This window comes from Staurois parvus, unplaced genomic scaffold, assembly GCF_062004578.1.
Source record: "Staurois parvus isolate SC_StPar_1 unplaced genomic scaffold, SC_StPar_1.0 ptg000017l, whole genome shotgun sequence".
NCBI lineage: Eukaryota > Metazoa > Chordata > Amphibia > Anura > Ranidae > Staurois > Staurois parvus.
In genome coordinates, this window is record NW_028317813.1 from 6,901,945 (window position 1) to 7,033,766 (window position 131,822).

Below are 131,822 nucleotides of genomic sequence, written 5' to 3' on the forward strand. Positions count from 1 at the left end.
CCGCGATGTGTCCCCTGCAGTGTTCCCGGCCATCTCCTCCGGCCGATGCTGGCATCTGGCTTCCGTGTTCCGGTCCCTGTGACGTCGGGATGTACGGGCGCCAGAACCGGCGGCAAATTTTAAAATGTAAAAAAAATGACATTTTTTTTAAAAACAATTATTTCATAGCAAAACATTCCTGTATCAAAGCATTCCACATACATGTTGTCCCTACTGCTTTGTCCTGTGCCCTGCCTGCATTTTGACTGTTCTTTCTGCCTGGAAACTGAGAAATGTCCATGGCGTCCAAAAAGTGCCCCTTTATGTCAAAAGCGGGTTTAGATCAGCTAGAGAACAGCGATAGTAAATCAGAACCACTTGCAGAATTGAGTGATAATGATTCGTGGGAAAATTCGTCATCAGACACTGAAAACGATTTTGCGACTTTGCTCAGTGATGTGCGAACTTGGCGCTATATTTTAAATTTCAGTGTTTTTGGTTTGATTATATTATTGAATTAAATTTATTATTATTATATTATTATTTTTATGAGTATTTATTAAATTATAATTTATGATTTCGTGTTTCAAGTTTTATCATATCCGGAATGTTTACTAGACTCTTGTTCGGACAGATTTCAGGGAGTTATTCCTAAATTACAGGCCTACAATAAAAAAAATACATATTTCCATGCAAAAAAATGGTACCGCTTTCAACACCAAAAATCTGAAATAATCAGACCGCCAGGGAGGTTAATGTAACAAACAACCAGTAGACACAATTCAGGGAAGTGAAGGTCACATGTCTCCTGTCCAGTGGAGCTCCAGTTTTTTTTTACACTGATTGCTTTTCCACTCATAAAGGCTGTAAAAGCAATCATTTCTCCTTCTCTCTGGCTGCATTCTTGCAGCCATTGATAACTACTGTGTGAGCTGTGATAGGTCACAGCTTGTCACATGGTACAAGGCTGTTGTGAATAGCCTTGTACCATGTGACCTCTATGATCAGTCACAGATTTCACACGTAGTAAGCAATGATGTCAGAAGTGACATCTTGCTTACTACGCTGCATGTGATCACTGATTGGTCATTCAGTGATCACATGATCGGGACCTCGCACAGAGGTCCCGTACAATGATTGGTGTACGATCCCAGGGAGCGCACACAGTCCATAAAGGCAGGTGCCGTTTATGAACAGCAACCCGCCCCTGGACTGCCACCGTCCCACCGTTTATGTACAGCGGCCGGACAGCAAGTGGTTAATAAATGACAATTCCCCTCTTGACCAGTGTAGCGGTAAAATGAGTATCCCGTGAATATGTGTATCCCCTGAAGAAACTGCGCATGTGCCGGTTTCAGGCACAACCAGTCGATTATAGAACTGCATCTGAACATGTACCTGAATTAAATTAACCCTTTACATGCTGAGTGGTTGGCAGTGGGACACAGAGAATTATTAACCCCTTACATGCCGAGTGGTCGGCGGGAGTTGTTACATGCCAAATTCTCTGCAGCGACATCGGACAGTGTCAGTGACATGGGGAGGACAGTGTCAGTAACATGGGGGGGGGCAGTGACATGGGGGAGGACAGTGATAGTGACATCAGAGAGTACAGTCCTCCCCAATGTCACTATCACTGTCCCTCCCCATGTCACTGCCCCCCCCTTCACTAACACTGCCCCCCCCCAAATCCCTGCCACTGCCCCTCCCATGTCAATGACACTGTCCTCCCCATGCTACTCCCCTCCCATGTGCCTGTCACTGTTACTGCTCCCCATGTCACTGACACTGTCCTTTCCATGTCATTGGCACTGCCCCCTCCCCACCCATGTCACTGACACTGCCCTCCATGACACTACCCCCCATGTCACTGACACTGTCTTCCCCATGTCACTTATGTTGTCTTCCCCATGTCACTGCTCCCCCATGTCACTGCCACTGTCCCCCCATGTGCCTGACACTGTCTCCCCCAAGTCACATGTCACTGCCACCCCTCATGACACTGACGTTGTCCTCCCCATGTCACTGACACTGCAACCTCCATGTCACTCTCACTGTTCCCCCATGTGCCTAACACTGACCCCCCCATGTCACTGACACTGCTCCCCCCCATGTCACTGCCGCTGTCCTCTCCATGTCATTGCCACTGCCCCCCCCCCCCCGCCATTACTGTGTTACTGCCACTGACCCCCATGTTACTGACACTGTCCTTGCCATGTCACTGACACTGCAACCTCCATGTCATTGTCACCGCATCCCCATGCGTCTGACACTGCTCCCCCCATGTCACTGTCACTGCTCCCCCATGTGCCTGACACTGTCCCCCCCCATGTCACTGCACTGTCCTCCCCATTATCACTGTCCCCCCCCCCCCATGTCACTGTCCTCTCTCTGATCCAGTATGATCCCCAATCCGCAGATCCGATTGATCTTGCAACCCATAGTGATCCACAGGATCAGCTTCAGCAGAGTGCAGTCTGTAAGGGGTTAATTGTGGCAGCTCTGTGCTAAAGTCGGAGATCGGCGATCGGCTTCTTCAGGTCGAAACAAACCATTGCTTCAGGGGATACACATCTTTACAGGATACTCATTTTACCCCTACTCCGAATCTGTCAGATCACAAATGACAGATAGGGAGATGGTTGTGCCTAGTACAAGTACAAGGTGATCACTAGGAGAAAGCCCAGTCTCAAACAAGGATATGGCTTTGACTTTTGTCTGACTTGCTGCTTTGCCACGCCTACCAGAACACAATGCCCCACCTCCGTCTCTCTACACTTGGAGCTTAGTGGACATGTGAAATCCCTACATTGGATGATGATTGGTGGAGATGGGTTTGATTACAGAGGATGAGCATTCAGCACCCAGCCAGAAGTCAGGGATTATTATTGTAAAGGATTTATATAGCACCAACAGTTTGCATAGCACTTTACTGACTGGTCCTGAATTTTAAGCACACCCTGGGGACACCCAGTCTATTTCACTATTTCACTGATCCTGTGTGTAAAGAAGGTTCAACGGGTTTGTAAAGAAAATGTAAGAAAACTATTATTAGTAATTGAAGAAAAAAAGCTGATTTTTAAAGTGTTAGGCTACTTTCACAATGAGTTTCTGAAGCGTTTTTGTGTTAAAAAAAAGCGACTGAAAAGCTCAAGAAAAATGCTTCCCTATGTATGTGAATGTATATCTATGTATGTTTTCACACTGAGGCGTTGCGCTTGCGATGCGGTGTAAAAACTCCTGCTTGCAGCATCTTTGGGGCATATTTTGTGCTATAAAAAAATGCCCCAAAAAGACTTCACATTGAAATCAATGGAAAACGCCTGAAAAGCTCATCAAAAACGCCTCTGAGAAGCGTTTTTGGTGCAGTTTTTAAGTCACGTGTCCTTTAAAAAATGCTCAGAAAGCGTGGCAAAAGCGCGGTAAAAATGCCTATGTGTTTTTGCAGGGGATCAGTGTAGAAGTAGCCTTAATAATCTCTGCTTTTTCACTTGTACCTAAATGTAAGCTTATAATGTTTACTTGTAGGTACAGCGAATAATTTGGCTGATAATTCAGCCCTAGTCAGTGACATCACTGTGCATGCGCGGTGCGTTCTGCATTCAAAGCACACCACAAATTTGTGGACGGGGATAATCTGTTTAGTTTTTTTTTTCATTCAGTCAGCTGAATGAATGAAAAAAACCCAGAGCAATGCTTTAGAATTCCGGGATGTAATATTCAGTGTAAAGTGAAATGATCATGTGATGTGTAAACAGAGATACATTCAGGCCAGGTGCACATCTATGAGCTGCTGTAACACATAGGTATAGAGATGTGTGTTGCATTGGGCAACCCAATCAATTGCAACTTGTAATGCCTTATCATCTCACGACTCGACTACTGCAACTCCCTTCTCACCGGCCTACCTCATCACAGACTATCCCCGCTTCAGTCTATCCTGAACTCAGCGGCCAGACTCATCTACCTTACCAACCGCTCCGCATCTGCCACACCCCTCTGTCATTCCCTCCACTGGCTCCCGATTGCCCAACGCACTAAATTCAAAATACTAACATTGACGAACAAAGCCATTCATAACGCTGCCCCAAACTACCTCACTGACCTGATACCCAAATACCACCCTACCCGTACTCTTCGCTCCTCACAAGACCTACTACTTTCTAGCTCCCTGGTCTCCTCCTCCCATGCCCGATTGCAGGACTTCTCCAGGACTTCCCTCCATCCTCTGGAACTCACTACCCCAATCCATCAGACTGTCACCTACCCTCCTCACCTTTAGGCACACCCTGAAAACCCATCTCTTCATGGAAACCTACCCTGCCCTCACCTAACAGCCGATCTCCTCCACTCCTCCTACCACTCCATCCCCCACAGCCACTTCCTCTTGTACCACTATCTCCTCCCTCCTAGATTGTAAGCTCGAAAGAGCAGGGCCCTCGAACCCCTCGTGTATTGTTTTGTTATTTTGTCTCATGTACTGTCCCCCACTATAATGTACAGCACTGCGCAAACTTTTTGGCGCTATATAAATACTGTATAATAATAATAATGCATTCCTTCCCAGCTATGCTAGCTTGGGAAAGTGATACAGGGACCCAGAAGTGATGTCATACACAATGCTTTTCGGGTTACCAACAAGAAGGGGAGGAGAGCAGACATGTGTCCTCCCTCCTTCCTCCCCTCTATCCAGTGGCACCTACTATGATGGTTCTGGGCCTGCAGATAGGCAAGCGGAGTCCAATATACATGGGCAGAGGGGTGCCGTTACCGGGGTGTATGGAAGCAATTGGGCAACAGTTGCCTGAATGCTTCCACCTGACAGGAAGGTGTCTGCTTGTCAGTTGTACACACAACTCCCTCCCGCTGTCAGGTCTGTACGATGTACAGCGAAAGGGTTGAAAAGAAGGCCACATCCAGATCTAGTGTTCCCTTGAAGAATTCTTTAAGTCTGTATGTTGTGCCCATTTTAGCTCAAGTCATCCCCATACCCTCCCCCAAATCAAAGAGCTGCCACAGAGGGGCCGATCATGGCACCTAGGACCCTGGGCACCCAGCAGGAGGTGATTAACCATTTCATTGCTAGCAGATCCCTGGTTGAAATATTATGCATTTCTACTAGAGATCTGTTGGCAATTAAATGGTTAATCTTGCACTTCCAAGCAGGGGCGGACTGACAACTCATGGGGCCCCCGGGCAATAGGGGATCATGGGGCCCCTGTGTCCTTGCCCAAACTCAAAAAAGCCTATGAAAAAGGTACCAGGGGCATCTCATGGGGCCCCATACTGACCCCGGGCCCTCGGGCAGTGCCCGAGTTTCCAAATGGTCAGTCCGCCCCTGCTTCCAATACAGATCTGAAAGGGTTATTCATGCACTTCCAACTGGGATCTCATCTGCCAGCAATGAAAGGGTTAATCCTCTCCAGTCACCAGGGATCTTCTAGCAATGAAAGTTTCATTGCTAGAAGATCTCTGGTGGCTGGACAGGATTAACCCTTTCATTGCTGACCAGATGCTTTTTTTTTTTTTTGAAGGGGGGGAGGGGCTTCATGGTTTCTTGCACCAGGGCTCTGAGGCTCTAGCTATGCCTCTGTAAAGGACTGATCATGCCTGTATGGACTGATCATTCCTATGCTAGAAATCTACAACGCAGAGTTCTTAAGATGGAAAGACAGGCAATTTCACCAAATGTGATGAGAATCCCACCTCTATGTAACTTGCAGTTTGGTAAATATTCTTCCAGGTTGTGGGGTTTTATCCATATTTCTACCACACCTGTAGTTATAATCACTTGTTTCCCAATGTTAAGGACCTGTTAGCACTAGAATGCGGTACGGGAAACCCACGTTCCTGTGACGGTGTCCCGCACCCCATTCCAATCACATTGCCCTTGCAATCTTCAACAGGTGTCAATGCAAAGTTAGGGCAGACCTTCGCTCATTTTTTCCTTCAATGAAACCTCCTGGCCTTACTGTGTTTTCATTGGAAATCCAAACTGTAATTTGGTGTCAGTAAATAACTTATTTTCTATACTCTTTCATTGATGGTAAATCGCCTAGGCGTGTGACATGGTTTCCTTCCTTCACACTTTGGACTCCATGGAGAGAAATGTCAGATATTCCAGGACTGCTTGTTTTCTTCTTTTTTTTTTAATATCTTTTCTCTCTCTCTTGAGAGTTTTCTGGCAGAGAGTGGAGCAGGGCTTAGGGGATTCAAAGGAGAGTCGAGCAGGGCGGAGATAGGAAAAGATGTGCAAAGATCAATTGCGAAGTGGGGGTGACCAAGCCTATCCGTTCATGTGCATGCACTTCCAAGTCTTTGTGTACATGTTACTATAGCAGCCACAGCAGAAGTTCACTGCAGCTGCTATAGTGACCTGTACACATCAGAACAGAAGCGCTGTTCTACTGCGCATGCGCAGCCTGGAGCCCCTTTAGCGCACAAGTGTGAGATTTCACTGGGCTGGCGAGGCGGATCGATCGGCACTATTCCCAGAATACTGCAGCCAGGGATTAATGTCTTCACTACAAATGGCCTCTTACAATAGCAGCGTGGAGGATAGAAACAAGTCGGTTTGACACAGAAAGAATAGGCTGACATTTACTACTGTTTCCAAATTCTGCTATACATTGTTTAAACTGCACACTGATGGGTTTTTTTTTCTTGATTCGGCAAAGCTTGACTGCAGTTCCTCTTTAATAGCATCCCAAACACAGGTCGCAAGTGCACTGTTTGCCCGCATAGTACAATACTACCCTGTGATATGGTTTCAAAAAGTAGTGCATGTTCTGCAGTGCTGTTATTGTGTGATTCACATGCACAGCGTTCCTGTTCAATTCTCATGCAGTTCCTAGTGTGAATGGGCCCTAAAGGAGAGGTATGGTAATAAAAAAAAACAAAAACATACTCAACTGTATGCTGGAGCCTTGGTGTAAAGCTGCAGTTGTCCCATGCCTATACTAACTAACCTGTAAAATAAAGTTGCATATAATTGCTGATTTTGAGGCTGCTGTAGTTTAGACACATGGCCATCTTCCCTGTATCAACCAGCACAGGCTGTAGGGAGAAGAGAGAGTGCAGACAATGGACAGGTCATAAAAGCCTATGGGTGTCCTCCCCTCACAGGCTTAAAGGATAATTTAACCCTTTAAAAAAATGCAGATTTCTTTCAGGTAAAAAAAATGTGCCTTTAGTGTGATGGTGCTCGGCGCCAGACCCCCGCCCTTCTCACCAACTTGTGACTGAAGGACCAGCTGATCTCACACCGCGCTGTCACATGCGTAACAATGCCACTCTCAGCTGCGCCCTGCACAAAGATTTTCCAGCTCGCAGGACCACAATCTATGTGCCAGCAGCCTGAGAGCGATTGTTACTGGGTCAGGTTAATTTCGCAATTAACACTTAACACTGCCACCACCACCTTTTTACAGAGAAGGAGGAAACTCACAAATCTTAGCAGTAACACTATGATATTAGTATAAGTGTCTGTAACACACACGGTCACCACAGACAGATGTATTCAGAGGATTATCACATACAGTAGCACTCTTCAGAGACAGGAACTCTTTAGTTTGCATTAAAAGGTTTAGAGACAGTTCAACACTTTTCAGAAAATAGGATTTATTACTAAAAAGGTCAAAATGGTGCAATTAAAATATTTACAGAAAAATATGTAACAAATATATAAAGAGAGCAATAAAACAACAGAGAAATAAAAGAAAGAAGTTCAGAAGTCAGAATACTTGCAAAAGTCCTTGGTTTGAGCAGAGTCCAATCGTCCGAGCAAAAGGTTGCCTTTGTTCACAAGATGGTTCCTGATCGATGTTGAAAGGAGAGCTCAATTTTTCCCCAGGCTGTCAGTCTTTTTCTCTTATCTCAAAGGGGTGTCTCCTGAGAACAAATGGCCAATCACCTCATTTGGGGAGGGGTGTTTCGGTGGTAACCAAGGTTGTGACCAAATCCCTTGCAAGTTGATACTACGGTCAATAACCTTCAATAGGTACAGGTAGCATCCTAGCAACTGGCATATCAATATTTAGAATCATATTCCAAAGGCACAGATACCAAACTTTAGCATATCCTGCCACTCCGGATAAAAGAAATTGCTTTCTACCCTCTTGTAGGCGCTACATAGGGATGTAAGGTGTCATGTGATTCGTATTAAAATGACCTATCCGAATATATACTTCATATTATTGTGCCCAGTTCCTGCTGGAGTTTATGAAATTGTATGAAAAATGACTTGTGGAATGTATGTTTTATGGCACACTTTAGTCCTAATGGCCTACAGGTCATGACTGACTGAGTTATTGTTTTACGATCGGGCTGAGGAAAGTGGTTTTTCAAAGAAGATCCCCAGGGACCAGACTAATTAGTGGTTTACAGCCATGGAGCTCATGTAGCTATGTTTTTCTAGGACGATATGCACTTTTGAACTCAGTTCACTTACCACTCCATAGATGAGAATAGAGGTTCTGATCGGTTCCACCAGAAAAATGGAAAGGCAGACCTGATTGGAACGTCCATGTGAAAGGGGCCTGTAGAAAACTGATTCTGTAATGCAAGGTTATTGTACATGTCTTAGAGCTGGTTATCCTGCAGGGGGTCAGGTTCTCTATCCGTCTGAGGTCTTCTACTTTGTGAATCCAAATAGAGAGGGATGGGTAGATTAAACTTTTCCACCTAAGGAAATACAGGTTTTGAATGAATTGAGATGATTGAAGAAGGACAGAAGGCAAAACCTGTTTTCATTTTAGATGAAGGGCCAGTTATAACTCCTGTCATTTATTTCTGTGTTCCGTTGGGAAAATTTCTCTTCACTTCCTGTCCCATAGCCACAACAGGAAGTGAGAGGAAATTCCTGGTTGTCACCAGAGTCATTAGAACTAGTGTCCCCATTAGAAGGGTTCCCTCTGTTCCTGTTCTGGTGACAGCCCAAATTTGGGATTTTCTTTCATTTGTACTCTCAGTGATAACAGTAAATCGGACAAATAGAGAGGGTGAATGTCTGCAATGGGGGCACAGGCAGCAATACAAACCTGACAGTACTTCTAATCCTAGTCCATATACAGTGGAATGAAAAAGAATTTGTCCCCTTCCTGATTGTTTGCATATTTGTTACACTTAAATGATTCAGATCATCAAACAACGTTTAATATTACACAGGTTGACCCAAGTAAGTACAAAATGCACTTTTGAAATTATTTCATTTATTAAGGGAAAAACTTTGTCCAAAACTGCCTGGCCCTATGTGGAAGAAGTAGTTGCACCCCCCCAAGTGTGCTTGAGCTCACAAACTGATGGCCGGATATAATCCTTCAGGATTTTCTGGCAGAGTGTGGAATTCATGGTTCCATCAATTATGGCAAGCCATCCAGGTCCTGAAGCTGCAAAGCAGCCCCAGACCATCACACTACCACCGCGTTTGTTGGTATGATGCTCTTTTTATGAAATGCTGTATTAGATTTATGTCAGATGTAACGGGATGCACACCTTCCAAAAAGTACAACTTTTGTCTCATCAGTCCACAGAATATTTGCCCAAAAACCTTGGTGATAATCAAGATGTTTTTTGGCAAATGTGAGAAGAGCCTTTGTGTTCTTTTTGGTCAGCAGTGGCTTTCGCCTTGGAATTCTCCCATGGATGCCATTTTTGCCTAGTCTCTATCTTATTGTTGAATCATAAACACTGACTTTAACTGAGGCAAGAGAAGCCTGCACTTCTTTACACCTCATTCACATCAATCCTGACTTTGAAATCGTGAGACTTCACTGTAAGTCGCATGATTTCAAGGTCGGGATGTCATTGCGATTTGAGGTGCAATTTGCAAGACATCTGACACAGATGTCTATGAAAATCGCACCAAAAGTTGTGCATGCTCTACATTAGAAATCGGTGCAACTCCGACCAAGTCGGAACCGCACCGATATGACCGCTGTAATTGCAGACAATAGGGTGCAACTTGGCATGCCATTTGCAAGAAAAGAAATGAAAATTGTATGCCAAGTCGCACCCAATGCGACCGGGGTCTTAGATCTTGTTCTGGGTTCTTTCGGATGAGTGCTCTTGGAGTAATTTTAGTAGGCCAGCCACTCCTGTGAAGGTTCACCACAGTTCCAAGTTTTCTCCAATTGTGGATATTAGCTCCTACCATGGTTCGCTAGAGTCCCAAACCCTAACGCCCCTTTCACATGGGTGTTCCATTTTTTTTTATGAGTTCTGTCATGTTGTTTCAAAGAGAAAACTGATCAGTTTTTCATCAATTAATGTAATTTTTTTTACATACACTATCAATGCAAAAATGGAACATTTGTCGTCTGTTTTTTTTTTTTTAACAGAACAAAAATAGGGCTTTGATCCATTAAAAAAAACAGATGTTGACGGATGCGGATGTAAATGGATAATCATCCGTTATTTCCATTTTTCCATAGAGATGCAATAATGTCAGTTTTTCATCTATCAATGGATGGATGAAAAATGGACAAACAGAATGCCCGTGTATAAGGATCCTTAGAAATGGCTTTGTAACCCTTTCCAGACTGATATGACAATTACTTATTTCTCATCTGTTCTTGAATTTCTTTAGATCATGGCATGTGTTGCTTTTTGAGATCTTTTAGCGTGCTTCACTTTGTCAGACCACATCCATTTAAGTCATTTCTTGATTCAACAGATCTGGGAGTAATCAGGCCTGAGTGTGACAAGTGAAATTGAACTCAGTTTTCCAAAAAAAAAAAGTGGTAATCTCAGTTCATTCGTGATTTAACAGTTACAAATATGCAAAAATAAAATCAAATCAGGAAAGGGGCAAATACTTTTTCACAGCACTGTATGTATAGGCAGTTTAGGGCTAGCAGGCAGTAAATTAGAAGGAACAGTATATAATGTCACCTTTATGATAATAGCTCTATCAAAGTGTTGGTTTATATATATATTTTTTATCATCACATGCATTCTTTAAGAAAGTAATCTGATTGGCTGCTATAACTCACCTTTAGGCTAGGTTCACACCTCTGCATGTTTGAATTGATGCCTTTTTCTGTCACCTTTTGCTGCATTTTTTTCACGCGCTTTGCGTTTTTTTTTTTTTCCACTAGAAAAGTATTGACTTTGATGGAACTTTGGATGGGTGAAACTTGGATGCGACTTTGGATAGGTGCAATTTATATGCACACTTTGATGCTACTTGAGTGCCAGAGAGTGTAACGTAACATCAAAGTCGCACCCATCCAAAGTCACATTACATGAACAGAACTGTCATACTTTTCTATTAGCAAAAAAAAAAAGTTGCAGCAAAGTCGCACCCTTCCAAAGTTGTAGCAAAGTCAATACTATCCTATTGGCAAAAAAACAAAACAAACCGCAAAATGAATCAAAAAGGCACTACATGTATTTTTGCTGTGTGTCCATTAAGTCTATTGAGCCAAAAATGCGCTGTGCTGCCTTTTAAAAAGTCCCTGACCTTTTCCAAAAACGCAGCAGCAAAATTCACTAAAAAACGTATAGGTGTGAACCAGGTCTTAGGGTTGGTTCACACCATAGAAACGCAGTCCAGGTGCGTTCCATATACGTTTTACGCATGTGCGTTTGTGGCGCATTCCGGTGCATTTTTGCCACATTCAAGTTAATTTTTATCCATCTTTTTCTTTAATATAAGGGATATGTGCGTACCAATACGTGTTTGGTGCGTTCCAGCACAGTTTTGTGCAGGAAAAATGCAACCTGTTTTTTTTTTTTTTCTGCAACTGGAACGCACTGGAACTGCAAGCACTGATGTGAACTATAACATTGACAACCATTTAACCTACTTTTTGTGCATTTTGGGTGCAGAAAAAAAGCATGTAGTGTGCACTGGCCCTAAATCTAGTTTTTATGAAATAGCCCTAAAGTCCCATCATCATTACAGGCTTGCTCTTCTGATTATGTTTTTTGCTTGAATGAACACTTTAACATTAGCTAATTCAATATTTGAGCCATGTGGCAAGAGTTTAAAAATATATTAAAGCTGAAAGTCGGCCATAAAAAAAAAAAACACTCTCTATAGCAGGGGTGTCAAACTGAGGCTCTCCAGCTGTTGCGGAACTAGAGATCCCATGAGGCATTGCAAGGCTGACAGTTACAAGCATGACTCCCAAAGGCAGAGTCATGATGGGACTTGTAGTTCAACAACTGGAGGGCCGCAGTTTGACACCTGTGCTCTATAGCTTTAGTGCGCTAACTTACCTGTAATCAAGTATGTCCTACATTTTGCATGCAAGTAGATCCTGGAGAAATCGTAAGTGTAGGGATACCCTGTCCTCTTCCTGCTGCTAAACCTCTGATGCTGCAGGTTTAAAGCAATAGTAAAAGGTGAAAAAAAAAAAACAAAACAAACCCAGCAAGGTAAAGGTATAATTTGCCAGTTTGTATTGTACACTAGCACATTATGAAAGACTTACCTTGAAACAAAGCCCTCCAGCGGCACACTGTCACCACTGTCGAGGCTTCAATCCTCATTCGGGTTTGCGATGACATCACAGCTGCGGCACAGAGCTATGAAGGAAAGCCAAGGGTATGCCATTCCTTCAAAGCACATGCACCAGCACTGTCACTGGCTGCTGCACCCTAGAATCTCTCTTAAACGGCACACGTTTTGGAGATATTCACTTAACCTACAGGTAAGCTTTGTTATAAAGCTTACCTGTAGGCAGGGCGGACTGACCATTTGGAAACTCGGGCATTGCCCGAGGTCAGTAGGTGGCCCCATGAGATGCCCCTGGTACCTTTTTCATAGGCTTTTGTGAGTTTGGGCAAGGACACAGGGGCCCCATGATCCCCTATTGCCCGGGGGCCCCAAGAGTTGTCATTCTGCACCTGCCTGTAGGTTAAAATAAAAAGTTTGCTACCACTTTAATAATTAAGGGCCTTCTGTGACACCGATGTGAAAAAAAGTTCCTGACCCTTTCTCCATTGAGAAACATTCTTCTCCTGTAGTATCAGGCTGCAACATAACAAGAGTGAAAGAAGTAAACGAGTTCTGAATATTTTATGAATGCTCTGTATTTCTGTATCGAGAGTTGGCTGGCATCAATATATTTGAAACAGAGACAGGAAACAGGCATGGTGTGACTGTCAAATATACTACATGCCACTCCAGGCTCCACACTCTACAATCACATCTCACAGGTTTTGCTCTAGGCACAGTGCTTTCTCAAAGAGTGAAACATGTCAGAATAGAACCTGTTCAGCTACTCTTTTAAAGGAGAAGTAGTTCCAAAGCTCTTTTGGCCCTACTTCTCCTGTAGGTCATAGGAGTGCACTTAGTTCTGCACTCCTGTGACCCATATTCAGCTGAAAGCAAGCTAAAGTCTGCTGTTGGCTGACACCACTCAGATGGTCCAGACTCTGGAAGGATCCCGACTTTAATGTAAAGATCCACCCAGATGCCTGAGTGGCAGCTGGCTCAGCACACTGTTGAGAGCTTGAGCCAGTTGCTCCTGCCCCTGCACAGCCCAGCACTTCAGTGAGTGCTGGAGAAGCAGATCAGAGAGCAGGTCACTGACAGTCACTGTTTATACACACAGAGGACAGAGAACTGAGCAATCAGCTACAATCACTCAGTTTTTGGGCTTAAATGCGGCAGGGGACTGATGCTGCAGCCAAAAAGGTGAGTATGATTGTTTGTTTAAATCCCACACTTACCTTTTCGTAAAGGAAGAATATTATTTTGCATCTCTGTGTGCAACATTCCTGTTTCTTTTTTCTTAAGCCTGCTGTTAGTGTCAGAGAAGTGGAAGAATTTTACATACTTGTTCTGAGTCAGTGACACAACATGCTGAAATCCAAGCACCAACAAAACAGCCAGAGAACTAAGCTCTTAAAAAAAAGTGATTGTAAAAGTACAACTTGAAAAAAACAAACAAGTTGTACCTACATTTTCTGTGTAATGGTTTTGCACAGTGCAGCCCTAATCATCCTCTTATGGGGCCCCCCCCCCGCTGGCACTCCTTGCTCCACCTCCCAAGTGCACTCATAGCAAGCGGCTTGCTATGGGGGCACTCATGCGTACTAGATCCCGAGCCAGGATGTGACACACACAGTGAGGCTCGGCCCCTCCACACTGATTTCAATTGACATCAGTGGGAGCTAGTGAATGTGGCAGAACGTGGGAAATAGAGGTCTGATGCACAAATGACCAAAAAGTGCCCACAGCATTAGTGGAATGAGTTTTCAAAGTGGGGGGATGGGGGCTAACCTTTAGACCTTGCAGATGAACAATGATCTAATGTATCTACTTAAAATGGTGGATCTAGTAGCTGGAAACCACTTCCTGGGACCCTTCAGGATAACAATCTGAGAGGCAGTCTTCCTGAACAAATCTGTGTCTGAGAGACAGACGTGGATGGCTTGGATCACATCTAGACAAGAGGGGGAGTTCTGTCTTTTACACTGGCACCAGCAACAAGAATGGCAAGACAATATCCTTATCAAGGTTAAAAAACAAGAGGAAAGGCCTAGGTCTTAAAACTTACTTATCTTTGTGAAGGACCAATAGGCCCACCAGTTTAGATATCCATCTGGCTAAGGTGTTGGCCACAAGGTAAGCCACCTATGTAGGACAAAGTGAAAAAAAAGAATGTCCTTGATCAGCCCAAAGGGAAGCCTCAGGAAAACCGTCAGGACTAGGTTCCATTCCCATGGGGCAGAGGGTCTTAATCAGAGAGTGGCAAAAACACAAAAACTTGACCCCTGATGGTACTGAGGACCAAGTTAGAGGATCTATCCCATGGGGAAGCTCCTGGGGTAAAAGCCTTTGGATTCACACCATCTGAAGATATACTTTGCAGATAGATCTTTAACGGCTTAGGAATTACAGAACCAATGTGCCTTTACCATCCTGGGAATTACAGAACCCATGTTGTTGCTGTCGGTCAGAACCTGGGCTTCAAAAGCCTGCCATTAAACCCAGAGGGAGGGGTGGAGGACTGGTCCTTGTGATAGCAGATTGGCATGGCAAATTTAGGAATAACCAAACTAGGTTGGCGTAGTACCCACCTCTGGGTCAAGCTAGAGCAATGAATGCCTTCCACCACGACCTTGCATAGAAGGAAAGGAAGTGGCTTCAAGAAAGGAAAAGCATAGGTCAGAGTGTAACCATCCCATGTAGTCACCAGTACATCCAACTGCCTTTGCCAGTGTATCCTGGGACCTGGAGACAAAATTTGTCCAATCTTTTGGTCAACCAAGATACTAGGGGATTCACACTTGTGATCTACCCCTTCAACTTTCCACAACTAGGACGCACACAGCAGATATGTCAGAATGAGCGTAGCCTCTTGTACCACAGCAAGGCTTCTTCTTCCCTCATGTTTCACATACTTTGAAACTACTACATTGTCCGACAGGATCTGAACTGGGTGCCTTATCAAAATATCAGTTCAGCGTCCCGAGTTCCAAGATCTTCATTGAAAGCCAGGACTCCTCGATTGCCCAAATCCCCTGCATTGACAGAAAGGTAAAGACTCCTCTACAGCACTGAAGGATAGCGTCCATCATCAGATGCTGTGAGAGAGCAAGAAACAACTTGCAGATTTGTGAGAGAGCAAGAAACTTGCAGATTTGTAAGTACATCTGCTGGGATAAAACTGCGCTCAAGGGTCTTAAAAAAATCAACGAGTTGTGAAAGACATTCTGAGGACACCAGCAAAATGTGAGCATGATAGATGTATGGTTACAGGCACTAAGATTGGCTTACAGTTTTGTCGATAGAAAAATAATGATTGGACAGATTAGAAAGTCTTGCATGATCTCCGTTTCCCCAAATATTAAGAGCTGCCAGGGGATGGGGGTGCACATCTCCTTCCTCCTCTCCCCGTAAGGTAAAAATGAATATGAGTCAAGCGATCATTTTTATGCAGCAATTCAGCCGAAATACATCTTGTGTATGTGTATATAAATTAGAAAATTAGAAATTAGCCCAACATGCTGGTGTTTCTCTAACCACTCCAAAGGTACAAATTACACGTGATGCAGAATTATATTAACATATTTACTCAATTGCAAAGGAGTGTCATGGAGGTGTATCCACATGCACTGATTAGCACAGGGGACAGGAAAGGAATTAGAACAGGTTTTCTAACCTAATTCATTTCTTTTCAGAAAGCAGTCATCCTCCATGCCATGAGTTAAGGCAATCTTAGCTACAGTATGATCCTAGTTCATGCATGCCTTTAGCTTGTTGCTATATAACAACTATTTTTTTAATAATATTGTGGTTATCCAAAATTCTGATTCAGTAACTTAATTTGCAAAACGCTTCCTTCCCAAGTCCAAAGATAATTGCATCATCTGCACTTTTCATAAAGCAATGTGCTAACTATATTACAAAAATACACAGACATTCAATTTGTTTCTACATTTTAGATTATAAGTTGCATGCCAAAAAAGTTGGTTTTAAAATGGCACTCCATATAATCAATCACATACATATATTTGATTAGCTTTTTTCAAATAACACAGTGAAGCTTCGGGCAATTTCTTTATTTATGTAACCAAAAATGTAGACAAGCAAGCCAAACTATGCTTGTTAGAGAAATGTTTTTCTATGGTTTTCTGTGTACAAAATAACACAGGAAATGTATTAGTTTTTACAACTATATAAAAAATGGGAAGTTTGCACAGATTTTTTTTTACAGCATGCATTCACCTATAGCTCTGTTTTCACCCTATTATGTTGCATTAAATTCAAATATATATATTTTTTTATATCTCCATTTACATTTTTTTATCTTTAATTCAGGAGACACATTCTGTTTGATAAGTTTTTGTTAAAAAAAACTCCTAGATTTTCTATGTGTGCTTGTATTTCAAATAAATATTTCAGCATATCCCATGCAACATTTTCTCAACAATAACACATGCAATGTGCTACTGCAGCATAATGTAATCATAAATGCCTAAGTGCCTATATACACAGATGCCTATTCTGTGTATGCCATATGCCTTCCTAGAGCCTGAAAGTGTATTAAACCATATAGTTCAACAGATACAAGCTGTCAGTATAAGTAATTGAGCTTGGATTGAAACTGGTCCATCCAGAGTATGTAGCCCTGCTTCTCTGCAGTGACTATCCTTGGTATACGTCCGTGCAATAATGACCATACAGATGCATTATATTGTCCTGTTTTGCTCTTCTTTTACATAAACACATCACTCCCGTACTTAAAAAGCCCTCGCTGGACCCCACCAACCTGAACAACTTGAGAACCATCTCCCTGCTCCCGGTTACTTCTAAACTTTTAGAAAGCTTAGTCTACAATCCTACCTCACTGACAATAACCTTCTTGACCCTTTACTGTTTGACTTTCGCTCACTACACTCCACTGAAACTGCCCTACTAAAACTCACTAATGATTTACTAACTGCTAAAACCAATGGCCACTACTCCATACTCTTACTACTTTACCTCTCTGCGGCTTTTGATACAGTTGACCATCCCCTCCTCCTCAAAAAAACTCCACTCTCTTGACCTCCAAGACTCCACTCTCTCCTCGTTCTCCTACTAATGGCAGCGCTCCTTCAGTGTTACCTATAAAACTCTTTCTCCTCCTCTCCACTTCCTCTTTCTGTAGGGGTCCCTCAAGGTTCTGTCCTTGGACCCCTTCTCTTCTCCATCTACACCTCCTCCCTTGGTCACTTGATAAAACTCCTTTGGCTTTAAGTACCATCTCTATGCTGATGACACACAAATCTATCATTCTACTCCTCATTTCACCCCTTCAGTCTCCTCTCACATTACTAACCTACTAAGTGACATATCGGCATGGATGTCACTCCACTTTCTCAAACTCAATCTTTATAAAACGGAGCTCATACTATTCCCTCCAGCCCGTGCCCCGTCCCCTGACGTTTCCATCAAGATCAATAATACGACCATCAGTCCCTCCCCTCATGCCAGGGTACTAGGTATAATCCTGGACCCCATCTGTCCTTTCAGCCCCAAATCCAATCACTATCCAAATCTTGTAGATGTCATCTCTGCAACATCTCCAAGATACATCCGTTCATAACCTCATACTACTAAGCAACTTATTCACTCCCTTGTTATCTCTTGTCTTGACTTTTGTAACTCCCTCCTCATTGGCCTACCTAATTGCAGTAAATCAAAGACGAATTCTCCTGCGCTCTAGGGCTCAGACAGGTGGCGAACAGATGGAACCAGGCCTGGAGGGATCGTCCACCAATGCATAAAGGGCTGTGCGGCTCCAAAACAAGGCTGGGGAAGCCCAATCAACACTGCAAAATGAAATGAAAACGAGAAGCGCACCAACCTTGCGCATTACCTCAGTAACCAAAATTTATTAATTTTAAAAAATATACTCACAAACAGCGAATAAAATCAGGCATGTAAGTCCTCACAGGGACTTGAAGATAACATGAGTCCCATCAGGGGAGTGGGTGTTCAGTACAGCTGACGCGTTTCAAAGGGGGTCCCTTCTTCCTCAGAGCTAACTGAACTGAGTGCGCTCTCTCCTATATATACTCCTGGACTGAACCTAGGCCCTCCCCACTGGGTTGGGCAGTCTCAGGTTAGTAGGAGGGGCCAAGATATCGTCAACAGACAATCACTATTTGTAATGCCATCAGAGAGAAATGATATAGACAAACGTAAAATATAAAATATATAGAACCACATTTTGCATACACCACTTAGTATGCATGTAATATATCAACTTAGCGATGACACCAATGGAAATGATGATGATAGATAATACATGATGAAACATAATATATAGTAAATACTTAGTCTTATTCCATGATTCATTAGTGAGCGATGTATCAAGTGGACAATTCATCCAGAGGGCTTGTCATGATGCTGGATGAGTGTATAGCAAATAATGTAAAATAGACTTAAGTTGTTAGTCAATGGATGTCTTAATGGATAGGTGTCCATAGTGACACAAACACATGTATATATATATATGTAGACATATAAACCCACACACAAACCTTCAACCAGAAGCTGTGTGATGTGTGCTACCAGGCAGCTGCATGTGCTTCATGATCGGATGATGGAGAATCCATGTCTCTGATGGATAGGATTGGATCAGTAATCTTGGATCCGTAATATTGTGTAGTCAGCAGCAGAGGGAGATCTTATGCTTCCCTCTATAGCTGCAGGCTTACCCTGTGTGTGGAACGCACGCTAGTATGGCATGACTGCGCATGCGTGGACTAACATGCACATGCGCAGTATGAGGACAGGTCCGTCGGCGTGATCACGTGAGCGCGCATCACGCGCATCTGACGGCCACTCTGTGCGCGTACACCGACACCGCTCTATTGGGCAAGATACCAGACCTGCCACCCCGCCCCCATCCTCTGACGAGGCTCTAGTTGGGGGAACTGTCTGGGGATTCCCCTCTGACGAACTTGCTGTTGAGTCCACGTCATGTCCAATCAAATGGGGTGGTCAGAATGCCCTGGCTGCCGCACTCCAGAGGTGTAAGATCAATAATACGACCATCAGTCCCTCCCCTCATGCCAGGGTACTAGGTGTAATCCTGGACCCCATCTGTCCTTTCAGCCCCAAATCCAATCACTATCCAAATCTTGTAGATGTCATCTCTGCAACATCTCCAAGATACATCCGTTCATAACCTCAAACTACTAAGCAACTTATTCACTCCCTTGTTATCTCTTGTCTTGACTTTTGTAACTCCCTCCTCATTGGCCTACCTAATTGCAGGCTATCCTCTCTTCAGTCGATCATGAATGCTGATGCCAGACTCATCCACCTTACTAAACGTTCCGTATCTGCCATCCCTCTCTGCCAATCCCTCCACTGGCTTCCCATTGCCCAACAAATAAAATTCAAAACATTAAAAATAACTTATAAAACCATTTATAACTCTGCCCCAAATTACATCACCAATCTTGTCTCCAAATATCACCAAAACTGTCCTCTCCGCTCCTCCCAAGACATCCTGCTCTCTAGCTCCCTTGTCCCCTGGACTTCTCCAGAGCCTCCCCCATCCTCTGGAACTCTCTACCCCAATCTATCAGGCTATCGCCTACTCTGCCCACTTTTAGGCGATTTCTGAAGACCTATCTCTTTAGGGAAGCTATCCTGCCTTCAGCTAATAACGGAATCTTCTATTCCTTCTACCAGTCCATCCCCCACAGTTATTACCTTTTTTACCACCAGCCCCTTCCTCTTAGATTGCAAGCTCCAAGGAGCAGGGCCCTCCCAACCCTCTTGTATTGAACTGTATTGTTGCTGTATAGGCTCCCTTTATATTGTAAAATGCTGAGCAAACTGTTGGTGCTATATAAATCCTGTATTATAATAATAAACACTTGTGAACAAACTCTCACAATTAGATGTCTTAAATACTCATTCTATCAAACATTCCTTCTCCTGAATGTTCTATGGAATACCAAGCACCAAGCTTTCTTTCAAATTCATGTAGTTACATGATAGGCAGGGTCAAATCTAGTAAAATTTTGTAAATTGGAGATTGAGTGATAGGTCAGTCATTATATAGTAATAGAAATATTTTAAACTGACACTAAAAAAAAATCTATTCAAGTATGTATTCCTAACTTACAAAAATACCTTATATTGCTCCAGTCTCCTCCAAATTCCTTTAGTTTGCTGCTGTCATCTGACTTCATGTTAGAGGGTGGCTATATTAGTTCTGTTGTCAACTTTACATAGAAATGTAGCCCTATTTTATTTGCTCTTGAGATGGTCTAGGGCAGGGGTCTCCAAACTTTCTAAGCAAAGGGTTAGTTTACTGTCCTTCGGATTTTAGGGGGGGTCAGATTGTTTCCTTTGGTAATACAAAATGTATTGGTATCAGTGGGAGTAAACAATGCCATCATTGGTGTCAGTGGGAAGAATAGTGCCCCATTGCTGGTTTCAGTGGGAGGAACAGTGCATCTCATTGGTGTCAGTGAGAGGAATAGCGTCACATCATTGCTGTAACCAAGAGGAATAGTGCCCCGTTGTGGGCTTCAGGAGAAATAGTGCCCCAAGGGCCAGATAAAGTAAAGCAAAGGATCACATCCTGCCCCCGGGCCGCAGTTTGGAGACCACTGGCCTAGGGACTATGGAACTTGTAGTATGCATAGAGCAGTACACATGACCATAAAGAACATACACTGCTCAGTCCAAACAAATGGAACTCCCGAAGTAAGTTACACAACGCAGAGAAACACTGTAAGAAACACATTTCATGAAATGTAGATTACAGGGCCATTAGGTAATGGGTGTGTATGGATTATTTTTGGAGAATAAGGAAATTGTTTAGTGTCATTCTAAATGCAAGCTTCACTAAGGAGTCCAAGAGCCTTGAAGGGGTTTTTAGAATGAGTTAGAAGAGGGTTCACCCTCTAAGATATGTACTCTGAACTTCTCTTACTGGCAAGGTACATAGTATTGATAATATAAAATGTATAAAATATTTAAAATTGTCCTACATATACTTTAACATAACCTGCATCCACATTATTTTTGAAAACTGATTTTCAAACAATCCCACTTCAGCGTAATAAAAGCACACAAGCCAGCCTTCAAAATAAACAATGCTGATCCTGGATCACCTTTTGGCTCATCCATACATGAGACGACCGACACCCAATCCGAAAACGTAATGCTGGTTCTGAAAACCAATTTATGTCAATAATCAGTCTGAATGTTATGTATGCCTAGTCAAATGCTGGTGTTAGACAGCTTGAATTTTGGTCCTGCAAACATCACCTGATTTGAAAAAAGTCAATTTAAAAATAAACTGAGCCAGATGGAAGTGTCGGTCGAAAACTCATTTTATCTTATTATATGCAGTCACTGTTAAGGTATTTAGGCAGCCAAGAGCACCTAAATACAAGTGGCTGCGGTGAAGATCCCTCCATTCATGTCTTTTAGCAAGGATGGGGGAATGAACTCTGGTGATGCTCATTGGATGATGAAACATTTTGGAGGGGCTGATCCGGTAATGTGAAATGTATGCCATGAACATCTTGGCTTGTCTATTTTTATACTCAAGTTTCTTTTTGATCCTGGAAGTACTAGTCCATTGTTAATAAAGCGGTATTTTAACCACTTGCCTACCGGGCACTTTTCCCCTCCTTTTCTCTGATATGTGCCCAGGTCAGTTTTCAGTGCTCTCACACTTTGACAATTGCATGACCATGCAACTTTGTACCCATAGGAACTTTTTATAGTTTATACCTTTTATTCTTTTGGTGGTATTTAATTGCTACTGGGTGTTTTATTTTTTGCACTATAAACAAAAAAAAAAAGCCAAAAATTTGAAGAAAAAAAAAGTTTTTGTTTCTATGATAAAATTTTGCAAACAGGCAATTTTCCTCCTTCACTGATGTATGCTGATGAGACTGCACTGATACGCAGCATTGGTGAGGTGGCACGGATAAACAGCACTGATGAGGCGGTACTGGTGGGCATTGATGAGGGGGCACTGATGATGCTGCACTGATATGCAGCAATGATAGGCGGCACTGACTGACGGCACTGATCTTCAGTGCCTTGATGATCAGTGCTGATCAGCGCCGTGACAGTTGCCGGTAATCGGCAGTACTTTCCTTACACTGTGAGAGCATATTTTCATTCACAGATTTTCCCTTGTGTACCATTCAAACTAAACTCACCATATTGTAAAATCAGCTTGCAACACGTTTAGTCAGCTATAGTCAAAACACCAAAAGAACAGACGCAATTTCACTAAGTTGACATATTTGAATGGGAAAAGAATTTGATCAAACCTCTATTCCAACTAATGCCAGGCTCACTTGTAGACTTGTTGAAGTGGCTACCGCCTCACAAGTTCCAACACTGATATGTGGTATTCTTGAAAAGATGGTGCCATGTAGGACTACACTGGGGCAGTTTGAAAGTCTTCGTAAGATTGGATCAATTCTTCCTAACTTTTACTGAAAAGAACAAAGGAAGCACTTCATGCATAACCCACTTTGATCCTCTGATTGGGTACTAATGTGTTTGGGGATAGATGTAAATTTCACCGCCTGTGATGTTGAAACATCTGCCCATCTTAATTTGTCAATTTTTTACTGAAATAGTTTGCCAATTCTCTCTGAACAGATTAATCAACTGAATAGTACAAATAGCATAAATGTTCTCTGATATAAGACAGGCCATTTTCTATAGTAAGAACAGTGGGCCCAATTCATAAAACCTGTAACAAAATAGAGCTTTTACCCATTTAGACTGCTTGTTTCTTTTGCGATATAAAATGTAAATAGCTGTGTTAAAGAAAACCCTCACCTTTTCTGCAGGCTTCATAAATTAGTCCTACAGGATTAATAATAGCCAAAGCATTTTAAGACACAAAAGCCCAAAAAAGATATCCAGTCACTTTACTACAAGCGCCATTCTCCATTTGCATAGGTAGAAAAATGACATAGCTTCTTATACTGTACAATCTTCATACTTCAATCTCATTTTCTATAATGCATATATTATACAAATATTTTATAGATTAGATATATTCCCTTTTATGACATTTCAACGCAGAAGGAAAACATTAATAAACAATAATAAATACATCTTTAAAGAAATACATAATTGTTACAGATTTAAAGTATATTTGAAAACGCCACTATATTTCAAGTTCAGATGACCCTAATTTCATCTCATACATTCTCGCTTTTCATTTAAAGGAGATGTTCCCCTAAACAGTAAGAACAGCTATGCACTGTAGGCAATATTAAGCTTCTATATATCAGGGGTTTATGAAGCAATATGCTGCCAAAACAATTTAAAGATTTTGTTGCTAATGTCACCCAATCTGACATTTTTTGTAATGAGTGTTTAAAGTAAAGTAAAAAAATATGCTGGTCAACACTTACAAAACCTCCATGATGGCTACTTACCAAAAACACACTTGCTCCCAAATAAAGTGCCACAAACTTTTTGTAGTCAGTAACATGTTCTGTCACAAAATAAGAAGTAATGTGGCCTTTCACATAAAACATTATATACCTGAGTAAAAATGTTATCATGATTTCCTATACAGGAAAGCATGTCTATGTAACAGTAATACCTAATTTAAGTAAGCTTAAAATATATCAGTACTTATACACAAAATCTAAAAATGATGCATTACACAAACACGAGTTCATACATATGTACACTACTCGCTTTTGTTTCTTTAAATACAGCTACACCCACCATACCTGAAATTCAGTGCTGTGAAAAGCCTTATCTAGGAAGCGCTTGCCATAACACGCAGTATGGAGTCTCTGTGCAATCATCAGGTTGAATTACCATCACGGTCAGTTTCAAACCCCCCTCAAATTGTGTAAGAGATTCTTGAGACTACTGTATATGGCATAAACCAAGGTCTGATAGAAATAGCAAGGACAAATAAGACAGTGAATGGGAAGCCCAAAGATCAGATGCTGAAGTCCCAGAGTTTTCTGTGTCAAGGACTTGCACTTTACCCAATGCCATTTATCAGCACAGGTTTCAAATCACTATGGACTATTTTTAATCTGGGATTCCACTTTCAAAATGAAAGCAGTATTAAGCCCAAAAAGAAACATTTATTATATTGCAGCTTACCAATTCTTAACCACTTGACGTCCTGTGGTTAAACTAGAATAATCCTGACTTTTTTTTTTTTTTAGAGCCGATGGAGCACTTTTTTGTAAAGCAATCCTAGCGGCTAAATTGCTGCTGAATTGCTTTTACAAGTAGTGGGAGGAGGTCTACCCCCCCACCCCCCCTGCTTTCACGGGCTCTCCCATTACACCGATGAACCCGGAACTGATGCCGGCGGTTTCCACCAGTTGACCAAAGAGATGCTCAGGACTAAAACAGCCATGATCAGCTCTATGGTCTAAGAATCTGGAAGCAACAAGTATTTCATTATTCCGGTTTTGAAGGCTGTAAACAAACCATTACTGGTTTAAAAAAGTATCAGATCATACAGATAGATCTTAGTTTGATCCAAAGCTTTTAAGAGCAGAGCAGTATATTACATGTAAACAAAGTGTCAGATAAGGCATGATCTTCAAGTGGTTAAGCAGCCCTTAGATTACTCAATTTTCTTTCCTTCTACCACAAGTGGTGGGGGGTTCAGGGAGCCTTCCTGGCTGGCAGAACACAATGGTTACTGCTAGCTGCTAGGCTATGGCAACTGCAGTAATTGAATGTCAATAAATCTGACAGGCTGGTTATACCCAAGTTGATCGATGGATCGACTTGGGTACAATCCCATACATTAATCAAATCTCGGACGGTTTCTGCTGAACTTGCCAAATTTCAATCTATGTATGGCTTTAAAGGAGATACCTGCATTAGTTTTCTTCTTTAGGTGTTCTTCCTTTTATTTTCATCTGGTGATCTGGTCATTACGTCTGCTGTTTTTCACAGCACAAACTATCAAGCAGAATGTATTAGTTTACATGGATGAGACAAACCACCTAACACTGGCAGGGGTGATTAAAATGATCAGCTTTATTTTATGTAAAACCTTTATCCCAAAAAGAAAAAACAAACTTCTGCTGTAACCACTTATAGAGTGTGAGCTATAGTTTGGCTTCAATTTGTTAATGGTTCTAAATCTGGTAAACTAGGGTCATCCGTTTGAATCCCAACCACGACACTACCTGCTTGGAGTTTGCATGTTCTCCCTGAGCCTGTGTGGGTTTCCTCCAGGTACTCTGGTTTCCTCTTACACTCCAAAAAGACATGCTGGTAGGTTAATTGGCACCTGTCTAAATTGGCCCTAGTATGTGTATGTATGAATGTGTGTTAAGGACCTTAGATTGAAAGCTCCTTCAGGACAGGGACTGATGTGAATGTATAATACAAATGTCAAGCACTGCGTACATTGACAGGGCTACACAAGTACCTGAAATAAACATTACTTCCCCCCCAGACTGATGATGCTGCGGTCTGCTGTGCCTCCAATGTTCATTTCTCCAAAAGTCAAAGAAAAGATAACGAATGTAGCCACCACATTTAATGATTGGTACACTGCAATATTATATACATGTTTGGTTTTGGGTTTAATACCAATTTAAGCCTTTAGGGCTTTGACAGTGTAAGAACGAAGCATTTGTAGGTGGCTGAAAATAAATGACGGCTACATCTCCAAAAATCAATGCTTTTTCTGGTGTAAGACGTGGAAGAAAATGTTTTGTTAGAAGTAAAAATGCTTAACGAAAGAAGCACACTGGTGATTTTTAGCAGCTCAATCACAATCACTAAGTCTAGCAACTGATTGCTACAGAGTTGAAACAACTGGCATTCTATGCTGTTAGCTACACAAACAGCATGTAATAGTAGTTAATCCTGCAGGGCTCAGAATGTGTTATCTACAAATAATCATTACTATATGTATAGCTTACACCACAGTGAGCTGTTTGCACCATAAGTGTAATAATCAACTGCTAATTATTAATCCCTAGCAATTTTAGTTGTGTGATTAACTTATCCTGATTTCCCATTTAAGATGACCTATTCGATCCCCCTCTCTCCACAGATGCATACTTACCAGGATCCATCGGCCACAGCCTCTGGGGATTGTTTACATCTTGCGGCACAAGTCCCCTGTCTTATGACTGCTCCTGCACAGCCATAGCCCTATACAAGTATATGGAGCCTGTCTACCTCTTGTCTCTTGCCAGGAGATGCAAGGAAGCATGGCCTATAGACTGCTATGGTGATCTACAGGGCAGGTGCAGCCAAAAGACAGAGGACTTGTGGCAGGGCTGTAAACAACCCCCCAGAACAGCGATTGTTGGACCAAGGTAAGCATCTCTTTATACTACTAAAAATTGCCAGCTTCCTCCTGAGCTAAAGAGTTATTTCTTGTCAATGCTTATAAAACACGACTGCACCCAAATTACTTTTCTGTTAGAATAAAGCAATCATTTTTCAAGCTGACAGAAACCTGCCATGAGAAAAAAAATGGAGGCTTCCACTGCTGACATCTCCAAAAAATAGCAGTTGCCCGACTGCCATGTCCAGTGTCCTACTGTATTACTCCAAGCAGCTCATTTGGAATGAGAATGCAGATAAAGACTTCTGACTGATTTGCACAGATATTCAAGTCATCGACTCGAAAAACACTGCACACATTAAAGTGTAACTAAACCCACAACAGTAAAATCAGTCTGTATATGCAGTAAAGCATGCTTGTTATACTCACCGTGGAACCTAACGGGTTAATCCTGCATTGTGTAATAATGCTGTTTAATCCTGACTTCTCTGATCCTCCCCTTCTTCCAGTGTCCCCCTCTTATCTCCTGATAAGACATATCGTGTAGAGACACTCTGCACATGCTCAGTTTGGTGTATACTGCTTAAGGTTTTTTTTTTTTTTCTTGGGAGAGTGCATGTGATCAGCATATGGCCAATCAGTTCTATTCAGCGGTCAGGGGCTTTGCATCCTCCTAGAGAAGAAAGAGCTCCTCCTACAAGCTTTAACCAGTGCTCTGCTGAACACTGATAGAATTCCCAAGACTGCTCTAACTGCTGATGAGAAAAAGTATTTAGCAGTTTATATTTACTAAACTAATTGCATTTCTACGTTCTGTGTACTGTGGGAGACCAGGTATAGCAAATGCAGGTTCCTGGGTTTAGTAACACTTTAAAGACGGGCAAATAGAATATTCAGAAAACTGTCAGTCCCCATATTTCACTCAAAAAAAGCGTACTTTAAGAGTAGAATACTCTAGAATTCTGTCATAGTGCAATAACTGCTGCTTAAGTCTCTCTTTGCATCTGTTTATATGGTTGGACAGAAGTTAGGCAATTAAAAGGGATCCCAATTTCAATGTTGGTTTTCTTTTTCATTTACCCCAGGGAGAATGCAAAAGGAAGAATGGAAACACCAGTATTGTTATAGGAGCAATATTCTAATGCTGACCATACACTATACAGTCTCCTTTATATCTACCAACAACTATGTGGTATACAGACCTGCCTGATCTGATACGAATTAAAAAGATTGTGTAGGTTTGTCTCCATATTATAGAATTTTGGTAAAGAAGATTGTACAAAAGTTGTACAGTCGGATTGTATACTATATGGCCAGCTTAAGAGCAGAACTGGAAACTGTGGGGAGGACTCATGGCTGGAGATCCCAAGAGACATAAGATGCTAAGGTGCCTTCAGCAGTGAGATCTTTTCGCTATAGTTTCCAGCTCATTGCTAAACTCTCTAAGGGACATAAGAGACTAAGCAGGTGAATGTATTCACCATATCACATTAACAATTAGACTTTCAGGTTGCTAATGAAAACTGGGATTATCTCTTAAGATAACGGTGCTGTGGAAACACTGATTTATGCAAGAACAGAAAATCAACAGTCAAGATAGTATAACAGAGAAAGTTCAACTGCTATACACATGGATAATTTAATATGACAAAAACTGAAGATGTGAGGGTTTCTCAAAATATTTTCATTAGCTATTTTCGCCAAAGAATCAGGTCAGTGACATGTCGGAGAAGTGTCCTCAGTTGCCACTGCAAACTGTAGCAAAGGTTAAGGGCACACAATCTTGTTTTTTCCATGTCTTCTTTATTCTGACTTTAGAACTGCAGAAAAGCAGAAGCATAGCAGAGAACATTGATTCTATGCAGTAATGGAACCCTAGTTCTCATGGAGTTTAGTCAAAACGTTTGAAGACATGGAAAGGTATAAACAATATCTTCATCCATTCTCTAATGAACCCCTCAGACTGTCAGCCATGAGCACAAGGACTTTGATACTGCATACAACACAATAGTGTCTCTGTTCTGCAATGGAAACAAAAAGCAATATAGGGTATGACTGTATGCACAAATTTTAAAATAAGAGGGAATCTGTTAGAAATACAAAGTTTAAAAAAGTATCAAAAAGTGGAACGTTCTATGTAAATGTTATTAGTAGTTTAACAAATGCATTTTCCTAAACAACAAAGAAAAATGCTACAGGACATCTAGGGCACAGTGCAGATTTTGTGAAGTTTCTTTAGAAAACTTTGTATCTGAACGCTTTAGCCATACGACTCCATTTTACATGCAAGCTAGCTTTTCATACATAAATCCTGAGATGAGAAAATGAACATATATGAATACATGATGGCCAAGCAGAAATCCGTACCTCTATTTTTTTCTTACAATATTTTGGCTAAAATAGCTTCTTAATCACTGTATCATCTTTTATGTTTCTTTGTATAGTTATCAAAACCATTAACCCGTTTTAAAAGAGGACAGCAGTAATGGAAATATAGACAACACACATAAGGTCTCTGCTACAAAGGTATTTTCAAAATGCCACAGCTTACACTTCAGAAAAAGTACATATGAAATTAAAGGCATAATCCATTTTTATGACCATATTTAGTGTGTAACATGAAGCATTGTCACATTCCCCAACCACCCTTCCTCCACTTACCTGATTCGCCAGGTGCTTCTCCCCAGAGCATTCTGTGATCTGCCCACACAGCCGCGTTATCCATTCACAGGAATCTGTGAATGGAAAGACTACTAGTTCCATCTGCCACCACAGCTGGTGGATTCACAGATCTCAGTAGAGCACAAATGCAGTGACATCGCCGCACTTGTAGTCAATTGATTACTTCCACCAGCTACTAATGGTAGGTCCACACCTCCGTACAGACCTGGGCATGGGATTCTGTATACAATGTAGGAGCCTGTGCAGAGCACTAGAAATGCACTGATCATGGTTGCAATGCTGTGCAGGCTTTAATGCGAAAATTTAATGAATGCGCATTTTTTCTTTTATTAATGTGGATGTATTTATTACATTTTTGCAAAAGTTAGGTTTTTGCCTTTAACCCAGTACCCAGATAAAAGGAACTTGAGACAGTTAGGAACAACTGCTACAGTGCTTGAGGATTCCTTAAAATCACAGGTACCTGTAACTAATTCTAGCTTCATATAGACATTTTCCAAAGCCTATAATTCATGGGCACATTGAACCACCATTGAATAATCACCTATGTGGCCAAGCTGTAAGACTAAAATGATAAGTGAGGTGACCAATGGACCAGTTATCCAAAAATCACAGCAGGCACACCTTGAATTTTTTTTGTAAAGGGAAGAAACACAAGAATCACAAGAAAAAAAAAAAAAAGAACAGTTTTAAGAAGTTACTTTCGACATGAAAGTTGATCAATAAAATACAAAGGACAGCTGAGAAAAAGTTGAATGCTGGTGTAATAGTGCTGAAAAGTGGCTACATAAACATGCCCAATCACTTTCCCATCATTTTGGAAGTGGTGGCAGAGGAGGTGGTGGCTCGGAAGGGAGGGGGGGAGGCCTAGGTTTATCAGTGCTGCTAGGCCTATGCTTACGGTACTCCCCATATTGATTTAAATACTGAGGGGGTGGTATGGGTTGCACTCCCTGTGCACTTAGCAGTGAATGTATCATGGTTACAGTGTCTTGGTAATCAATTACTTTTGGTAGGCTGTGCCCATCAGAACCAGAAGTTTCCCTATCTGTTTTGTTATGAATGCTATGACTACTCCATGCTCTGTGTGCTGGCTGTGCAACTGGAGATTCAGTTTTGGAAGGTATTGAAGTCCTGCTCACTTTTTGAGAAACTGGATCATGACCAGTGTTATCTTCAGGTAAAGGTCTTTTTCTTGATGCATCTGATGTTTTGTGCGATGTTCCTCCCACACTAGAAGATGATCGTTTACTGCTCGAGCTGGAAGAGTTATGATGATGCTGACGATGGGACTGACTGTTGTGGTGGTGATGGTGATGTGACGATGAAGAACTGCTTCGGTGTTTGTCCCGGACCTTGCTGCTGCTGCTACTACTCTCTTCATTTGGCACTTTTATTCGGATCTTTGTGTCCTCAGGTTTCTCGCGGGTGGGCACAGGAAGACGCAGTTTCAGGCTAGGGGTTTTTTCTGTCCGCTCATGGCTTACCTCATGCAAAGGTATCTTCAAAATGATAGGTGAGGCATGAGTCTCCCTTTCACGTTCTTTCTGCTGCTGTATAAGCAAGTTTTGAGCTGCAGAGGCATATTGTTCCTTTAAACTAGCACCCATATTTTCTAGTTGACGTTTTTGTGCTGCTAATTCTTCAGCATGCTTTGCACGATACTCCTTCAGTGAGACTTTTGCTACTGTTGGTTTATTTCCTGGCAACTGTGACTGATCAGTGCAAGCAATAAGATCACTAGTCCTCTGGTGCTCCCGCTGGTTATTTTGGGGGGCTCCCCATGATTCTCCAGACATTTCAGAATCCTGTTTTGATACTGGGAAAGGCTGGGAAGAAGAATCTGAAAAAGGGGATTTGCTCATGGGTCCACTGCGGGTGATCATCCTAAGTAAAGCCTGATCAGAAAGGCTGTCGTTACCATCCTCATCTTCTCCATCATCTTCTTTGGGCTTTCTGTTTGCTTGGTATATCTATGTAGTGAAAAAATTAAGCTTACATAAATGTCCAGCATAAACGATACAACAAGTAAAGATAATATTTTGCTCTTAGTACATAAAAGCAGTAATGTGTGATTACATATATGTCACAGCAGTGTTTCCCAACCTCTTTTCAATCATGGCGCCCTTTAAAATTCTTCTCAATCTCGAGACACCCCATTCTAAAATCCAAGTAATTAGTTTTACATAAAGCTGCAGCATCCACACATATAGGGCACCCAACATTAGATTCAATTTATTACTGACAAGAATGCCAATGTTTCTTTTCTCCCTCATTCACAATGTGACCAAAGTGCTGACAGAGACGGGCATACAAGATTGTTCTCAGGCACCGGACATCCTATGACATCATCAATTGTAAGAATATCGGTGGCTGGCTCAAGTGATACTCAAGGTTGTAATACTGTACAATAAAATCCTGTGGCTTTGAGTAATTAAAAGGCAGGCTGCTCCTAGATGCTGAAGCTCAAAAAATGCTAATAGCCAAAGTAGTGTGCATGGACACATAGGATAACAGTATTTAGCCTCCAGGAGCAGAAAAATGCTAATAACAGCTTCTAGGAGCTTAAAAAATGCTAGTGTGCATGGAGCCTGAGTGCAGTTGCTCTAGATCTGAGTAGAAGCTCTGAAATGAGGGGACGCTCTACTGATTTCTATCATCCAATTTTCCTTGCATGTGATTGGGTATTCTTTGCAAAGTGAAGCTTGACCTCATTTACTAAGCTCTGGAGCAAGTGCACTTGCAGTGCATAGCACATCTGCCTTTAGTAAATCAACCACAGTGTGCTTAAGCTGATAACACACAAACAATTCTAATTTCTCGTGTCTTTATTGAACACACCCATTAAACATTCACAGCACTGGAGGAAAGAAGTGAACTCATAGACTAATTACCTCAAGGAAAGTCAATTGGATTCAGTAGTTTTCACACCTGGAATTAATGCAATGAGTTTGGAGGTGTGCTTTGATAAAAGACACTCAAACATTTTAAGATTGCTGTTCATAAGAAGCATCAGCTGATGTTCACATACTTCACTATATATCCTGGCTAAGATGGAAAGAGGAAACCACCTTAGTAGAGACAGCAGCTAAGGCCAAAAGACAGCCTTGTCACTATGGATAACCAGGAATGGTCCCTTACAGGCAAGAGCAGTAAATTCTGAAACCCTGTGAGATGAAGTAATGGCAACCAGACAAACAGCCTTCTATAGAAGTTATAAAGGAATATCCTAGATGGGTTCAAACAGAGATTTCTATAAAACAGAAAGTACCAAATTGAGGTCCCACAGAGTCCTGACAGAAGGAACAATACATGTGAGCCTTTGTACAAAAGCACGCACCAAGGAATGTAAAAGAATGAGGCTCTGAAAGAGTACTACCAAGGCCAAAATCTGAACCTAGATTGTACTCAAGGCCAGCCTCTGGTCAACTCCAGAATGGAGAAATGCCAGGATGCAGCCAACAATACACCTATGAAGGATGAAGTCCTCAAGCCTCAAACCAGGCAAAATAAAACTTCCAAGTCAGACAGTAAATCTTACTAGAAGCCGCCTTCCTAGCTGGGTAGAAATTAACAAATCAGACACACACCTTCACCGTCTCCCAAACCCTGACTTCATCAGTCATGCCATTAAAGTCGACAACTGTAAATAATAATGAAGAACTGGACCTTGCAACCGGAGGTCAGGTTGATCTGGAAGGATCCACAGCTCACCCACCGACAAGTTTGCAATGTCAGAGTGTCATGTTCTCCTGAACCAAGCTAGGGCGATCTGAATCACCAGAGTTTCTTCTATCCAAATCCAGCAAAGCAAAGAAGTTAGAAAGTGTAAACGTGAAAAGGCATAAATTAGGGGGAAATTATCCCAGATCATCCACTGCAAATGCTTGGGGATCTCTGGTCCTGGATACGAATCTGTCCAGCTTTGCTTTGAACCTGGACGCCAAAAGATCCCAAGGTTTGTGATTGATGAAAGAAATGCTATTTGGAAGTAGGAGTAACAGGTTTTTGTACCGCAGGCTTCAACTTTTTAAGCAGCAACAGGATACGTTTGTCCACTGTTACCTTTTGAGTGTAATCATCCAGGGCAGGACCAAACATTCACCTTGAAAAGGTAAGCGTTTAACCTGCTTGTTACAAGACAATTCTGACCACACTTCAGCCATAATATCCTGTGCATGTGCACCACCAAGACACCCAGACAAGAAAGTTGTTGGAAGCAATCCTTTAACCTCCCTGGCGGTCTAGCTAATCAATATTTTTGAATGTCAAAGCGGTACATTGGTTTTCATGGAAATTTGTAATTTTATATTGTAGGCCTGTAATTCTTAGGAATAACTCACTTAAATCTGTCCAAACAAGAGTCTAGTAAACATCCCGGTATGATAAAGTTTGAAACACTAAATCATAAATTATAATAAATAATCATAAAAAATAGTAACAAATTTAATGCAAAAATGTAATCAAACCAAAAACACTGAAATTTGAAACAGAGCACCAAGTTCGCACATCACTGAGTTCAGTCGCAGAATCGTTTCCAGTGTCTGATGACAAATTTCCCCACGAATCACTATCACTCAATTCTGCAAGTGATTCTAATTCACTATCGCTGTTTTCTAGCTGGTCTAAAACTGCTTTTAACCACTTGCCCTCCAGAGGATTTACCCCCCTTAATGACCAGGCCTCTTTTTGCTACTCGGCGCTGCACTAATTCAACTGACAATTGCGCAGTCATGCAATGCTGCACCCAAACGAAATTTACGTCCTTTTTTTCACACAAATAGAGCTTTCTTTCGGTGGTATTTGATCACCTGTGCGCTTTTTATTTTTCATGCTATAAACAAAAAAAAGACCAAAAATGATATTTTTTACTTTCAGCTATAAAAAATATATAGTAAACTCAAAGTTAGTTATAAATTTAGGCCAAAATGTATTCTGCTACATGCTTTTGGTAAAAAAAATCCCAGTAAGTGTATATTGATTGCTTTGTGTGAACGTTATAGCGTCTACAAACTATGGTATAGATACTGCAATTTACTCCATTTTTTTTGCTATACAGCGCTGCGCTAATTTAACAGACAATTGCACAGTCATGCAATACGGTACATAAATGAAATTTACATCCTTTTTTTCCAACAAATTAAGCTTTCTTTTGGTGGTATTTGATCGCCTGTGCGTTTTTTATTTTTTGCGCTATAAAAAAAAAAGCCTGACAATTTTGAGGAAAAAAAAACAATATTTTGGACTTTTTGCTATAAAACATGTCCAGTAACAAAAAAATTTAAAAATCAAATTTAGTCATAAATTTCTGCCAAAATGCATTCTGCGACATGTCTTTGCTAAAACAAAACCCAATACGTGTAAATTAATTGGTTTACGTGAAAGTTATAGCGTTTACAAATGGCGGGAAAGATACTGGGATTTTTAATTTTTTTTTATACTAATAATGGCAGCGATGAGCGACTTATGACGGCGATCAGCTACTTATGGCGGGACTGCGGCGGACATTCTGACACTGGGGGGGGGACTGACTTGGGGTCACTGACATCCCCAGTGACACCAATACAGTGATCAGTGCAAAAAAAAAAAAACACTGACACTGTACTAATGGCACTGGGGAGGAAGGGGTTAACTTTATTATGCAGTGAAAGGGTTAACTGTGTAAGGAGAGTGTTTTACTAGGGGGCGGGGATTTGTACTGCACAGGGACACACTGATCGGGAGAGGGAAACGCTGATAGGGAGAGATAAACTCTTCTCTCCCGATCAGCCTGTCAGGAGCTGTCAGGGAACTGACAGAGAGCAGAGCTACTGCAGCCCTGCTCTCTGTCAGTGATTGCCGCTAATCGCCGGGACACAGCCGGTAACGAATGGCTGTGACCCGGCGACTGACATCCGCGGCTGTGATCGGTGGGACAGGTAGAGTGGTGGCGTGCCTCGCGCGCGTGCCCCCTACCTGTTTTGAAAACACACGTTTTAAAACGTGGTTTTGCCCACCCGTGCCGCCCTGCCAACGTATTTCTACAGTGGCTGGGCGGCATGTGCTTAAAAGGGACACTCTTTGGACGCCATGGACGTTTCTCAGTTTCCAGACAAAAAGAACGGTAAAAGTGCAGGCAGGGCACTGGACAAAGCACTACGGGCAAAATTTAGGTGAAATGGTTTGATACAGTAATGTAATACTAAGAGATTACAGTGTATTGTGTTTGTGTCAAATTTTTTACTTTTTTTTAATCTCCTGCTGGTTCCGCCCCCCGTACTTTTCGATGCTCGCAGGGAACAGAACCCGGAAGATGGATGCCGGCATCGGTCGGCAGACATGGCCAGGGGACACAGCGAGAGGACCTCGCGGGATCATGGGACAAGGTAGTGGGACAAGGTAAGGCTCGAGGGATCACTGCAGTGTAATCCCTAGTGTTGCTTGGGGTTACCGCTTTTGGTACTGAAATTAACCTGAGTGACACTCGGGATTACTGCCAGGAAGGTTAAAGGCCAGGTTCACCTTTGGAACATGTTATGTCTTCCAAGTTCCTGCCTTCTCTCCTTCTACCCTGTGACAGCGGGCATGGGATATTTTTTCCACACCAGCTGTAATAATTTAAAAACAGAGTTCTGGGAACAAATGAACTGACGGCTTATAGTTCTTAATGATGCGGGTAATGGTGAGCACTCTTAGTTCACTGATTCTTCCTTCAATTCGGTAACTGCCTGCTCTTATGAGGTACAGATAGGCAACTTACTAAGAGTCTGCAGGAGCCTGGCATTGTACCCGTGATCTCCTGATCACATATGCAATGTTTTATTGGCTCCAGTTAAAAAAAAATTAAAAATACACATTTTTTACCTGCAAAAAGATAAAAAAATGTGCATTCATTATTTTTTTTTTTATAAAAGGTGAACTTATCCTTTAAGACATACACCAAGAAACTAAGGCCACAGGAAAAATCCTCCAGGTATCAGCCCAATTCATTGTCTCCGCAGTCAAGGTCTCTATTTTTCATCATCCGATAAGCCTATGTCTTGATTAATTGACACACTCCTACAGCCACCCTTGGTACAAAGGAACTGGAGGAAGGTGCCCCAAAGACAGTGAAAAGACCAGACAAGTAAAGGGAGTCAGAACAACATATAAATAACTGACCTCAAGGCGATACAGTGCAAAGGGAGCTACATTCAGGTTCCTCCCTGCCTGATAAAGGAATACGGGAAACCTCACTGCCTTTATTCCCTCCCATGTGCCGTCACTGAGACATGGCCTGCCAACCAATACAACTGGACCCTTGCTTAATCAGCAATCCAAAGACAGCTGAGAGGATGCGGTGCGACTAACACAAGCACTAAAACCAGCTGCGCCATAAGCATTGAGAATACTTGCTGAAACTTGTAGTCCATCTGTGTCCGCTGTCCCTGTGTATGTGGAGTGCCGGCTGTACACACATGGAAAGAGTCAAGATGACAGCCGCCAGTATACGCCACCTCTTTGTGATGTCACCAGTCATACCACATATACCCAGCCAGAGACAGGGAGAGGAGTGCTTCACGCATTCCCTATTTTGCGCCCAGAGCCTCCCAGATTGCCCTTAAAACCACTACTGCCAAGAAGTGCACAGGGTGGCTGTGAGGTAGCCTTTAACAGCAAGAAATAGATAAAAAAAAAGACTTGCAGTCCTCTACACAAAGGGGAGGGAGACCACAAAGGGCATAACAGAAACCAAAGCAAGAAGGAAAGGGTACTAGCACTAGGGCACTCATTCCACACCAAATGTCCCCCGGGTCCAAAATTCAACACTGGGCCAATGCCACTAAGGTCTTCAGGGACGTGACTGCCCTGGACTTGTATAGCACTCTGCAGGTCCGCAAGGCAATATTTTATTACACACAGTCCCGATACACAGAGTCCAGTGCTGGCTGAGAGCTTTACAGCTGGGGATCACTGCTTGTCTGGTACAGGGTCCGGGTACCTTTCTTCGTACAATAAAGAAAGGACATTTAACATTGTATTAATAAATACCAATCTGCATTAATTTTCTGTTGTTTATATTTGCCTAGAGTGCAGGTTTAAATCCCTTATCTGTAAGTAAATGCATGCATTTTCTCATAATGCAGTAAACCTTTTTTTTAATTATTTATAAGTTTGCTTGCTTAAAAAAAAAGATTGCAAAATATCTATGATATTCTTAAGAAACATGTATATAAATTCCAGATTCAAAAATAAAGATTGGCATGGTTTTCTTTTCTTTAATGTTGGAGCCTGCTTATATATATTATATTAAATCTGATCAAACTCCTTCAATATATAAACAAAAGTAATTACTTACTCTCCAGTTCCTTATGCGCTTCAAACGATTTGGAGTTTTCTCTAGTATTTGAAGAAATTCATGTGTTAAATCTAAAAAAAAGAAAGGATACTAAGCAGGTATACATGGAATGCAAAAGTAAGACATGACCTACTGTGTAATTCAAGTTCTTACTCCAATATTTAGCTAGTTCACTTCTACGTTAGTGTCTGATATGTCCAAAGAGCGAACGTGGTAAAACAAGCTCTGGGCTGCAGTAGCAGCTGTGAGCTTCTTTTAAGTTTTAGCAGTGGGCTCTGGGCTTTAAAGTAAAAGTGATCTAGGTGACTGTGCAGCTATTTAATCACTTTTATGTGACTGGTGCATGCCACCCACTTGAAGCAGGTTAACTGCAGGTCAGAATAAAGTCAACGGTACGAAAAATGCTTCCGTCAATGAATTCGGAATATCTCAGCAGTCTCTCAAACTGACGTCAACCTGATGCCATCTACCCAAGCCAAAATATTTGCAGACACGTTTGTTTCCTTGGAAGATTTTGCTTACACTTTACTTTCTATTCATTCTTTATCAGTTCTTCATCAGCTGTTATGTTTTCATCACATTCTATTTGCCTTTATAATGCATTGCAGTTTTCTGTTTTCCATTAGAGAAAATAAATAGATGCACCAGCATAAAGTTAGATAAGAAAGCATGCATATCTTAACTTGTGCTCTCAACTGAACTGTCAAATCATTGAATGGCTGGTGTCATAACTGATCACATGTGCAGCACCATGGCAGCTACAAATCAAACAGAAGCTAAGATGGCTGCTACCTTGGCTGTAAATTATAGAAGGGCTACATTTCACTTTAACTTTTAGCATACGAAACCTTTACTATAGAGGTCAATTAAATCTAACCCCTAACTAGATATTTAGTTTGCTAAAGCACTGACTTTCATAAACAAATGCCATTTTTTTTTTAAATAAAATACAGTTTTAAACTTTTTTGCTTTTTGGTGCTTCAGAGGACACAAGTAAATGTGACAGTTACCAATAACTGCATTCCAGGAATGTAACTTTTTTTTAAACAGTTACATCGCTTGGTTTAGTTCCACTTTATGACTGACTGCTGTTTTGGGGCTCTGGGCTTCAGCAAAATGTCAGCCTCCAGCAAGAAGAAACAGGAACAACGCTAGAGGCAATTTACAGCACACACTAATTTTGTTTCTATAATTATTGATGTAGAATGTATGTTCCTTGGTAAACAACATTATTTTTTTATCATGTTGTTATGGGTAAAGTTCCGCTATAAGGCTGTCAGCAGATCAGCCTCTAGTAATTTGTCAGTGTTTAAAAATGGAGAGCAACTGAGCATGTGCAGAGCAGGGTGAGACAGTGTATTATTGGATTTTAAACAGTTTAAACACTTATTTTTAATGTTTTACATAGCTATACCTGCAAAAGGGGTTAGCCTTATTTTTCTGAATAAAGTTCCATCTTAAGCTTAATAATTTAGAATTGCCTGTAGACTGTAGATTTTGACACTGGAATTATTGTTTTTACGCTAGTGCACGCACTGATACCCAACATGACTTGCATAATCATTGTTTACTAGGTGTGCATGCTCTTAGCAAGCAATTGCTTTCATGGAGGCTTTAAAAATGTTTATCTCTTTTTTAAACTTATTTACTTAAATTTATTATATTCTTAAAGAGGCTAATAACACCTCTTCTGTACTCTGCCCAAGCAAATTAGGAACCTTTTTACCAAGGCTCTACTGGCTGGAAACGAATGGCTCTGAACCTGGTAGTGGTTAGGACTGAGCCTTCCATGATGACTGGCAAGAGATAGAGGACTGTCCATTCCTTAATCTCACCTTGCTTGCCATCCTGACACTGGTTTTTGTGACTCCAAATTTCCAGGAAACGCTGGCTAGTCTGGAAACCATTGCGTAAATTGGGGGGGCACACTTTCACACACAACGCCAGTTGAAGAAGTGAATGGGAAGCTTTACATTAATACTACACAGAGCAGATCTAACAGAATAAAGTAAAGCTCCTATTGCTAGTTTACATCCTCTTGCCCTTGCACCACAGTATTTACGGTTGCAACAGTAAAAGGGTTATATCAGATAAAATGATTAGTTATTCTCCTTTTCCAAACAGGCTTTGTTTACAAAAATGTGTACTATGTTCAAATGATTGTGCCATTATTTTAGCCTGTAAGCTATTCTACTTGGCACTCAAGAGCAGCATCAGCTCCCTAACAGAGATGTTAGCAAGCTGAGAAGTAAACACTGCAGCTGTAACTAGTTGGCAACTAGCCAGATGTTTGCTTTTTTTTATAAAATACACTTTTTAAAAACCCCTCTGGAATCCAGTTATGCAGGCCATAGACGTGGGGAAAATCGGCCGTTTTTTTTTTTTAAATCGTAAATCGGTCGTTCAGACAGCCGACGTTGCCACTAATTAAAAAAAAAAAGTCGGCGGGTTTTAGTCCCGTCTACGGCCGTCAATAATATAATAGCGGTGTCCCTGCATAGAGACCCGCTATTATATTTGACAGAAGAAATAGATTATGCAGAAGAAGAAGAAGAAAACAACATTGTATCTATTTGTACTTGAATAGAAACATCTGTATCCGAAATGCATACAAATAGATACAATGTTGCAACTTTTTTTCTTCTCCGTCTTCTTCTGCAAAATCTATTTCATCTTCTCCTCTTTTCTTCTATTCTTCTTGATATTCTATTTCTTCTTCTCCTGAAAAATCTATTTCTTCTATTACTTCTTTTTCTTCATAGTCAATTTATTGTCAAATCGGCCAGAAGAACGGCCGATTTGACCATAAATTACCGCGAAAATCGGCTGATCTAACAAATCGTCCCAGGATTTTCCAGCTTGGCCGATTTTCAAAATCTCTTAAAATTAAGAAAAACGGCCAACATTTTTCCCCACTAATGGTACGAATATAGGCCGATTATTTTATCGGCTGATAATTCGGCAAGAAAATCGGAAATCTATGGCCTGCATTACTCTAACACCTGCACTTTTTCTTTCCTCTTGCTCTCATGTGAGTAGCCTTCTGTAATCACGACATTACCTGAAGAAACAATATCAAACACAGAACTGCTCCGCCATTCACAAAATGTATTGAGGGTGGTAAGTTTGGTAAATATACACATCACTGATGTATAAATCAGCCATACAGGGATAAAAATTTGGCTGGCTCAGCAAAAACCACCCAAATAACAATCTATGTATGGCTACTATGGCTGAACAGTAGTCAACCTACTGATCTACTTGTTTAACCACCCGATTGGAAAAAAAGCTGCTTTATCAACGCTGCAGGCTATAGACTGCAGTGCTGACCTTTGTATTCTGACAGTAGGAAAGTCTCCTAGCTCTCAGAATACCATGGCACAGTGGGGAGGATTCCCCATCCATTTCGCATGTGCGGATGGATAGGAGAATCAGGTCAATTTTTTTCTAGTTCAACCCGCAGGTGGAATGAACAAAAAAAAAAACATTTATCCATGGCCAGCTTTAGACTTAGCCTAGCATTTATGTCTGAAACACACAGTGCTGGAAAGAGACAACCGCATATTTTCCTTTATCTTACCAACACAAAAACTAAAGCAAGCCACAAACTTATGTGACACATGCACGAAACTTGATAAAAACAATATCTAAAGGTAGCCTCACCTGTACCAGCAGGGTGGATAAAAATCAATGGTTTAAAAAAAAAAAAAATCTGATTTTTTAAAAATTTAAATAGGATTTTTTTGATTTTTATCAAATTTATTTTAATAAAATGATTTTGGAGTAAAAATCTATCTAAAAGTTAGTTTTCTATTTAAGATACATTAATAATGTAGTTTATTCAGCATGAAATGGAGCTTAGTTATACAGCATGAAGCTGTATATTCTGCAATAGTTACATTTTTGGTAAACTCATTCAATGAATCCAAGCTCTGCAAGCTGGGATAACATGCACTGCATTGATGCATTCACACAATTTCAAAGAAACCATGAGAAAAAACAATAAAAGAATTTGAGTAGTTCTCCAACTATGTGTGATTACCTATTAGCCTAAAATCGGTTCTGATATTGTTGTTTTATTAACCTGACAGCTTAATATTCTAAAAAAGAAACCTTCATTTGGTTTGCAAATATTAAAGATTCTAACTACCAGCAAGAATGAGTTGGATTCCTTATTATTTAATGAGCACCTGTCATTTTAGACCCATCATGGCAGCACCTGTTAGCAGGCATCCACTCAACTGCTGCCGCCACATCTCTCACTTTGTTGTGTCACTACCGCATCACCAGCTGTTCCAATAAAGTGAATGGGACTGTCGGTGAGTCAACAGCGGGTCAGAGGAGGAGCTGCTGCTGCGAGACAGAGATGACAGTTGCTCTTTAAAAATTATGATTTAAATCAAGCCTTTTTACTAGTGATTTAAATCATGATTTAAATTGTGATTTAAATCAAATCCACCCTGTGTACCAGTAGGATTAGGCTGGCTATAAGAAAGACAGACATGACCTAAGCAAGACATCTAAATATTTTCTTACCATATAATCTCCTTCAAATTATTGTAATGCTAAAGACAACTTTTTGTAAGAGTCCTGTCACGCGGGCAGTACAATCAGATCCACCTGTCAGTTTCTTAATTGGATCTGAACAGAAGCTCATTATTAGTCCGTGGGCAGGAGGATGTCAAAAGAGGAGTATCAATTTACATACAATTACCTCCAAGTCTGTCTAGGTCCGAAAAAAACAGTATAGGCCCTTTTCAGTTTTTTTTCAGCTATAGACGCCAATGGACTAGAGCAGGGGTGTCCAAACTTTTTTGGAAGAGTGCCAGATTTGATGAAGTGAACATGTGCGAGGGCCGACCATTTTGCCCGACATTCTGATGAACCATTAACATTAAATGCAAATGAACTATTTTATGCAAAAGTTTATTGAAAACGGCATACTTTTCATTTTGTGACTTGGATGACAAATCTAAACAGGTGTTAAATCACTCTGCCAGCACAGGGAGAAGGAAAGCCCGGAGGTCGCGAGATTTGGGCTTTGTTTCTCCTTGCACTGTCTGATGACGTCAAGCGATCCTGAGCACCAATCCGTTATAGCCCAAATTGATACCGTATTTTTCGCTCCATAAGACGCACCTGACCATAAGACGCACCTAGGTTTTAGAGGCGAAAAACAGGAAAAAAAATTCTGAACCAATGGACTGCAGACATAGTACAGGAGATGACCAGAGACTGCGGACACAGTACAGGGGATGACCAGAGACTGCGGACACAGTACAGGAGATGACCAGAGACTGCGGACACAGTACAGGAGATGACCAGAGACTGCGGACACAGTACAGGAGATGACCAGAGACTGCGGACACAGTACAGGAGATGACCAGAGACTGCGGACACAGTACAGGAGATGACCAGAGACTGCGGACACAGTACAGGAGATGACCAGAGACTGCGGACACAGTACAGGAGATGACCAGAGTCTGCGGACACAGTACAGGAGATGACCAGAGACTGCGGACACAGTACAGGAGATGACCAGAGACTGCGGACACAGTACAGGAGATGACTAGTGACTGCGGACACAGTACAGGAGATGACCAGAGACTGCGGACACAGTACAGGGGATGACCAGAGACTGCGGACACAGTACAGGAGATGACCAGAGACTGCGGACACAGTACAGGAGATGACCAGAGTCTGCGGACACAGTACAGGAGATGACCAGAGACTGCGGACACAGTACAGGAGATGACCAGAGACTGCGGACACAGTACAGGGGATGACCAGAGACTGAGGACACAGTACAGGAGATGACCAGAGACTGCGGACACAGTACAGGGGATGACCAGAGACTGCGGACACAGTACAGGGGATGACCAGAGACTGCGGACACAGTACAGGGGATGACCAGAGACTGCGGACACAGTACAGGGGATGACCAGAGACTGCGGACACAGTACAGGAGATGACCAGAGACTGCGGACAGTACAGGAGATGACCAGAGACTGCGGACAGTACAGGAGATGACCAGAGACTGCGGACACAGTACAGGAGATGACCAGGGACTGCAGACATAGTAAACAATGGTAAATGGTAGCCCCAGTAGTAATTCCCTGCGCACCACCTGGGATCCCTCGGCCCACGTTCCGGACCCCACATATGAGCTGCCTAATATATAACTTACAGCCCTCCACTAGTGATTCTGCGAACGCCACTGGGGATTCCAGGGATCTGTTGAGCGGGAATTGACGTCATCAGCCGGCACACAGAGAAGGAAAGCCCAAATCTCACGAGATCTCGGACGTTGCGAGATTTGGGCTCTCCTTCCTACGCCAGCTGATGATGTCAAGAGATCGCTGGAGTCCTCAGTAGCTTTCAGGGAATCACTACCGGGGGCCATAAGTTATATATTTGGGTAGCTCACCTGTGGGGCCGTTTCAGTCCGGAACGCGGGCCGCAATTGGCCCGCGGGCCGGACTTTGGACATGCCTGGACTAGAGGTAATCAGATGTAAACTGACACCAATATGTTTACATTCAGCCGATCTTAGAATTAACATGGGTCCGTTAGGCTCCAGAAACAAAACAAATGAACAAACACAGATGTCACAAAAGTGGCATATGTTCCGCTCTGATTCAGAACAGAATATGTTCTGCTAACTGAAATGGACACAGACTGTGTGAAAGAGGCCTAAGGAGACTAACAAATCAAAATGCAAATCCTGTAAAGTATATAGAGCCACAATTTGTGTTTTTTCTTTTCAAATGGCATTACATTTATTACCTGGCCAAATCTAGCCATCTAAAGCTCCTTAGACATATAAATGATATTTATAACACACTCATACCCAACTTAAGCTGGCTATACACAGCTAGATTTTTATATTGTTCAGCCAAAAACGAATAGATCCCTCCATTTACACAAACGAGATGAATCTTCCCTGCTGGGGCATTGTATTCTGACAGCACATTCCGCCGCTGTCAGAATACACTGATCAGTGGCTGCAGATGCTGACCAAGAAAACATGTCCCTACAATAAAAGTCAATCAAATAATTGACTGTTGTTAAACAGGGGCAGCCACACACTGATCAAAATTTTGATCAGTGTATGGCTAGCTTTAGGCAATTAAGTGCTTTCCTAAAATTAAAAGATTTCTGCTTTATAATGTAACAATTCAATTTCAATATAGTACTGACAAAATACCAATCTTTGATCCCCAAGTTAAAGTAGTTTGGAGAGCTTTACTGTAAACCTGTGCCTTTAAAAGTGATGTTTACAGAGTAAAATTACATTTCTGCATTACTCACATTCTGCATAGTAATCCCACAATCTTCAAAATCCTAAACTCAACATTCTTTAAAACCCTAAATCAAATATCTTCTCAGATTTCCCAAAAATATACCCATTTGATACCATCCACATTTCTGAAGCAACCATGTATAAAACATATACACACAAGAACAAATACAAACCATCTAAAAGTTTCAACGTTACAGTCGCATCCACATACTCCCACCACGGCTTTCCGTCTGTGGATACAGGGATCTCCCAGTTTGACCATTTACAGGCTAAGTGGATGCAGACACAGGCCACTACTGGAGGGGTGTACTGGAGGCTGAATGTAGTTAAATGCAAGCTATGGGAAAGCAAATTAAATATTAGAGGTGATAATACTCACACCACTGACAATCATCCTCTAATCTCTCAACACACTACAAAATAATAAAAGTACAACACATGGGCATCTCACACACCATGAAAACATCCAGCCTCTTTATATCAGAAAAAACACCCATTATTTCACAACTTCAAATATCAATATACATTTATATTAACCTGTTGGTTGCCATAAAGTAAGATGTCTGAGCCAAGTCTTTGCTTGCTAAAGAGAGAAACAAAACAAAACAGAAGTGACCATATAGACATCCACTTCAAGCAGATGACAAATCATAGGTCTCAAATACTGGCCTTACCTCTAACAAGCTGTGTGCACTTCACTACATGAGTATGTGGATGATCAATAGTTATCTCAAATCCTGAAAAAAATGAAGCAGAGTTAGCCACTTGGAGGAAATCAAGTCTAGCATGCAGTTCAGCAGAAAATACACATGAAAATACACTATAGAAGATAACTGTATAACAAGAAACAAAGCTACAAAGCTGTCATTGCAGTAAGCATTCCACTTAACAGACCACAAACTGTTTCTTATTGTATTGCTCTTTGCATGCATTTAACACATATGTAATATTAAAAAATAAATATGTATATATACATATATATATAAAAATGTTTACTTCACAAGATCAAACTATTTCCTGTATAGCATTAAAAAAAATTTTTTTTTTCTGGGAAAGAAACAATACTAAAGATAAAACAACTTTTCTTGTTTAACAAGCTTTACACAGTAATATTGCCATGCTTTAAGTCTTCAATTGCAAGATTAGTATCCAGTATTCTGCAGACTCTTCTGCCAGGTCAGTTTGCTCCATGGCAGCGGACAGGCCTTTGTTAGGGCATTTCAGGATTCCCAGTTTTCAGCCATTCTGGAAGACTTACCCAGGGTCTGCAGTATAATGCTCTCTAGAATGACCAGGTCTTGGGCTTGTTGCAGATATGCCTGTTATTGAGAGGACGGCAAGTTACTCACTGGTATGCACTCTGTACAAAACAACCAGGGTATAAGGGCAAGGTCACCATCTGGTCATGCTCTACATCACTGATAACTGTCAAAAGGTATCTAAAAGGGTCTCAAATGATATCTAGGAATTAAACAAGTGTATCTATCATGACAAGCAGAACTAAAACCAGGTGGTGAGCCTAGCTGATAAAGATGCACCCCAAAACAACAGAGTCCAAAGATCCAGTGAAAGACATTGCCACATCAAAGCTAGTACATAAACCATCTGCACTCTCTTTTGTCCTTAAACAATATACACAGATACAATTTATGCATCCATGTGCCTGATTTACGAATGAGTTAAATGAGTAAACGTTGACTAAAGTTAGCAAATGAGCACTTAAAACATCTAGTCATGTGCACGACATATATAAAATACTCTGTACATGACTGATGTGTGAAGTACAGTTTCATTTGATTTCAACAATAAAATCAGACTCCCATCTCTGGATATCAAGAAAATTCTTTAAAACCTGATGTGTTATGGAAAATTGCATGCCAGCTGTTTATAAGACAATGGCAATGTCTGCCAAAAAACCCAAAATATCTACTGTACTACAATTATTATTGCTACACCAGCAACTGCAGGCACTGGGCTGTGGTTTGCACTACTTCAGCATTTAGACTAATGTGACATGGATATCCAGAATACACTGAAATAAATCCCCTTAAAAAAGTCCTAATTAAAAAAGTAAACTACATACAATTGTCAGAGGAGTTTGGACATATCTAATTCTCTTATACAACTAGGGTATAGGCATATTAATATTTAAACACTGGTATATGCAAGATGAAAAAGTAACAAATATGTGGTGACAAAGGAACAGAAAATATGACTACATTAATACTTTGCTCTCCATAGACACAATGGAGTATTACCACATACATGTCAAAAAGAAAAATGTCATTTTTCTTAGGAGCAGTCCCAAACCCAAACCAATCTAACAAAAATTCTGTGATGCCTTAGTCAATTAAGCCTTAGCCCCTATTCCAACGCTATTTCACACATCATGCTCTGGTATGTATGCACCAGAAACAGAAGGTGAGAAGCAAGCAGGACTTAAATACAGCAGCCCAAAAAGCATGTATTTCAGAGGAAGAAAAATGCAAGACCATTAAATCCTATGGAACTCTTCACTCTGGTCAGCTGTGAGTCTGTTGCGTTTTTCAAAGTCCTGCTTACTGCTTTTTTGTTGCATGTTTGGTGATGTTAAAAATCTGCACCAAAAACACACCTTCATATTAAAATTAAAGTAAAACGCGCACCACCCTGTTGAAATGAATGGAAACGCACCAAAAATGTAACAAAACTACACCGCATATGCGTTTTTATCGCGTTTTTGTAAAGTAGCCTATATTGGAAAAACTGTCTAAAGTTCACATATATTTCAATCAAATTAAACAGATCTTTCTCAATCTGTAATATAGTCATCTAAATCACTTATTCATATATTGAAATAAAAGTAATGCTAAATGAATGACAACTCTCACATTTTAAATGAAAAACAATGCATCCCAATATCAGTGATAACTAGGCAACGGGGTCTTTCTTCTAATGTTTCTCCCTACAGAGAAAAAAAAACTCTTACAAGACATGGAGTCTGCTGATTTCTGTGCTTACCGTAAAAATCCATTTCTTGCATTTTGTTGAGGGACAAAGGAATTCAGAGACTGTCATGTTATACTATGTCCTACAGGAGAACTGGGCAGGTAGGTAAGGTAAACTCACACCCATCATTTACAAAGAAAGATCTTCCAAAGCAAAAAAAAAGCCGGCACTCCAGTAAAGATCCTCAAATGTGACTTATTATAATAGATGGCTAGAAACCAGCCTGACAGAGACACTAATGCATTTCAGCAGTTAAGGGCCTTCCACATAGCTGATCAGTAAGAAGCCTTGGAGCATCTGCCAGGTAGTCTACTTAGCACCACATCTGCCTGGACTAGTCCAAAGCTATGAATAAGGCTACTTTCACACTGATCTGCCACAAAAACACAACAAAAATGCATAGGTGCTTTCTGAGAGTTTTTAAAGGACACGTGACTTAAAAACTTCACCAAAAACACTTTTCAGAGGTGTTTTGAGGCGCTTTTCAGGCATTTTCCATTGATTTCAATGGGAGGAGGCATTTTTTTTTTTACTGAACAAACATGCTCCAAAGATAATGCAAGCAGGAGTTTTTACACCGCAACGGAAGTGCAACGTCCCAATGTGAAAACATGCTTATGGAAGCATTTTTCTTGAGCTTTTCAGGCGCTTTTTTTCACGAAAAAGCATTTCAAAAACTCCTCAGTGTGAAAGTAGCCTAACCACAGAATGACCTCCAACTTGATCCTTCGAAGCAGACCAGGAAGGTGTTTCAGGAACAGAAAGGAATAGATCTGCCAAAGTTCCAGAATGTTGATAGGGAGACAGGTTTGCTTCAGCACCCAAGACCCCTGCGCTGACAAGGTAATCAGGACTTCTCCCTAGTCAGACATGGTGGCATCCACAATGAGGATCTCCCAAGATATTGAAAAGGAGGGCTAAGGCTGCATGGAGATCTGCTAACCTGTGCAGTGACACAGGTGGGTTGGAAGAAAAGAAAAGGAGAGGGGACTGGGAGCAAAATTCTAGCCTGCAGCTCCTAGAAACCAATTTATACACTCAAGGAAAGCCAAGCAGACATTACCTGCACTTTGGAAAGTGGGGGCATCCCCTCATGCTAAAGATTTAGCTTGAGGGTATGGGGTACTTGGAAATCAAGGGCTTGTGAGCAGACTGGGAGCCAGGCTTGGGCTTGGCTTTGGCGGTTGAGGCCTGGGAGTAACAAAAAGAAATATTCTTGGCCTCTAAGAAGTTACATAGTTGGTAAGGGTAAAAAAAGGACATCAGTCCATCCAGCGGATGTGTGTATTTATGCTAATATCATTTCCCATATCCCTGTACATTGCGTTCGCTAAGATGACCATCTAAGAGGTTTTTTTTTTCATTTTTCAATACCTGCTGCAGACACCAGCTACTCTAAAAGGCAGTTCCATATCCTTTCTGCTCTGACAGTAAAGAACTCTACACAGTTTAAGGTTAAACCGCGTGTCCTGTTAAGCCACCCTGCGACTGAATAACTTCCTCCCTATACTAGAATCACCAATAAGATATTTGTATATCGCTATCATAACCCCTCTTAAATGTCTTGTCTCCAGGGGGAGTAAACATCCTTCCTGAGTACTGGTGACCAGAACTGGATGGCATACTAAAGATGTGGCCAGACCAGAGTCTTGTAAAGAAATATAATTATAGTTTTATCTCTTGAGTAAATACCCTTTTTAATGCATGCTAATAGTCTGCTAGCTTTGCTTTCTGCAGTTTAGCATTGCATGCCATGGCTAAGCCTGTGACCTACTAGGACCCCAGATCCTTTTCCATTCTGAATTCCCCCAAAGGTTCTCCCCTAGTGAGTAACTTTTCATTCATATTTTTAGCCCCAAGCGCATTGCTGTACATTTTTCAACATTTAACCTCATTTGCCATGTGGTTGCCAACCCCTTTGTTTTATTGAGATTGTAAAGTATCTACATCCAGCTGTGAAGTTATTATCCAGCTTAGTTTTGTATCGTCAGCAAACACTGAGATTGAACTATTTATACCATCCTCTATATCATTCATAAATAGACTACCCAGAATTGCTCTCAGAGCCTTACGTTACCCTACTTACTTCAGACCACACACTATACATCACCACACTTTGGAAAAGCCCCTGTAACCAGTTTTCTGTCCAGGTACATACCTTACATTGAGGTCCATGCCAACAGAACTCAATTTGTAAATTAAAGGATAATTTCACCTTTTAACCAAAAATAATACATGCACATTTTTTTGCAGGTAAAAAATGTTAATTTCCCCAGCCCTTCCAGCTTTGTCGGCCTGGGAGGCATGGGTGGATGTCGCCCTTCCCATGTATAAACTTACATACATTAATCGTGGTTGTCCTTGGAAGTATGACAAGGTGTGGGATCCATGGTTATTGGAGTAGTGATCGCTTCACCCTGTATTCCCCTCTTTTGTAGGATTCCCCCCTTCTCCCTCCTGGGGTCTGATATTGCACAGATTTGTTGTACTGGCTTTTCTATTCTGTTTATGTGAATTACCTCAACCTGGTCTTGTCATTGCTCATGTCAGCGCTGTATTGTATGGATGTACAATTTTCTTTTCTTGTTCTATTTGTTTCCTTTCTCCTGCTGATTGTGGCTCACGTTATATCATGTTGCTTTTAGTAAATATGTTGTATCTTAAGTTTGGTCAATAAAGCACTCCGTTTGATGTTAAAAAATTTTAATTTATTATTTTTGGTTGCAGGAGCCTGTAAAGCATTGCACCAGTGATCAGTAGATCGCTGGTGCCATGCAGGTCTCCTGCAGACCTGTCAGTACATCTGCTTGCTCATATAGATGTACGGGCAAGCAGATATACTGACAGGAAGATTCAATTAACTACCACGGCGCTCCACAGTGGCAGTGGCTGCAGCATTGGGAACATGTTACATGTTCCACCCTAAAAACAGGTGGAACATGTAACATGATCCCAAGGCGTACCTTTCCTTTAAGCATTTATAGGAAACTGTATCAAATGCTCTGGCAATATCCAGATACACCACATCCACAGGCCATCCTGTATCTCAATGTCAACTCACTTCCTCGTAGAATGTTAACAGATTGGTTTGGGAAGAACAATCTTTCAAAAATCCATGCTGATTACTACTAAAGATACTGTTTTCATAAGAAAGTCAGCCTTCCCAAACTAAGCCCTGGGCTTATTCAAGGCTGATAGCCATTTGTAAACATCTTGCAGTCTTGGGAATAGTAAGAAGCCTAGACTGGGGAAAGCACTTGTACATATTACAGGCCTATTCTCCAGATTTAAGGTGGTACATACCATGTCACCAAAAGCTGAGACTGTCTCTAAGTTTGGGAGTATTGGCAGAAGCCTGCAACTGCTCAAGTGTGGGATAATTTTTTAAGAAACTAGAGTTTTCGAGGCTGAAGGCTCAGAAGCTGCTAGCATTCCAATTGTAAAGATGGCATAGACTCAAGCAGAGGGAAAATTCCAGGCCATCGGTGTAAGACATCTCAGGGAGAACACTGCAGTCAGAACCATTATTGGAGTATAAGCTGGAGGCACTCAGGACAGCAGGAAACCTGTAGTTAGCAAAAAAGGTTAGACCTTTCTCTGCAATTTCCATCCCACCGGACACCAGCAAAAATACTAAAGTTTGCTGGAAGTAGGAGGGGTTATACTACACTGGCCCTCAATATTTTGGTTTCCCTTTATCCAATTCTCCTGCAGGCAGCAGTAGAACTTGACAGTCTCTGAATTACTGTATCCCTCAATGAAGGAGAAAGAAAAAGGTTTAATGTGTATGGCCACATTTCCACAGCTAGAAACTCTTTGGAAATGAAGATGAACTAGTTAGTTCAAGCTACAATATAAATGTGTTTGAAAATATTCAAGGCAGTAATTATATCAAGGTAACCTATCATATTACAACCCTTAACGACAAATAGTTGCCTTTCTATTTAAACATATAATTAGAAAACTGTCACTGCAGTCCCCTTAGAAGTTACCAGCTTTCTTACTGTTAAACTGATCCAATAAATTAACATTTTGAGAAAGTAAACCAGAATAAGCAGGAAAATCATAAATGTCAGAGAAAGTCTAAAGTCATCTGCATACTTGCTCTGATTCAAATACTCAAAGCACAGTAATAAAGGGGACAACACGACAGCCTTTGTGCTTCTCTCATGATAAGTTTCATTGAATTGAGTATCCATAAAAGGTTTATGAATATGTTATCTCCTAATAACAAACCTTTGCCATTAGATCACAAATGACTTCTCTCACTGAACTGACTTCTACAAGAAAATTAACACACAGTAGTTGACATGTACCTCGCTATTAGTGTCCGGCATGGGTTCCTTTGAGTTAAGGCAAGCATGGACAACCTTGATTACATGTTCCAACTTCCGGGGCTGTTCTTCCACCTTAGCTGCCAAAAACAGAGCTGCAGGTGCTATGGTCTGTAGAAACAAACACAAGTATGTTGAAACCTGTATTAATAAGTGGCATACTTTAACCAACCTTTTGATAAACTATGTCTTTTTCTGATTCAACCAAAACACACAGATACAAAACAGAAATTTGTCATCACAATAGTTGTATACCAGGTAGAGTGGAAAAAACCCCAGTATAGCTTTACAAAAGTATAGTTTTAACAGGTTTCCAAAAATAAAGAGGTTGTTTTAGATAACAAACATATCAACTATTTACAATGTAAAATACTAAGCCATTTACTAACTCATGGTTAACAATGCCTCATGTACACTGGGCACTTAGCCCCGATGCATGAGGCTGCAACATTTAGCCGCAGCTGGAGGGCACAGCAGCGCTGTCCAGCCCTGCTGCCAGCAACCTGTCAAACTCTTTGAGAATTTGACAGCTGCTGCAGCTGGACAATGCACCTAGCTTTGTGATTGTTTAGGGCAGTATACGCTTAGGGACACATGCCCGGAACACAAGCAGTCTGTATTCTTGGCATTCATCCCTGGGTGCATACTGCTCTAAGTGGAAGTATCACTACATGCACTGCCCAGCCACAGCAGTTATCAGACTCTCAGAGTTTCACAGGCTGCCAAGCAGCATTGGTGGTCGGTGCACCTGTGCCCTCTTGCTGCAGTTAAAAGCCAGTCTTATGCACTGTGGCTAAACGCCCAGTGTGCATGAAGCGTCAAGTGTAATCCAAACAATAAGCAGTGCTAGAATTTGGAATACAGCAGTTGATGGAATCCTGCCCCCACATCCTAACTATCCAGTGTCCAACATCCCAGAAAGTAGAAATGTCCTGCAACAATCAACACATTTTTGACTCTCATACACGCTAACCTGGTGTTCTTTCTGAAAACAGCAGACAGTTGCTCCTTTGAGATAAGAAGAAAACCAACAAGAGTGGTTAGAGAGCTGCAGCTTTACCATAGCTGACGTTCTACACACCAGTATGTTAGTACCCTAGTAAATAAGTTTCATGAACAGACTTCTTGGTCTACAATACAGCAGAGCTTTCTGTTTTAGCTGCAATCACCAATAACAGTGCAGAAAAAAAAGGTGGAAATAAGAGCTAGAATCACATATCACTTACATTACGATGGAATTTCGTAAATGACTGGACCATATAGAACCGATGCATATACACAATAGCTGTATTAATAGTCAGCTGGGATCTAGATTGTCAAACTAAGGAAAATCTAAAAATTCTGTAATTGTGTAACACAAATGGCAACTATGTACCAAATCTATTTCAAGTTTACTAACCCAGAAGCATACTTGTTTCCCTCCCGTACAACTTTTTTAAAATGTAACACACTAGAAAAGAGTACTACTGAACAGCTACATTCAGATGAATTCATCCAACAGTTACATTCCTGAAATGGTTATGTGATGGTTCACCTGATGAAGATGCAATCATGTTACATAGTCATTTTAAAACTTTGTGTATATTGACTTACAAATGACCTACAAAAAAAAAACTAAGAACGCCTTAGATGAACACCCACCTTTCTGAGACTAGGCAACAGGCTCACAAACCATTCCCATAGTGCATAGAAAGGTAATTCCTCCTATGTAAATCAGTGCCCAGTATACAAATGCTGATAAATTTGAACCATCTCAAAGATGTTCTATATGGGTATTCTAACCCACTGATAAAGTTGTCTAATCCCTGCTGTATAACTATAAGATAACAATGACATATCTTACCAGATACAGGCTTTCAAACCATCATTTATTTGGAGTGAACAACATTTTAAGTGACTATCTTTCCTACATGCTCAAAATCATGCTACTCTTAGCTGTTGATTTTGCACTCTGAAAGTGGAATTCAAGTCTCCTGTGAAAAAAAAATAGACAGCAGCTACAAAAGACTGTAGTTGCTGACTTAAAAAAAAGCCACTCACCAGTCCCTTGATCCAGTGGTGTGCTCACCTCAGCCGGGTTCACCGACCGTCCTCTGTCATCTTAATTGTGGGCACCCGGCTGTGAAAACTCAGTCACGTGTCCCAGGAGACTGGGGTGGTGGTGTAAGAACTTCCGCATCCAATCACATAGGCAGTCGGAGCGAAAGTGGGAGTGGATACCTGCTAAAATTGGATACCCACTCCCCAAAGTGCCAATCCTTAACAGAGAGTGGGGGACAAGTCCTTAAAGCGGAAGTACCCCTTTTAGGTGGAGCTCTGCTTTAAGTTTAGCAGCAGAAAAAGACCACTGATCAAAATACTATCCTTTAAACACCAACATTAATGTGGATTTGCACTGTGCTGTGTGCAGTGCATTGTAACACACACACGCACACACACACACATAGGTGTGAATAGGCCCATATGGTTTTCAGCAAATTGATGTGAACTAACATCATAGGGAAACTTGGATTTCTACTTGAAATGTGCACGTTTTGCTGCATGAAAACAGACAAGTGTGAATAGGCCCCAAATACGCACTTCTAGCTGTTGAGCTCTGTAGCATCTCATACTACAGGACATATATGGACTGCTTCAAGGCTTCAGATGAAAATAAACAGGCACCAGGTGTGTCATTTAAAGGAGTTCAATGGTCACAGCGTGCACTTTGATTTTATAACATCAGCATTGCGATAGCATTACAAACAACTTATTTTGACAATCCAATATAAGCTTACTTACAAAAATCTCCTTTCAGGTTGTGATTGATGACTGTGTGCTGGCCAGCTCTTTCCACAACTCCCTGGATTCCCTGCATGCTTTGCAGCTTCTTTTCTGCTGTTCGCTATTGTAAACAACAGAGCAGAGGCTACATACAGCTGAGGCTTCATCATACATAGAATACAAAGCTCCCTGTAAATGACTGAGTATCACTCAGCCTGACCTGATTTTATTCCAGGAGAGGGACTGGAAGATCCCATCCTACAGCACTGTATGTAGCTGAGGCTACATGCAGTTTATACAACGCTTCCAACTGCTGCCTCTGTTAGTGAAGGTAATAGTTTGTTTGAACCAGCTTGGTCTAAACAAACTATTTAAACTTCACTAAAAGCTGGAGATCAGCCTTTGGCTAAAATATGCTATTTGCAGAGTTAAAACACCCCCCCCCCCCCCCATTACTTGCATGGGCATCATGGGGGCAGAGAAGGGATGAAAAATCTCTAGAACAAAGAAACACCTGAAAGAAATAGTCCACCTTTTGAAATAAATACATGCAGCCACGTTGATTAAAACAAAAGCATTGCAACTGCGATCAGTGGATTGCGGATGCAATGCTCAGCCTCCTGCAGACCTCTTCAGTTAACTGGAGGTAATATCAGAGGACTACAACTGTGGTGACGTCACCTCACTTGTGTTCCATGAGAACCAAGAGTTCCTTTGCCACAGTGGCCAACTGGACTTGTCTCTCTATTCAAAGATTTTATGACTCTGAAGCACAGCCATGCCAAACTGAATAAATGACAGGAGACTGTGGGAGGAAGAACCTCCATATTCTGTCTCTGAAATTGTATATTTTATAATATATATTTTTTTTATTTGCTATATTTTTTCACAAAAGTGGAGATACCCCTTAAATCTTCCCTACTATCCAAACCAAATTTGTATGAGGTTGGGATTGAAGCTGGCCACAACTGTTACAATCTGTCTGTGCATCCTCATTTAGATTTATCAATAGCTATCTAGTAAGATGGCCCACTCAGCTACAAATTAAAGGCAGAACTAAACCCTCCTTCCTGTCATTTTCAGCCAAGGAAGCTGCCATCTTAGCCTCTGATTTGCAACTGCCACGATGCTGCACGTGATCAGTTATGATTTCAGCCATTTGATGGTTTGACAGTTTGGTGCTCTCCCTCATCCACGAGTTCACACATGCACATCACTGAGTGTGGGGGGAGTTGATGGTAAGGGCTCCTTCACACCATGGTGCAGAGAAGTGTTTATCTCCACGCGTTCTGCAAGGGCACAACAAAATCAATTGTGCTCGCTGTGCTCTCTTCATACACTAGTATTGTGCAGATCTTTTTCTGCCAAAGGAATCTGCAATGTGTATAAAACTCATTGATGTGTGCATGAAAACTGATCTCTCTGCAAGTGAAATCTGTGAGTCGGTTTCCATTAGTTTTTCTGCACTTATGGTGTGAACGAGGCCTAAGGAAGCTGAAAGCACACATGCAAATTCATGGATACAGGAGAGGCCTTGCTCCACACTGAAGTTGGATTATTTAAACAAAGATCAATAATCTACACTGCACAATGGAGTGGAAACTACTGTGATCCATTGATTATACTGTAAGGGCTCATGAACACGGCTGTAAAGTGTCCAGAGCCTGCAAAAACACTTTCCCAAGACTGCAGCTGCTGCATAAAGCCACCCATAGACATCTATTACAAGATATGGTTGTACACATGTATGCTTTGGGGGTTGCGTACAGCACATATTCTTTGAATGCACATGGTGTGCATTTGGAACATATGTATGTGCATTAAACAACCCCAGCATATGCTAGCCTACAATCACATCTTCTATTGGATTTCTATGGGTGGCTGTACGCAGCAGCTGTGAGTGTCCGTACAGTATTCCCCCAGGTTCTGGACACTGTATGAACCCTCTCAGAGCCCCTAGTCTCATTATAATGGTTATTTAACCTTTAAAGAGCCCTTAGTCTTAGTATAATGGTGAATTGCCCCTTTATGGTTTCATGCACATAGGCAGAGAAAATGCTGGCATTTTTTTATGCCTCTAAACAAAGCTCAATATTAGCCTATGTAACCATGCACATCAGGCATTTAGATCAGTATTATCAAGTGGTTGTAAAGGCTCAAGGTTTTTTTTTTACCTTCATGCATTCTATGTATGAAGGTAAAAAAAACTTGTGTTCAGCAGTGCCCCCAGCCCCCTCAGTACTTACCTGAGCCCCATCATGATCCAGCGATGTGCATGACAGCATCAGCTGTCCTGGGTCTCTGCCTCCTCACTGGCTGAGACCGAAAGCGGGAGCCATTGGCTCCCACTGCAGTCAATCACAGCCAGTCAGCTAATGAGGAGAGGGGTCAGGGCCAAGCCCCGCAGCTTGGAAATGCGCCTGCTTGGGTGCCCCCATAGCAAGCTGATTGGTATGGGGGCACCTAACAGAAAGGAAGAGCCAGGAGCGCTGCCAAGGGACCCAAGAATCAGGGGATCTAGGCTGCTCTGTGTAAAACCACTGCACACTGGTAAGTATAACACGTTTATTTTCCAACAAAAATGTACCTTTAGTATCAATTCAAAGCAGTGGTTTATATTAAAAAGAATAAAAAAGCAGCAAAACTTCACTCAGGGCATGCTCACACCAGAACACTGTGTAGGAAACCCATGTTCCATGCGCATTTCCCACACAGTGTCCAAAATAATTAGGTGTGCAATCTGCTCAGGGTGGCAATGTAATCCTAACAGCACTGCAAACACAGATCACAGTACATTCGCTTGCACCGGCTCACATGGTCCTTTAGTACCATGCAATCTGGTTACAGTGCATTTTTAAATGAAGTGCGTGCATTACATCTGCTGCGATTCAAGTCCGTTTAAAAAAAATGGGCTGAAAAATCGCATCACACACATATGTGGAGCATGTTCCTGTGTGATTCTGTAGTGACCAGGCACTCAGAGGGGAGCTTCTGAGAATGCGTATGTACAGACATCTATTCCAATGGTCAGAAATCAATATTCCAGCCAGTAGAATACACTCCATGCCATAGACACGTACATAGGGGACATTATGTGCCAAGCTCTGGCAGGAACAATCAACCATAACTGGAGCATCAAGTCACAGATTTTACAAGAAAGAAACCAATGTTTGGACTTCCATAGACAGGCTGATGAAGGATCTTAGTGGTGAGGTTCACATCTACTTTATTAGGGAGTGCAGGAGGACAGTGTGGATGTGATTTGAAGTCATGACTACCCAGCAGAGCCAGGCCAGCGTCCACCCATCCAATGGAAGTGGCACTGCCATGAATTCGGTGGAAATCTGCCGGCTGCTGCCATATAGCAATCATGCTTTCAAACGAATCAGCTTTCCGTTGGTAAAGCCGGGCCCCGCACCGTGCCGGTAGGAGCGTGAGAAGCACAACCGCCATCACAGCGCCCCGCTCCCCTCATGTGCCGCCCCTCTCCAGGCCTCACTGCCTGCCTCAGGCCTCAGCTACAGGCCAGAGAAGGATACACGCCGAGCCGCTGGCCCATGTCTTGGATGAGGTTGGCCGCCTGCTGCCGGTACGAGAGCTCCTTGTCCGGATCCACGCAGGCACGGCGGGACGGGCTGCGTTCTAGCTGCTCCCGGGTGAAGTACCAGCGGCCTGCAGGCGCCATGTCTGGGTGGGAGAGGACGTTCACGTACTAACACCGGAAAGCCGTCAAAAAGCCTAGCGTGCGTCATACGACGTCGCTACGCATGGCGGGCGGGGCGTATAGGCAACGGCGATCAGTGCTGTGGGCGGGTTTTTGTAGCGTTTAGCTGGGGAGGGCGGGGCCAGGGTCACCTGATACGGTTCAGTGTTTCTTCTCCCAGAGTGCATTGCAGTGTCATCAGGACCTATCAATGAGAGCCTATTGAATGTAACCTCCACGAGGTACATAACGTGTGTGAAGTTGGCTGAACCTTACAATTGGTTGGATAATCTTTACTGCAAATTCCAGAAGACTTTCCCTTAAAGTATAAATAAAAGCAACACTTTTTTTTTTAGTTTTGGATAGAGTGGAGGTGGATTAGAATGCCTGTCAGTTTTTATTGCTGTCCGTGTCCCCATTAGGAAAATTCACCTTCTCGATTTGTCCTGTTTACTGTTATCAAAATTGAAAGAAACCTCAAATCTTGGGTTGTCCCCAGAAAAGTTATAGAAGGAAAATCTTCCAATGGGGACAATAGTTCTGAATACCTGGGGGCTTCCAAGGAATTCCCTAAATTTGCAGGGATTTCCTCTCACTTCCTGTTTTGGCCATGGGACAGGAAGTGAAGGGAAATCTCTCCAGGGGGACAGAGATGGCAAAGATTAAAGCGACCAGGGGTTATAATCCGTCTTAACTCTATTAAAAATAAAAAATTGCCTATAGTTTTACTTAACCACATAACCTACAGAAGGTTATACTTAATTTTGCTATTCAGCACTGTGCTACTTTAAAGCAGAGTTCCACTCAAAAGTAGAAGTTCCACTTATTTGCCTCCTCGCCCCCTCCACTGCCATAATTGGCACCTTTTGGGGGGGAGCAGATACCTGTTGTGACAGGTACCCGCTCCCACTTCCGGCTCAGTTTGCCACGGGCAAAATGAGCTGGAAGTCTGGCCCCCTCCTCCCTCCTGTAGTCTCCTGGGACCTTTCACAGGTCCCAGAAGACTGCCAGACCAATCAGGAGGTGCAGCGTAACTCAAGCATGCACAGTGGGCACCAAGCTGTCACAGCCTGGTGCCCACAGCAGAGATTCCGGCACGGTGGAGGAGAGAAGGAGAGAAGGGACGGCGCGGGTGAGAACATCGCTGGACCTGGGATAGGTAAGTGTGTGTTTATTAAAAGTCAGCAGCTACAGTTTTTGTAGCTGCTGACTTTTAATAAAAACAAAAATGTCTGGAACTCTGCCTTAACTAGCAGTTGCGCAGTCATGCAACACTGTACCCGAATGAAATTTATACCAATATTTTTCACACAAATGGAGATTTCTTTTGCTGGTATTTGATCACCACTGGGGTATTTATTTTTTATTATATAAATTAGACAAAAAAATTTGAATAAAAAAACTATAATCCTGATGTGCTGATGGCCTATCTCAGTGATGGCGAACCCGTGGCACGCGTGCCACAGCCGGCACGCCGAGCCTTATCTGTGGGCACGCCAGGAGAATCCAGCGGCGCGCTGTCTTCCCGGCTGTAGTGTGCATGACAGCCGGGTCCCAAGTGCGCATGCACAAGAAGCAGTGCTGTTTGTGAATGGTAAGGCGGTACCTGGGACACATGACAGATCCCAGAAGCCGCCGGACCAATCACAAAGCGCAGCGCTTCTCGCGCATGCGCACTGGGCATCCGGCTGTCCGACGAGCGCCCACACTACAGAAGCCGGAAAGACAGCGCGCGGCTGGATCGAGGAACAGGTAAGATAAAAAAAAAAACTCTGCGGAAGTAAGAGCGGGTACCTGTCAAATTCAGGTACCCGCTCCCCCTCCCTCCCCAAAGGTCCGCAGTCTCTGGTCATCTCTGTACTGTCCGCAGTCTCTGGTCATCCCTGTGCTGTCCGCAGTCTCTGGTCATCCCTGTGCTGTCCGCAGTCTCTGGTCATCCCTGTGCTGTCCGCAGTCTCTGGTCATCCCTGTGCTGTCCGCAGTCTCTGGTCATCCCTGTGCTGTCCGCAGTCTCTGGTCATCCCTGTGCTGTCCGCAGTCTCTGGTCATCCCTGTGCTGTCCGCAGTCTCTGGTCATCCCTGTGCTGTCCGCAGTCTCTGGTCATCCCTGTGCTGTCCGCAGTCTCTGGTCATCCCTGTGCTGTCCGCAGTCTCTGGTCATCCCTGTGCTGTCCGCAGTCTCTGGTCATCTCTGTGCTGTCCGCAGTCTCTGGTCATCCCTGTGCTGTCCGCAGTCTCTGGTCATCCCTGTGCTGTCCGCAGTCTCTGGTCATCCCTGTGCTGTCCGCAGTCTCTGGTCATCCCTGTACTGTCCGCAGTCTCTGGTCATCCCTGTACTGTCCGCAGTCTCTGGTCATCCCTGTACTGTGTCCCCAGTCTCTGGTCATCTCCTGTACTGTGTCCGCAGTCTCTGGTCATCCCTGTACTGTCCGCAGTCTCTGGTCATCCCTGTACTGTGTCCGCAGTCTCTGGTCATCCCTGTACTGTGTCCGCAGTCTCTGGTCATCTCCTGTACTGTCCGCAGTCTCTGGTCATCTCCTGTGCTGTTCGCAGTCTCTGGTCATCTCCTGTGCTGTCCGCAGTCTCTGGTCATCCCTGTGCTGTCCGCAGTCTCTGGTCATCCCTGTGCTGTCCGCAGTCTCTGGTCATCCCTGTGCTGTCCGCAGTCTCTGGTCATCCCTGTGCTGTCCGCAGTCTCTGGTCATCCCTGTGCTGTCCGCAGTCTCTGGTCATCCCTGTGCTGTCCGCAGTCTCTGGTCATCCCTGTACTGTGTCCCCAGTCTCTGGTCATCTCCTGTACTGTGTCCGCAGTCTCTGGTCATCTCCTGTACTGTGTCCGCAGTCTCTGGTCATCCCTGTACTGTCCGCAGTCTCTGGTCATCCCTGTACTGTGTCCGCAGTCTCTGGTCATCCCTGTACTGTGTCCGCAGTCTCTGGTCATCTCCTGTACTGTCCGCAGTCTCTGGTCATCTCCTGTACTGTTCGCAGTCTCTGGTCATCTCCTGTACTGTCCGCAGTCTCTGGTCATCCCTGTACTGTCCGCAGTCTCTGGTCATCCCTCTACTGTGTCCGCAGTCTCTGGTCATCCCTGTACTGTCCGCAGTCTCTGGTCATCTCCTGTACTGTGTCCGCAGTCTCTGGTCATCCCTGTACTGTGTCCGCAGTCTCTGGTCATCCCTGTACTGTCCGCAGTCTCTGGTCATCCCTGTACTGTGTCTGCAGTCTCTGGTCATCCCTGTACTGTCCGCAGTCTCTGGTCATCCCTGTACTGTCCGCAGTCTCTGGTCATCCCTGTACTGTCCGCAGTCTCTGGTCATCTCCTGTACTGTGTCCGCAGTCTCTGGTTATCCCTGTACTGTGTCCGCAGTCTCTGGTCATCCCTGTACTGTCCGCAGTCTCTGGTCATCCCTGTACTGTCCGCAGTCTCTGGTCATCCCTGTACTGTCCGCAGTCTCTGGTCATCCCTGTACTGTCCGCAGTCTCTGGTCATCCCTGTACTGTGTCCGCAGTCTCTGGTCATCCCTGTACTGTGTCTGCAGTCTCTGGTCATCCCTGTACTGTGTCTGCAGTCTCTGGTCATCCCTGTACTGTGTCCGCAGTCTCTGGTCATCCCTGTACTGTCCGCAGTCTCTGGTCATCCCTGTACTGTCCGCAGTCTCTGGTCATCTCCTGTACTGTGTCCGCAGTCTCTGGTCATCCCTGTACTGTGTCCGCAGTCTCTGGTCATCCCTGTACTGTGTCCGCAGTCTCTGGTCATCCCTGTACTGTGTCCGCAGTCTCTGGTCATCCCTGTACTGTGTCCGCAGTCTCTGGTCATCCCTGTACTGTCTGCAGTTCTGGTCATCCCTGTACTGTCCGCAGTCTCTGGTCATCCCTGTACTGTGTCCGCAGTCTCTGGTCATCCCTGTACTGTCTGCAGTTCTGGTCATCCCTGTACTGTCTGCAGTCTCTGGTCATCTCCTGTACTGTGTCCGCAGTCTCTGGTCATCCCTGTACTGTCCGCAGTCTCTGGTCATCCCTGTACTGTGTCCGCAGTCTCTGGTCATCCCTGTACTGTGTCCGCAGTCTCTGGTCATCCCTGTACTGTGTCCGCAGTCTCTGGTCATCCCTGTACTGTTAATTAGTTTGCACTACTGTACGAGTTGTTTTTTCTAAACCAAAAGCTCGATATTCAGGTTTCATTGCAGTGTTGGCACTTTGAAAGAAATAAGTTGGTTTTGGGTTGCAGTTTGGGCACTCGGGCTCAAAAAGGTTCGCCATCACTGGCCTATCTCATGGCCCTAAAATGCTAAGACAGTTCAAATACCCCACAAATAACCTTATTTTGGAAATTAGACTGAGGTATTTAATCAGTGGCATGGCAAGTTTTTTGACGTAATTGTGTGTCACAATTTTTGGGAAAATGAAGAAATTTAAATTTGGGTGTTTTTTTCACAACATTTTTTACATACTGTCACCAGTGCAGTACAACATCATCATATGACTGGTGTAGCGGTGATCAGGGATACTGACTGCTGACAGTATGTTAAAAAATACATATTTTATTATGTTTTTTAAATTTATTTTATTAACTTTTTTGTTTTTTACTATTGTTTTGCATCCTGTTATCAGAGTAGCTCATTGTCACCATATATGTATTCAAATAAGTTGGTGCAGCGCTAAATGCTAATACATATTAGTAAACATACTGCCATGCCATTTCAAATAAATGTGGATAGGTGGTATCACCTTAAGGTGATTAATCGTGATATATTTAGTTCAAAATATTCATGTGGATCAAACAAAGATCACAATTCCAAGTGTGTGGATGTCCTGATCCGGGAGTGACAACAGGTGCAAGCCAAACGAATGGATAAAAAACGCACTCACCAGATGTGCGTTTAAAATGCACAATAATAAATCCTGCGTCATCAGGTTATAGAAAGGTCATCAGATCTCGGGTCAGGTTACCATACGAATCACCATCCCAGCTCCACAGAAAAGGTCACCAGAAACCGCTACCAGGTATCACCATCAAGGTCATCTATCCTCCAAATGGGCACTGTGAATGATGACACTCACACAGAGTGCCCAATGAGAGACCACATAGTGTGATATTGCTTAAGGTACCTTTTTATTCAAGGATAATGGGTGCAATGGTAAAAACAGATTTTCAAAAAAGTTCCAAAAGTTACTGACCATGTATTCAGGGTATGCTGTGGCTAGATGTTAAGTTGCTGCTGCCCCCCGACGCGTTTCGTGCGTTGCACATAGTCATAGGGATAAGGGCTTATCCCTATGACTATGTGTGCATTTTAAACGCACATCTGGTGAGTGCGTTTTTTATCCATTCGTTTAGCTTGCACCTGTTATCACTCCCGGATCAGGACGTCCACACACTTGGAATTGTGATCTTTGTTTGATCCACACGAATATTTTGAACTAAATATATCACGATTAATCACCTTAAGGTGATACCACCTATCCACATTTATTTGAAATGGCATGGCAGTATGTTTACTAATATGTATTAGCATTTAGCGCTGCACCAACTTATTTGAATACATATATGGTGACAATGAGCTACTCTGATAACAGGATGCAAAACAATAGTAAAAAACAAAAAAGTTAATAAAATAAATTTAAAAAACATAATAAAATATGTATTTTTTAACATTATCCTTGAATAAAAAGGTACCTTAAGCAATATCACACTATGTGGTCTCTCATTGGGCACTCTGTGTGAGTGTCATCATTCACAGTGCCCATTTGGAGGATAGATGACCTTGATGGTGATACCTGGTAGCGGTTTCTGGTGACCTTTTCTGTGGAGCTGGGATGGTGATTCGTATGGTAACCTGACCCGAGATCTGATGACCTTTCTATAACCTGATGACGCAGGATTTATTATTGTGCATTTTAAACGCACATCTGGTGAGTGCGTTTTTTATCCATTCGTTTGGCTTGCACCTGTTGTCACTCCCGGATCAGGACATCCACACACTTGGAATTGTGATCTTTGTTTGATCCACACGAATATTTTGAACTAAATATATCACGATTAATCACCTTAAGGTGATACCACCTATCCACATTTATTTGAATTGGCATGGCAGTATGTTTACTAATATGTATTAGCATTTAGCGCTGCACCAACTTATTTGAATACATATATACTATTGGAGGTTTTTTCTGGTTGCCTTTCGTTGTATCAGCTGCTTATTTATTTGAATACATATACATACATGTGCGTATGTATGTGTGTTTATATGTATTTACATATATATATATATACTCTTTGTTGTTTTTTTTTGGTAGCGCTCACTAAAACCTTTTCTTTTGCATCATTGTCACCATAGTGACACTGAACTACTCTAGGGGAGTGAGCAGGGATTTTTTTTTACTGTTACTGCTTGTTGCAGTGAAGATCACTGTATAAGCAATAGTTCCCATTCATGAAAAGATTTTGATTGTGATCTGTGATTGGCTACAGTTAATCACACAGGACAGGTAGCCAGGTATCATATGACTGCTGTAGGTCAATCACAGATCTTAATAGTAAGCAAGCTGTACATGAATGGAAAACCATTAATGACAGGTTGTTTACATTGTTATCATGTGATTGCTATGACCAATCATAGCGATCACATGATACCTGGATACAGTGATCTGCTGTGACCAGTGGTCACAGGAGGGGCGCAGCCTGCTCCTAAACCCGAGCGGGTTGGATCATATACATGTATGTGATGCATAAATATAAAAAAAATAGCTCTGAGGAAGCTGTGACTTTAAATCAATATGAACCCCGCATCAATTCCATAAGGGGTATGCTTTTATTTTGTGCAAACTTCATTAAATTAAATTTAATCCAGAAATCATCCAGAACAAGAAGGTATAGCCAAGGCATAACAGGGTCGAATGCCCGCTCACCTACATCCCCAGGCCGGGAAGTAATGGTTGCTGTCCTGGCTGGGGCCGTCACAACAGTCGGGGAGGAAGCGGAAGTCAGGCGCTGGGTATGGAACGCAAGCTTGGCTGGTAACCACGACAATGTGTTTCAGGTGCATGTGCTTTGTCAAGTCTCACTTTGTTCTGGATGAATTTTAATTCAATGAAGTTTGTACGAAATAATAGCATACCCCTTATGGAATTGATGTGGGGTTCATCGATAATCGCCACAGCTTCCTCAGCGTTGTTTTTTTTGTATTCATCATTTTCCTCAGTGTGACACTAGCAGCAGTGGGCAAGTGGCCCCCATATATCCGGGTCTTAGCGCTTGGACCTCTTGTTTCTATATATGTGACGTAGCCTGCTTGTGCCGCCCGCCTGCAATATAATTACAGTGGGTGGGCAGCAAGTGGTTAAAGTGACACTAAACAATATCTTTATTCTCCAAAAATAATCTATACACATCCACTACTTGAAGTGTATTGTTTTTTACTTGAATCCGCGGTGGTGAGAAAAACCAAAAAGTACAACACACACAGAGAAGTGCACACTGGGAGTGTGTCTCTATTCGACCTTCCAAAGAAGTAGGTCCCTTCCTCGACTCTCCAAGGCGCAAGGCTCCTGACAGGGACTAGGTACATTTGTGGCCCACCTAGCCAAAAGGCATGGTGCACCCCTCTCCTCGTGGTCAGCCAAAACAAACCACTGATTACTAGGCTTTCCTGGAGAGAGACCCCCTTATTCAGAGGAAGGAACCTGATAGCCACATCCTTTCCTTAGGCTTTATGGTAGGCCTAAGGGCTCACACATTCAATCCTAGTGAAAAGTGAAAACACAAACATAAGTGTCGGTGACACACACGTGAAGAAAAATAAAAAAATAAATGCCACAGCATGTGCAATGGCTAGGCCTTGCGGCCTGGTAGCAAAAATCGCCCTGGTCTTGGCTAAAAGGCCTAGCCCAAGAGGCATGATGCAATAAAAGACATGCCGTGGCCTTGTGCTCATTTTTTCGGTGGATTTCCCAGGACCATAGTGATGCTATGAGCACCCCGACATTTAAGAGAAAAAAATTCCAGGGGACACAGCCATGACAGCTGTGGGTGGGTATAAGGGTTTGGGGCCAGGGAAAGCTGAAAGATATTATCAGAGAGCGCGTGTATATTTGAATTTATCCCATTCCTTCCTTCATAGGTTATGGTTAAATTAATATGGATAAATGAAGGTATAGCACAACGTGCAGAATTGTATGGTACAAAATATAAAGTATACAGCACAGGGTGGGAAAATGGCATGGTGTGGAATAGGAAACACACGAAGAAAAAAATGTACAGTAACTTCATACAGAATATAATATTTCAAAAAGCCTCAAACCTATTTGATCTGATCATGTAGTACTGTTAATTATACACTAATTGACATGCATAACCAATATTTGTTAGTTTTTCATGGCTTTTTGGAATGTTGTGATTGACAGGGCAGATTTAAAATAGCCTTCAGCAAAATTGCTCCCTTTTGAAATATTATCCTTGGTTCTCTCCATTCTTTCTCAGGAATATCTAATTTATGCTAAACTGGCATTTTACTCTAGCTGTAATCTATTCCTAGATTAAAACTGCCTGAAAACGTTTTGACCTTTTGGAATTCCCCTGCTGTTAAGGCCAAAGATATTAACCTTTTTTACAAATTATTGTATTCTAAATTTATTTTCACTAAGGCTAGGTTCACACCTATGCAGGTTGCATTTGAGCCATTTCTGCATTGCGTTTTGCATCACGTTTTTGCACTTGCATTTTTTTTACACATTTTTGATGTTTTGCTTTTTTTTCCATTTTGTTTAAATATTTCTTGTTGCTAGGCAGATTCAAAATGCATCAAAAATGCGGCAAAAACGCAATACATGCTTTTCTGCAGCGTTTCCATTGAAGTCTATAGAAACAAAAATGCAACTTTTTGCATTCAAAAAAGTCCCTGACCCTTTCCAAAAAACGCACCGGGTAAAAACGCACAGGTGTGAGCATGTTCCATAAGAAATCATGTTAAATGGACTGTACTGCGTTTCTGCAAAACGCTGCAGAAAACGCTTAGGTGTGAACCTAGGCTAAGGGAGAGATTTTCTAAAACTGGAGCGTGGAAAATCTGGTGCAGCTCTGCATTCTAACCAATCAGCTTCCAGGTTTACAGGTGAATTCACACTATACCACAGAGTTGCCAAAGCAGATCACTGCTCCAACAGCTCTGCATTCCTGGATGCAGTAGAGGCAATGTAGTGCACGATTCAGCGCATCACACTGCTCCTTTTTTTATTGTTTTGAAAAAACTTTATTTGAAGTGGACAAAACGTACACTTCATTCACTGCAATGTAGGGCAGTGCGATGCACTGCATTGTGCTGCCATAAGTCCCTAATACTATTCAATTATATACAATCACACAACACATATTAGATCATGCATTCCCTAACTTTCATATTATGCCATTGAACCATATTGCCATGAAGAATGGCCAATATTGAATATAGAATATTACCCATACAAATTGGGAATTAATTTATAAACGTAAAACCAACGTGATTCTTCAACAAGATAAAGAGGCCATGAAAGGTTAGGATTCTAGAAAAACCTGTAGGCTCGAATCAGTGTTGAGTCTTTTGGGTGCCAAGGACCCAAGTCTGAATATCCACTCCTGCTGCAGGTGGATCTTATCAAAGTCCCCCCTGCGGTTGGAGAGGTTCAGAGCATAAATTTCCTTGATCCCAAGTCCCCTAGGAGAGGAGTTGTGAAACTTGGCAAAATGTTCTGCAACTGGAGTCCTACCATGTTTGTTGCTGATACTGCCAAGATGTTCACCTATACACACTCGTAACTGACGCTTGGTCTTACAAGGCCCTCTTGCGGGATCGTCTAATAGTCCCATGGGAGTATCCCCTCTCACAGAATCTCCCATAGAGATCCTCTGCCTCCTGCCTGTAGTCATCCCCACTGGAACAGTTCCTGCGGATGCACGGTCTAGTAGGGATTCCCCTTATTAAGGAATGTGGATGATGGCTAGAGGCCAGAAGCAGAGTATTGTCAGCCATAGATTTTTGATACATTTTAGCTCTCAGGCCTTTGCCCTCAATGGATATCAGGAGGTTGAGAAAAGAAATTTCCCTAAAATCAAAAGTATCTGGAGAGAAGCATCTAATATAGCGGAATTAAAACAACACTTAGATTTAAGTTATGTGTATGAGAAACATATGAGTACCTTCTTGGTGACCTACACAACCAAAAAATTATAGTAGGCATTTACGGAGACGAGTATAAGTATGGGACAGGCCTGGGAGGGCAGGAGAGGAGGAGGTGCAGTTGTCTCCCCTGGTATGCTGTTGGGGGAAATGGGTTATCCCAGGAGTCTCCATGCTTTAGAGCCTTTTCTCCATCTGACAAAATTAAATCAGTCCAATAAAACCATATTTTATGGTATGTTAGTCACATAGAGTGCCCCTCCATCTCAGTAGAATACAGGCTTCCGTGGTATTGAGAAGGTATCTTAAGATACATTTTTAGTAGAAGGCAAAAGGAGGCCAATGGAAATATATTTATCTCCTCTGGAGGAAATGAAAATTCTCCCCATGACGCCCCTAGGAGAACAAGCATTCATGGATGTGGCTGCATGCTGGATGCATGGTTCCTTGGTGATTGGTATGTGAGATTTGGTGGACTGACTAAAGTGTGACCCTTGAATTAGGGCCTGTTATCCAGTTTACTGGTTTATGTGTGTGAATGTCCCTCAGCATGAATGGCATTGTTATATGAAATCAGCAACTTTGCCCCCCTTACCAAGACATTCATGCTTTGTAATGCATGGCCAGGTGTGGTAATACAGTGCATATTAACATGTTTTTAATAGCACATGTTGACTGTCGCATACTAGGGAAGGTGGTGCCGTATAACCAGGGTACAATCAGCCAGGAGTGCTCTGAGACTGCACCCCTCTTGCCTCATACTTTACTGCTATGCAGGTCCCTGCAAAGCTGGGGGTCGTGCTGCCTGTGTACCAGAAACACCCACGTAGCAGTAATGTGCCAGCCACGTCAGACCTGAGATACAGAGTGGCACAGAGCTAAGGACAGCTCTTCCAGTCTCCTCCTTGGCTCTCACATAACACAGCCAAGGGGAAGCCCAAGTGGACTTTCCCTTACTCTATTACACTTTTCATCTGAAATCTGGTGTTTTTGAATGGAGGGAGTGAGATCTTTGTTGGGGGAGGGAAGAGATACTTCTTGAGTGAGAGTGAAGATTTTTGTTGGGAAAGAGGAGGGATTCCTGCTTTACTTGCAGAGAATGAAAGACGCTCTCTATTGGACGAGAGGTAGTGATTGTGATGTCACTACCCTGCCTCTCACCTCATTCAATCAGAGAACACTTTGCATTCAGTGAGAAAAATCTAAACCAGTCTCTGAACGGCAAGTCAAGCAAGTGAACCCCTGTGGTTGCAGGGCTACTGTTCAACACCTGTCAAAGGACCTTGGGGACAGCGGAGATTATTGTAGTGGTAGAGCCTACCACAATGATTCTCTACTTCCACAGTTCTCCCACAAGTGTGGCATATGCATACCTATATTGGTCCAACCAGGGACATAGACAATGGGGGTTAGAGGGGTCTGAACCCCCCATCACAGAGCACACTGCCCAAATACCTAGTTAGTCCCTGCTGCCACATCACGGAGGGGCAAGCATGTGATTGGTTACGACATTGGCGGTCCTAGCAACTAATCATGTGCTTGCCCCACCCTCAGGCCTCAGCATTCAGAGAAGGAGGAGGGCAAGGACAGAACTTCCTCCTTCAGACCGACCTGGCCAGGCAGTGACATCACTGCAGGGTGAGCTGAAAAACCTGCTGCTGGTACCTGTAAAAATGTTTTCCCACCTCACCTCCCACCACCTCACCTACCCCACATACTGCCTTACCTATCCCTTATACTACCTCACCCACCCCCCATACCACCTCACCTACTCTCATACCGCCACCCCCACCCCCATAACTGTCTCACCCACCCCTCGTACCATCTCACCTACTCCTCATACCGCCTCACCTACCCCTTATACTGCCTCATCCCCCCCCCTTACTGCTTCACCCACCCCCCATTCTGCCTCACCTACCCCTCATACTGCCTCACCCATCCCTTCTATTGTCTCACCTACCCCCCCTACTGCCTCACCTACCCCTCATACTGTCTCACCCACCTCTTGTACCGCCTCATCCACCTCCATACCATCTCACCTACCCCCCATACCACTTCACCTACCCCTCATACCACTTTACCTATCCCTCATACTGCCTCATCTCACCTACACTTCATACCACCTCACCTTCTCTCTTCCAGGTATAACACCTCCCTCCATCCCTGCTAATCACTGTACCTCCCTGTCACCCACCTAACACCCCCCCCCCCCCCAGGTTACAGCAACTGCCACCCACCTCCCCCTCATTCCATCTCTCTTCTATCCACCTCAACCTTCCTCCCCAGTCAAAGCACCTTACACATGCCTCATTCTGCCCTGCTTGTCACACTCTAAATGTATTAGACTGCTGACCCATGAAACAATGCACTCCCTATGTGGTTGGTATCTTATTTCATTTTTTATTAAAGTGGTATTCTTGCCTAACCATAACTATTCTGAAAAATGTCACCCCCCACAATTACTACTGACCCCTAAAATCTGCCTCACTTACTATGGACCCCTGAACTCTGTATCACTTACTACGGACTCCTGAACTCTGTATCACATACTACTGACCCCTGAACTCTGTGTCCCTTTAAGCCACAGCCAATATTCAGCGCTTTCTTTTTCACAGCCAGGAGACTTATAATTGTGCACACAGGCCCACTGCTTCTAGAAATCACCCCCGTAGCCAACCTCGATGAGCAGTGCAAGAGGCACTATCATGTGTCACTCTTGCAGTTTGATAGCTAACTCCCCCCTTTCCCTAGGAAAAAAAGTTATCTATGGCCCTGGGTCCAACTATGTAATAAAATCCATACCTAAATTCAGTTTTAGGCTGAATCTCTGAATGCTCTAACTTCAAATGAAAAACTTTGCCTCTTTGAAGCTACTGTAGTAAACTCTGTTACATGCTTGTCTAGGCATGGCAGTGAGTGATCTACACAAGGTCAGAACTGCAACAGTGGATGCTGTGAGTGGTGCATATTTCTGTAAGAAAGACCGTAGTGGTGGCTACTGTGTGTGTAAAGGGTTCACTGCTCGGTTAACCTGTCTCAGTGATGATCAGCCTTTTGGGGCTGAGATTGCTGTCCTATGAGCTGGAAGATCTCTACACAGGGTGAGATGTAAGCATCCAACACAAATTATGATAGCCCATTTTCTGCCCAATTATTTTAGCAACTGACTGTTTGTTGCCTGTGTATTGAATTGTCAATGTTTCCCCCCCCCCCCCCCAAAGTCATTTTTTTTCAAGTCATGGCTATTACTACATTACTATAATTTAACCTTGTTGTGTGGGAATGTCATTATCAAAGCATGCCACTCATCTCCATACTTAGCTTGGATGATCTGTCTGCACCATAATAAACCCTTTTTAAAATGTATTTTACCAACATTGTTATATATATATTATATTATATTTTGAATAAAGAAAGCCTCCACTGTCTCTTTTGTTTCCATTGTTAGTATTTATTTAAATTCATGATTACTACCAAATACAATTTTGACGCATGGAGGAGGGGATGTTAAAAAAAATTCTGCACTGGATTTCAGATATGTTAGGTACACCAAGTGAAAAGGAGTTTCAGGCATCCAGCGATTCCCAGAAGAGATCTTTGGAAATATCCATAGACACAATGTTGGGTTGTGGTAGTAAATTACATGCAATCAACTCTCACTGACTTATTTAGTCTACTGTTTGCATGAAGATCCCCTTTTATGTGTGGTTTAGCACCTCGAGTGGCTGGAGGCCTAAGTACTAAATCAAGCCCCACATCCGAAGGATAATGTCTTTCCACCTGCCAGTGACACCTGTTCAGGCACTGACTACAAAGCTCTTTTGGTGGAAATAAGAGTTACACTGATTTTCTCCCACCAGTTCTTTAACACACACATATTACTTTAGTCTAGTGAAGCCTGAAGGCATAGAGGGAAATTTCTGTATAATTTGCAAGACCTTGCACATTCATGGCTTAGGCCAAAATCATAGGTGAGCTCTGCTACGAGAGACATGTAGACCATATAGCCAACAATCCGCTGGCCTCGGTCACTGACCTCCTCTTCTAATCCCTCCCTCCATACTGCCAAACAAGCCTGCTTTGTCACTCTTATTAATACCTTGTCATCTAGTCCTCATCATCTCTTCTCTACTTTTAACTCTCTACTTTCTCCACCTCCATCCAGTAAGCCTGCTTACGAGATGGCAAATCATTTCAAAAACAAGACTGATGCAATTCGTAGGGGCATCTCTGCTACACAGACAACTATCCCACTTAGCATACCGTATACTAAACCTCCCTCAACACTTTCCTCTTTTGACCTCGCTACTACTGAAGAGGTCACTAAACTTTTCTCAGAAGCCCATCTCACCACCTGCCCCCTGGATCCTTTCCCCTCTCAACTACTACGCTCACCCTCTTCTTCTGTCCTATGCTCCCTTACTCACATCTTCAATCTCTCCCTCTGTACTGGTGCCTTCCCCACCCCTCTAAAGCATGCACAGATCACTCCCATAATTAAAAAACCCTCGCTGGACCCCACCAACCTAAACAACTTAAGACCCATCTCCCTGCTCCCGTTTACCTCTAAACTCTTAGAACGCTTAGCCTACAATTGCCTGAGCTCCTACCTCACTAACCACAACCTTCTTGACCCTTTACAGTCTGGCTTTCGCTCACTACACTCCACTGAAACTACCCTACTAAAATTCACCAATGATTTACTAACTGCTAAAAACAATGGTCACTACTCCATACTCTTAATACTTGACCTCTCTGCAGCTTTTGATACGGTTGACCATCCCCTCCTCCTCAAAAAACTCCACTCTCTTGGCCTCCGAGACTCTGCTCTCTTCTGGTTCTCCTACCTATTGCAGCGCCACTTCAGTGTTACCTATAACTTGGTCTCCTCCTCTCCACTTCCTCTTTCTGTAGGGGTTCCTCAAGGTTTTGTCCTTGGATCCCTTCTCTTCTCTATCTACACCTCCTCCCTTGGTCACTTGATAAACTCCCATGGCTTTAAGTACTATCTCTATGCTAATGACACACAAATTATCTTTCTACTCTTCACTTCACCCCTTCAGTCTCCTCTCGCATTACTAACCTACTAAGCGACATATCGGCATGGATGTCACTCCACTTCCTCAAATTAATCTTTCCAAAGTGGAGCTCATACTATTCCCTCCAGCCCGTGCCCCCTCCCCTGACTTCTCCATCAAGATCAATAATACAACCATCAGTCCCTCCCCTTATTCCAGGGTGCTAGATGTAATCCTGGGCTCCCATCTGTCCTTTCAGCCCAAAATCCAATCACTGTCCAAATCTTGTAGACTTCACCTCAGCAACATCTCCAAGATACGCCCGTTCCTAACCTCGGAAACCACTAAGCAACTTATTCACTCCCTTGTTATATCTCGCCTTGGCTATTGTAACTCCCTCCTCATTGGCCTACCTCATTGCAGGCTATCCCCTCTTTAGTCTATCATGAATGCTGCTGCCAATTTCATCCACCTTACTAACCATTCTAAATCTGCCATTCCTATCTGCCAATCCCTCCACTGGCTTCCCATTGCCCAATGAATAAAATTCAAAACATTAACAATAATATATAAAGCCATTTATAACTCTGCCCCAAATTACATCACCAATCTTGTCTCCAAATATCACCCAAACCGTTCTCCAAATATCACCCAAACCGACCTGCTCTCTAGTTCCCTTGTCTCCTCCTCCCATGCTTGTCTCCAAAACTTTTCCAGAGCTTCCCCATCCTCTGGAACTCTCTACCCCAATCTATCCGACTATTGCCTACTCTGCCCACTTTTAGACGATCTCTGAAAACTCAATCTCTTCAGGGAAGCCTATCCTGCCTTCAGCTAATAACCGAATCTTCTATTCCTCCTATCAGTTTATCCCCCATAGTTTTTACCTTTTGTACCACCAGCCCCTCCCTCTTAGATTGTAAGCTCCAAGGAGCAGGGCCCTCCTAATGCTCTTATATTGAACTGTAATGTTACTGTATTGTTGCTGAGCAAACTGTTGCCTCTTTATAAATCCTGTATAATATAATAACGGCTGCTTCTCCTTCCTTACTTACTAGACACTCTCCATTTCCCAAAGGGTTAACAGAAGTTGTGTACTCTGTTCCCCATTCCCTTATTCTGTAGGATTTCACTCTCTTGTTATTCCCAATAATCAGACCAGCTGATTCACTTATGTAGCAACTCTGTTTGCCAAATAAAGATTTGGCATTCCAACTCCTTTCCATACAGTTTCATCCAGCAATAACATAGCTGTGCAACAGGCGTTAGATGGATGGCGTTCCCATGTAACATATGGCAGATTCTTTACGGCTATGCTGTGGTGTTTCATACCTTTGACTTAAGTTTCCAGCTAAAGGTAATTTTTTCACTACAGTCTCATTCAAGGTCCTGCCAAGGAGTGACCAGCTTCAGTGCAGCACTATGTCTCTCCAGGTATGATCCCTCTCTGTCCCATGACCAACTCTGAAGTAAGAACCCTAGAGAACCACCTCTTTATGCTTAAAGTGGTATTAAACCAAAACCAAAAATGTAAAATATTGCAGCTTATCAATCGTTAGATGTTATTTTTTTAGGCTTTTTTCCCTCTGTTTACCTGGTGATCTGGTCAGTAACACACCACCTTTGATCTGGCCAGTAACACACCACCTGCCTCCACTCTGGACGAAGGAGCACAGGGGACATCTTTGGACAGCAGCATTGTCAGTCTGAGGGGAGGGAAGAGTACTGTACTAGCAGATTTAAATACAGTAACAAATCAAAGCCAGACTCCAGCTCACACTGCAGTTACACAAGCAGTTACAGCAAACAGTTTTTATTTCTTCTGGAATAAAGGTTTTGCATGAATTAATAAACGCAGATCATTGTAAGAACCCCTGTCAGTAGTAAATGGTTTGTCTCTACACTCTTAAAGTGGTTGTAAACCTCAGACATGAAATATGAACAAAGTATATTCCTCTATAGAGTGTACTTGTCTCAATGAAGAGCACTACGTGTCATTTCGGTCTCCTGCTTCATTCCTCTGCTGTCAGCATGAATCACTTCTGGCAAGTTTTCCTGACACCAAGAGAAAAAAGGTGACAGGAGGGATCTCCAGCTGATTGACAGTCTCAGCTATTCTTGTGTTCTGTGTGTCCTGTGTGAAGGAGGGGTATGTCCTTTCCCTCCAATCAGCTCTCAGAGCTCTCCTCACTGAGCTCTGCAGAATGCAACTTCAACTCTCCATCCCCTTTTTTCTGAAATCTCAGACAAAGTCTATGAATTCTCCATTTTGAATGGCTGTAGAGGAGAGATGATAAGCAAGTACAACTTATGTAAGATGATTTGTTTAATCTCTGTGTATTATCTGAGACCATTCTCTTCACTGGGTATATGTGTGTTTACAATAACGTTAACAGATACATTTACAGCAGAGCTTGTTCTTATGAAAACCAACAGACTTAGACCCCTTTCACACAGAGTGTACAATCAGGTCTTGCCAACCAGTTTTTCAGGCAGACCTGATCGGACAGTCAATTTTCCCCTATGGACAGACAGGTGTAAATGGACTTGTGTCCGTTTACACCTGCCTGCCTCTGGTCCAAAAATAAAAAAAGAGGAAGAGGATCTGCCCACCTCTGTCTAGGTGGATCGTATCAGAGGACAGTTGGGTGTAAATGGACAGCAAAGCCCATTTACTCCTGGTTCTGTCAGTGTCCGCTCTGCATAAACTGATTGGACACAAACCTGTCATCCACCCACTCTGCTCCATTCAGCAGGGAATCAGCTGACAGATCCCCTGCTGAACTCAACTGGAGTTGACCCCAAGTGAAAGGGGCCTTACTGGCCAGATCACCAAGTAAAAAAAAAAAGCCTAAAAAAAAAGAAAATGAATGCAACCATCACATCTAGGAATTGGTAAGCTGCAACATAATAAATGTTTGCTTTTGGGTTTAATACTATAACTGCTTCCGACCCGCCTTTTAAGGAAATGATGGATGGGCGGGAGCTCTCTTGTTCTGGGAGGACATCATATGACGTCCTCCCACTCTAGCTGCACATGCATGCCCCCAGGGGTTTGAGGAGCGGCGATCGGTGGTGCACTGTGTCCCTAGGACACAATCCAATCACAGTTGATCACATGTAAACAGGAAATGCCGGTTATTGACAGTCCTCACGCTGACAGTGCGTAAGGAGAGGAGAACTGGTAAGCGGCATTCCTCAGAGAGGACATCTACACTGATAGTCAGGGCACTGATCAGTGCTGCCTTTAAGTGCTCATCATTGCTGATCAGGGCACATCAATGCCACATATCAGTGCCCATCAATGCCACATATCAGAGCCCATCAGAGCTGCCTCTCAGTGCCCATTAGTGATGCCTGTCAATGCCCATTAGTGCTGCCTATCAGTGCCTCCTCATCAGTGCAGTCTATCAGTAACCATCAGTGCCACGTTTCAGTGCCAATCAATACCACTTATCAGTGCCCATCACTGCTACCTATCAGTGGCAGTCAGTGCTGCCTATCAGTGCCACATAACAGTGCTGCCTTTCAATGCCCATCAGTGATGCCTGTCAATGCCCATCAGTGCTGCCTATAAATGCCTCCTCATCAGTGCAGTCTATCAGTACCCATCAGTGCCGCCTAACAGTGCCAGTCAGTGCCACCTGCCAGCACCACCTGTCAGTGCCAGTCAGTGCCACATATCCGTGCCCATTAGTGCTGCCTTTCAGTGCCCATCAGTGATGCCTGTCAATGCCGCCTATCAGTGCCTCCTCATTAGTGCAGTCTATCAGTACCAGTCAGTGCCACCTATCAGCGCCCATTAGTTCTGCCTATCAGTGCCCATCAATGATGCCTGTCAGTGCACATCAGAGCCATCTATTAGTGCTGCCTATCAGTGCTGCCTCATCAGCACACATCAGTGAAGGAGAAAAAATATTTACAAAATTTTTTAACAAAGACTTAAGAAAAACTTTTTTTTTCAAAATTTTGTTTGTTTAGCAAAAAATAAAAAAAAGTGTTAATGAAATACCACCAGAAAAAAAAAGCTCTGTCTCAAAAAAAGTATAAAAATTTGGTTTGGGTACAGTGATGCATGACCGCGCAATTGTCATTCAAAGTGCAACAGCGCTGAAAATTGGCCTGGGCAGGACGGGAGGTGAAAGTGCCCAGTAGGTAGGTGGTTAAAAACCCCAGCTACAGGAACCCCAACAAGCCAAACAGCAGACACACCATGGCAAGTTAACCCCAACAACAGGGCAGAAACTAGGGAGGCATCTACCCCATGTGCCAAATTGAGGGGGACGCCGCTGCTGACAGGAGTTGCAACTGCCATGTCAGAACTCCTGTGGCAAACAGCGGCAGTAAACAAAGACTTCCACCATTGGCCTCCTCTGCTGGGCTCTGCATTAGATTCATCATCAGTCAGAACCTTCCAGAGAATTGAGTAGAGGAAGTCTTTGTTTTCTGTCGGCTTTGTTGACAAGCAGCAGTAGTGATAATATGATCTATCACTTTGCTGGCACCCCCTGCATCCGTCCACACCAGCCTGTCACTGACACTGTCTGGAGAAAGATCAACGGGCAAGAACAGTGATAGGGATGATGCTTCTACAGGATTCCACATGGATCAAGCAGCCAGGTACTGAGCACCAATGTTCACTTCCCCCACTGACTGTGTCCCCAATCTGCCCCCACCAAGCAACAGCACCCCCCATCTATCCCCAATAAGCACCAGGATCCCCCTCTCACCCAACTGAGCACCAGTACTCCCTTCTATCCCCCCACTAAGCACAAGTACATCATCACCTACTGAGCACCAGTGCACCCTTTTTCCACCACTGAGCATCATTGCTCCCTTGTCTCCCCACTGAGCACCAGCACCCCCTTGTCTCCCCACTGAGCACCAGTACATCATCTTCTCCTACTGAGCACCAGTGCACCCTGTATTCCCCCACTGAGCACCAGTGCCCCCATCTCCTCCCACTGAGCACCAGCACCCCCTTGTCTCCCCACTGAGCACAGCACATCATCTTCTCCTACTGAGCACCAATGCACGCTGTATTCCCCCACTGAGCATCAGCGCCCCCTTGTCTCCCCACTGAGCACCAGTGCCCCCATCTCCTCCCACTGAGCACCAGTATTCCCTTGTCTCCCAACTGAGTACCAGTACATCTATTGCCCCCCCACTGAGCACCAGTACTTTTTCTGTCCCCCCACTGAGCACCAGTACTCTTTATGTCCCCCCACTGAGCACCAGTATACCCATTGCCCCCCCACTGAGCACCAGTACCCCTCTCTCTCCCCACCGAGCACCAGTGCCCCCCTATCCCCCCACTGAGCACCCCTGCCACCCTATATACTGATCACTCACTGTGTGCATTCACAACTGAAGCATTGTAAATTGTTTGCTATGCTTCAGTTTATGAATGAAGAGGAAGCCACTCAACACAGAACACTTCTCATTCATTTACTGTCCAGTGCAGCTGAGGCTGCAGAGAAAGGCATCTGTTCTCTGTCCCATAAGTGAGACACCAGTCTGTCTAGAGCCTTGATATTTCACCAAAGCCCCCAAACAGGGCTCCTAAAAATTGTAAATAATAATAATAATAATAATGAAAAACTACTGACACCGTTCACTGCCCTACTCAGCCCGTCCTCTTGGAGGGGGGCGCTAAGTCTTTGCCCCCGGTGAATGTCTAGTTTCACCACTCTCCAACAACATATTACACATGCAGAGCACCAGCAATGGATCAGCACCCGCCTATACACACAGCTGATTTCTGCTGACCACTAATACCATCCTGAGCTTGGCCTCCTACCCTGGAGGACCTGTGGGGTCAGCCGCCCTCCTGGTAGTCCTGAGGCCACCTTCTTCCCAATGTCCTGCATTGTGAGCCCAGCAACAAGTCGTACGATTTGTAGTGACTGTAGTGAGCGTTTACTTCACACCCCATGGAGCCTCTCTCACATAATAGTGGGTGGCGGTGTAGCGGTAAAATGAGTATCACCGACACTGCCAGGCTCAGAATGCAGGGTTAGCACAGGTCACAGGAGAACATGAATGACGTCAGCAGACGGGAGAAAATCCAGCGATCTAACTAGTTTCCGGTCAGGGTGACCTACGTAGTAGTAAATCGGGAGATTTCGTTTCCATGGTTACCGTTCATTCAACAGCCGCGCAGGAACTTCCTCTGGTCGCCATGGTGATAGTGGACGCTTCCAGGACCGCTCATGGCTTTCTTCGGGCTGACTAATCTCGGGTATCAGGCTCCTCTGCAGGCCGCTCGAATTCAGGAGGAGTCGGGTGAGAATGTGGGTAGGTGGGGCACACACCCCAGAGCCTGCTTATCACGGCTATAGATCGTTCATGGAGACACCCAGGTCACTCCTCACCAGGGGAGGACTGACCATTCGGGCACTGCCCGAGGGCCCGGGGTCAGTAGGGGGCCCCATGAGATACCCCTGGTACCTTTCATTGTTTTTTTCATAGGCTTTTTTGGGTGTGGATGAGGACACAGGGGCCCCATGATCCCCTATTGCCCAGGGGCCCCATGAGTTGTCAGTCCGCCCCTGCTCCTCACTAGAAGAGGGCTGGCTCTGCCATTGTATGAGCCCAGGCCAGGACACAGCATCTCACTTCTAGGCCATGTTCTTGGTCAGATCCCCTGTGTTGTGCATGGATACGCGTTTTGCACATTAACCACTTGCCCTCCAGAGGATTTACCCCCCTTCTTGACCCGGCCATTTTTTGCGATACGGCAATGCGTTACTTTAACTGACAATTGCGCGGTCATGCAACGCTGCACCCAAATGAAATTCATGTGCTTTTTTTTCCCACAAATGGAGCTTTCTTTTGGTGGTATTTGATCGCTATAAACAAAAAAAGACAGACAATTTTGAAACAAACAATATTTTTAACATTTTGCTGTAAAACATTTCCAATATAAAAGTTTTAAAAATCTAATTTCATCATAAATTTAGGCCAAAATGCATTCTGCTGCATGTCTTTAGTAAAAAAAAATCCCAATACGTGTAAATGAATTGGTTATAGCGTTTACAAATGGCGGTATATATACTGGCATTTGTTTATTTATATTTATACTAGTAATGGCCGTGATCAGCGACTTAGCGGGACTGTGGGACTGCAGCGGGCATTCTGACACTGGGGGGAGGACTGGCTGTCACTGACATCCCAATGACACTAATACAGTGATCAGTGCTAATAAAAAGCACTGACACTGTACTAATGACACTGGGCAGGAAGGGGTTAACATCTGGGGCAATCAAAGGGTTAACTATGTGCTGTGTGTGTTTCACTGTGTGCTGTGCTTTACTAGGGAGGCATGCTGTTTTGTATTTCTCTGCTTTGCAGAGCAACACAAAGCAGCATGCTACAGCGGATAGGGGAGAGATCTGTATTGTTTGCGTACAGACCTCTCCCCCGGCAGTGATAGTCGGCGATCGCCAGGTGTCGGCGGGGAATCTCCAGCCGCAACCCGCTGATCAACAGCTGTAGCCATGCGCGCCCCGTACCTGGAAATACAAAATAATACACAAATATATATGGTTTTGCACATCCCTGCCAACCTGTAACAGTAGTTCTACTATAGAGCTGTCAGGATGCGGTTAACGTGTTGGGTTTACACCAAAAATCATGCATGTACTGTAGACAGAGCATCATGGGACCGCTGTGCGTTGCAGTTTGCTGCATATTATTTGTAAGGTGTGTTGGGATGCGAATAAAACACTACAGTGCATCAAACCACATAACATTTTCGCACATGGTGGTAATGTGCATGTTAATACATGCGTTACCCCAGTGCTACAGTGTGAGCTGAGCCTTGGCTCCCATTGACAACACAAGCACATCGTACAACAGTGCTCTGCACAAAGCAATGACAATCTAAAGTCCGTTGAATCCAAGATCACACCAACGCACGGGGCGGTAATGGAACATGCTGCATTTAGGACCCAGTCACACTTATGTGACGCAGGAACATGTGCGATACAGTGCATGAAAACATGCAAGTGTGCTGCAGTGCCATTCATTCTTAGGCACTCCAAACACACCAGCCAACATGTATGTTCTAATACATCAGAACACATGGTAACTTAGTGACATGCGTTGTAGTGTGATGCGATTTAAAAAAAAAAAAAACTGCCTGACATTCTATTGTGTGATTGTCGCATGTAGGGCAGCCCATCAAAATGAATCAGCTGCCCTAAATGCACTACACCTAAACAATACATGAAATGTCATATGTTCTGGCAAGTATGGTGTGTTGCCATTCAATCCTATTGCCAACTTCCCCCCCGAATGCACCAGCCAATGCATGTGCGCTAAATCACACCAGAACACATGGTAACTTATTGCTGTGTGTTGTAGTGTGCTGCGCTTTAAAAAGAGATACTCACACTTCTTTTGTGCAATTGTCACACGCAGGGCATCACAAGGAAATAATTGGGCTGCCCGAAATGCACAAAAATGCACTTTCACATCGGCATAGGTGTGAAAAGAGCCGTAAACACAACACAAAGTTCTACAATGCTGCAGTATGTGTTAATGATATACAAATTTTAGCCTGTTGAAAAAAACAATGCACGTCAACCAAAGTGCATTTAGGCTGAATTCATACGTATGTATGATCAACATGTATAAATACATCAGTGGTTCATATAGTGAACTCGGTGTAGAGCTATTCACCCTGAGGTCATCACAGAGGACAAGGGGGCACTCTTTATGTATGGAGAAAAAGAAATGTAATCTCCAAACACGGAAAGGTTTCTTCACAGTAAGAGCTGTGAAAATGTGGAACAAACTCCCTCAAGAGTTGGTTCTGGCCAGCTCAGTAAATTGCTTTAAAAAAGGCCTGGATTATTTCTTAGATACACAGAATATAACTGGATACTAACATTTATAGGTAAAGTTGATCCAGGGAATATCCAATTGCCTCTCGGGGGATCAGGAAGGAATTTTTTCCCACCAGGAGCAAATTGGATCATGCTTTGCTGTTTTTTTTTGCCTTCCTCTGGATCAACTGTGGGTATAGGATTATAACTTTTTTTTTTTAATGGTTGAACTGGATGGACATTTGTCTTTTTTCAGCCATTTTGTATTGAATGTCAATGTGTGTCATAATGCACATCAACACGTTTCATGTTACGTTGATGGACACCTTGGTGCATGTATTAATGTATGTAATTCAATGCAATTCCATGGATTTTGATGAGAAACGCATCAAGCAAAAAAGCAAAGGTATGTGCAAAAGAAATGTGCTAAAATGTGTGTAGTCCCTACAGTTGGATTCACACATTGAATGATGTTGTGGTGTGTTAGCGCATGCGCATTGTTTTGAATGTTCATGTGCCTTGCGTAAAGACAACCCATTTTTGTGAATGAGCTGCCTAACACACCAACACACTAAATTTTAAGAAATTGGTAATGCATTATTATGCATTGCGTTGAGGTGCGTTGGAAAGCATGTGCGTTTGTGTGCCATCAAGAATGAATAGCAGTGAAAAATGTGTAGTTGTGCGTTGCAGCAGCGCAACAGTTTGAAACCAGGCTTAATCTGTTTTTTTTTTTCTAGCATGCATATTGCTTTACTGTATATTTTTTGTGAATTTGTTGCAAAATTTCATATATGGAGATCCTCCTCATAATAACGCCACTGATTTGTAGTTAGCAGCAGCGTTGTCAGGCTGCTGTGCGTACTACTTCAGTTGGCAACTGGACTGCCTGTAGGGTCTGTACACGCCTCGTGGACATGCTTCTTGGATACGCCTCCTGCACATGCCTCCTGCACATGCCTCCTGCAGACCTGATAGGCAGCTCAATGACCAACTGAGAAAGCAAACACACAGCAGGCAGACAAAGATGTTGCTAACTGCAAGTGGCTTAGTGTTTCAGCCTGCAACAGAATGTCATATTACTGGCAGGATCTCCAGGTAATGAGCATTTCAACAGATTCGGAAACCTGTATATAGTGACTCATCATGCCAAACATAGCGAAATATAGATCTTGGGCCATCTCTTTGCTTGGCAATTCTTCATGTTTGGAGGTCAGGCCCATCGAGTCAGGTTTATTCTTCAGTATATACATAATTATGAATTGTAATTTATAACTCCACCAGTGTGGAGTTAAAGTGTTACTAAACCCACAACAGTAAAATCAGTCTGTGTATGCAGTAAAGCATGCTTGTTATTCTCACTGTGGAACCTAAGGGGTTAATCCTCTTCATTGTGCAAAAAAGCTGTTTGATCCTGTCTTCTCTGGTCCTTCCCTTCTTTTACTGTCCCCAATCCATCTGCTGATAGTACAGAGCTCTAGGAGTCACTCTGCACATGCTCAGTTTGGTGTGCATTGCTAGGGGTTTTTTTTTGCTTTGGGAGGGTGCATGTGATCAGCACAGCGCCAATCAGCACTGTCCAGACAAAGGGTTAGGGGTTATTCAGCCTCATAGAACAGTCAGAGCAGAATGAAAACTCATCCTACAAGCTTTAACTAGTGCTCAGCTGGACACTGAAAGAAGTCACACGACTGCTCTAACTGCTGATAAGAAAAGGTATTTAGCAGTTTATATTTACTAAAATAATTGCATTTCCATGTAGTATGTGCTGTTGAAGACCAGATATAGTGAATGCAGGGTCCTGGGTTTAGTAACATTTTAATGAACAATGACTGTCTGTCTCAGTAGCTGAATATGAGATTCCTTATAGTGTTACTAAACCCACAACAGTAAAATCAGTCTGTATATACAGTAAAGCAGGCTTGTTATACTCACTGTGGAACCTAAGGGTTAATTTTTTCTTGGGAAAGTGAGAGGTTTCAGCCACACATTTTTAATGTCCCGCAAACACAAGTGTAAATAAGAACTAACAGGAAGCATTTCATTGAATGTGTGTAAATCTGACAAGCTGAGTGTCAGGTGCAAATGATCCAATAGTTGTGCAGCCTCCACACCTACCATGTGCCCTGTTATGCTTCCCAGGCTTAGCACTCCTATCAGCAGATCTGGGACCTGCATGGTGGGTGCCACTGATAGAAGGGAGAGAGATCAGCGACACCTGTTCATTGATCTCCCCTTCCTGTAAATGACCTGGAAGCAACGTGTAAAATGTCCTGGTGTCACTGTCCCAAGACAGGATTGGATGATGTTAGCTGGAGACAAAGACGTCTCCTGAAAACTTCAGCCAATCCATGCAGAAGATGTATCCAGTGAGCAATATGCCATGCAAGCCGTGCTGCGTGGCACATCACTTTCTGCCAGCTCCTCGGTCAGTCTCCACGTAGAGCTAACGTTGACAAGGATTAGTTTTTTTGTTGGGGGGGGGGGGGATTGGTGAAAGCAGCTGGTCTTGCCTAGGGTGCAAAATAATCTAGCACCAATAATCTGGCTGGCGGGATGGGGGGAGCATCCTAAATGTAGGTATGAGCCCCTAGTACACATTGAGACATATGTACTGTGGTAGTGAGCACTGCAGCAACACCGCACTTTGAGCAATGTGTTCTATAAAGTCCAAATAGCAGCTGCATTATTCACAATACTCAACCTTTTAACAATGGTTGCTCAAAGTGAATGCCACAAATATTGGCATCCAGAATCAGATTTGAAGATGAGTCCCTAGCACTCCAAATGAGTGTGTTTCGTGTTTTTTTTTTTTTGTCAAATCATCGTCACATTAGGCGTAGCGGATGCTTACTATGTTGCCTTGAAAAAGGGACCATGCAAGGTCCCAAAGCATTGGTTTCGTATGCTTTTATGTAATGCCATCTTCACAATAAACATGTGAAATGCATTCATTTGGGGTGCTGGTGACTTTGCATCTTCATATGTGGTGTCATTTATTTGGAGAGGTACCCCAATGCACAAATACAGACAAGTACTGAGAGATACCATGTCTCATATTTTTTCCTTTAACCACTTTCCTTCCACCCTATAGCAGAAGTACTGCTACAGAGCGGCAGGGCTGTGCAAAATCACACACACACACATATATATATACAGTCATGGCCGAAATTGTTGGCACCCTTGATATTTCTCCAGGAAATCATGTATTTCTCACGAAACGTATTGCATTAACACATGTTTTGCTATACACATGTTTATTCCCTTTGTGTGTATTGGGACAAAACAAAAAAAGGGAGGAAAGAAAGCAAATTCGACATAATGTCACACAAACCTCCAAAAATGGGCTGGACAAAAGTATTGGCACCCTTTCACAACTGCGGATAAATAAGAATGTTACAAGCATGTGATGCTCCTGTAAACTCACCTGGGGCAAGTAACAGGTGTGGGCAATATAGAAATCACACCTGAAAGCAGATAAAAAGGAGAGACGTTCACTTAACCTTTGCATTGTGTGTCTGTCTGTGCCACACTAAGCATGGACAACAGAAAGAGGAGACGAGAACTGTCTGAGGACCTGAGAACCAAAATTGTGGCAAAATATCAACAATCTCAAGGTTACAAGTCCATCTCCAGAGAACTAGATTTGCCTTTGTCCACAGTGCGCAACATTATCAAGAAGTTTGCAACCCATGGCACTGTAGCTAATCTCCCTGGTCGTGGACGGATGAGGAAAATTGATGAAAGATTGCAACGCAGAATAGTCCGGATGGTGGATAAGCAGCCCCAAACATGTTCCAAAGACATTCAAGCTGTCCTGCAGGCTCAGGGAGCATCAGTGTCAGCGCGAACTATCCGTCGACATTTAAATGAAATGAAACGCTATGGCAGGAGACCCAGGAGGACCCCACTGCTGACACAGAGACATAAAAAAGCAAGACTACAGTTTGCCAAAATGTACTTGAGTAAGCCAAAAGCCTTCTGGGAAAACGTCTTGTGGACAGATGAGACCAAGATAGAGCTTTTCGGTAAAGCACATCATTCTACTGTTTACCGAAAACGGAATGAGGCCTACAAAGAACAAAACACAGTACCTACGGTAAAATATGGTGGAGGTTCAATGATGTTTTGGGGTTGTTTTGCTGCCTCTGGCACTGGGTGCCTTGACTGTGTGCAAGGCATCATGAAATCTGAGGATTACCAAAGGATTTTGGGTCGCACTGTAGGGCCCAGTGTCAGAAAGCTGGGTTTGCGTCCAAGATCCTGGGTCTTCCAGCAGGACAATGACCCCAAACATACGTCAAAAAGCACTCAGAAATGGATGGCAAAGAAGCGCTGGAGAGTTCTGAAGTGGCCAGCAATGAGCCCAGATCTAAATCCCATTGAACACCTGTGGAGAGATCTTAAAATTGCTGTTGGGAAAAGGTGTCCTTCCAATAAGAGAGACCTGGAGCTGTTTGCAAAGGAAGAGTGGTCCAAAATTCCGGGTGAGAGGTGTCAGAAGCTTATTGATGGTTATAGGAAGCGACTGATTTCAGTTATGTTTTCCAAAGGGTGTGCAACCAAATATTAAGTTAAGGGTGCCAATACTTTTGTCCAGCCCATTTTTGGGGTTTTGTGTGACATTATGTCATATTTGCTTTTCTGCCTCTGTTTTATATTTGTTCCAATACATACAAAGGGAATAAACATGTGTATAGCAAAACATGTGTTAATGCAATACCTTTTTTGTGTGAAATACTTGATTTTCAGGAAAAATATCAAGGGTGCCAACAATTTCGGCCATGACTGTATATATATATATATATATATATATATATAATGTGTTTGTGATTTGGATTCCCAGGTAGGAGACGCACGCGTGTCGCCCTACCCGCGCCGCTGTTGGCAGCTAGGGATGCCTTGGTCCCAACCGGGTCTCTGTCTTGTCAGCATGGACATGTTGCTTTGTATGTCTCTGCACAGCAGAGAAATACAAAACAGCATGTCTCCCTAAACACAGCACACAGTTAACCCTTTGATCGTCCCAGATGTTAACCCCTTCCTGCCCAGTGTCAGTAGTACAGTGTCAGTGCTTTTTATTAGCACTGATCACTGTATTAGTGTCATTGGGATGTCAGTGACAGTTCCCCCCCAGTGTCAGAATGCCTGCCGCAGTCCCGCTAGAAGTCACTGATTGCTACCATTACTAGTATAAAAAAAAAAATCCAGCATATATACCACCATTTGTGGACGCTATAACTTTCACGTAAACCAATTAATTTACAAGTATTGCGATTTTTTTAGTAAAGACATGTAGCAGAATACATTTTGGCCTAAATTTATGAACAAATGTAATTCTTAAAATTGTTTTATTGGATGTTTTATAGCAAAAAGTCAAAAATATTGTTTTTTAAAAAACAAATGTTGGCTTTTTTGTTTAACGCAAAAAATAAAAAACGCAGAGGTGATCAATTACCACCAAAAGAAAGCTCTATTTATGGGGGAAAATTACATAAATTTCATTTATGTGCAGCGCTGCATGACTGCTCAATTGTCAGTTAAAATAACACAGCGCCGTATTGAAAAAAATGGCCTGGTCAGAAAGGGGGGGGGGGTAACTCCTCTGGAGGGCTTCTTACTTGGATATTTTATCCTGCAATGACACATAATGCATGGGTCCAACTTTTTCTGTTTTCTTTTTAGGAACAAGTGGAAAGACTACAACAAAATTTTCTGCCCTTGCTCCTCAGTGTTCGTATGTCAGTTATGGGAAATATCAGGAGATGGTTAGACGTCACCAAGACCTGAGGAGTAAGTATGTTTACAATGTTATAAGAGAACAACAAACGGCAGATTTTTTTACAATTATGAGTTTATTAGACCGACGATGTGGACTGGGAACAATGGCAGCATGCTTCAGATGGTCATAGGGGTTTCTAAGCTGTGATACCTATTGGCACATTGAGTGTGGTGTGTTGGTACTGGTTGTGGTTTGTTAGTACCTAGGCTGGACACCAATCTACCATAAATAAAGTGTTAGGAGAGGCTAGAAACTGCTATGTGAATGCTTTTGACAGATTACATCCCACAGGTAAAATTTGATTTTGCCCATAGTTCTTCAGATTACAAAGTGCCTTATGAAATAATTATGTTTATTATTTTTTTAGTGAGTTGATTTTCCCTTAAAGTGTTACTGATCCCACAACAGTAAAATCAGTCTGTATATGCAGTAAAACATGCTTTTTAAACTCGCTGAGCAACCAAAGAGGTTAATCTTCCACCTTGTGTAAAAAGGCTGTTTGATCCTGTCTTCCCTGACCCTCCCCTTCTTCTACTGTCCCTAATCCATCTGTTGATAGTACAGAGCCCTAGAAGGTACTCTGCACATGCTCAGCTTGGTGTGTATTGCTGGAGAGTTTTTCTTTTTTCTTTGAGAGGGTGCATGTGATCAGCACATGACCAATCAGCACTGTCCAGACAGAGAGTCAGCGGTTATGCATCCTCGTAGGACAGTCAGGGGAAAATGAAAACTCCTACTACAAGCTTTAACCAGTGCTCAGCCGGACATTGATAGACATCACAAGACTGCTATATACTGCTGATAAGTAAATAATTGCATTTCCATATTGTATGTAGTATAGGAGACCGAATATAGTGAATGCAGGGTTCTGAGTTTAGTAACACTTTAAGATTCTAAATATCTCAGGGCAGTGATCGTCTGATACTTGTAAATGCAGTAATTTCTTTTTTTAACATAAATGGCCAAAATTTGATACCTTCAAAGTCACTGACCCAAAAAGGTGTATAAACTGACTTTCCTTTCAGTTTCTGAAAATATTGAAGCCGGTTGGTCAGCAAAACAGCCAGCTAAATAGCAATTTCAGATGTCAGCACTGGAAGCTGATATACCTCTCTTATAACAGGTGTTCATTAAATTGACCCACTCGCTATAACCAATATTTTAAAAGAAGGCATAAGAATAAAAGACATCTTACAAAATACTTACCCTTCCTACCTCTCAAGCCATCAAACTCTGATGCTGAAAAGGTGACACTCAGGGGAATGTCAATCTCTTGGTTGTCCCACCGTTCTCCTGGTTCCTGCTGGTCTTCACATCACTACTATTTTCTTTAATGGGTAGAGGTCAGCAGGAGAGACGGTGAGAGCTTTGATTTTACATTCCAGGGAGTTTTATCATTCTTCATGAATGACAAATATTGGTCAAAATAGGTGCCATTGTTGTGAGTGATAAAAAGCCAAGTGGAATAATTATCTTTACAGATACCAGGCAGATGTATCTGTAAAATCAATGACTGTATTTCTGCACTCAGCTCCTAAACAAACTCAGAAAATCCCACTGACTACAGCCCAGCAGTATGGATGGTGGCTGCCACAGGACCCCAAGGCAAAACCAGAAAGCGCCCATCCTTGGATTCAAAGCACACGATACCCCATGGTCAATAGCCCAATGACCAGGTAAGCCACTACTTATCTTTTTCAGAGGCTGGGGAGTGTACATAGTTAGATAACAGGTCCAACTCACCAGGATAAGAATCTTTGTCCTCTTCCCTGGACACAATTTGTGGGCACAGCTCCACTGCAAAGGATATTGGTTTCTGCCCGAGTTGGACTTTAACTACTTAACATTGAATAACTGTTGAGATAACGAAGTTTAGTTTTTTCCGGGTTATTTAGTTAACAGCACAGCTTGCAAGGGTTATGCACAGTAATGTACTACAGGTGAAACTCGAAAAATTAGAATATCGTGCAAAAGTTCATTTATTTCAGTAATGCAACTTAAAAGGTGCAACTAATATATGATATAGACTCATTACATGCAAAGCAAGATAGTTCAAGCCGTGATTTGTCATAATTGTGATGAGTATGGCTTACAGCTCATGAAAACCCCAAATCCACAATCTCAGAAAATTACAATATTGTGAAAAGGTGCAATATTCTGGGCTCAAAGTGTCCCACTCTAATCAGCTAATTAAGCCATAACACCTGCAAAGGGTTCCTGAGCCTTTAAATGGTCTCTCAGTCTAGTTCAGTAGGAATCACAATCATTAGAAAGACTGCTGACCTGACAGTTGTGCAGAAAACCATCATTGACACCCTCCATAAGGAGGGAAAGCCTCAAAAGGTAATTGCAAAAGAAGTTGGATGTTCCCAAAGTGCTGTATCAAAGCACATTAATAGAAAGTTATGTGGAAGGGAAAAGTGTGAAAGAAAAAGGTGCACAAGCAGCAGGGATGACCGCAGCCTGGAGAGGATTGTCAGGAAAAGGCCATTCAAAAGTGTTGGGGACTTTCACAAGGAGTGGACTGAGGCTGGAGTCAGTGCATCAAGAGCCACTGTCAGGAATGGACTCAGCACTGGTGGTGGGACTCACCTGCCGTGTGGGTTGCAGTACCAGAGCTGACCAGCGGGTGCTCTTAGCAGCCAGAAGCTCACAATCAGCCAAACCTGGGGCTGATTGCAGAAAGGTGTATATAAGGCATGACCAGGCCTGTGCTCTGGGCCTTGGTGTATGTTTTCCCATGAGCCTCTGTACCTGGTATCCTGTGTTCCTGCTTCGTTGCTGACCCGGCTTGATTCTGACCTCTGCTGACCATCTCCTGTTGAACCCCTGGCTTGCCTGACCATCCTTCTGTCTGATCCCCTGTACAGCGCTGTCCGTGAGTTACTGAACCCGGCTTGTGACCTTGACTATTCTCTGCCTGCTCCTTTGGTACCTTGCTGCCCGCACATTGCTGACTTGGCCCGTCTGACCACGCTAACTACTCTGCCATCCATCCATCCTGCACGGATCCAGCCGTACCTGCACATACCTCTGGCGGATCCCTCTACCACTAGCAGGTGTACTCAGGGGCCGCGACCTGGTTCCTGTCTGCTCCAAGTCCATCCCCACCATCAGGGGCCCTGGTGAATAAGCAGGCTGGGACTTAGACTCCGCGCCCTGGGGAATCCTGTCCTGGGGACCACTAGAGGTACCACCAAACGGTCATTACAGAACCCTACGGCCGGCCTGATCGTTCCACCTCTCCAGCCCTGACTGCGCCTGTGTTCCTGCACCTACTAAGATTAGTGAAAGGTTGGTTTGTTCACTGTGCGTTTATATATATATCTGGGTGGCTAATAATAACCTGTATTATTATACTATACCTGAAACCTGCGTTTCCCTGTGTCAGTCCACACCTTTCTGGTCATTCCTTGATTCCTGACAGCCACCACACACAGACGGATCCTGGACATGGGCTTCAAATGTCGTATTCCTCTTGTCAAGCCGCTCCTGAACAACAAACAACGTCAGAAGCGTCTTACCTGGGCTAAAGAAAAACAGACCTGGTTTGTTGCTCAGTGGTCCAAAGTGCTCTTTCCTAATGAGAGCAACTTTTGCATCTCATTTGGAAACCAAGGACCCAGAGTATGGAGGAAGAATGGAGAGGCACACACTGCAAGATGCTTGAAGTCCAGTATGAAGTTTCCACAGTCTGTGTTGATTTGGGGAGCCATGTTATCTGCTGGTGTTGGTCCACTGTCTACCAGGAGATTTTGGAGTTCTTCATGCTTCCTTCCACAGACGAGCTTTATGGGTTTGCTGACTTCATTTTCCAGCAGGACTTGGCACCTGTACACAGCCAAAAGCACCAAAACCTGGTTCAATGACCATGGGATTACTGTGCTTGATTGGCCACCAAACTCGCCTGAACTGAACCCCATAGAGAATCTATGGGGCATTACCAAGAGAAAGATGAGAGACATGAGACTAAACAATGCAGAAGAGCTGAAGGCTGCTATTGAAGCATCCTGATCTTCCATAAAACCTCAGCAGTGCCACAGGCTGATAGCTTCAATGCCACGCTGCATTGAGGCAGTAATTGCTGCAAAAGGGGCCCAAACCAAGTACTGAGTACATATGCATGCTTATACTTTTCAAAGGTCCGATATTGTTCTATGTACAATCCTTGTTTTATTGATTGCATGTAATATTCTAATTTTCTGAGATTGTGGATTTGGGGTTTTCATGAGCTGTAAGCCATAATCATCACAATTATGACAAATCACGGCTTGAACTATCTTGCTTTGCATGTAATGAGTCTATCTCATATTTAATTTCACCGCTTAAGTTGCATTACTGAAATAAATGAACTTTTGCACGATATTCTAATTTTTTTCGAGTTTCACCTGTAGATGGCAAGCAATAGCAAGAAACATGGCCAAAAAGAGTTTTCATTTCAAAAGATGACTCAATGATTATGGAAGGTGTTACAATTGCAACCCCCCTTATAAACAAACACATGCACACTAGAAATGTGGACAATCAAGAAGTTATATGATTGAATATGGACAGTGTTTTGAAGTGATATCCCAGTTACCTAGTTAACTAAAAAATATATTTTGTTAACAGGTAAAAACCTTTATTTAAGGAACAACTAATATAAGAATATATTCTTTGATAAACAACCATTCTAGCAAAGAAGAAAAAAAAATATCACATTTTCTGCCTATGCACAGCATGCATTCATTACTGGTTGTCCACATGGTTTCAGCTTTACCACTGATCTGATGCTCTGACGAGTACTAAATAATTGATTCCCAGTGAACTGAGCTCATGAATTATAGAACATCTCAGTTGGTTATTGCCTTGTGTGAAGATGTTTACAATCAGATGAAGATCATTTAAATGCAATTTTCTCACTAAAGATCCTTGTATTTTCAACTGCTGTAATAGACAGAAAAAGTACATTTTAATGGGAAAATTGCTGCTGACAGTGTCTCTGTTATATTGAGGAATGTTGCCAACAATCAAATGAATAAGCATTTTTAGGACCACATTCAGCAAATCAGTTTACATGGCCTAAAATGTGCAAGGGTTCAGTGATGTCAATAAGCTCCTTGCTCTAAAATCCTGCATGTTTTAGGATACTGATATGACCTTTAAATGGCTCTGGGACTGCCACCATTATAAAAGGCAAGTATAATCATCTGTGAAGGTCTGCATAAAATAGAAAATGTCACTTTCCCCATTCCTGGGCAAAGTAACATTGCCTTCTAAAAGCCCACCTCCCTCAGCTAGTTATACCTGCCAGTCCGCTTATAGACAGGTGCAACCTGACATCCATCCAGTAGGTGGGCCTCTGACACTGTACAGATGGAGAAGAGTTTTAAGTGGTAGTAAAGCCACTTCTTTGATGTGTACAGTAAATGTGCACCGTTTAGATATTTACTTTTGCATCAGCCAGTGACGTCACTGCGCATGCACTCTGAAGGAACAGCATACCCATGTCGTTCCTTCAGAGTTCTGTGCCATGGCTGTTACTCATGCAGCAGAGTGACGTCATCACAGCTCAGCCATTCATACCGCTGAAGCCCGTGAACCCAGAAGGAAGACCGGGTCAAGATGGAAGTGCCGTGACAGCCTGCCCCTGGAGTGCTTCGATTTCAGGTAAGTCTGTCAAGATGTGCTAGTATGCGGTGCATACTAGCACAATATAGCTAAAACCACCTGGGGGCCCATTTTTATTTCTTCTTTGGTGCAGTTTACTACTGCTTTAAAGGAAAACTGTTTCTTTGCAGATTCCTTAATGTCTCAAAGGTTGCGGCTGCACGATTGGGCGCTGCAACTTCTGGTGACCTCTGGCAGCCATTTTGGTATGACTCTATAATATAGGTATTTGATTGCACCTGAATTGAGTGGATAGGTGAGGGACAGAGACCTTGCTTTGTCAGGGAGAATTATAAGTGAGCGGAGAAGTTCCTGAGCAAGTAGGGTCACCTCTTGTACTCCACAGATATTCTAGTACTCAGACCAGCAATTTGGGGGAGTCTCTTCAGCCACATAGAGTGATGCTACCTTATACTACAGTACGCCACCCCTCCAGCAGAAGCCACCGTATGGTAAAACTGGACAAGCCTGAAATACTGGCATTACTAAATGATACACCGCTGCTAATAGTGTGCCACTGCTGAGTAATCGGCCGCTGCAATATCGTACCTTTACTGTTATATTACAGCTGTAATAGTATAGTACATTCTACATTCCTCCCCCTCCCCCCTTCTCTTCTACTTTTGGCACTTTTTTTTTGGGGGGGGGGCTCCCACTTCCAGTCAGATTGCTTCAGTGATTCACAAAGCACGACGAGGCTTGCTCATTAGGAAGCCGGCTGTGAAGCTGCAAGGAATCGTAGCCAGTTTCCCACAGTAAATATTCCAGCACCAAGGACCTGAAGACCGATGAAGAAGATGCCTGGGTGAGGTAGCAGACTTAGCCTGCTCTTTAACACCATTGTCCTATTGAAGCGTGGCTTTAGGAATGGAGGAACATGTGACCTCCCCCAAATGACAGTACTTGGGCCTAAGAGTCCAATTACCAGGACCACACAATGTCACATGAAGGATGGTGAGATCAACCACCCAGGTAAGGTCCAACACCAGAACTTTCCCAGGGTGGACTCCTGCAGCAAGTGAGAATGAATTGGTGAGTATAACTTGCTGGGGCATTCATTATGCCCTGAATGCAGACATTTTAATGCAGATCTCCACAGATGTATGCACTTACAGTACCTTCTGTTGGCACCCCCACTTCACCATTTGGCTGCTGGATGTGAAAGCAATGCTTTATGTGAGCTAAAAGTTGTTAAAGTCATGGGTTTCATGACTCTGGACTCCCTTGTGACAGCACTGATTGGCCCAGTCATGCACTCCATACCCAGAAGCAGGCTACGGTCCTCAGGATCACCCCACTAAGGGGTGAGTGGAGACAGGAGGGCTACAATGTGGAGACTGTACAGTTGGGGATCAGCAAGAGAATAGCCATATCCAGGTAGAGGTTATGGCAGGCGACAGGCAGAGAGTAGTCGAGTCCAAGCAGAGGTCATCAGTGACCAAGAAAGACAGCGTAATAGTCAGGGCAATTTGGCCCAGCAAGAACAAGGCAATAGGTAAGTACAATAGCTCTTTTATAGCATTTCCATGGTAGCTGGCAAGAAGACACAGCACCAGCCACTACAAAAAAAATGGGTACCTTATTGCGGTTGTGTGTCCTAAAATTAACTTTAGTACATATTTTACAAAACTTTTGTGTTTCCTAAACTGTTGTGCTAATATCATGTGACATAAAAAATGGTAACTATCACTATTTTATTCACTACCGTGTCCACTTTAGGAAAACATAATATTTGGGGGGTTTACAGTATGTAATCTTCAGGCCTAAAATGATTTTTTTAACCATATGTGCAAAAACTGCTCTGGAAGCAAAAGGGTTAATACTCTTTCAGGGAGTTCTGGAAGTCCTGGCAGGGATTCTGCAAGCACCAGTGAAAGTACTGGCAGGGATTCTGGAAGTGGCAGAAGTCCTGGTGGTACTGTAACAGTCTGAAGTTGACACGGCAGTATCACAACTTGTAAGTGAAAACACATATCTAATGCAGAAGAAAGCATGAGCAGTAGACATCAATGTGTCAGAATGTGGAATATGTCTCCTACCTCAGTATCTAGTCATAATGAAGCAAACACACTTGGACTTGGATGACTGCGAAAAAAACTTATTCGAGTGGCTTCTTCAGTTCTCTTACTGGGAGCAAATTCCCTTAAAGCAAAGCTTTTCCCCCTTTCACTAAAATCAAGTTCTGTTTGCTGATAAGACATCATTTTAAATTCATTGGTTAAAAAAAAGTTTTTCTTTTATTTGAGATTAGTTTTTTTCCACTTTCTAGTTGAGTGAGGCACTAGTGATGTAACCCTACTCTCACAGCTGCATCCCTGGATGTTCCTGTCACATGTTCCCACAGGCAGACCCAGAGTTCTAGGCAGAGATCAAGAAGAAAAAAGGAGATGGATTCATCTGCCCTTAGTTAATATGGCCGCCATGAGAAAATTAGGAAAAGAAAAATAACGTATGCAAAGAATAAATAATCTGCAGTTATCCATACGTATCTGTTTGTAGATTGCCATTACTAGACATTTCTAAAAGTGCCTTTATTGTAATTTTTATAAGGGGGAAATTCCTCTTTACGGTATAGGGACTTTTTGTATGTTATTAAGTCTATTCCAAGAACCATAATACATTTTATGCACATGGAAGCAGTGTTATAAGCAGGGGCGGACTGACCATTTGGAAACTCGGGCACTGCCCGAGGGCCCGGGGTAAGTAGGGGGCCCCATGAGATGCCCCTGGTACCTTTTTTCATAGGCTTTTTTGAGTTTGGGCAAGGACACAGGGGCCCCATGATCCCCTATTGCCCTGGGGCCCCACCAGTTGTCAGTCCACCTCTGGTTATAAGGAGTACATAATTCAAGGTGGGAAGCGCAGTGTATAAAAAACTATATGCAACACTTTTGGGTGCAGCAATGTGTGTATTCAGGTCCATGGGAAAAGCTGTAAAAATTTGCATTTGTAAGGTACTGCATTAAAGGTATATTTTCAAATCCTATAATTTGAATAATATATGCTGTTAAAAACAATATAGCAGTATTGTCCATAAAACAGCCACATTTCTAATACTTTTCTTACAGCTATGTGTTTCAGTACTAACCACCATCTTTCATATTTTTCAGGTTTGTGGATCAAATGGCGGTGACTGACAAACAATTCCGTTTATTTTAACACTTACCGTGAAGCATAGAGGACACCAGTAAATTAGATTTCTTTTGATATATGACTATAGTGCCATTTGCTGCAATCAGCCTTATCTTATCAGCTTTTGCCAGTAATGTTTCTCATGCAAAATTAATTCTTTGTTTGGGACATCGAGTATATTAAAGGTCTGGTGAAATTTATACACAAATTCAGTTTGTAGTGGCTCATTTAATGCCGGATATTTGCCAAATTCTCCTATATTTGTTCAGTTTAGAGATGCATACCACATACCTTATGGTTGAGATCACAAATCAGGACAGTTTAATGATCTGTGGTCATACAGGGATTAATTTATCTCTGTGGATAACCAATTAGAATTTACTCCACTGAAGTCAAACCAGTTCAAGGTGAATTCTTATTGGCCGCTATGGTTTACTGCAGTAAGAATGAACAATGTTCTCCTTGCTCTGCAGACCTTAATGTACACTGACTTTGTCGTGGTCTTGTTCACATACAACTGCTTGAACCCTTGAATTACTGAACATAGTATAACTGAATTGTTTAATAAACATTTAACAAAAAATTGTATAATTTTACATTTTTTTTCTACTCTTCTGGAGATACTGTGTGAGCCAATGTATACGGGGGTTCACATCGCACACAGAGTTAGTGTGCAGAATTAAATTGTACTGCCTTGGATGCTGTCTGCCTGCACATAAGATTTGCCTTTGTCCTCATGCTGTGACTAGGTCTGTTACTAAATAGAAATAAAGATTCTCCATACTCTTCACTCTCTTGATTCTAAACTATCTAGAAGACAAAATAGCAGCCCCAGCAGTTGGCAGAAGTTTAAGGCATATTTGACTGCATTAGAACAAATGCACAGTATTACAGGAAGCATTCATTGTGTACCAGAATCGCATGTACTTTTATGAAATATACATTTTTGGTACCTTTTCTTTGAGTGTTATGTGGTGGGCCTTCCCTATGCTTTCTCTTGCGTACAGCAAAGAGCATGTCAGTTTATTAAGGGGACAGCATTTATGATATCACACACAACAGGAAGACAATTTCCCATATGAATGCACTGCATTTCATAAGGGTGGTGCAGAACGAAATCTGTGATTGGAGGGGGGGGGGGAGCTGATTTGACCAGGGGAGATACAGGCAAACTGCATGTCAACACAGCATCCTGCTTCTCAATAGAGGAAGCACCAAGATGCAAACTGACCACCGCAGCATGGATTTGTTTCCATGCTTAGCCTGGTCTGAAAAAAAATTAAAGAAATGGAACTGGGACAGCACATTGGCATGGAGTTTGCATGTTCTCCCTGTCTTTCTGTCTTTGCGTGGGTTTCCTTCCACTTTCCAAAGACAAACTAGTAGGTTAAATGGCTTCTTTCTAAATTGGCCCTGGTGTGTGCATGTATGCATGTGAGGTAGGGACCTTAGGTTGTAAGCTTCTGGAGAGCAAGGACTGAGCTTAATATACAGTACGTAAAGTGCTATGTAAATTGTTGGGGCTATATAAATACCTGTTATAAATAAACTGGTAGGATGATGGGTATTTCTGAGAACAGGCTAGATTTCCATTAAAATATTGTTACACATACAGTATATGAGAACATTTTTGGGGATAACATACACTTTAATAAAGAGTTCCAAGTTTCTTAGCACTTAAAATAATTTGTTTGGACCAGCTTTGATCAAACAAATTATTTGCATCCCAGAATGGGCCGGATGCTGCTTAGGCTGCAGTATACTGTAGCAGCTTGTGCTGCGTACAGTCAGAGGTACTGCATCTCTGCCATTTGGGAGAAGCCTTGTATTTTTACAATTAATACAAGGCCTCCCCTGCTTGGCTGAGGTCAAGGTTGTGATTTCAACCTCTTGCCTCTCCTAAATGTTAGAACCCAGCATTACTTACTGTATGTACCACAAGCTGCTACAATATACTACAGCCTAAGCAGCAGCCAGTCTGTTCTGGCATGCAGAAAATTAATTTGGTCCAAGCTGGCCAAAACAAATTATTAAAAGTGCCAAGAAGTCTTGATATCTCTTTTAGTCTGTCATAATGCAATTCCCTGTGTAAAATCATGCTTGCAGATAGTAGCAAGTATCATTGAGTAAATGCACTCTTAGGAAACCCTAATCATCTCTAAGGCCGTTTTCACTCCGGTGTGCTGCAGTTTGGGCACAGCGTGATTGTATGTGCATTTTTTTTTCCCGGTGAAATCGGAAAGTTACATAGTTACATAGTTAGTCTGGCTGAAAAAATACAAAAGTCCATCCAGTTCAACCATAGAAAAAAAAAAAGTTCTAATCCTATACCCACAGTTGATCCAGAGGAAGGCAAAAAAAACCCCCCAGCAAAGCACGATCCAATTTGCTCCTGCTGGGAATAAAAATTCCTTCCTGATCCCCCGAGAGGCAATCGGATATTCTCTGGATCAACTTTACCTATAAATGTTAGTATCCAGTTATATTCTGTATATCTAAGAAACAATCCAGGCCTTTTTTGAATCAATCCACTGAGCTGGCCAGAACCAACTCTATTTCACATTTTCACAGCTCTCGCTGTGAAGAAACCTTTCCATGTTTGGAGATTAAATTTCTTTTTTCCCAGACGTAAAGAGTGCCCCCTTGTCCTCTGTGATGACCTCAGGGTGAATAACTCTACATCGAGTTGCCCTTCTCTGTACTTTCTTCAGTTCCCCAATGTTCTTTTTGTGAATTGGTGCCCAAAACTGAACTGCATATTCCAGATGAGGTCTTACTAATGATTTGACAAAATACTTGTCGCTTCCAGCTTCTTATACCATAGAGAGCCTTGGAGGGGGGGGGGGAATCACCTTCTGCTGCCTGTAAAAGTGATTTGGTGACTAATTAGCTGCTTGGACTAGTTTTACATTCTTCAGGATCGCTGCCTGAAAGAAAATATACTAGGGTTATGCCTGTAGCTGCAGGCCTCATCCTGGTATAACCACTTAAACCTGGAGATGTACAGGTATGTCACAGAAGCTGAAGTGGTTAGTGTTTACCATGAATAACTCTGTCTGCACTGTGCTGAAAGATATTATGATCAACTGAAAACTAGATATAGTTACATAGTTAGTCTGGCTGAAAAAAGACAAAAGTCCATCCAGTTCAACCATAGAAAAAAAAGTTCTAATCTTATACCCACAGTTGATCCAGAGGAAAGCAAAAAAAACCCCAGAAAAGCATGATACAATTTACTCCTGCGGGGAAAACAAATTCCTTCCTGACCACCCAAAAGGCAATGGGATATTCCCTTGATCAACTTTACATATAAATGTTAGTATCCAGCTATATTCTGTGTATCTAAGAAACAGTCCAGGCCTTTTTTGAAGCAATCCACTGAGCTGGCCAGATCCAACTCTTGAGGGAGTCTATTCCACATTTTCACAGCTCTTACTGCGAAGAAACCTTTCCGTGTTTGGAGATTACATTTCTTTTCCTCCAGACGTAAAGAGCGCCCCCTTGTCCTCTGTGATGACCTCAGGGGGAATAGCTCTACACCGAGTTCACTATATGAACCACTGATGTATTTATACATGTTGATCATATCCCTCCTTAATCTCCTCTTCTCAAGAGAATAAATTCAGTTCCTCTAATCTTTCCTCATAGCTGATCTCCTCCATGCCTTGTATCAGTGTAGTTGTCCTTCTCTGTACTTTCTCCAGTTCCCCAATGTTCTTTTTGTGAATTGGTGCCCAAAACTGAACTGCATATTGATATGAGGTGTTACTAATGATTTGTACCGGGGTAATATGGTATCTCTCTCTCTGGAGTCTATACCTCTTTTAATACAAGAGAGGATTTTGCTCGCTTTAGAAACTGCAGCTTGGAATTGCATTCCATTATTAAGCTTGTGATCTACCAGAACTCCCAGATCCTTCACCATTGATTCCCCCAGTTGTACCCCCCCTAGTATGTATGATTCATGCATATTCTTAGCCCCCAAGTGCATAACCTTACATTTATCAACATTAAACCTCATTTGCCACATAGTTGCCCAATTACACAGTGCATTGAGGTCGGCTTGTAAATTGGAGACATCCTGTAAGGACGTTATTCCACTGCACAGCTTGGTGTCATCTGCAAGGACTGAAATGGGATTTTTAATCCCAGACCCTATATCCTTTATAAATATATTACAAAGTAAGGGTCTCAACACTGAACCTTGGGGTACACCACTGACAACCCTAGACCATTCAGAGTATGAATCATTAACCACTACTCTCTGAATACGATCTTTTAGCCAGTTTTCTATCCATTTACATACAGATTTTTCCAAGCCTGTAGACTTTCCCTTACACATTAGCCATGTGTGGGGAACTGTGTCAAATGCTTTTGCAAAATCCAAGTATACCACGTCCACCACCACCCCTCTGTCCAAGGTTTTGCTCAACTCCTCATAAAAAAGAAACCAGATTTGTTTAACAATTTCTGTCTTTCATAAATCCATGCTGTCTGTTGCTTAAAATATTTTTTTCTAGCAAGAACTCATCTATGTGGTCTTTTATTAAACTCTCCAGTATCTTCCCAACTATAGAAGTTAAACTAACAGGTCTATAATTACTTGGTAAAGATATTGACCCGTTTTTAAATATTGGCACCACATTGGCCTTACACCAGTCCAGTGGTACTATGCCAGTCATTAATGAGTTCCTAAAAATTAGAAACAATGGCTTTGAAATGACAGAGCTCAATTCTTTAAGGACCCGTGGGTGTGTGCTATCTGGTCCAGGTGCTTTATTCACCATTATACTGTCTAAATATTTTGACATATAATAATATATGAACACTGTCAGTCCTAACAAAAGGTGAAGATCTACAAGTATATTAATGAAGGGAAACTCAGGGTGTTCTCAGTCTTTGTCTGGGGACAGACACACTTTGAAATTGTTTAGAGTAGCTTTCAGGCTTCCCAAAGATCTGCTTCACAGAAACATCTAAAAAGTTCAGACATTTTTTAAAAATACTTTAGGGATTCTATGTTAATAGGAACATTTATAAAACATATAGTGGGGTTTTCTTAAAAAAATATGTAAACCCAACATTTGATATCCCTGATATGTGCCTGCTGTACTATGTACTTGTATGAAAAAGTATCCTGTTCTCTTTGTATTGCTTTCTTTGTGTGAAATCCCTGGTGTTCCTGCCAGTCCCTCTGCTTTCTTATTAAAACCTGACCACACTAGGTATGAGAGCATAGCATGGTCAATTTTACCAGCTGTGCTTGGAACTCGCTCTGCTCTCCTCCAATGATCAGACTTGTCCTGATGTCCCCCCCCCCCCAAAGCCTTTCACTGGGAAGTTAAATGTACTGCTGTTTCTCTTCCCCCAGCTCTCTGTTCTTAGCTGCATAAGGAGCTTAGAGGGTATATGAGCACTTCGGAGAAAAAAAGTTACTTATACTGTTTTTATATCTATACACAAATGTTTTGCCTTTCATTTCTATTTTAAACTGAATGTGTTATTTTACAAGGTGAGGGGTTACATACACTTTAAATTTGACTGCTAAAAAAGGATGTGTTCCCCAAAGGCCAATAAACATCAGAGTACAGCAGACCTGTAGCCAGGGGCGGACTGACAACTCATGGGGCCCCCGGGCAATAAGGGATCATTGCCCAAACTCAAAAAAGCCTATGAAAAAGGTACCAGGGGCATCTCATGGGGCCCTCTACTGACCCCGGGCCCTCGGGCAGTGCCCAAGTTTCCAAATGGTCAGTCTGTCCCTGCCTGTGGCATATCCTGTCCTTCACCTCCCCAACTTGCTGGCAATTCCCAGCTCTGATAAAAATGAAAGGCTGGAGTTGCTGTATCAATACAGCAGGTTTAGCAGCCTGACACAGAGTTCAGATGGGAAATAGAGAGATACAAAGTAACACTGTTAAGTTTGTATCTACTCTGTTTCAATAATCTACAAATCCAGGGGTTGAGCTTTGATTTGCAGATGATGTCAGTTAAAGCAACATAACAAGTACTTTTTTTTAAATGTGTCTCTATTTAATCCCTTATTAACACTTAACCCTAATCAGCCCTAATAAACTCATTCTTCCCTTTCTCCAATAAACTATTATTTCATTGCAGTTTTTCTTTGTTGTTTATTTCTGTTTTATTAACCATTAATTAATATTCAAAGTTTTAAATTTTTTTTGTTTTGTTCATTACCTTATTTAATTGAAATTTGTTGCATCAAAACTGAAAAAGAAAACAAAAAACTTTATTTAATTTGTAAATAACTTTGCAATGCTTTGCACCAGAAAGGGCATTTTAAACAGGACAAATAATAAAATAAATTAAAAAAAATGTACAGTAAATATTTTTAAAAACTAATATTGGTCATATAAAACAAAAAAAAGTTTTAGTTTTGTTACCTTTTTGTCTAAGGATTGCATTAGTAAATAGGAAAGTATATCATATTTACTTGGTTTTGTTTTTTTATATATATCTCTTAATTACTTCTTGGTTTTCATGCCTAGGCAAATAATGTCACACATCTCAGGAGTCTTCAGGAGGGGATGTATGACATTATTTTCCTAGGCATGAAAACCAGGAAGTATCTAAGAGATATGTAAAAAGGGGAGGAATAAAATAAAGCATGGATACATGGATGGATGGGGGAGTTTGCTTTGAATATTAAAAATTAATCAAACAGCATTTTTTGTTTATGGTGCTCAAATGCAGTGAAGTTCTGCTTTAAGTAATGATAAGTCATCACCAAATAAACAGAACCATAACATACATTTCAATATTGCTCTGGTCCATAGGAGGTGTACAAATGTAAAAGCTAAAGTAGCTAAATGGAATGGGGTTCATTGAACATTCTCTAAGTGAAGCTGCCAATGTGTCTGCTTGAAATTATCTGGAAAATTCCTTAGTATTTGTGCTGTCTACATGGGTGCTGTCTGCTTAGGAAAATTGTGTAAAAAAAAAATCTTATTAATCTTGTGGCATCCCGTTCTTCTAGAAGTACTAACACTGCCAGTGCCAGTCTTCCCTCTTGATAGCCATTTTCTGTGTCTCAGCCAGCTATCAATGTCCTATATATGTTTTCCAATGGAAAGGCCTGATCTTCTTCCTCTGACCCCTAATTTTATGCGTGGTATGGTCTGGTGATCATGAAGCGATGATGTTCCAATCTAAAATGATTCAGCTAAAGAAGAACTCCAGGATAGGAAAAAAAATCACCCATTAGTAGTACACCCCGCTACACAAAACACTAAACAGTTAATGAAATTCTGAAAATCCTTACCATTTAGGAGGAAAGGTGAATTTTCATTACTTCATCTCTGTAATTCAAAAGACAACATCTGCTCTGCTCTGCCAAGGAGGAGATGTAACAGCAGAGATTACATCATATCCTCTCCTCTCTCTCCCCAGTAAAAGGAAACTACAGTTCCCATCAATCACAGGGAATTGTAGTGAATGTGGGCGGGTACACAAGGCCTGTACATGTTGAATGTGTCTAAGAGTCTCGGTCAGCCCACCACTGCAAGTAGGGCTGAATTTCTTCCCTGCTTCTTGGAGAAAGAACTACAGAAGGGATGTGCCAAGACCAGTGGCTGGGGGAAATGGAGGCATAGCAGCCACTGGTCTTAAAAACAGGAAACCAAAGAGAATTATTGGTTTGATTTGAAAATGAATAGGTTATTTCAGATCAACTACTGAGTGAACCAGAAGATGGCTGACATATTCAGTGAAGGTAGGAAATCAGCAACAAGGACATGTAAAGAAGTTTTTGCCCAGAATTCTAGTTTAAACTTGTGTGGGGGCTAAGAGTTGGTACTAAAACAAAAATAAAGGGCTAGTGCAGTATGTTTGAACACCACTGTAATAAAAAGGTAAAATACACATGCAGGTTGTGGTACTCTAGAATGTTGGTTCTGCGTGTAGAATTTTTTTTTTCAGTTTTCTCCAGGATTGGTAACTCTTGGCTTGGGTTCTGGAGTCCAGAGGCTTTGAAGAGTCCTGGGAGGGGTGAAGCCTCTAACCCTATGTCTATGTCTTGCAGGAGACCAGCAGGCTGCAGGTATGCACAGTCTTTATAGTCAAGGGGTTGTGTGATGCCTGTCACCGAGATTGGGTGATTCCGTCAGAGAACCTAGCCAAGCATTGCACCCAAGATGCCAAAACTGGAACTTTTTATTGAACAGAAAACACAGGTTTCTATACAATTCAGAAATAGGGAAGTGCCCCCACATGAACAATAAAACAAATATTGCATATCGAGATAAGCATCCCACACTGATTAGGTAAGAGCTTGATCACAACAGTACAGCTAACAGTGATCTAATTAACAGTAAGCTAATTACCAGCCAGAAACACAGACAATGCTTTGATTAATCAGGGAGCCCACCACAGACAGCCCGGCAACAAACCCACCCCTGAAAACACAAAGTCCATTACACATGAGGTCTTTCAGGTGTTTGCTTTCACTTGTATAATCTGTCCATCATCAGACAAAACTCATACAATATTCCAACAGTCTGAAAAGTGGAATTAGTTAATATTAATAGATTTCTTGAGGGAGATTGTTGATAAATATTTCTGTCCCAAATAGAGGAGCTTCTCCAACCCAGTCCTCAAGAGGGCCACTATATTTCCTCTGACCATTAACCTGTACAAGATTATTATAACATCTTTCCATCCCTTCAAGAAGGGAAGCTTTATTGTCTTTATGCAGACAATTAATCCAAGCTTCGCTCTCAGCATTCATCAAGTTGTTGTCCATCATTAAAGAATGATCTGCTCTCTCCATGGGCCATAATCAGTGGGCAGAAGGATAGCCCCTAGTCCCCTCAAAAAGTTCCTGTCCCTGTTGGGTCTGTCATAGGCTGTCTGTAGTTCAGGGCTCCAACTGAGAGACAGGAAGATTCCCTGCTCAGAGGTCAGGGTGTGGACCAGTGCAGCAGGGAGCTGCAACACAGTTGAGAGAAAGAGAGAGATGCATAGTCTGAACTTGCTGAGACAGTCTGAAGGACCAGACGGGTTAAAATGTGAGACCAGAGCAGCAGCGCTGAAGGAGTAAGCCGGGAGGATGAATGACACATCTGTGAATGTACAATATATTTGTAAATTGATGGCGCTATATAAGTATCTGTAATAAATAAATCAATAAATCTGTGTTACTGAGTAGCAGAAGAGGACAGCTGAGCACCTTTGCAAGGGTAACCTTTCATTTCTGTAGGAATTTTAACTTTTACTTTATTCTTAAAGTGTTTCTAAACCCACACCAGTAAAATCAGTCTGTGTAAGCAGTAAAGTATGCTTGTTATGCTCACTGTGGAATCTAAGGGGTGCATTTTGTAAAAAGGATGTTTGATCCTGTCTTCTCTGTTCCTTCCATTCTTCCACAGTCCCCAATCCATCTGCTGATAGAACAGAGCCTTGGGGGCAAGCTGCAAATGCTTAGTTTGGTATGTATTGCTAGAGAGTTGTTTTTCTTTGGAGGGTGCCTGTGATCAGCACGGGGCCAATCAGCAGTGTCCAGACAGAGGGTCAGGAGTAATGCAACCTCATAGGACAGTTGGGAGAATGAAACCTCCTCCTACAAGCTTTAACCATTGCTCTGCTGGACACTGATAGAAGTCACAAGACAGCTATAACTGCTGATGAGAAAAGGTATTTAGCAACTTATATTTACTAAAATAATTGCATTTCCATGTTCTGTGTACTGCGGGAGACCAGATATAGTGAATGCAGGGTCCTGGGTTTAGTAACACTTAAAATAAAAGTAGGCCAACAAGCCCTAAAAAGGTATTTCCTGGCTGGATTGTACTTGATGGAAAAGCACTACCACTGAGTGAAACCCCCAATACCAAAATACTGTATATATACAATATATAGCTACAGATATATAATATACTGTATATGCTCTAAACATTAGTGATACCATCTTAAAACGATATTATTTACACTACAAAAATGTATCGGTATTTCAGGAAAAATACTGCATTGTGACCACAAGATGGAACTACAGATCATAGGAAATCAGTGTAATAAGCAAAATACGGCCAGAATTCATTAAGAATGGGTGAATACTTGCCACATTTGCCCAACACATTTTTTAGAAATAGACCCCTATTTTTTGATTTCTGGTGAGGAATTTGCAAAAAACGCTCCCCCCCTCTCGGGGCCCATTTGGAACAGTGAACTTGGCAGGAAGCATGGCTTGTGGTGTGTGATTCAGAGTCAATGCGCTGATCCCAGCGCAATGCAGTTTCCTTATTTTCAGAAGCATTGAATTGTGACATTGCAATACAGTTCTATTCAGTGCAGTGGTGTTGTGATGCGGTGGTTCAAATCACAACCGACTGCACTGAAAAGAAGTAGAGCATGCAATGCATTTCCACACCACCACAAATGCACACCACCACAAATATTGTAGCTGCTTTTAATATTAGGGCACTTACCTGTCCACCTCACCCCGAACCGATTCTTCAATCGGCTGTCGGGTACTGGCGCCACCATCTTGACTAAGGGAAAACGGTAGTGAAGCCTTGTAGCTTCACAGCTGGTTTCCTACTGCGCATGCACAAAATGCTCTGTGCTTTGTGAATGAGCCAGTCCTCTCTGACCTGTGAAGTGCCCCAGAGGACTGCAGGGGGGCCGAACTTCTTGCTCAGTTTTCCCCTGACAAACTGAGCTGGAAGTTGAAGCAGGTATCTTTCAAAACCGGGTACCCGCTCCCCCTCCCAAAAGGTGCCAAATGTGGCAGGGGCGGAGGAGGCAGATAAGCGGAGCTTCCTATTTTGAGTGGAATTCCACTTTAAGTTATTCAAACAGGTGGGATACAGTGAGGGTTTTTTTAGGTATGGACGTGACAAGTTCATGCTTGAGCAGGGAGGGAGAGATGACAGAGGAGAGGGAAAGGTTACAGAGGGTTAGAGAGTTTAGGATGAAGCAGGAAGGTGGTCACAGTAATTGTGAGGGGACAGGGTCCAGGGTACATATGGTGAGGTGGGCAGCGGAATGGAGTCTGGCAACGTCTTCAGTGGTAACAGGGTTGAAGGAGAAAAGTGTTTAGAGTGGTGGGGGACTTGGTGTGTTGGTTGGGGCAGAAAGCTGGATGCTGGATATCTCATCATGAATTGTGTTGTTTTTGTTTTTTAAACAATTGGCAATCTCCTGTGAAGTATGTACCTATTTGCTTCAGTGAAATTTCACAGAGAAATAATAAAACACAAGGAAAAAAAACCAAACAGATATAGGTAGAAGTGATTACAACCAACCTGTCTCATTTGTACGACCTCAGCTGTACCGCTCTGCCAGTATATTGGGCGGCGAAGCCATGAGGTACCTCCTCAAGGCGACTGGCCAGCAAAATATGCCCATTTAGTCTCATTAAAGTGTTACTAAACCCAGGACCCTGCATTCACTATATCTGGTCTTCCACAGTACACAGAACATGGAAATGCAATTATTTTAGTAAATATAAACTGCTAAATACCTTTTCTCATCAACAGTATATAGTAGTCTGGTGACTTTTATCAGTGTCCAGCAGAGCACTTGTTAAAGCTTGTAGGAGGAGTTTTCATTCTCCTTTCATTGCCCTATGAGATTGCATAACCCCTGACTCTGATTGGCACAGTGCTGTTCACATGCACCCTCCAAAGAAAAAGAAAAAAATCTCTAGCAGTACACACCAAACTGAGCATGTGAGTGTCCCCGAGGCTGTGATCTATCAGGAGATGAAATGGGGAACGTGGAAGAAGGGGAGGATCAAAGAAGACAGGATCAAACATCTTTTTTTACACAATGTAGAGGATTAACCCCTTAAGTTCCACAGTGATTATAACAAGCATGCTTTACTGCAGGGGTAGGCAACCTTTCGGAGGCTGAGATCCACCTGTACAACATGGAGTAAAGCAAAGATCCCTGGGGTGGGGGAGGGAGGCTTACTAGGCAATGTCTTTAAAAAAGAAAAATCACTCCCCCCTCACAGTAGTGTCCTCTGCCTCCCTTTACATCACCCCCAACTGCAGTGTCCCATACTCCCAATGCAGTGTCCTCTGCCCCCTTTACATCACGCCTAGGGGTGGACAAACAACTCATGGGGCCCCCCGGGCAATAGGGGATCATGGGGCCCCTGTGTCCTTGCCCAAACTCAAAAAAGCCTATGAAAAAGGTACCAGGGGCATCTCATGGGGCCCCCTACTGACCCCGGGCCCCATGAGCCCTACTGTAATGTCCTCCCACCTCGCCCTACATCCAGCACTATGCTGCCTCTTGATTTCGCTGCAGGTAACATGAGAGCAGTCGAGGCTAGAGGGAGGCAGAGACATGGTCATGGTCGACCAGTCGATTGCGATCGATGGCATGCTGAACCCCGCTTTACCACATATACAGACTGATTGTACTTTTGTGAGTTTAGTAACACTTTAAGGAGACAGCTATAGGGTCAGCTAAACTAAAGTGTACCCGTATTAGGATGGTAACAAAACTGAACTTCACCTAATCTCCCACCACGGCCAAACACAATAAGCTGGAAACAAAAGAAAAATTACGTTTGTGGGTTTGCTTGGACAAGTTGCTGGAAGGAAGGGTCAGCTAAAACTAGTAAGGTGATGTCAAGGCTAGATGGGGTCATTCCCGTCCCAGTAGTATACCACTGCCAGGGCGCCCAGATGGAATCAAAGCAGCCCTTTGTAACCCTGCATGTAGCTATCCACTCCTCAGCCTCCATGATCTCAGTTACCTTCTTGATCAGTCCCCACAACTCTTCCAGTGCTCTTCCAATGAATCAGAATCAGATGCTTGGCTGCATTAAGCAAATGAGGAAGAGCACTACATTTATAATGACTCGTGGAATAGTGGGGACATTGAGCAAGAAGTGAGGTGAGAGGGGAAGGTCTACCTCCCAAATCTCAACTAGGCGGTCCTGTATCTCTTTCCAGAAGGGCCTGATCTTGGGACATTCCCACAACATATGGAGAAACATACCCCTCTGACCACAGCCTCTCCAGCAGATCAGAGAAAGAGGGATAAATCTGGGCAAGAGGCACAGGCACTCGGTACTACCTGGTTAACAGTTTATAGTTATTCTCTTGTGTTTTTGCACCTACAGAGCTGGAGTGAGTCAAGTGGAATAAATTATGTAGTTGCTCTTCCGATAAGTCACACTGTAGGTCTTGTTCCCATACCCTAATACAACTCGGTTTAGATTGAGAGGCAGTAGAGAGTAGTAATTTATATAAAACCAATATCAAGTGTGGGGTAGGATCAGGAGTGGCCTACAAGCATTAAAGTGGACCTAGTCTGGGAGAGGAGCCCCTGGGTGTAGAAAAAATGACGACGTTAGTGGTATCGCCCCAACATCCTTTTTGCATGTTTGCTTGGAGCACTGTGGTAGTTCATTGAGTCTTCCTGTCAGTGTTAAACTGCCTACTCACAAGAGCTATGGGCACAAAGATTTGAGAATCAACAGGAGACACAGGTCACAGGAATTGCTGGTGCAATGCTTTCAAATAAATAAATGCACATATTTTATCTGCAAAAAAATATGTATTTATAATTTTTTTTCTTTTAAACGTGAACTTATCCTTTAATACAGGGGAAAAAAAGGCTATATTCAAAAAATACAACAAACAATCATTAAATTCTCTTTTTTCTATTGAATCATTTTATTGGATAAAACCACTATCAGGCAGGGTTAGGCATCCATCAACTCATCAGCTGCTAAAAAAAACAAAGGTTTCAACATATTATGCTTTAGATTTTCCTAGTAACTAATGGGCCACAGGCTATCCATGCCAAATACAAAAAAATTAACTTCAGTTTGGCCTTCACTAGTAGGTAAAAGCTCTATAGGACAGTAAATGGTACATTAAAGCCTGGTACACGCTACTAGTTTATTTTTTCATTCAACCCAGCAGGCTGAACAAAAAAAACCCTGACAGCTCAGGAGGAGCCGCTGTACTAACTATACAATGTTAGTACAACAATCTCCCATATTGTGCTATTGTGTTCTGACAGGCGGGACGGACCCCCTGCCAGAACACTCCGGTCACCGCTCTCAAGCTTTGGCTGAAAACGCTGATTGGGAGCTGATCGGTAGACCTTTTTTGGTCATGTCGAATGTCGGGGGGTTTCTTTTTAACTGGCCGATGTTGTCCGACATCCAGCTTAACACATCCCCGACCGCCCTATAGCAGAAGTACTGCTACAGGGCAGCAATGATGTGCAAAATCACATATATATCCGCGCACTCCCTACCCATGCTGCTACTGGCTCCTTGGCATGTCAATCGCCGATTCTTGGCTGGGACTCGGTGATCGTCTGTGGAGCTGACAGGGAAAAGGTTTGCTGTCAGCACAAACAGCAGAACAATACAAAGCAGCGTGTCTACACAGTAAAACACACACAGCACATGTAAAACTATGTAAAACATAACACAGCACAGTGTTAACCCTTTGATCTCCCCAGATGTTAATTATTAGTACAGTGTCAATGCTTTTTATTAGCACTGATCACTGTATTAGTGTCACTGGGGATGTCAGTGGCAGTTGGTCAGTTCCCCCCAGTATCAGAATGCCCACTGCAGTCCTGCTATAAGTCTTTGATTGCTGCCATTATTAGTAAAAAAATAAATAAAAATTCCAGTATGTATACCGCCATTTGTAGATGCTATAACTCTCATGTAAACCAATTAATTTACACGTATTGGGATTTATTTTTAATAAAGACATGTAGCAGAATACATTTTGTGAAGAAATGTTATTTTTCAAAATTGTTGGTCTTTTTTTCTTTATAGCGCAAAAAATAAAAATGCACAGGCGATCAAATACCCCTGAAAGAAAGCTCTATTTGTGGGTAAAAAGGGCATGAATTTAATTTATGTACAACCTTGCATGACCGCACAATTGTCAAAGTAACGCATTCCCATACCACAAGAAATGGCCTGGTCAGGAAGGGGGCTAAATCCTCTGGAGGGCAAGTGGTTAAAATGCAACTTTCATAACAATGTCTCTGGTGTTGCGTAGAATGAAGTTGAGTAATTTAATCAACAAGCTGTTGTTCGAGTGTAATATGATCATAGGGTGTAAATAAAAGATTCCAGTGCACTGTTTGTCAGGGAAGAAACAAAGATTTTGTCTCGAGTGTATTTTATTTACGTTTTACTTAGCTTTACATATATATAGTCATGTGGAAACACCCCATGGAAATTGGTGACATTTTCAACACAAATGAACAGGAAAACAGTAGATATTCAATCAAATAGTGCCTATGGTTACAGAGGAAATATTTGAACAAATAACACATAACATTGCTATTAATTTTTATTATTTATTCTTTTTCCATTTATTGTGATGCTTATGTTAAAATTTAATGCATGTTTTACTGTTTATTGTTTGCATAATTTATGTTTTTGTGAGTTGCATAATTTATGTTTTTTATGAGTTTATGTTTTTAGTATTACTTGAATGGAGTGATGTATACAATCACTCTACCAACTCTGACCCATAGGGGGCGTTTCAATTACAGTTCCCATTGTATTCCATATCATGAATTATAAATTGAATTCCTGATTATGACCACCGAGGCACCCAGCTTCTCTACTCAGTCCTAAGTTGCAATGGGTACTTTCAATTCACACTCTTAGGGCCTTTTTATCTACATTTTTAAAGTCACTTTATTCCTGTAAGCAGGGCATATTCCCCAGCACTTCACATCGCCTTTGCCTACAACAATATGGCCGTCGCTGGCGCTTACTGCGCATGCGCGGCTATAGATTGGGCTCTATTGCCTAGATTGTAAGCTCGAAAGAGCATGGCCCTCAAACCCCTCGTGTATTGCATTGTTACTGTCTTGTCTCATGTTCTGTCCACCTTGCTATTGTACAGCGCTGAGCAAACCCTTTGGCACTATATAAATACTGTATAATAATAATAATATTACCCACAGCTGGCAAAATGGCCACCGCCGCTTGCGCGTTATGAGCATGAGCGAAAAGTCCGCGATGATGCGGCAAGGCGCAACGGCGCACACGTGCCGCACAGTATATAAGGACTCAATGTATACTGGGCTCGCTCCCTTTGATAAAGTGTTATGATGCAAAACGCGTTAGTGGGTTGCCCCCAATCACTATGCACCCACCGCACGGCCCTATTCTTGTATAGGCAGCCATATTGGATTTCTGTCATGTAAGTGTTTCTCTGCTTTTTGTATTTATTCTTTGATATTACCTTATTTTGATCATTAAAATACTACACTATTGGAGTTTTCTCTCTTCTGGGCTAATTTTTTGGCATCTCTGAGCCCCCTTCCCCTAAGGTGCTTTTTTACATTGGATCCGTGCTTCAATGTGGGATCCCCCTGGTGGCCAAGACCGATACTGCTGGATACGGCTAACCTGGTCTGCTTGATGTGGTGATATTGGAGAGTGGTAACCTGTCTTGGATGGATGACACCTGGTTGCTAATCCCTGCCTGACGACTTCATCCCTATGCAGAGTTCCCAAATCCTAAGCACCGTGGAGTAGGTCTTATATACTCCAACGCACAATTATTTGTGCTATCTGGTTAATGCATTATACATTTATCCTCCACAAGCCATGATAACCATGGAAGTCACTATCTTCATATTGAATATATCACCATTGTCACGTTGCACCATATGGGATATATGTAGGACTTAATTTTTGATGCTACACCTTAACAATAATTTATTTAATACCTCTCAGCGCTGCATCGTATGTTTGTATACAACTGATCACATGACAGAGCCGACGTCATCGGCTCTTTCCTCTGATCAGTGTCCCAGGGACACAGTGCACCATCGATCGGTGCATGCCCTCGGGGGCGTGCATGCGCAGTTTGAGTGGGTGGATGTCACGTGACGTCCTCCCAGAACGAGAGAACCGCCGCCCATCCGTCATTTGCTTATATGGCAGGCGGGAGGTGGTTAAAATTCAAAAAAGTATCTTTTCCCAAAAAATGGAGTTTAAAAAAACCACTGTGCAAATACTGTGTGACATAAAAAAATTGCAAAACCCACTAATTTATTATCTAGGGCCTCTGCTTTAAAAATATATAATGTTTGAGGGGCGGTCTAAATAATTTTCTAGCAAAAAATACTGATTGTTACATGTAAACAAAAAGTGCCAGAAAAAGCCTCGTCTGGTTCACACAGATGTCTATCAAGTTGCACCTGAAGTCACACTGCCATCTGACTTTGAAATCGTGCGCCTTCAAGTGAAGTCGCATTATTTCAAAGTCAGATCCAGTGTGAACTGGGGCTTAAAGTGGATATTTACATTTATTGATAGTATAACTGAATAAACAATAGGAAAGACACGTTTTATAGTGTTTTATTCAAGTATATCATTTTTATCTGTAGGCACTGTTTTAATAAAGATCTATTGTTTGTCTGTTAAAAAAGTCAACGTTTTGATGGCTCATACGTCTGTAGGGATCTGCTGCCCTCTAGCTGCTAATATCACAGTGTTATGAATAATAATGTATTAGCACTGCCTCTCTCTGATAGGCTGGCTTTTAAAACCCGAGAGCAGCCATTCTCAACCAGGGTTCCTGGAACCCTAGGTTTCCTCCAGAGGTTGCTGGAGATTTCTTGATCTCTCATTTGATGGTTCCTGCATAGTTCCAGGACCAAGGCCACTTGGCAGAGCCAGAAGCATGACACCAACAATCTTTTTAGATGTCTGTATGAGAGGATTCTGACCACCACTGTAAAGTTGGTGGTGGGGGGCATTTGTCCCACTGACCCCCAATAAATTGGTGTATTAGCAGTGGTTCCCTGACATCTGAAAACTATTCAGGGGTTCCTCTAAAGAAAAAAGGTTGAGAAAGGCTACCCCAGAGGAACGAAGCAGATTAAGAGGTTTTTGGAGACTGCATGTCTACACACACAGGAGCTGCACATATTTCACTTAGACTAGAAGCAGACACTATTAGGCAAGTATTTTCTATGTTCTAATAGTTTACCTGCAGCTGCCCATAGCTTCCTAAGTATCTAAAGAAATCCTTGTGACAGGTGTATCTCTATCCTATTGTTATTATCTCACATGCACAGTGTGGGATAACTAGTTCTGTTCTACTGTATGTGTGTGGTGGTCAACTTCCAGTATATTAGTAGGTGAACTTGTTTATTACAATAGAGTTTCTATGCAGCTCCTATTATTTTACTTAATCCTGATCATTCTGGTATGGGATTCTATGGCTTGTTTTAGTTTAGGGCTCCTTAACCAGCATAGGCTAGAATCTGGTTAGGCCACTTCTGGTAACAAGAAATTGCGTTGCATATCAGATTAGAAACTACTTGGGACCAAAGCACAGAACAGAGAGGTTGTCTCTGAGTTCCAGTGCCACACCACAGTTTGTGTGTGAGAAGCTGTGTTCCAAGCTGCTTAAAAAATGGCTGGAGGGTTTTTCCATCACCACAGATCTGTTCTTGTAAACATGGAAGTGACGGTTATCAGCATTTCTCTCCTCACGAGCTGTCACGCTGACAGCTCGAGAGGAGAGGAGAGACAGTAATCGGCATCCCTCAGAGGGGACATGTACATTGATCATCAGGGCACTGATGATCAGTGTGCCCTGATGATCTGTGTAGCCCCAGCAGTGCCACCTGTCAGTGTCCATCAGTGCCAGCTGTCAGTGCCCATCAATGCCACCTGTCAGTGCCCATCAGTGCCACATATCAGTGCCTACCAGTGCACATCAATGCAACATATCAGTGCCCATCTGAGCTGCCTTTGAGTGTTACCTATCAGTGTCAGTCAGTGCCACTTATCAATGCCAGTCAGTGCTGCCAATCAGTGCCAGCCAGTGTCGCCTATCAGTGCCGCCTAACAGTGCCACCTATTAGTGCCAGTCAGTGCCACCTAACAGTGCCAGTCAGTGCTGCATATCAGTGCCACCTTTCAGTGCCCAACAGTGATGCCCATCAGTGCCACCTACCAGTGCCTCATCAGTGCCCATCAATGCCACCTATCAGTGTCCATCAGTTCTGCCTATCAGTGCCCATCACTGCAGCCTCATTACCGCACATCAGTGAAGGAAAAAAAATCACTTATTTACAAAATTTTATAACAAAAACTAAGAAAAAAAATTTTTTCAAAATTTTCAGTGGTTTTTGGTTTGTTTAGCAAAAAATAAAAAACCCAGAGGTGATTAAATACCATCAAAAGAAAGCTCTGTCTGTCACTCAAAGTGTGACAGCGCTGAAAGATGGAAACTGGCCTGGGCAGGAAGGGGGTATAAGTGCCCTGTAGGCTAGCGGTTAAAGGAATCATTTGCCTTTTGTTTTTCTGGAGTTTGAGTTGGAATTCAGACAGGCTGAGTGTTTTTATGTGTCAGCTATTGCAAAGGCTTTAGCAAAACTCAGTGCTATGTGTTGCTCATTTGAAGTGTTTATTTGTCATATAGTAACATTTGTATTAATAGTGGTTGTCACGTTAGTAAACGTGTATTCATTGATGTGCAGTCCAACCTCCTAAAGCTGAACTCCAGGCTCTAGCTAATTTTTAGGATTGCTGATCCCTCTTCCTAAGCTTTGTTACACGGCTTTAAAATGTATAAATGATATTGCTTTACTTTTCTTGTGATGCTAGATTTTCTGCAACAATGACATCATGGTATCCTCTGGAAAGCTGGGATGCTTTCTGGTGACGGGAGGAGGACTTTCTCACTTGCTGCAGTCACATCCGTGTAGGGCTTGCAGCCTGTAAGGGGTTAACTGTGGCGATTGGCTTCTTTGGCCTGAAACCGGCACATGCGCAGTTGATTCAAGGGATACATATCTTCACGAGTCCGGGATACCGCTACATTGTGGGAAGCGGTCACTGTTCCGGGAATCCGGGATCACCCCAATAACTGGCCAGGACCTTCACAGAGCCCAGAAGTTCTGCTGTTATCCTGCTCCTGCACCCCCTGTGATGGTGTCACCCAGTGAGGCCCACACCCCTCTAGGGACGCCACTGCTGCTTTGTATGGCTGTACTCTGCCCAGCCATCCAAAGCATTGTGTATAAGTTGACAGGGGAGAGAACTGTACTGTTTACAAACAATTTCCCCCCACCCTGTCGGAGATGGTCGGCAATCACCAAGCGCTGGCGAGCAATCACTGGCAAGGACCCGGTGATTGAAAGCCACGGCCGTGAATGGCAGCGTGGGTAGGGTGCGTGCGCACCCCCTACCCGGAAATGTGAAATCACGTATATATATATATACGTGATTTTGTGCACCCGAGCCTCCCTGTAGCAGTATTTCTGCTATAGTGCGGTCGGGAAACTGGTTAAAATGTTACTAAATCCAGGACACTGCATTCAATATATCTGGTCTCCCACAGTACACAGAACATGGAAATGCAATTATTGTATAAACTGTTAAATACCTTTTCTCATCAGAAGTTAGAGTAGTCTTGTGACTTATAGTCCAGCATAGAACTGGGACTTGTAGGAGGAGTATTCATTCTCCCTTATGAGACTGCAGGACCCCTGACCTCTGTCTGGGCAGTGCTGATTGGCCCTATGATGATCACGTGCACTCTCCCAAGAAAAAAAAAAAGCTCTCTAGCAATACACACCAAACTGAGCATGTGCAGCTTGCCCCCAATACTTCTATCAGCTGATGGATTGGGGACAGTAGAAGGGGAGGATCAGAGAAGACGGGATCATGCATCCGTTTAACACAATGCAGATGATTAACCCCTTAGGTTCCACAGTGAGTATAACAAGCATGCTTTACTGCATATATAGCCTGATGTTACTGTTGTGGGATTAGTAACACTTTAATGTAGAGGTAAGGTGTGTCACTATTCATGACAGACTTTGTGCCAGGTTCTTGGAGAGATGAATACACTTGAATTACCTGTGACTTTGTTCAATAAAAACATTTGAGTGATAAAGAGTACAAACTCTATTCTAAAGGCCTAGCCCCAGGATTGCCACTCAGATACCTGCATGCTAACGATAACTTAGCAAATACAGAAGTGAGGATGAAGGTATTTCAGTGTATTATTATTATTTCAGGTACTTATATAGCGCCATCAATTTACGCAGCACTTTACATATATTTTGTACATTCAGATCAGTCCCTAACCTTCAAGGGGTGTACAATCTAAGATCCCTAACTCACATTCATACATACACATACTAGGGCCAATTTAGACAGGATCCAATTAACCTAACAGCATGTCTTTGGAGTATGGAAGGAAACCAGAGTACCCGGAGGAAACCCACACAGGCACAGGGAGAACATGCAAACTCCAGGCAGGAGGTGCCGTGGCTGGGATTCGAACCAACAACCCTAGTACTGCCAGGCGGAAGTGATAACCATTTAGCCACTGTGCTAAATGAACACTTTGAACAATCATGATGACAGAGGTGTGTATGATTTACAATGAAATTCAGAGGGCAGCAAAGTGTCTAAATGGGTAGCATGTCCACCTGGCAGTACTAGGGTCACTGGTTCAAATCCCAACCATGGCACCACCTGCCTGGAGTTTGCATGTTCCCCCTGTGCTTGTGTGGATTTCCTCCAAATACTCCACTTTCCTCCCACATTCCATAGACATGCTGATAGCTTAATTGGATCCTGTCTAAATTGGCCCTAGTATGTGTATGTATGAATGTACAGTAAGTTAGGGACCTTAGATTGTACACCCCTTGAGGGTTAGGGACTGATGTAACTGTACAATATATACAGTGTATATATATATATGTAAAGCGCTGTGTAATTCAACAGCTCTATATAAGGACCTAAAATTAATATATGTTTCTGTAGTATCTTTCACTGCATAGCAAGGTGTATAACTGCCCTGATTTGTCTGCTGATGGTGCAAGCTTTCTGTTCTTAATGGCAACCACGGTTAACGTGATGTAAGTTGTCCTTCTAAGATCACCCTTGGCAATGCGATTTCTTACTAGAGTTTTACCAACAGACAAAAGATGGCCATAAATGGGTAGGCTTGGAGGCAGCTCTCCTCTTCCATACAAAACAAAGTGGAAGGAGGAAACCCCCAGCCAGGGCATTGTATTCTGATAGCGGGACCAGGGGCGGACTGACAACTCATGGGGCCCCCGGGCAATAGGGGATCATAAGGGCCCCTGTGTCCTTGCCCAAACACAAAAAAGACTATGAAAAGGGTACCAGGGGCATCTCATGGGGCCCCCTACTGACTCTGGGCCCTCGGGCAGTGCCCGAGTTTCCAAACGGTCAGTCCGCCCGAGTGGGACCCATCTCTCTCAGAACACACTGATTAATGGCTGCTGTCACTGACTGACAGTGTTTTTAAGCCATTGCATGGATAAGGGGTGGGCCAAGGTGGGGTCTAAACCCCCTTCCCAGATATCCATTGGCAGTGTAGGTTCTGCAGCTAAAGAAAGCCCAGTCAGCAGATCTATGAGATGAGTTGAAGAAGGCAGCCTCAGTCAAGCACCTATCAATGGTATCAAACTGGTGGCCCTTTAGCTGTTGCAAAACTACAAGTCTCATCATGCCTCTGCCTTTGGGAGCCATGCTTGTAGCTATCAATTTTGCAATGCCTCATGGGACTTGTAGTTTGGCAACAGCTGGAGGGCTGCCAGTTTGACACCTGTGGATGTTCATTGTGAATAGAACAAGTCTTAGGTACTCAGTTGGCGTAGCCTAGTTCCTCTGGCATTATGAAGGTAGCTCCATGGTCTGCAGTGTGCAATCAGAGTATGATGATGATATAGAGGGACATTGCTGCTGGACACAGTGGTGACAGTGGCCCTCTGACTGGAAGAGAAGCAATGCAGGGTGATGGAAGGATATGCTGGAGGCAGGCACATTAACCCCCTTTTTCCCCAGAAGGCTGTATAGTCTCGAGTGGATCTACAACTTTTGTTTTCTAATGGGTGCTGTGCATGTGTTCTGCTATTGAGGACATTACACCTCATAGTTGTTCAGTGGAAGAGTATTTTATATGTTATCTTATGTAGATTGATATTGCTCCCTACCTAGTGTATTATATGACTGGCAAGGTTCTGTAAGGCTAATTTAGCTGACCACTGCACTCTGTATGCTAAGCTGTATATGAGGTGTTCCTGAATCCTGACCACTGCACTCTGTATGCCAGGCTGAATATGAGGTGTTCCTGAATCCTGACCACTGCACTCTGTGTGCCAGGCTGTATATGACGTGTTCTTGAATCGTGACCACTGCACTCTGTGTGCCAGGCTGTATATGACGTGTTCTTGAATCCTGAACACTGCACTCTGTGCCAGGCTGTATATGACGTGTTCTTGAATCCTGAACACTGCACTCTGTATATGACGTATTCCTGAATCCTGACCACTGCACTCTGTGCACGAGGCTGTATATGACGCGTTCCTGAATCCTGACCACTGCACTTTGTATGCCAGGCTGTATATGATGTGTTCCTGAATCCTGACCACTGCACTCTGTGCGCCAGGCTGTATATGCAGTGTTCCTGAATCCTGACCACTGCATTCTTTGTGCCAGGCTGTATATGATGTGTTCCTGACTCCTGACCACTGCATTCTGTGTGCCAGGCTGTATATGATGTGTTCCTGACCACTGCATTCTGTGTGCCAGGCTGTATATGATGTGTTCCTGACTCCTGACCACTGCATTCTGTGTGCCAGGCTGTATATGATGTGTTCCTGACCACTGCATTCTGTGTGCCAGGCTGTGTATGATGTGTTCCTGACTCCTGACCACTACACTCTGTATAAAGTATTCTGGTGCAGTGCTTAAGTGGTAAAGATAAAATCCATATAATTAAAACAAGTCTTTAAGTAAAAAACAGATGCCAAAAACTACAAAAGTATTGGGATTGTGAAGTCCAGATTACTGGACAAAGGTTATAAGGAAGGAGAACTTGATGTCATTATTTCAGAAATTGCAGCACGGGAGGAATCTCATGCTACAGGAAAAACAAAACAGTGATATGGCCACAAGTGGTACTTTTAATTGTGCCTTTGTGACCTCATATTTCCAACAGCACAATGCAGTCAGAAGACGTTTTCACTTGGGGGGGTGAGGGGTCTCAAAAATTATAGTATCTTGGGTCCTCTCATCCCGGAGGCCCCGCACATGGTTTTTAGGGGTTTATTCATCCATAAAACCAACCATGTTTTTTTTTTATCTCAAGGGCTTTCCCTTGCTGCAAGTGTGCGGTTTGTCAGATTAACAAAATTAAAGATAGATGAATATGTCAGTTTTGGTCAGGGGTTACCTCTAAATCATATGAAATCAATTCTTTTGTTACATGTTCTTTCACAGATATTGTTTATTCGATTCAATGTCCATGTGGGTTGCAATATGTGGGCCATACTCAGGTCCATGCAAGTACAGCTCGAGGAACATATTGCAAATATTAAACATGGTTTCCCAGGACATACTGTTTCTAAGCACTATGCACACTTTCATGGTAAGAATCCTATGGGAACCAGCTTTTTGGCAATTGATAAACTTTCCCCTGATTGGAGAGGAAGCTATATCCGGAGGGAGATCTCACAGTTAGAGACATGATGGATATATGAGTTGAAATCCTATATTCCCAATGGTATGAATATAGAGTGGGATGTTAATAGTTTCATTCAGAATGGGTAGTTTATTTCATTATATGTATACCATTCCTATTGGGTTTAATCCCACTAGATGGTGCTCTCCAATTTAGAATATTGGGCGTATTATTGCTTAAGTTGCCATGTAATTTTTTTTTATAAGTCATCCACATACTTTTATATACTTGTTTATTGTTTATATATTGTATCATTTAATATTGAATACTGTTTATGCGATTTTAGTGGATACTGTTTCAGTGGTGAGGTATATTTATTAATTTGTGGTGAGAGGTGGTTCAGTTCTAACCTCTGTCATTTCCTCCCATTGGAACATCAGTTCGCCACACCCAATGACGTTACTTATGATGAAAATGTTGGGCAGGACCAGTGATGTATGACATCAGCACGCTGAATGCTGTGGCCATATTGAAAGGTTTGTTAACAAGCGCTTGTATATTGAATTCATGTGAGGTCATTATTTTTTAATAAATTATATGCTTTGAATGTACTTCAGTACGGTTGTCCACTCTACATTATTTGTATGAGGGGTTCTTTCCATTATTGCTTCTGGATCAACAGTATCTGGCCAAACTTCTGAGAAGATATTTTTAGTGACTGATGTGGAGCCAGGCTTTCTATGAAGAGATCGGGTCTTTATGACCACACTATAATTTGAGGACCATATCCATCTGGTAAGCTGCTTGGCTTTATCACCTATCTACATCTCCTCACAGAATTGGTGTTGGGAGCCTATCCTTTGGATGATGATTTTGGATCTGTTTTTTACTTAAAATGTTACTAAACTCAGGACCCGGCCTTCAGTATATCTGATCTCCCACAGTACACACAACATGGAAGTGCAAATAAATATAAACTACTAAACACCTTTTCTCATCAACAGTTAGAGCGGTCTTGTGACTTCAGCAGAGCACTGATTAAAGCTTGTAGGAGGAGTTTTCTTTCTGCTCTAGGAGGATGCAAAACACCTGACCCTCTGTCTGGACAGTGCTGATTAGTCCTGTGCTGATCACATGCACACTGCCAAGGAAAAAAAAAACCTCTCTAGCAATACACACTAAACTGAGCATGTGCAGAAGGGCTACGAGTTCAGTCTGTCTTATCAGCATGGACATTTGAACAAGAGGAGGGGTAGAGAAGTCAGGATCAAACAGCCATTTTACACAATGCAGAGAATTAACCCCTTAGGTTCCACAGTGAGTATAACAAGCATGCTTTACTGCATATACAGACTGATTTTACTGTTGTGGGTTTAGTAACACTTTAAAGACTTGTTTTAATGATATGGATTTTATCATTGCCATTTAAGGACTGCATCAGAATACCCATTATGTTGCATTTGGTGATCAATCAAGTTAATGCTAGCTGCTTTAGGGTGGTTTACCTAGGGTGGTTTATTACACTGAATACTTTTGTAGTTTTTATACTGCACTCTGTATGCCAGGCTATATTTTATTATTTTAATACAGGATTTATATAGCGCCAACGGTTTGCTCAGCGCTTTACATTACAGTGGGAGACAATACAGTTCAATACAAGAGGGATTTAAGGGCCCTGCTCCTTGGAGCTTACAATCTAGGAGGGAGGGGTGAATGGTACAGTAGGTAGTCACGGTGGGGGATGGAGTGGTTGAAAGAGTGGAGGATTCCAGAAATTAGCAGAGGGCGGGATAGGCTTCCATGAAGAGAAAGGTTTTCAGCGATCGCCGAAAGGCAAGTAGGTGATAGTCTGATAGATTGGGGTAGGGCGTTCCTGAGGATGGGTGACGCCCTGGAGACGGGCATGGGAGGAGGAGATAAGGGAGCTAGAGAGTAAGAGGTCTTGCAAGGAGCGGAATGTATGGTTTGGGTGATATTTAGAGATAAGATCGATTATGTAAATTGGGGCAGTGTTCTGAACGGCTTTATATGTCATTGTTAGAGTTTTGAATTTTAGCCATTGGGCAACTGAGAGCCAGTGGAGGGATTGGCAGATACAGAACGGTTAGTGAGGTGGATGAGTCTGGCAGCAGCATTCATGATAGACTGAAGGGGGGATAGCCTGCAATGAGGTAGGCCAATGGGGAGGGAGTTACAGTAGTCGAGGCGTGATATGACAAGGGAGTGAAGTTGCTTAGTGGTTTCCAGGGTTAGGAACAGTCGTATCTTGGAGATGTTACGGAGGTGAAGTCTACATGATTTTGTCAGCGATTGGATCTGGGGCTTGAAGGACAGATGGGAGTCTAGGATTACACCTAGTACCCTGGCGTGAGGGGATGGACTGAGGATGGTGTTAGCAATGTTTATGGTGAAGTCAGTGGGGGTGGCGCGGGCAGGGGGGAATACTAGGAGCTCAGTTTTGGAAAGGTTGAGTTTGAGGAAGTGGAGTGACATCCAAGCCAATATGTCGCTTAGTAGGCTAGCCATGCAGGTGGAAACTGAAGGGGTGAGGTGAGGGGTAGACATAGATTTGCGTGTCATCAGCATAGAGATGGTAATTGAAGCCGTGGGAGTTTATCAAGTGACCAAAGGAGGAGGTGTAGATGGAGAAGAGAAGGGGTCCAAGGACAGAACCTTGGGGGACCCCTACAGAGAGAGGGAGTGAGGAGGAGGTGGCAGCATTATAGGTAACACTGAAGGAGTGCTGCGATAGATAGGAGGAGAATCAAGAGAGAGCAGAGTTGCTGAGGCCAAAATAGTGTAGTTTTTTGAGAAGGAGGGGATGGTCAACAGTGTCAAAAGCCGCAGAGAGGTCGCGTAGTAGGAGTATTGAATAGTGGCCGTTGGTTTTTGCAGTTAGGTCATTAGAGAGCTGTAGTAGGGCAGTTTCGGTGGAGTGTAGGGGGCAAAAGCCAGACTCTAAGGGGCCGAGAAGGTTGTCAGTGAGGTGGAAGCTCAGACGATTGTAAAGTAAGCATTCTAGGAGTTTAGAGATAAATCGCAGCAGGGAGATGGGTCTAAGGTTGTTCAGGTTAGTGGGGTCTAGGGAGGGTTTTTTAAGTATGGGAGTGATGTGCGCGTGCTTTAGAGGGGAGGGGAAAGCACCTGTAGAGAGGGAGAGATTGAAGATGTGAGTGAGAGAGCATAGGATGGAAGAGGAGGGTGACTGAAGGAGTTGTGAGGGGACAGGGTCCAGGAGGCATGTGGTGAGGCGGGCTTCTGAGAAGACCTTAAGGACCTCTTCGGTGGTAGTGAGGTCAAAGGAGGACAGTGTTGAGGGAGGTATGGTGTGAGGAATGCTAAGTGGGAGGGTGTTTGTGTAGTGGTGATGTCCCTACAAATTGTGTCAATCTTGTTTTGGAAGTGGTGTGCAATCTCGTCGGCAGTGAGTAAGGCACTGGGTGGTGGTGGGGGTGGAGAAAGTAGAGAGTTAAGGTAGAGAGGCGCTGACAAGAACTCAAAGAGAAGGTATTGATGAGGGTGACAAAGTAAGCTTGTTTGGCAGTGTGAAGGGAGGAAGTGTATGTTAGGAAGGCAGATTTATAACGGGTGAACGCTTGGTGGGATTTGGTTTTACGTCATAATCGCTCCAGCGCGCAACTGTGTCATTTGAAATTTCAGGTGTGGTCAGTCTGCCAAGGTTGTAGAGGTCGGGGCCTGATGCTTTGTGTTGTTAGGGGAGCAAGCGAGTCTAGAGTGGATGAGAGAGAGTTGTTGTAGACAGCAGTGGCCCGGTTAGGGCAGGACAGGGGGTTAATGCTGTCATAGAGCTGGTCAGTTGCGGAGTGGAAGGGAGCCAGGTTTAGGTTTCGGAGATTTCTGCTGGTAATTGTCTGCTGTTTAGTGGGGTAGGTGTTAGAGGACTAGGAGACTGTGAAGGTGATGAGATTGTGATCAGAGACGGGAAATGGGGTGTTTGAGAGGTTATAGGGGGTACAGTGGTGAGAGAAGACAAGGTATAAGGTATTCCCATCGGAGTGAGTGGAGGACTGTTGTATACTGGCTATATGGCGTGTTCCTGACCTCTGCTTTCCAGGCTGTAGCTGACGTTCCTGACCACTGCACACTGTACACCGGAATGTATATGTGTTCCTGAATCCTGACCACTGCACTCTGTACAACAGGCTGTATATCACGTTTCTGAATCCTGACCACTGCAGTCTGTATGCCGGACTGTATATCATGTGTTTCTGAATCCTGACCATTGCACTCTGTACGCCGGGCCATGTATCATGTGTTTCTGAATCCTGACCACTGCACACTGTACACCGGAATGTATATGTGTTCCTGAATCCTGACCACTGCACTCTGTACAACAGGCTGTATATCACGTTTCTGAATCCTGACCACTGCAGTCTGTATGCCGGACTGTATATCATGTGTTTCTGAATCCTGACCATTGCACTCTGTACGCCGGGCCATGTATCATGTGTTTCTGAATCCTGACCACTGCACTCTGTACAACGGGCTGTATATGATGTGTCCCTGACCACTGCACTGTGTATGTCGGGCTGTATATGACGCGTTCCTAACAACTGAACTCTGTAAACCGGGCTGTATATGGCGTATTCCTGACCACTGCACTTTGTAAGATGGGCTGTATATGACGCATTCCTGACTACTGCACTGTGTACATTGGGCTGTATATGACGGTTTCCTGACCACTGCACTGTGTACATCAGGCTGTATATGACGCGTTCCTGACCACTGCACTCTGTAAGCCGGGCTATATATGACATGTTCCTGACCACTGCACTCTGTCAACTTTTAAGCCTCTCTCACTGTTAGCACAATTTTGCAACACCCACAACAGCAGGTTACCCTATCCACATGGTTTTAGATAATATATTCTAGCAGAATACCTGAACAGTGGCTGCATGCGATTGGATACAGCTGCTGCTCAATCAGCAATTTTCTGCCCAGCTCCATCAGTTTTACAAGTGAGGGATGGCAGGCAAGGGATGGCCAACAGGGCCATCCATGTAGCAAATTTTGGCTGTTTCCTAAGAAACCATGCACAATTGATAGTGTACCCAGCTTTACTTTTAGTTAGTTCAGTTATCAATATTTTGTAAATCACCACACGGTATTATAAGCTCATTACTTGTTGTTTGCAAATTAAATGAGCGCCAGACATTGCATGGTAAAACACTAATAAATGCTATGTCATTGTTAAGATATGTAAATGAAAGTGGTGGAACTTAACCTAAAGAGGGAAATTCTGCTTTTCCTCCTCCTCTACCACTATTAAGAGTTTTTTTTTTCTTGGAGCAAATACCTAATTCTGACAGGTACCTGCTCCACGTTCACGGATCATGGACGTTTGCCTCCCACCTGTAACTTCCTGGGACACATCACAGGTCCCAGAAAGCTGCAGGTCCATTGAAAAAGCGCAGCACAATTCACACTTGCGCAGTGGGAATCCCGCTGTAAAGCACCAGGAAGTCAAACCTGGTTTCCCATATCCAAGATGGCGGTGCTGGGGACCCAAAAACCAGTAAGGACCTGGCATTAGCTAGAAATAGAGATTTGTCCATCCATATGACTAATGCCCCTTTGGCAGAAATGTATTAACTTGTCTGCAGGACTGATGTAGCCTGATGTAAGAAATAAAATGTGTTTTGCTTGTTTCAAGACCCTTTTCTTTTACAAGTAGATAGTCTCCTAGTCATTTGTCACAGATATTTTATCTGTTTTAAACAGGGCCTAGCCAGTGTAGCATGGTCCCAGTATTTCCCAGCTATAGCGGATTGGGACTAAGGCCTGCTTTGGACCTTTTTAAAAGTTGCATGTGGATGGGGAAAGGTAAAAAATATTCTTAACAAGTAATTGATAGATCCTCCTGCGCTTAAATGAATCCCTAGCTCTAAGCTGCTCACACTTAAACTTATACCCAATAAGTGCAAATAGCCAAAATATATAAAACAGTGTAGCGCTAATAATAAAATAATTCAACACACAAATATATCAAAGTGATTAAATAAAGTGATATGATCATGCCAGGATCAAAGGTGAAATATAGTGATAAATGTGAAGAAATGAATCCTATAAATAAGTGAATGAAAACACAATCCCCCTTATCCACAACTGAGGGATCCAATACTCTCATATATTATTGTGAAAATACATAAAAAGTGAGTCCCCTATATGGGGATATGACCAATACAAACAAAGATAAGTGTCACATGCCACACTTAACCACATCCAAATATACACATATAAAATGATAAACCCACAAATTTAAATAACAAAAATTGTCCAAAGTTGTTGAAAACATAAACACATGCTCCAACTGTGAATTTGTGCAAGTGATGAGGTGTATAAGTGGTCACAGCAATAGTGTCAATCCTTAAGTGGCCAAAATGCTCCCTCACCTCCTTGCATTGACCACAAGGGCCAGCTTGCTTTTGGGATCACACCGATCCTTACAGGTACTTATTTGTCACAGGATCCCCCTCAATGGTGGCACATACTCCTCTCCTTTTAAGACCTCCTGCAGACAGATAGCAGCAATACCGCTCTCCCATAATGGATCATATCAATAAGACAAAAAGATCCTCCATAGCGTAATCTTGTTAATCAATAAAAAATAATCACAAAATAATGATAGCCCACTCACATTTGCTCCACTACATATCAGCTTTCTACCTCATGCTATGGGTGTACTGCATGGGTAGTAAAAGGTGTTCCAATATGGCGCCCACGCCGGAAATGACGTCACCTCGTACCGGAAGTTCCTCCCCTCGTACCAATGTGTTACATCACGCTAGTTACATGACTTCATCAGGGTAATATGCAAGGAGGTGAGGGAGCATTTTGGACACTTGAGGATTGACACTATTGCTGTGACCGCTTATACACCTCATCACTTGCACAAATTCGCAGTTGGAGCACGTGTTTATGTTTTCAACAACTTTGGACAATTTTTGTTATTTCAATTTGTGGGTTTATCATTTTATATGTGTATATTTGGATGTGGTTAAGTGTGGCGTGTTACACTTATCATTGTATTGGTCATATCCCCACATAGGGGACTAATTGTTATGTATTTTCACAATTATATATGAGAGTATTGGATCCCTTAATTGTGGATAAGGGGGATTGTGTTTTCATTCACTAAATTGATAGGATTCATTTCTTCACATTTATCACTATATTTCACCTTTGATCCTGGCAGGATCATATCACTTTATTTAATCACTTTGATATATTTATATTTGTGTGTTGAATTATTTTATTATTAGCGCTACATTGTTTTATATATTTTAATAAATGTTCTTGTTCTTTATTTCAAGGATCCATAAGGAGAAAAGAAAATATCAAAACCGTGCACCCTAGAGAAATAAGGGCAAGCACCATGCACCATGATATTGATGGTATAGGTGGGACACCCAGGTCTGCGTATTAGCTAGTACTACCTATGTTAAAGTCATTTTAAACTCTATCCCTGGAATTCATAAAGACTGGCGCAGACAAATTTTGCTAAAGTGTCTCACAAACCTGTACCTGTCTAGAACTTCACTTGATTTTGGTGCATGCTGCATCATGTTTAGAACACATGCAAGACACTTTTGCAAAATCTGTCTCTGTACGCCAAAAGGAAACTGGACTTAATTAGCTCCACTTCAATAAGATATGGAAATATTTAAAGTCTTTATCCAGCGCTCAAGTGTCCTCAATCAGCCGCTAGACCACACAGCAATGCCCATTGGTGAATTTCTTTTGACAAACTCATCTCGAGAAAATGTGTCAGAAAGTGACATCAGAGGCATACAGCTAAACCGGAAATGCCTAGTCCACCATCTTGGGTACTGGAAATGTCAATTTATTGATGTGAGCAATTTTAGTATAATAAATGAAATGTAAGTGTGGTTTTCTGCACTATTGGTCTGATTTTCTATTCTATGTCCTGCCTGCAATTTGCCCATGGAATTTGAAAATTTGTATGCCAGTGGGTCAAGTGGCTGTACAAGCACAACCACCCAACCCTGTGTCTTAGGGGTTGTTGGGGTTAAGGTATTTTGGTACATATGGGAAGGAGCAGTGTGGAGTGCTACACATTTGGTATATTTGTGAGCATAGTAGAATGTGAGCACAATTTAGTAGGACTTTGAATAACATTTGGCTGTGAATATATAGTATCATTAAATGTTTTCTCTTATGAGAGACACCACGAGGAAAATGATTTAAACACAAGTGTTGGTGCATTGGAGCAAGAGAAGTTCACTGGTGGTTTCATATTCATGATGTTTTGCAGGCATCTCATAAGGGTGAAAGTCTATTATAGTTTATAAGATACTGCACTAGAAGAGTTTTCTGTTTTGGGGACACACTGGAAAGGCTATGAAGAAATGTAAGGAAGACACGGAGACGTTGAGGTAGAAAAAAGCTTTATTGGACTCATTCATTGCTGTATGGGTAATTTGGTAAGAGTCTTGGAGATTAGATCCACCAGATATACTTACGCGTTGATTAATGAAAGAAATTGCTGCATTGCTGGCCTTTTTCATTCTATATTTTTAAAAGATATGAACTGTCTTTTATTTTGAATTTTGCACAGGTGTCGTGCCACAATGTTGAAGTTGAGCAAATTAGAACTATCGAGTTGCTGTTAGAAGCAAAACTGTTGCAGATGTTTTTTGAAATAGCTGCAACACATGAACAATGGCAGTTAATGTCAGAACTGTGTTGCAGGTGCAGGAGGAGCCGCACTGAATTCATATATACACTTTATTGCCAAAAGTAATGGAACCCCCCCCCCCCAAAATCATTGGATTCAGGTGTTTCAATCACCTCCATGGCCACAGGTGTATAAAATCAAGCACCTAGGCATGGAGACTGCTTCTACAGACATTTGTGAAAGAATGGGTCGCTCTCAGGAGCTCATTGGATTCAAGTGTGGTACCGGGATAGGTTGCCACCTGTGCAATAAGTCGATGAAGTTTCCTTACTACTAAATATTCCATGGTCAACTGTTAGTGGTATTATAACAAAGTGGAAGAAACTGGGAACAACAGTAACTCAGCCACGAAGTTATAGGCCACGTAAAATGACAGAGTGGGGTCAGCGCATGAACCCCAACTGTCTGCCGAGTCAATTGCTAAAGACCTCCAAACTTCCTGTGGCCTTCACATTAGCATAACAATAGTGTATAGAGAGCTTCATGGAATGGGTTTCCATGGCCGAGCAGCTGCATCCAAGCCTTACATCACCAAGTGCAATGCAAACTGTCAGGGCGCAGTGGTGTAAAGCACACAGCTCTATTCTTCGCGTCTAACAGATTCTTCCTGCACATGCAATTTACAGTATACATAGAAAAAAACTGCTAAGGGAAAGAGAAAGGATTTTTTTTTTTTTACATATCTCTTCTGTCACAAAACTCTAACTCTTAGCCTTTAGCAGTTTAGTTGCCTAAATAGGCCCCTGACTACCAATCATTGCTGAAATTAGTCTACTGTTTCTAATCACTACATAAAAGGATAAAAAAGTTGTCCATATATACATGTAAAATTACTTATACTACAAAGAGACTGTTTCTTCTTTTGATTTATCTTTCTTTGTTTTTTGTTAACACATTGATACAATTTTTAATATTTAATTGGTCTCCTCCACGTGCAATTAAAAAAAATATACAAAGACCATACTTCTTTAAAGAAGATGTAACTGACAGAAATAAGTCATATAATATATAGTTACTGATTGCTATTATGGATTACTATCAAAACTATAAAGTGTTATCCTGTTATCTATGGGTATAATAGTTCTATTATTGTACTTTTTATGGTCATTGAATAAAATATAAAAAAATAAATATTCTATTAATACACAAGTATGTAGCTTTCCTGGAGATGAACACAAATTATGCTATAGTACAGTGGCACATTTTGTTCCAGATTTCTTTATCCACCACACAGAGCACCTGATACAATTGTGTATACATGAGGCTTTCTTTTGCTGTGTA

General features: G+C 42.6%; 2 protein-coding genes across 3 annotated transcripts; one reads left to right on the top strand and one right to left on the bottom strand.

Moving 5' to 3' along the window:
- Positions 1 to 23,338: 23,338 nt before the first annotated feature.
- On the bottom strand, positions 23,339 to 58,843 carry CCNT1 (cyclin T1). The gene is made up of 9 exons (XM_089679328.1): positions 58,656 to 58,843; positions 53,580 to 53,661; positions 52,336 to 52,464; positions 46,290 to 46,350; positions 45,706 to 45,768; positions 45,569 to 45,614; positions 45,205 to 45,368; positions 37,729 to 37,799; positions 23,339 to 31,384 (listed from the first exon to the last, which is right to left on the bottom strand). Exons 1-9 carry the CDS (start codon positions 58,799 to 58,801, stop codon positions 30,224 to 30,226), a joined length of 1,923 nt encoding a protein of 640 aa, XP_089535454.1. The 5' UTR covers positions 58,802 to 58,843; the 3' UTR covers positions 23,339 to 30,223.
- A 20,955-nt stretch (positions 58,844 to 79,798) lies between these two features.
- SPMIP11 (sperm microtubule inner protein 11) lies at positions 79,799 to 98,172 on the top strand. Of its 2 annotated transcripts, none has more exons than XM_089679335.1 (4): positions 79,799 to 80,285; positions 88,505 to 88,612; positions 90,133 to 90,277; positions 97,361 to 98,172. In XM_089679335.1, exons 1-4 carry the CDS (start codon positions 80,201 to 80,203, stop codon positions 97,407 to 97,409), a joined length of 387 nt encoding a protein of 128 aa, XP_089535461.1. In that variant the 5' UTR covers positions 79,799 to 80,200; the 3' UTR covers positions 97,410 to 98,172. The 2 variants fall into 2 exon arrangements, with proteins under 2 accessions (XP_089535461.1, XP_089535467.1); XM_089679341.1 differs by having other exon boundaries at positions 79,808 to 80,273.
- The last annotated feature ends 33,650 nt before the right edge of the window (positions 98,173 to 131,822 follow it).

Coding starts and splice junctions, on each gene's coding strand:
- CCNT1 (XM_089679328.1), bottom strand. CDS start 58,801: ATGGCGCCTGCAGGCCGCTGGTACTTCACCCGGGAGCAGCTAGAACGC. Junction 45,615..45,705: donor GTGCACACAGCTTGTTAGAG/GTAAGGCCAGTA, acceptor TTCTCTCTTTAG/CAAGCAAAGACTTGGCTCAG. Junction 31,385..37,728: donor AGCGCATAAGGAACTGGAGA/GTAAGTAATTAC, acceptor TTCACTACATAG/ATATACCAAGCAAACAGAAA.
- SPMIP11 (XM_089679335.1), top strand. CDS start 80,201: ATGGCTTTCTTCGGGCTGACTAATCTCGGGTATCAGGCTCCTCTGCAG. Junction 80,286..88,504: donor GGAGTCGGGTGAGAATGTGG/GTAGGTGGGGCA, acceptor TTTTCTTTTTAG/GAACAAGTGGAAAGACTACA. Junction 90,278..97,360: donor GTCAATAGCCCAATGACCAG/GTAAGCCACTAC, acceptor CATATTTTTCAG/GTTTGTGGATCAAATGGCGG.